This window comes from Haemaphysalis longicornis, unplaced genomic scaffold (assembly GCF_048455015.1).
Source record: "Haemaphysalis longicornis isolate Haplotype H1 unplaced genomic scaffold, Haemaphysalis longicornis Haplotype H1 scaffold_9, whole genome shotgun sequence".
Lineage (NCBI taxonomy): Eukaryota > Metazoa > Arthropoda > Arachnida > Ixodida > Ixodidae > Haemaphysalis > Haemaphysalis longicornis.
This window is the reverse complement of record NW_027526460.1, coordinates 144,331,404-144,461,304: the sequence shown is the minus strand read 5'-3', so window position 1 is coordinate 144,461,304 and position 129,901 is coordinate 144,331,404. Positions and strand designations below refer to the sequence as shown.

The 129,901-nt window shown below is 47.9% G+C and overlaps 1 long non-coding RNA gene across 1 annotated transcript; it reads left to right on the top strand.

The window, feature by feature from the left end:
- Window positions 1–16,878: 16,878 nt before the first annotated feature.
- On the top strand, window positions 16,879–80,919 carry LOC144153894 (uncharacterized). The gene is made up of 5 exons (XR_013319408.1): window positions 16,879–16,966; window positions 51,895–52,043; window positions 53,626–53,705; window positions 58,224–58,304; window positions 80,646–80,919. It is a non-coding gene; the product is annotated as an uncharacterized LOC144153894 (long non-coding RNA).
- Window positions 80,920–129,901: the final 48,982 nt, after the last annotated feature.

Sequence of the window (129,901 nt, the reverse complement as noted above, 5' to 3'; positions counted from 1 at the left end):
ACCGAATCTTCCAAGTAAAAGAAAGCATGCCGGAACGTTTCTGCGTCGTCCCACCTGTTGAATTTCCGGACGCGCTCCAGTTTCTCCAACCATTCTTCTGGGTCTTCTGCGGGGCTCCTCGGAATGAGGGCGGTTCCCGTGGCTGCAGCAGAACGACGGGAGGATTGGCTTGGTTGGCCATGGTGCTGGTTGCGACGTCTTTCTTCTTCACTTTCTCCTGTAGTAGACCGACCTCGGGTGGTAAATCTTGCAGGCGGAGGCTGGCTCTTGTTGGACTGGCTTGGCGGCTTCCAGAGGTTGTAGTGGGCATGAAGGGTGTGTACCCCGCACCTTTACCAGATGTCACGAAGCCAAGAACGGCGCAGTTGTTTGGAAAAGAAACAAGTTTATTGGAGCGAACTTGTGCTCCCCTAACTACCGAAAAAAATAGAGGCGGCGAAGCAGCGGTCAACAAAGTGACGTACGTGCGTCGGCGAGCGTCGCAGAAGCGAATGCCGCGGCGTCTGCTGTGCAGGCTTTTATCTTTCGGCCCGAGAGTTTCTGGAACCGTCGATTCACATCCAGAACATTGTCGATCCCAGAAGATTATTCTGGGCTAGCGGCGTTACGGCGAAACACTCTGCTTATCTGTATGAGATAGCCCGTGCGGCATAAAAATAAAGAATGGGACACGCGCTTCGCATGGGACACAGATAACAGATCCGGGCCAGGCCGGGCATTACAAACAAACAATAAATAAACAAACCCGTATATGGTTCGCAGCAATATATATATATATATATATATAGATAGATAGATACATACATATATATATATATATATATAGATATATTGTTACGGTGCAGAAGGTTTATGTACAGCCGTAAAAAGGAACAAGAGCGTGGATGGAGGTGGCCACTGATCCTGCGGTCAGTACGAGTGCGTTTCGTCTTGAACTTCCTCTTTTACTCCACCCCTTGTTGCATACGCTGCTTTGGGATTGGTTGCGACCTGTTTGACGCTGTACAGTTTCGAGCGTGACATTTCCCCCTTCGCAGACGAAGCCCGTCCGGCGTGTCACGAGGATGTCACAGACGAGGGTGGAATGTCTTCTACCGGGCGATATGGGCGAGTTCCGTTTTGCTGCTTCTCCGTCGAGGGGTCGTTACTCGAGAGATAACGTAGGTGACATCGCTCAACCGATCGACGACAACGTATGGACCCGTATAATGCGACAAGAACTTGCTGTACAGGCCCCGTTTTCGTACAGGCGTCCACCACAATACCACGCCGCCTTTATAGCGTACGAAAGCGCACGGAGCCGACTATCGTAAAGGCGTTTCGAGTGGCGCTGGGAGGCCAGGGTACGTAAACGAGCGAGGCGAAGAGCTTCTTCAGCGAGACACATTGTGCGCGAAACGAATGTGTCGTGATCTAAAGAGAAAGGCAATATTGTATCCAGTGTGTTAGGAGGTGTACGGGCGTAGAGCAAATAGAACGGGCTGTAGCCTGTGGGCTCATGTCGGGCCGTTTTATACGCTTTTGTGACGAACGGCAAAATCTCATTCATGTTTTCGTGGCGAGAGTCAATATAAATCGAAATCATGTTGGTGGGAGTCCTGTTCCTGCACTCCGTCAAGCCGTTTGTCTTGGTATTGTAGGGTGTCGCGTGACCAAAGTGAGTCGAACAAAGGTGCAGCAAGTCTTCCACAACGTCAGCGACGAACTGACGTCCCCGGTCGCTGATAATCACGCGGGGAGCACCATGCCTAAGGATGACGAACCGGAGCAGGAGTGTCAAAACGATGTCTGCCTTTGCAGCTGCTAGAGCAGCAGTTTTTGCGTAACGTGTCGGGTGGTCAACGGAAACAATGATGTAGCGATTACCGGTTGAAGAGCGTGGAAACGGACCGATTAAATCAATACCGACTTGGTCAAAAGGGAAACAAGAAGGTGTTACAGGTTGGAGTATCCCAGATGGAATGATTGTATGCCGCTTGTAGTGCTGACATCGGGGGAAACTCGACACATATTGTTTTACTTCACGGCGCATTTCGGCCAGAAGAAGCTTCTTGGGTACGGTGTAAAGTTCTTATGTAACTATTGTGGCCGGCAGTAACATCGTCATGCATGGTGCGTAGAACTGAAGCACGGAAAGGTTTTGGCAGGACAAGAAGAAAACGTGTTCCCCAAGGCATGTAGTTCATCTTGTAGAGTAGCCCGTCATGCAACGAGTAGCGCTGAGGAGCCATACGATCAGCAGCAGCAGCGAATAGGTGCAGGATGCTTGGGTCTTTCTGCTATTCTGAACGGAAAGTAGCAACATCGGGGAATTGTGTGTCTACAGCTGCCAAACAGTCGTCGAAATGGTCTTGCTCTCGATCAGTGCACGCATTTGGCCGCCTGAAAAGACAATCCGCGTCTGCCTGCCGGCGACCACTCTTTTAGGCGATGACAAAGTCGTACTTCTGGTGCTTTAAGGCCCACCTTGCTAGTCGGTCGTTAGGGTCACGGAGGCCAGTCAACCATCACGGCGCGTGATGGTCGGTCATGAGTGTAAAGGGACGGCCGTACACGTAGGAACGAAATTTACTGATCGCGAAAAGGACAGCCAGGCATCCTTGCTCGGTGACTGTGTAATTGCGCCCAGCTTTGCTGAGGCAGCGACTGGCGTAAGCGATCATATGCTCGGCACAGCTATGCCGTTGTATGAGCAGTGCACCAAGTCCAACACCACTGGCGTCCGCATGTATTTCGGTTAGAGCGCCAGGGTCGAAGTGGCGAAGGATAGGGCCTGACGTGAGGAGATATTTTAGGTTGGAGAACGAAGCTTCACACACGGTGGTCCAGGTAAAGGCAGTGTCTTTGCGCAAGACGCTAGTGAGGGTAGACGCCAAATCTGCAAAGTTGGTAACAAAACGACGGAATTATGAACAAAGCCCCAAGAAGCTACGGAGCTCTCGCACTGATTGTGGGAACTCAAATCCCTCAACAGCGGCGATCTTTGGAGGGTCCGGTCTCACACCATTCTTATCAACAAGGTGTCCCAAAACAAGCGTTTGACGCTCACGAAAACGACATTTCTTGGAGTTCAACACTAATCCGACGCCTTTTAGGCAGCTGAGGGCTGTGTCGAGTCGTGTGTTGTGCTCGTCCGAAGTTCGTCAGAAGACGAATATGTCGTCGAGGTAACACAGACATATGTCCTATTTGAGACCGAGCAGAATTGTTTCCATGAACCGTTCGAATGTCGCTGGCGCGTTGCGGAGGCCGAATAGCATCACGGTAAACTGAAAAAGGCCGTCCGGAGGGACGAAGGCTGTTTTTTCTCTGTGGTTTGGGTCCATGGGGATCTGCCAATAGCCGGATTTTAAATCTATTTACGAGAAATAAGAAGCAGAGTGCAGGCAATCTCTGACATCATCAATTCTGGGCAGCGGATAGACGTCGTTTTTTGGTGATGGCGTTCAAACGTCGGCAGTCCACACAAAAGCTCCACGTACCTACTTTCTTTTGTACGAGGATCACAGGCGTGGCCCATGGGCTGGCCGACTCACGTATGACACCTTTTTGTAACATCTTCTTTACTTGCTGAGATGGTGCCACCTTGTAAAGTTTCTGTCGAACGACGTGCGCCGATCCGGTATCTATAGTTTGACGAGTGCAGGAGGCTGAAAGTATCGACTGAGAAACATCTGCTGAGAAGTCGAAGACAGAGGCATGTCGAGAAAGGATGTCGACCAACGCGTTTCGTTCATCCTAGGAGAGCGACTTCTTAACCATGCTGAGAAGGTTCGAGTTCAGGAAAATAATGTCAGGAGGAGTATCCTCATCAGCGCATAAAGCGGCGACTGAAGTGTGGTCGTTTGCCTCGAACTCGGCCAGTTTCATATCCTGCGCTAACATCACGCTCTGCGATGAACAGTTCAGAGCGCACAAATAGCTACGTCCTTGTTCAACAGATACAACACAACGGGGCACCAAAAGGTCTTTCTTCGCACAGTTGGGGGAGAGTGGTGCATCTACAGCATCAAATACACCGGTGTCACTTATAGCCCTCACTGATACGATCACCAGAGACCACGCAGGTATAACTGTGTCCTCAGAAACAAGCAAATTATGAGTATCAGTATCAGCGTTACAATATTGTTACGTAGCAGCCCTTAGTGGTGAAGTTGTTAAGCCTTGGCTTTGAAGAATAATCCCCGTGAAGGGTTTGTCTGGGCTAACATGTACAGATCGGTGAAGCGCAAAGTCACCTCATGTGATCCCTGCCAACGACAGAAGACTCCTACCGTGACCCCGCCGGCTTTTGGCAGCCAACCAACGTCCACATTGAACTCTTCTAACACGTAGGCCTTGATTTGCTCAGACCATTTCCTACTTCCACCCTGGCAAACAAGTGGGCTGCCGTTGCTACGGAATATGCTACTTGCTTTGTCATCACCAGGATCCTTCCGACAAATTCGGCTAACGAAGTTGCGGACTTCCTCTTACGTGACGTTATTCTCCAATATAGAGCCCATCACTAACTCCTCACTGACAGAGGGCGATCATTTTTAGCCCAAGTTATCGAGCACATCATACGTTCGTGCGGCATGATGATTAAGGCGGACTTCTGGGCAATTCGGTATTCATGGTAGACGAGAAAACCGCACAAATGACAGAAAGAAGAAAAGAGGACAAATGTACACGTCTATCAGTTATGCGCTTTGAACGAGCTGCCAGTTAAACTGCTCTCCTTGTCGTGCGACGCCGCCACCCGTGAGTGAATACTCAGGTGTTCCCGAATAAAGGAGTCCAGGAGGAACCCTCAGATCATATCCAGTGTGCAGCATGCATGTGTTTTCATATGTTCTCGTTTGTATTCCAGCAGTGGAATACGTTCTTGAAGGCCAGCCATGGCGAACGCTGTCACGTCGTAAAACATGGCCGCGCCCAGGGCGCCATGCTCTAAACCGCCTATTGCGGGTGACGTGTAAAGAGCGCGCTGGCCAGCCAGGGTGCCTTCGTTTTGCAAACTGCGAATACCCCTTCGTAGTATAGGACCAGACGGTCACGATCGCAAGGCACTCTACGTCCACCGTAACAACATACAGAGGATGATGCCAGTCCACAAGCACAAGTGTAAAGCATCTTAGATTAGATTAGTCCATTGCCACGTTTCTGAGGGATCCGGTCATTTTTTTAACAAGGGAGTGTTTTATTCCCGGGTACACCAAGATCTCATTCTCGCCATATCCGTCACGGAAGTGACGTAGCAGACAAACATTTGTGCCAATCCAGCCTGTGAATGTGGTTGGAAAGTAAAGCTGTAAACGGCGCACACAACGATTACCCTTGCGACGTCACTGAAATTCACTCACGTCGCTCTACAAAAGGCTAAATCAATGCATGATGCATCAACGGCGGTTGGTTGAGTATTATTGGTGTAGCCCATGAGTGCAAACTCTCCTTTTTATAGAAATAAATGAATTCAGGTCAAATCTGGTGTTAGGCGATCTCACTTCTCCATCTCTGCCCCCTCGGACGGAGTCGACGAGATCGGTGGCGGAGACTGGGGAGGAGTAGCAGTAGGAGAAGCAGGAGGAGAAGGAGGATGAGCATGAGGAGGAGCAAAAGCCGGAGGAGAAGGAGAAGCAGAAAATATGTCTATGCAGATTTCTGAAAGGCCCAGAGGCGGCTCAGGAAAGTGGTTCCTTCTTCACTTGAGACTACAGTGTGATCAAAGTTAGGTCGACAGGTTTTTTAAAAAATAGGCGCTTAAATTTACGCGAAGACCACCTTTGCAGTGAGTTTATGCGACCAGGGGGAGACATAATTAGCAGGTAATAATTGATGTATGCGGCTTCCTTAATCAATATTGATTAATCACCTTTTTAGTGGCTGCAGTAACCAGGCATGTTTGTAATGAAAAGTTAGACGCAATTGTGTTTCTACGTGGTTTCAATTATTTGACAGAATTCTTCTAGCGCATCCGTAGTCCGAGATATAAAATGGCGAAGTATAATTGCCGTTCGCATGATTACGCATGCTAGAAGTGAAGATCGGCGCACAGCTCCTCCCTTTCGTTATGTGTTCGATAGCGGTTACGAGTACTTCAGCTTGCGATAACGCCAGCCAAGAATGAATGGGTGCCGGATATCACTTTTGCCATACCTCCAACCGTTTGTCGAACTAAACACTGTACACAGCAGGCACGTGGCAGAAGGGAGGAGCTCTGCGCCGGTGCAGACTGTCCTGCATACGTAATCATGCAAACGGCAATTAAACTGCGCCGTTTGATATCTCGGACTACGGATGCGTTACAAGTATTCTGCCAATTGAAACTATGTAGAAACAAGATTGCGTCTAACTTTCTAATACAAACATGCGTGGTTACTGTAGCTACTAAAAAGTTCATTAATCAATTTTAGTTATTAAGCCTCCAAAATCAATAATTACCTCCTATTTACGTGTCCCCCTGGGCGCATAACCTCACTGTAGAAGTCGTATTCGCGTAAGTCTAAGCGCCTATTTTTAAAAAAAAAACCTGTCGACTTAACTTTGATCCCCCTCTATATGCAGTCCGCGCTGCCTTTGCTCTGTCCACCATCTGAAGCTGGGTATGCTGAGAGGGGCTGGACAGCAGCATCTCCCATTGCTCTTATTGGGTAGTTGGCGGAAAAAGAGGAGGGTGCTGAGGGCTAAAGTCGCACACCCAGATTATGTGGCGGAGTGTTCCTAATTCTGAGCAAAATTTACATTCAGCGTCGTAGCGGTTGCGGTGCATATTCAATGAAGACGCGTCGCGATTGGGAAGGACCCGGATTATAGGAATGGTGTTGTTGTTCTCTGGAAAGGTCAGGGTAAGGCGGAGATTGGGTCTGTCTCTGAAGGCGATAAGGCTGGGTTATCTCCCTGAACATGGCAAGCGGGTGACCCTACTAGTGCAGCTCCATAGCACGGGGGAGGGGGGGCGGGGAAGCGCAGGCTTGTTGGTGGCGTGTTCGGTGCCCTTCATTGACGCGTGAACGGGTGTCCAGATGAGCTGAATGGAACAGCTGGGGGAGGGGTTGTTTAGCACACGCAGTGCAGGTCGGGACACCCAAACTGTCTGATAATTCCGGTAGGCTTCTTGGGAATCGGTGACTACCTTCCGAACCCCTGGTTGAGTGATAGCCAAGGCGATGGCTGCCTCTTCTGCTGCCTTCATGTCTTGGGTCTTGAGTGAGGCACACTCAAGAAGGTCGGTTCTGAAGGTAGCAACGATGATGGCGTACTGCTGCCCTCGATGTTGCGAGGCGTCTGTGTAGATAACTGCTCGATCCCCACCGAGGGTGGTGTTGAGCGCGTGAGTCCGTGCTTGTCGGCGACCCTCGTGGGGTGAGGGGTTCATATTTCTAAGCAAAGGGAGCATCTTTAGTTCATGTCGCCAAGAGTCCGGGAGTACATCAAGAGGAGCTAGATTCTGTGCTGCCCAGCCAATCTGGTGAAGGATATGGCTACCCGCCGCAGTTCTGCTCAATCGGAGCTCCTGGTAAGAAAGATGGCCCCCTATCAGCTTTACACCGTGTGGTGGAGCCCCGTTCTAAGCAGCCTCTCTGTGGACGCACTCATGGGAAGACCACCTTTCTTATCGTTATATAAAAAAGCTTTAAGTCGTCCTTGCCGAGAAGACAAGGAGTTGACTTAAGTGATTCTCGAGAGGACAAAAGCTTGAATTAATCGAACGGCATCGGATTCCTAGAGGCCCGCTTCTTGGTGGCGACTCGCCTGATCATGCCTGTGATTTGATTGATGCTGTGTTTGAGGCCTCGTTTCTTGGTTGCAACTCGCCTGATCATGCCTACGATTTGATTGATGCTGTATTTGAAGCGCTGCAAGGATACGTCACTCTTGGTTTTGGCCTGGAGATGTAGGCTCAGGATTTTGATGCTGGGGGCGTGGAGTGATAGGCTGGTCATCAAGGAGTATTTGAATGTGTTCCTTGATGTGTCGTTAGACGTGAGGGGGGACGGCAAGTAGCTGTGATTTTTGTGGAGAACACTGGAGGCCACAGGCTTTAGCTTGTTGGCGTACTAGAAGTTAGATGCCATGTGCTGGTGTGACGTTCCTTTAATTTTCGTAACTCCTATCACAAGCGCAAGGCACGCACAGTGCCGCTAGACGTGCCGTGGACGGAGCGCACATCGGCGCGAGAGGACGCGTGATGCCATCACGTGGCATTCAGCGAGGATACAAAGGGGTGAACCAGTAGACGAGCTTGGTGAGGGCACCACCTGTCTTCCCCGTCTCTGCATGGTCTCGTAGCCAAATCGGTAAGACAACGGGCTCTGGCTTTGTTATTCAATTAGTTCCAGGTTCGATTCCTGGCGGTTCCAGTGGTGTGCCGGTGTGCCGGTGGTGCACTGCTGCCGAACAGCCCGTTGTCGTCTTCGTAGCCGAGCTTTTATGCCCTGCCACTTCGTTTGGTCCGCTGGCTCCGAGGTTACGGAAAGATTTCCGCGCAGGCGTGCTTGTCCGTGGTTACAGTGGCAGCGTCGGTGGCCGAAGAAGGCCCGATTTCGGTGGCTCGCTCCGTTATCGGCACACTGCAAGAGCAGAGAACAGCAATTACGCTTGTTCCGGTGGTGCACTGCTGCCGAACAGCCAGGTAAGTTGTTAAGGTGCACTAACAACTAAGGTGCATTAACAACTGCAGGTAAGTTGTTAATGCAAATTGACGGAATACATTCTCAACAAAGCAATAATAGGTTCACCCAAAACAACACGGATTTCGCAAGGTAATTCGTGAAGTAATTCATAATTTTTCTTCTGCAATACATTACAATCTCCAAGTTAATGAAATATTTATTGGCTTCACTAGAGCCTATGATTATGTTCCCCATAGCAAGCTAATTAGAAAATTTTAGTCAACTGGCATACGCAAATTATATATATTTCTATTTATTCATAGATTTATTTACTTATTTATTCATTTATTTATTTATTTATTTATTTATTTATTTATTTATTTATTTATTTATTTATTTATTTATTTATTTTTTACACATACATATTACAGCCCTTTTCAGGGCTAATGCAAGAAAGGACGTGCATATGAACAAGTGTTAGAAAGAAACAAAACACGAGCACATGGCACAGATTGATTGGTTAGCAATATTAAAAAAGATACACAATGAACAAGGGCAAGACCAAAGAAAGCACGAGTACATAGAAAATTTTATTTAACATGCATTTGATATGGCCCCAAGAAATTAATCTATAGGGAGCCTGCGAGTATCACCCGGTAGCGAGTTCCAGAGCTCAATAGTCGAAGGAAAAAAACTACGTTTCAACAAATCAGTTGTGGGGTAAAATGTTGTAATGTTTAGCACATGCTGGCTTCTGGTGTGTACAGAGGATGGTGTTGCAAGCTGCAGATACCTTTGAAGCGACGGCAAGCGCGGTGAAATAACCAAGGTGTGCAGTAATTTTAAGCATCCCGAGTGGCGACGAGGAGATAACAGAGTTCAACCCAAAGGTAGCAAGTTGGATGAAGGCAAGAAATCGCAGTCATAATTTAATATATAAAACGGACAGCGTTTTTATTGATTCTTATTTTGCAATGTCGGATGCTTTGTGAGGATTCCAAACGACCGAACAGTATTCAAGTAATGGGCGTACTAAAATTTTGAAAGTTAAAAACTTGGTTTCTTTTGGCGCTACAGAAAGAACGCTTTGTAGGTAACCTAATCTCTCCTGGGGTTTGCTATAAGTGATATAAATATGCTTGGACCAGGACATATTACGAATAAACTGAATATCGTGGGTGGCACCTTATTTATCAAACCACAGTCAGTACGCAGCCATCAACAAACGGGAATCTGACCATCTTGATGTTTTTTTAGGGTTACCACAGGGTTTCGTCTTCGGCGCCTTCCTTTTTCTTGCACATGTCAATGACATGCCTGACTGCGTTGGAGATGGAGGAACCATTGGAATGTTTGCTGGTGATTGTGTTTTTATTCAATCGTGCGTGATACTTCGGACCAATTCAGGCTGAAGTCTTTGGTGTGTAATATATCTTCTTGGTGGGACACCTGGAACCTAAAATTAATGCCAGTAAAACAAACTCTTTGAGCATACCTGAGAAACGTTTATCCCTACAATTTAGTACACATTGAATGGCTCTCTAGCGTCGCGAGCAAATTCTATAAAATATTTCGGCCTAGCTTTCACGCATATATCGAAATGGAATGCCCATATTGAAAACACCTGCATCGAAGCAATCAGACAATTTTACGTCCTCCGCAGAAAATTGTCGGAACCGCATCCACGTCAAATTAATAGAATATAAAGCACTTGTCCTATCCACCTTCGAGTATGGCAGTAAATTTTGAACCCACATCAATAACATCTTGTGCAGAAAGTTGAATAAAATTACGATACGCCACTTCGTTTTATTTCATCTAAATACTCTCGACACCACAGTGCAACTCCATTGCTTATTCGAGCACTCTTTTTAACCTTGACATCATGTCGTGTTGTCGCATCTATGATGATCAAGTATACAGGCTGGGACTTTACACTTTGGCCCACGCTAGCGCGTGGCAAAAGCCACCGATGCGCACTCTGGAGGCCTGGCGCCTGTTGCCGAGACCGGTGACGAGCGCATGCGAACGCTTTTTTGCACGCAGACATGCCGGTTTTCTGGATTCATTCAGCAGTGTTGAAATACTCACTGATGCCCCGTACAGCGACGCTTGTAGCATGCCCTTCACACCAATGGCACACTTGCGACCTGATCTGACGATTACACAGGCTTTGGCGCAAGTGCTCCTCAGGACCGATAAATACTTAAGCGGATTAATTTGGCCTGTTTTTGTTTTGTGCTTTATCATTTATACATGATGAGACTAGCGGCTTTGGAACGGCGTCCCCGAATGAAGCGCGCATGAATCACAATCACTGGGTGGTCTACTATCGACCATGAAATGCCAGTGAGATGAATTGCGCACCTTTATTGATCATGTTTATATTAAATATTTTTGACCCTTGAACTTATCTTGCAGCTCGCTTTCCGCGGCGGATAAAGTAGGGGGTTTGAAAGTTTCATCAAAGAAATGTCTGGGTTTTATTGCTGCCTTTCTTTCGATTTTTAAAGCAAAGCTTTTTGCCTCTACGTCTCCAGGGTTCCTTCGCGACCATTGGTGTCAACAGAAAACTCCCGCGAACAAGTAAAACAATTTCCTGGCACCGCCAGGAATCGAACCCGGAACGAATAGAGTACCAACGCGAGAGCCCGTTGTCCTACCGATTTATCTACGAGCCTGAGCGGAGACGGGGAAGGCAGGTGGTGTACTCACCGAGCGCATATACGGGTTTACCCCCTGCATTCTCGCTGAATGCCACGTGATAGCGTCACGCGACCTCTCTCGCCACTGTGCGCTCCGCCCACAGCTCGTCTAGCGGCCCTGCGCGTGCCTTGCGGGTGTGCTAGAAATTCCAAAAAAAAAAGGACGCGCACACCAACGCATGTCATCTCACTTCTACTACGCCATTGTCCTAAAGCCTGTGGCCTCCAGTGTTCACGCAAGAAATCACAGCTCCTTGTCGTCCGCCTTCACACCAAACGACACATCAAGGAACACATTCAAATACACCTTGATGGCCAGCACAGAGTGCAACTCTACTTGATGTACTCATATACTCTGGGCAACAAGAACTAAAGATCGTCCCTTTGCTTAAAATATGAAGCCCTCACACGACGGGGGTCGCGGACAAGGACGGGCTCAAGCGCTCGACCCCATCCTCGGTGGCGATCATGAAGTCGTCTACAGAGATGCCTCCCAACATCGAGAGCTGCACTACGCCATCAACGTGCCTACCTCTAGAACTAACCTCCTTGCGTGTGCCTCACTCAAGACCCAAGACATGACGGCAGCAGGAGAGGCAGCCATCGCCTTGGCTCTCATTCAACCAGGGGTTCGGAATGTAGTCACCACTTCCCAAAGCCTACCAAAATTACCAGTCGGGTTGGGTGTCTCGACCTGCACGGCGTGTGCTAGCCAAACACTCTCCAAGCGGTTCCATTCCGCTCATCTGGACACCCGCTCACGCTTCAATGAAGGGCACCGAACACGCCACCAACAAGCCTGCGCTTTTACCCCCTCTCCCCCGCCCCGGCTATGGACCTGCACGAGGACAGTCACCCGATCGTCACGTTCAGCGACACCCTAGCTTCGACTTACCCTGCCCTTTCCAGAGAACAACAAACTACCCTACGGCTCACAAAATACCGCTCCTTCCCACACCCGACGTGTCTTCCCTTAATGCACCCGAATCGCTACGACGCTGAATGTAAATTTTGCTCAGAAGTAGGAACACTCCACCACATACGCGGGGTGTGCGACTTTAACCCTGAGCACCCTCCTTTCGTTCCGTCAACTACCCAAGAAAACCAATGGGAGATGCTGCTGCCCAGCCCCTCTCCGCCTACCCAGCTTCAGCTCGTGGACAGGCGGCGCGCACTCTTGAGAAGGAACCACTCCCCTGGGCCACACTCTGGGCCGTTCAGAAATCTGAATAGAAGTCTTTCTTTCTCCCCATTCTGCTCCTCCTTCCTTCTATGCTGCCGATCTCGTCGCCTCCATCCACGGCGGCAGAAACGGTGAAGTGAGATCGTCTCACACAGGGTTTGAGCTTCCTTTAATTTTGTAAAAAGTTCCCACTCATGTGCTACACCAATACAACTCGACCAAACACCGTTCATACAGCATGCATTGATTTAATACTTACCAAGAATATCTATTTGAAGTAACGACGGGTGTGTTTAAGTGCATTTCCCTTCTCTTGGTTTCACTATTTGTATAGCGACGTGAGGGAGTTTAAGTCACGCATCTTGGGTTATCGTTGTGGGTTCCATTTACAGCTTTGCTTTCCAACCACATTCACATGGTGGATTGACCTGAATTTTTTTCGCTTTTCGTGCTTTTTTACCGTCACAAGTGACGCTCTTAAAGCTCTTCGAGCCGAACAAGAAATAATGGCTCACGTCGGTGTTCCAAGAAGGAAGGTTGTTCTGATCCGCGAGGCATTCGCAGTCGCTCGACAAGATGGAACTTGCGGCGGCAACGGTAGCGGCAGTGGCTGCGGCAGAGGCAGTGGCAGTGGCAGAGGCGGCGGCAATGCCTTTCCGTTGCTTCCACGCGGTTTCGCTCGGGCTCACACTCCTTCAATTCCGCTTGTCTTTCTTCGAGCGAACTACGTGCGTCCGCCTAAAAGAAACTTGAAACGCGGAAGGCCTTGCGCTGTATTCTAGCGGACAAACACGTGGCTGCACGTTTCACTCGTGCGTTCAAAACATCTTCCTGCCTGTGTAGCATACCAACACAAACCCAAACTACTCAGTCACGGAGGAAAGCTGACAGGGCGCATTGAGCCGTGAGACTCCCACGTTTAAATCTCCCGCCAGCACAACGGGCATATCTAAGGTAACGACATGAAGCGTAGCCGTGCGTTCGCGCCCTACTCTTTCCACCCCAACCTGTGCACGCATAAACCGGGAACCTGTGATGCGCGTATGATTAGGCATAAAATACATCGGCGAAAATATTGCTCGGAAAACCTTTCAACCTGAATAATTTTGTGCTGAGGAAGCGAGCAAGTTGCTCTTCATCGAGAGGGTTTCGCAGGTACACGATGAGGTGGATTTTTAGGTGAAAATTATTTTTTTGATCATCAGGTTTAACGCCCTGACGCTACACAGATGATGAGGCTCGCCGCAGTGGAGGTCTCCTGAATAATTGTGATCACATGGGAATCGTTAACGTGCGCCGAAATCTCGAATGAACGAAATGGTGGCGGCTTGTGTTGTTTTACGTCGTTTCCGTCGCTTCTACGCCCAATCGCACTTCTCCTGATCCGCTGCAACGATCTGATAACGGCGCTACCCCGTTTTTCAGCTGAGAGCGCAGCTTGTGAAATAGGCATCGGTACTGGCGATGGAAATAATAGTTGTGATAGAGGTGTCGGCGGTGGCAAGGACTTGCCCCAGATTGGAGAGATTAAACATATGCTGCTTCCCACTAAAACATATACGGGCATTTATTGCGCGTACAAATGCATTGCAGTATTCTTTTTTCCGTGGTTCATTGAAACCTGGAACGTATATATTACCACCTGACGTTATCAAGGCCGCATCGTTTGACAGGTTTGTTAAGAAAGCAGAATTGCGGTTCACTTTGTCCCTGGAACAGTAAAGGCGTTGGGAGAATGTGTGCATTCTTTCATCCTGTTTTTGTGACTAATATTAGCGGTCATTACAAGGCAAGAACGTTGCCTTCTGTTGTTTCAAGCATGGTTTGATGTTTGCACCTCATCGCCTTGATTTAACAGAGGCTGTGTTGGGTTTCAAAGTGTCTCACGGTGTGAAGTGCGTTGAAGAGGCTGTACAATGTTATTATAACTTGTTCCCACAGCTGTGTGGTACTTCACCGGACAGTTGAGAAAAAACACGCATTTTTTTCTTTTTTGCATGCTTTGGCAATGACATAACCGATTTATAATGTTTTTTTTTTCATTAGACTCTCGACTAAATACCCATGCGCAGTGCACCCATTGTTGTACCAATGCGCAGTGTACCCCTCTTTTGCATTCATGCATGCAGCCCGCAGCGAGCGCCGACTTGCTATAAAAACCTGACAGGGCTTATAGTACTGATGAATAAAAATAAATAAGCGCTCTCCGTGGGGGACGAAAGAAGGGAAGGAAGCAGGTGCATCCTGCACATGTGTCTGGCAGTGGGGCTGATACTACCGGATGTTTGCGGCACATTTGTGGACATAAAGTATATGTCAACCAGTGCCTCTTTACCAGCGAAGCTGTTTGGCAGCCCATAGATTCTGGCGTCCGAAAAAAAAAACCCGACAAATAAAAAATACCGAGTGCATGTGAGCACGTGCTTCCCTGCGGCCACCCGGCAGCCTAAAAAAATAAAAAAAGTCCGAGCGCTAGCGAGTGCGCGTCTTAGAGCGGCCGTCCAACATCCGGGACGCAAGTTCATCTAGTCCACCATTGGCAAAAAAAAATCTCCAGTGTTCGCCTTCATCGTTGCAACGTTTCAAAAAAATGAAGGAAGCTCACACTTATATACCCTAAGAATGTGTAAAAGACGTAGCGGCAGTGAAGAAGCAAATACGTTGCAATCGTGCACCTAAACCGTCGGGATCGTCGTGAAGGTTGCGCACAGTTTCGCTACCTTCAAGTCTTACGCGTCAGTGTGAGTGAGCTTGCCTAATTTTTCGGTACTTGAATTATGTTGATCCGTGGCATTGTAAACAGAAAGGGCCAGAAAAAATAGGCTACGGTCAAATCGCGTCAACAGCAATCACGTCACCCCTTGTGGCACTCAGCAGAGCCCCAGTCAACACGCTTCGCAATATTGCCCGGAACAACCACTTCTCAGCTGATGTGTTCACCGAAAGCAATAAACAGGATTGTTAATTTCGTGATCAACTTGTTTACTGCGTCATATGTACCATTCGGACTTAATGTCGTTGTGCCTTATAATGAAAATTTCAATCTAATGATAGTTTCAAAATAAATGATAAGGTGAGACGGTCTATTCAACCTAGCTTCCTAAGTCGACATTTTCCAGACTCACCTGTACCTTTTTGTGTAATGCGATGGCAGGGGCGAACAACAAAAACAAAATAATAATGAGCGTTTTGAGCGTGCTGAAAATTCCTGAAACAAAAATATTCGTCGTGCGAAACTCCTTTTGATGAGTTGGCCTGTGACGACTGGCCTTGGGAAGAGTGGGACCAGATCCATATGCATCATATATCCGGCATGCGGTACGCGTCATAGTAAATTTCAGGACTCTTCCTCCTCCGGGAACACCCCACCGTGTCTCGTGTAGCCGTGAGGGACGTGGGAAACTGTGATGTGCAACTTATCTACACTTATATAAATATATATAGCATATATACAAGACAACTGAGACACCGCGCAGTGGGTCTTAGAAAGCGCTTTCCATGGTCTAACCGGCACCCCGGGCCGCTGCCCGCGACCTGCAGAAAGTTCTACAGCAAAAACCCTCTGGCTTTGAAACGGCGAACATATTGCTTGGCCCTTCGAGAACAAGAGGGTTCAACCCAATTCAACTAAACTCAACCAATATCAGGTAAGCTGGCGCTTACAGACTTTTGCATGCTTTTTCTATGCAGGGCTGGCACTAGTGTGCTGTCTGGCTCTAACTCATGAAAACGAAACAAAACACGGAAGAAGTTCGACCACCACAGCAAACTTTTTAGTCCGGCCAACAAATAATCTCTAACCGTGCTTCGCTATCCAAACGTATCATCATTGCTATTGTTTCCCAGTGGTGCGCTACAGCTGCATTCGCAGTCAGCTGGACAGTTCGCCGACAGTCCACGTTGCCACGAAGTCGGTTTTTTTCTTTCTACATTTATGCTTGATATACGAACGTTGACCCGGACGCCGAGTATTTAAAAAAGAGAATTCAATGCGGCAAAGCTTAAACTAGTGGCATAAGCCGAAAAGCTGCACAGGCTTTCTGTGAGGGCCAATATTTTGCGACATTTCGTGTTATGGGTCTTGTTTAGTGCGCTACAAAACTTTTTGCGACAATTTGATAGATGTCTATCTCTCAGGATGCATTCAAAATGACATTAAAAGAAAATACCCTGTAAAGATGCTGCTTTGGGAGATTGTTGTCTTCTGAAGTTTATGTATTTCAAACAATAAACAGTGTTTTAAGTGCAGGTTTAAAGGTCCGCAGTTATATTTATTTGTTGCACGAAAGAGGCGTGGTGTATGGGCTCATATTTATAACAGAAATTTACGGATTTGATATAAATATCGGCCAGCCCACTATAGCTGTCAAAATTAAGGCCTTGCTTTAGACCACTCACAAATCATGAGAGCCCTTACTCTTGCCTGCTTGGTTGGACTTGTGCTAGTCGGATGTGCGGCTACCCCTTTTGAGGACCTGAAGAAGGTATGATTTTCATTTATCCGGTGCTTCGCTCACTTAAGCAACAGCAAACCCACTTAAGGAGTATAAATTCTTCAAAAGAGTGTTATATTGCTGGATGTTTCGGTTGTAAGAAAACACCGGAAGAGCATTGCGCATGTCCGCTGTTGTCCCGGAGCTTTTTTGTCCGCTGATAGTGGATGGTCCTTATGAAGCCTGCGGGAATCCTGCCTGAACTTTCTTGTTGCTCTAGCCCTTCAGCGGGAAAATGCTGAAAATTATTCCTAAACATCAAAGAGCGATGCCTGCTTTAAACACAAATGACGGTAATAAAGCCTATGTTTAAAAAATGCCTATTGTCTTCACTAGGCATAGTAGGCATAGGCCTATATGACACGTAAGCGGGAGAAAAGGCTTAGATTATGTTAAGTCGGGCAGCGAATTTTGACATACCATCCCAGAAACCTGAGAACCTCCAACATCCTAATACTTTCCTTTTATAGTTGGTGAAAGTATTTACTGATACAGGGGCCTCAAAAAGCCTTGTACAGCTGAACACAGTGTTATCAACTGGCGAGTGCACCTTCAGGATTCCAATATACTTACCTGTGCAAACCAAATTTGTTACGGAAATTTTAAGAACGACTGCTTAGATTGAGAATTGGGATGACTTGAAATATATGGTCTTGAATTGCTTCCAAGAGCATGCGATGGTTTATACTTCACTTACGGAGTACCCATAGAAAACAAGCTGCACTTTTTAAATTTAACTTCTACTTTTGCCTAAACCCGCCGCGGTAGCTCAGTGGCTAAGGCGTTGCGCTGCTGAGCACGAGGTCACGGGTTCAATTCCCGGCCGTGGTGGGCGCTTTTCTGATGGAGGCGAAAAGCAAAAACGCCCGTGTGTACGACATTTCGGTGCACGTAAAGATCCCCAGGTGGTCCAAATTAATCCGGAGCCCTCCACTACGGCGCGCCTGATCGCCTGCGTTGCGTCGGCGCGTTAAACACTACAATCAATCAATCAACTTTTGCCTTAGCCCACACATGCCGCAAATTACACCCACGGTCAGAGAAACTGCTTTTTAGTTTTATATGGTCGCAATCGAAATTTGTAACAAAATGTGCCCTCTCCTGTGTTGTCTACACTTTTAAAGTACTGCTTTCACATGATGCATCAAAGCATTAAAGGGAAGGTTGCCAGGTTATTACAAGCAGCTGTCCCGCCCATGTCAGTGCTTACTGGCTGTGAGGAAGCTCTCAAAGTTTTTAAATTCCCACTCGAACCTGAGAAAATTGGGGAGACGAAGATAAAAATTATTGTAATACCTTACTGTCATGGGCTGTCACATGGTATGAAGAACATAGAAAGTATAATGAAAATGTTGCTTTTTTTGCAAAAAAAGTACACTGAGCCGAGTGTGTACCACTGTTGATCTCATATTTAAAAACAAAAACAAAATGAAAGCTGCGCGGGTAAATGGGATATGAACCATAACACCCCCACCCGTACCCCCCACCCCCCATTTGTTGAGTGAAACAAAGAAGGGGTCCTGTATTAGATACCTTTGAATTGTGATCATGTGTACGGGGGGGAAGTGGGGCAAGTGTGTACATACTAGACTCGGAGAGCATCTTTCGTCACTGAAAGATAGGCCTTGCAGCCATTTGACCCTTCATTGCAAAAAAATGCAAGTGCACCGTCTCTTAATGACATGAAGATACTGCACGAACACAGTAATCAAACATCAAGATAAGTAGTCGAAGCTGTCTACATTAAAATATTGGAAGAGAAATATTGTAGCGTAAACGTAGCAACTGGTCAACAGCAAGGGGTATAGTTTAATAAGAAAGAGACCAAAAACCCTAAAGCAGACTAATGGCTTGACTGCGTGCTGAGGGAAGCCCGCGCGAGAGAGAGAGAAGTCCTCTTCCTCCTTTAGCCGGGGTGTTGCCGTGCACACCCAATCTCGCGCGAACGAGGGATTGACGGCACCGCCCTGCGCTTCTTGAGTGCCTCAGAGTTGCCTTCTAATGACTTGACTGTGGCATTGCCCCCCTCTTCGGAAGAAGCATCGTCTCGATGCTCGAAGTGCGGGTCACCAAGAAGTAATAGATGACGGCCCCGGAACGAGATAATGGAGTGCTTCATTGCCGAAGGGTAACCATCACAGGGATTCGGCAGGGAAAACGTTCTGTCCATCAGCACTGTAGAAGACATGGCTAGTCTCTGTCGTAGTACGGTTTCATTCGGACCACGTGCACAACCTCTGGAGTTAGCCTGACGCGTCGGGAGCAGGGTGCCCTTCCATAAGGTGCCACTTCATAGGTGACGTCGCTAAGGCGGCGAATAACTTTATATGGCCCGAAGTACCGACGAAGCAGTTTCTCAGAACGTCCACGCTGTCGAACTGGTGTCCAAACCCAAACCGCGTCCCCTGGTTCGTAGAACACGGCCCGCCTGTGCTCGTTGTAGGGAGCAGCATCGGAACTTTGCTGACGTTGAATTCGCTCCCGTGCTAGCTGGCGTGCTTCCTCGGCTCTTTGCACAAAATAGTCGGCGTCGCCGTCTTCATCCTCATGGACCGGAAGCATGCTATCAAAAGTCGTAGTGGCAGTGCGACCATAAACCAGCTGAAATGGAGTCATGGCTGTGGTCTCCTGAACTGCGGTGTTGTACGCGAAAGTTGCGTATGGCAAGATCTCGTCCCACGTTTTATGCTCGACGTCGACATACATTAAGAGCATGTCGGTGAGGGTCCTGTTAAGTCGCTCAGTCAAGCCATTGGTCTGCGGATGGTAAGCAGTTGTTCGCCTGTGAGATGTGTGGGTTAGTACCATGACGGACTGCATGAGGTCAGCTGTGAAAGCAGTGCCCCTGTCCGTTATGACAATCTGGGGAGCTCCATGCCGTAAAACGATGTTGTGGACGAAGAACTGAGCTACCTCAGCCGCAGTTGCCCTTGGGACAGATGCTGTCTCCGCGTACCGCGTGAGGTAGTCGGTCGCCACCACGATCCACCTGTTCCCCTTCGTGGAGGTAGGAAATGGGCCCAGGAGATCCATGCCTACTTGCTGGAAAGGGGCCATCGGTGGTTCTATTGGCTGAAGAAGCCCTGCTGGTTTCAAAGGCGGAACCTTCCTCCTCTGGCAGGTGCGGCAGCTCTTGACGTAGTGTTGAACTGTTCGCAATAGCTTCGGCCAATAGTATTTCTGGCGTATCCTCGCCAGTGTACGGCTGACACCCAGGTGCCCCGCCGACGTTTCTTCGTGGTAGGCGTATATAATTTCCTGGCGCATCGCTGTTGGTACAACGAGTAAAAACGCGTCCGAGCTATTTCTGAAATTCCGCTTGTACAACACTCCGTGCCGGAGGCTAAAGGACGACATGTTGCGGGCAAAGGCGTGTGGAATTTGGGCATTGAGACCTTCCAAATACTGGATGACCAGAAGCAATTCAGGGTGCTCTCGTTGTAGTTGGGCCATTTCAGCAGGAGTAACGACTCCGAGAAAGGGGAAGTCTTCGTCGCTGTCTGGGCTTGCCGACTCGACAGGTGCCCGTGACAAGCAATCAGCATCGCTATGCTTCCGCCCGGACCTGTAAACGACCGTCATGTCGTACTCTTGTAGGCGTAGACTCCATCTGGCGAGGCGTCCAGATGGGTCTTTTAGGTTTGCCAGCCAACACAAGGAATGGTGGTCACTGACAGCATTAAACCGCCTGCCATAAAGGTACGGCCGGAACTTGTTGCTGGCCCAGACGACGGCAAGACCCTCTTTTTCAGTGGTGGAGTAATTCATCTCTGCCTTTGATAGAGTGTGGCTGGCATAGGCTAGAACTCGCTCGGCTCCGTCCTGCCCCTGAACGAGGAGTGCGCCAAGACCGACGTTACTGGCATCGGTGTGGATCTCCGTATGGGCGTGTTCGTCAAAATGAGCTAGTTCGTCAAAATGGCGCTTTTGGTAGCCGGTCCCGCAGGTGATTGAAGGCGACTTCTTGCTCTTCTTGCCATGTGAAAGGTACGTCGTCTTTTGTCAGTCGCGTCAATGGTTCCGCCAGGTCAGAAAAATTCTCTACAAAGCGTCTGTAATAGGCGCAGAGGCCTAGGAAGCGCCTAACAGCTTTTTTATCGGCTGGTCGGGGGAAGGCTGCTACGGCGCAGCTGTTTGTAGCCGAAGTTGCACTTTTCGGGTTTTATAGTCAGACCAGCTGACTTTACAGCGTCAAGAACTAGTCGAGGTCGTTGTAGGTGGTCATCAAAGGTGGCTGAAAACACGACGACATCGTCCAGGTAAACCAGACACGTCTGCCACTTTAAACCGGACAAGACAGTGTCCATCATTCGCTGGAACGTCGCGGGTGCCGAGCAGAGACCGAACGGGAGTACTTTAAACTCATAAAGCCCATCGGGTGGGACAAACGCAGTCTTCTCTCGGTCTCGCTAGTCAACCTCAATCTGCCAGTACCCACATTTGAGATCCAGAGAGGAGAAGTACTTTGCATTACGCAGTCGGTCTAAGGCGTCGTGTATTCGTGGAAGAGGGTATACGTCTCGTTTTGTTACACGATTTAGTTTCCTGTAATCGACGCAAAATCGTAAGGTTTTGTCTTTCTTTTGGACCAGCACAACAGGGGATGCCCACGGACTTGTCGACGGTTGAATCACGTCGTCTTGTAACATTTCCTTTACTTGCGTCCGGATGGCTTCTCTTTCCTTATAGGACACGCGGTAGAGATGCTGGTAGACTGGCTTGGTCGTTTCGTCGACGATGATGCGATGTTTGGCCACAGGCGTTTGACAAACTTTCGATGAAGTAGAGAAATATTCGCGGAAATCCTCGAGGACGGCTGTCAGCTGCCGTTGCTGCTCTGCCGAAAGGTCAGGGCTGATGTGGATTAACCCGACAAAGTCTTTCGCAGCCGATGCTTCATGCCCACCTTCTCCCACAGTGCAAACTTGTGCCGCTTGAACGAATTCATGCGAGGAGGCGATGGCGGTGCCTTTTGGGACGTGTTGAAGCTCGTTCCCGAAGTTTGTCAGCACCACATTCGCACAGCCGTTATGCAGGCGGATAAGGCTCCTTGCGACACACATTTTTCGTTCTAAAAGCAAATTCATGTTGCCTTCCACTAGCCGTTCGCAACTTTCAGCCACGTCCCCCTTAACAAAGATCATTACGCTGCTTCGTGGCGGCACCACCACGCTGTCGTCCACTACGCGGAGGGCACAGAATTGCCCTACTTCTGAATCGTTTCTGGCGATGGCTCGTTCGGTGGAGAATGTAACGGTCGATGTCTGTAGGTCGATGGTGGCGCCGTTCCTTTGCAGGAAGTTCATACCGAGTATGACGTCCCTCGAGCATTCCGGGAGTACGATGAAATCACCCACGTAGGTGTACCCCCGTATAGTAACCCTAACCGTGCATTGGCCTGTAGGGGTAACCAGGTGACCGCCTGCCGTGCGAATGTGAGGCCCAGTCCACTGCGTCAGTACCTTCCTCAGCTCTCTTGCCAGATTGCTACTAATTACAGAGTAATCCGCACCTGTGTCCACCAGCGCAGTCACGTCGTATTCATCGATACTAACGGCAAGGTCACATGTGGCTCTTTTCCAATAACTTTCTAGATGCGTCGGTTTCGATGTACGTCGTCGTAAACGTGCACGATGGAGGATCTTCGCCGACGGTCTTTTCAGCGGCCCCACCTCCAGAGGTCGCTGGTTTTAGTTTTCCCGATTCGGGCTGGGCGAGCGCCGCCCAGGCGAGCTAGAGGAGAGACGAGGGCTCGGCAACCTGTAACGACGGAACGATGCTGGCGTGGTTTCCGGGCGAGAGGGAGCGCGTTTATTTATTTATTTATTCAAGGTACCTTACAGGCCCAGCAGGGCATTGAGTAAGGGGGGCTTGTGGAGGAAATCACACCAAAATAACGAACAAAAGTTATACAATAATTAGTCATGTCATATACAGATATCAACAAGTCAAGTAAGCTGTCAAAAAAAAAGAACTTCATCTCATCATCGTAACAACGGCAAGAGAATTATACAAAAAATAAGAGCATCATCAAGTAAAACACAATGCGAAACTAAGAAAAAACCGATGCGAACGGAATCATTCCTGTTAAATCTGAAAAATGGATCTGCAAGTGATGACGGAATGTTTCCGGGTTAGTCAGCGACGCGATGGTATCAGGAAGATCATTCCACAAGCGGATAGCACGTGCAATAGCGGATGAATTAAATGCGTTGGTGGTGCCGTACATGCGTGCGAAGCTACGTTGGTTAAATAATCTGTGTGATGTGGAAACAGGGGTTATAATGCGCAAAGGGGAATAGCTGGTGCTATGAATGTATTTGTGAAAAATGCACAGGAGAGCGATTTGCCGGCGCAGATGCAGTGTTTCTAGTGAAAGATCGTGTTTTATTTTTGTTATGCTAGAGCCGAAGTTATATGACTTGGTTATAAACCGTGCAGCCCGATTCTGCATTGCTTCTATTTTTTCAATTAAGTAATTTTGGTAGGGGGACCAAACAGAAGAAGTGAACTCTAACTGTGGTAGTACATAAGTTTTATAGGCTAGTTGACGAATATTAGAGGGCGCAGCATGCAGATTTCGACGTATCACAGTGATCGCGAAGCTTTAGCGCATATGGCGTTAATGTGGGTGGACCACGAAAGGTTAGCCGTTAAGAGCACGCCTAGGTATTTATAATTTAAAGCGTCAGTAATTAAATGGTTGTTTAGGAAGTACGAAAAATTAGAGTTAACGCGTTTTCGGCTGAAAGAAATTTTTTGGCATTTGGTTAGGTTCAGATACATTTGCCACGTATTGCACCAGTCGCAGATAGCCTTTAAGTCATTTTGAAGCGTTACATGGTCACTAGGGTTATTTATTTTCTGGTAGATTATGCAATCGTCAGCAAAAAGTCGCATGCAAGATGTTACGCGAGAAGGTAGGTCATTAATAAATATTAAAAAAAGTAAGGGGCCAAGAACGCTGCCTTGAGGCAGCGTTCTTGGCCCCTTACTCCAACAGTATCCAACAGTATCTGTTCGCGAACAGATACTGTTGGATTTCGGCAGGTCTTTCACCGTTCCGAGGGCAGGGCGCGTTTGGAGGGAAACCTCGAAGGCCAGCACGACGGTAGGGTCACGACCTGTACAGATGACCAGCCTCCCCGCAGTGGAAACACAGTGGTAGCCCGCCCGGAGCACGCCACACGTCCGTCTTGCCGTAGGGTGTGCCGCTGCTGCCCTGGATGTCGCCGCTGCTGCCCTGGATGTCGCGGGCAGAAGTCCTTACTCAGGCGATGTACCTCGAATCCGACGACTGGTGCGTTGATGAACGGGCGTCAGCTCTGTTTCATGCGCCCGGCCTTCAGAGGCGGTGTCCTCGCTGTGCATGCGAGATTCGCGGCTGGTACCCGGCTCCTCCACCAAAAATGTAGCGTAAACGTAGCAACTGGTCAACAGTAAGGGGTATAGTTTAATAAGAAAGAGACCAAAAACCCTAAAACAGACTAATGGCTTGACTGCTTGCTGAGAGAAGCCCGCGCGCGCGCGCGAGAGAAGTCCTCTTCCTCCTTTAGCCGGGGTGTTGCCGTGCACACCCAATCTCGCGCGAACGAGGGATTGACGGCACCGCCCTGCGCTTCTTGAGTGCCTCAGAGTTGCCTTCTAATGGCTTGACTGTTGCAATATAAATATTGCATAAGCCACAAATTCTTATGCCAGTGACATAACTAGGTTGCTTCGCTGATGTCAGAGTTGTGTTTGGGAAAGCGTGACGAAAAATCTTTCAGCATTATTATCGATGTAACCCACCGCGGTGGCTCAGCGGCTAAGGCGTTCCGCTGCTGAGCACTAGGTCTCGGGATCAATTCCCGGCCCCGGCGGCCGCTTTTCTGATGGAGGCGAAAACCAAAAACGCCAGTGTGTACGAGATCTCGGCGCACGTTAAAGATCCCTAGCGTCTGCTTTAATTTCGTCTGCTTTGCTTTCCCGGCTCCCAGAGCACAACCGATTTAGGTACAGAGAGCTGCTTGCTCCGGAAGCAAAAATCATCGTGTATACCTAAGAGGCTAAACTAGATAGGTGTAACCACACCAGGAAGTCTCTTTGGTACAAAAACAGCATTCCCTCACTAGAGAAGGACTTGGCCACCCTGGTGCAGTAGCTGGCCAGCCTGGTGCAGCGATTTGGCCACCCTGGCGCAGCGTTACGGCAGAGGGTGCTAAGAATCCCTGTGTCCTCACAGGCCTCCTCTGGGACTTTAACCTGGCGACGTTTAAGGGACGATCCTTGTCCAGCCAGGGAAGCTTAGCGGTACTGCAAAAACAAATCTCGAACATTAGGCGGGATAATATAGGATTAGGTGAAGTTATAACCGGAGAGGACCTAATGGAGCTTACTAGTGGGCATATTCTGTGCTATGAAGAACCTTACAAAAAAAGAGAAAGGCTGGGATTTGAATGTCTCAAAGAAATATCAGGGGAAGTAGAAAAATTCTTCAACATTAAGTAAAAAGTAGCAGTCGCTCTGAACAAGCTAAACAAGTCATACAAGTTAGACATAGTTCAAGCCTATGCGCCAACACCTAACTGCAATGATGATGAAGTAGAAAGTTTCTACTAGGTTGCCGAATCAGCATTGAAGAACAGTAAAACAGATTTCACGAATGTGATAAAAGACTTTAACACAAAAGGAGGCTACAAGAAAATAGAAAAACGGGCACTGAGAAAGTTTCGAATAGGCGGTCGCAACAGTCGAGGAGATGAAAGGATGTGATTGGCGGGGACCTAACGTCTGACCATAATGAATACACTCTTCCACGAACAAAAGAATAGGGAATGGGCATGCAGCGGTTCCGCCGGTTCAATAGAGCATGAAGTTGACTTCCTTTGTAGTGACAACCCAAGTATTGTGAAGGATGGATAGGTGCTAGGCAAGACTCAGGGCAGCGATCGAAGGAAGCTTAGAAGCACGGTAGGGCCCAATCTCAAAATCGAAAGAAGGAAACTTGGGAAAAATAAGAAACCCTACATGACATCACTCAGAAGCAGGTATCAATAGTTTTAAATATTCCTTCAAAACAAAGTCGCGCTTGTAATCACGGAGAGTGAGGACAGACTAAATCGAAACATAATAATGGCAAACGCCAATCATTAGAAACTTTAGAAGGAAACAAGGAGCATGTAGAAAGCATGTAGGAGGAAACAAGTAACATGTACGAAACAAACTGGACAAACAATTAACTCACAGGACGAAGGACGTAATTGGGGAACGTAAGCGCATGGAAGTGTCGAGTAATGCGGATGAAACCGAATTACAGAGCTCTCGAAATTGATAACAGACGTAAAACATTCGCGCTTACATCACGGCAGCGATCGAGGAAACGCTAGAAAGAAGAGAAAACCTAAAAGCAACTTAGAGAAAGTCGCTTTTAGAAAAGGCAGAATGTGCGCACTCAGAGACAACCAGGGTAACATAACGCATAGAATGATTGATTGTGGGGGTTTAACGCGCCGACGCAACGCAGGCGATGAGGCGCGCCGTAGTGGAGGGCTCCGGATTAATTTTGACCACCTGGGGATCTTTATCGTGCGCCGAAATCTCGTACACACGGGCGTTTTTGCTTTTCGCCTCCATCAGAAAAGCGGCCGCCGCGGCCGGGAATCGAACCCGCGACCTCGTGCTCAGCAGCGCAACGCCTTAGCCACTGAGCCACCGCGGCGGGTCAACGTATAGCATGGACTAGGGAAACAAAAGTAGGCGACCTATTCTACACTAGGCTATATGCCTGCGATGCTAGACCAGCGGAAAATAGTGACTGTAGAAGCTTAGATATCGATGTTGCCGTAGTTATTAAAGGCTCTCAAAGGCATGAAAAGAGCCAAAGATGCCGTGACGATGGTATAACTATACGTCCTCTATAGGAGGGAGTACATATTGTACTGGAAAGACATGGTGCACTATTCTTGGAATGCGTAGCGACTTAAAAATGCCCATATCCTACAAAAAATGCCAGTGTAATTCGGATTCAGAAAAAAGGGCAACAATGGAATAATGAATTACAGGACCATCAGCCTTCTGTCAGTTGTATAAAAGCTGTTTACCAAAGTAATAGTTAACAGTTTAAGCAACAGCCTACATTCCCAGCAACCCAGAAAGCAGGCTGAATTTAGTAAAGGATACTAAACAATTCATTGATTGATTGTAGGGTTTAACGCGCCGACGCAGCGCAGGCGATGAGGCGCGCCGTAGTGGAGGGCTCCGGATTAATTTTGACCACCTGGGGATCTTTAACGTGCGCCGAGATCTCTAACACACGGGCGTTTTTGCTTTTCGCCTCCATCAGAAAAGCGGCCGCCGCGGCCGGGAATCGAACCCGCGACCTCGTGCTCAGCAGCGCAACGCCTTAGCCACTGAGCCACCGCGGCGGGTCAACGTATAGCATGGACTAGGGAAACAAAAGTAGGCGACCTATTTAACACTAGGCTATATGCCTTCGATGCTATACCAGCGGAAAATAGTGACTGTAGAAGCTTAGATATCGATGTTCCCGTAGTTATTAAAGGCTCTCAAAGGCATGAGAAGAGCCAAAGATGCCGTGACGATGGTATAACTATACGTCCTCTATAGGAGTGATATCCTATTGATATCACCAATCCCGGAATAGAAACATCCGCATAGCACTTAAACCACTTCACATGTAATTTATTCACTACGAAAAAGTGCTTTATTCAGTATAGAACTCAGCAATATTGAACGCATTAAGAAACTGGGGCATAGTGGATACCCTTATAAGACTCCTAGACGATATATCCCACCAACGATGTGCTTCAGGATAATTCTTCACAAGCAAACAAATTACCGATCCGAAAGAGCGTTAAACAGGCAGATGTCATCTCGCCGACACTATACACAACCTGTCTGGAGGCGGCATTCAGGAACCTTGATTAAAAAAAACTAGGTTTACGGATAAACGGGGAATACTTAACTCATCTCAGATTTGCAGACGACATATTTTTGCTAAGTGAGTATTCGGTACAGCTGAAAAAATGCTTCAGAAACTACAATCACAAAGCAAGGCCGTGGATGTAATGCTAAACATGAATAAACCTAGTGTGATGGTAAATAAACATGCCGAAAGCGCCCTCTTCGGCTTATGTAACGAAACGCTAGAACAAGTAGAAGAGTATATGCGCCTCTTAAAGGTTGTCAGAGCTTACCGAGAAAGAAATTCGGCAAACAATAGGTATGGGCTGGTGTGCTTTCGGCAAACACTCCTAAATAATAAAAAGTAAGCTACTGATATCGTTCAAAAAACAATATACAATCAATGCATTCTGCCGATGATGAGATATGGAGCGGAAGCTAGGCGCCTTACTAAAGTGGAAAGCAAACTTACTTCGGCTAACGGACCATGTAAGGAATAACGGGGTGACAGTGATAGAAACCGAGCTTCTTGGATTGGGGAGCAAACTCGAGTAGATGACATCATAGTTCAAATAAAAAAGAAATGGTCGTGCACAGGCTACTTACAGTGGCAAAATGGCAACCCCTGAACCACTAGGGTAACAAAGTAGATACCGAGAGAACGGGCTAGAGAAGGTGAAGCAAATATCTCGGTGGAGTGACGAAATAAGGAATTTCGGGGGCAAAGAATGGCCTCCAGCAAAGCAGGACCGGAGCGGTTAAAGGTCAGTGGAAGAGGCCTTCTTCGTGCGTGGGTGTGAGTAGGTTGATGATGACCATGATGATCATGGCGATGGTGATGAGGTGGTGAAATGATTTTTTTCTTCACTTTTTGAAAACAGTGTTGTTAAAGGGGCCCTGAAAGGCGTTTTGAGCACACTAAATTGACTAGCGCAATCGTTAGATTGGGTCGTCAACATCATCTGTGCCAAGTATTACTCTTTTACGCGCAGCGGAAAGCTCACACTTTTGTTGCAAAGTTTGTCGCTTTGTTCTCACCCTTCCCTTCGTGTTTTTGGACGCCGCCATCTTCACATGTCTACGTCATAAATTCCCAGATGTTCGTCATGAGCTAGACATCCTGCTATTGGGCGGCTTTTTCACGCACTTCCGGCAAAGAGATGAGTCGTCTGCTCAGCGTCGGCTCGCCGGCTGATCTGCCAGCGGAGTGTCGGAGTGCTTGGACATTTTACGACAAACGAAACAAGTGTAAACAAACGCTTAACCGTTTGTATTGAATGCAACAGGGCCATAACACGACATGGATATTCTCTTACTTGAGTACGTTCCATAAAGAAAGCGTTGAAGCCCCGTGACACTTCTTTCTTGCAATCGCAGAGAACGCTCTGAGCCGAATGCCCGGGTTTGACGCATACATTTTATTCAACGTTCAAACAATCCAGAGATGTATTTCGAACGAACACAACGTCACAACATGCGTTGCAAGTCAGAACCGCGATTGACAGACGATGGGTTGCCTCCTCCTGCCCCTCGTAAATTCGGCACTCACCTCGCGCGCTGTTTGCGGGGACGAACAGCAAGTCACTTAACTCTGGCGCACAAGCCGAGATGGCTTTCAGCCACGCACACTGCACATACCCCATGCGAGGTTGAGTCGTACGCCGCTCGAGAAAGATAATCCAGACCATGGGAAGCACTATCCACCCGCAGAAGCAAAACGTCGCATTTCATCGCGAAACAAAGGCGTCCACAACACACACACCATCGCCTTCTGTAATGCCAAACGCATCTCGCACTTCCAAATGGGAGTGAGTAGTATGCCTGCAGTGCCCATATGCCGCGAGGTGGGGCCCCAAGCTGAACCGGGATCACGCAACCGTAACTGACTTCCAGAGCGGTTTGTGCCTTGTTGCCAGGGCAACCGATCTTTGATATTGTCACAGAAATGGTGCTCGCTCCAGTGCTAGAAAGCTCAGAGCCGCGGCGGAGCATGTTTTGCCAACGTTGCCGCTCTCCACCACGCGTCGCCCCAAGCTGAACTGGCGTAGGGAGCCTACATGCGCCGCGCCTTCACTCCCTAAACTGGCGTTTTGTGCACGGGTTCTGTATCGGTTTAAAATGTCTTTTTCACATGCCGCCGGCAGGAATTACCACCGCCACAAAATAAGACCTGGCACCAGCGGGGCCACATCTGATACGGCGCTTTTTGGATAAGCAGTGCGTGGTGCTTTACGAATAAGGCAATTTACCTTGTTCATTTCGATCGGGTTATGGATTAAAGTATGGCAGAGAGTATGTAATACGGCTAATTACAAATGTTTGAGTAGTCGGATTCTTTCAGTTTTTTTTATTCCTTTATTCCGGGCTGCTACACGCCGTATTAATCCAAATGTTCGGTTCACTTGAGTCGTGAGTTGCGCCATGAAGCGAGTGTTGGCACTTTTGCTCTGGATAATTAACCCCAATATTTTTATGCTGGCTACATTCGGTACATCCGTTTCGCCAATACGGATTGTTACGTTTTTAGGTGGTCGGGAGACTCGCTTGGCTGGGAGCACGAGAAGTTCTGATTGAGCTGGGGAGCATTCTAAACCTATCATTCTTGCCTCATCAATGACAATTTGGGCTCCTTTCGGCAGGGTACGTTCTATATGAGCGCCACTGCCTCTCGACGTCCAAAGGGTTATATCATCGGCGTATAGGATATATCGTAGATTTGGGACATGATAGAGTTTGCGTGGTATATTAAGCATAGCGAGATTAAATATAGCAGCGGGGAGAGGACTGCTCCCCGTGGTGTGCCTATTGAAAGTAATTCAATGACGTCCGACGTGACGTCACGTATTTGAAGTATGGCCGTACGGGATGTTAAGAAATTTCTAACGTAGTTGTATGTACGTTGACCGGAGCTATGGATTCCAAGCCATTCAGTATAGCCGTATGGGACACTCTATCAAATGCCGTGGTAAGGTCTAGTGTGAGAATAGCTGCCGCGTCCACCTTTGACGGTGGCGTAATAATGTCATGAAATTACTGCATGTGCACATCTTGAGTAGACAGTCCCGCCCGGAAGCCTGTCATGGTATGGGGGAGGGCGTCCGTCTGGGCCAGGTGCTTGACCAATCGTGCATAGATGACAACCTCCGTTACTTTGCCCATATACGAGGTAAGGGGAATCGCACAGATATGGTCGAGAGTAAGATTCTTGCCCGCTTTTGAAATAAGACAAATTTTCGCGTGCTTCCATGATGCGGGTAAGGTACCGTTGGTCCAATAATAGTTGAAATACTCAGTGCGGGTGTAAATAGATAGGTCATCGAGATTGCGAAGCATTTTGTTAGTTATGCTATCCATGCCGGGTGCCGACCCCGAGCGCAGGCGATGAAGGACTGCTCGAACCTCCGCTTCTGTTACATCTTTCTGTAATCATCTGTGTTTTCTTTTCCCTGATAAGGCGGTAGCGTGACTCTGGTACCATTCGCTATGTAAAGCGTTTTGGTTTGCTCTAGGAGCTGTTGGTTACTCTTTCCCGGGTAGCTCTGAATGATTTGTGTCAAACAGTTTTTTTGCACCGTTTTGGATTGTACGGGGCCCAAAAGGTGTCTTAGTAAGGACCATGTTCGGCGCATACTCAGGTTCCTTTTCATTTGGTCACAGAGTTTTCCCCATTGTGCATGAGCAAGCTCTGCGGAGTGTGTTTCGATTGCTTGTTCAAGTCCCACTAGTTTTCGTCTGAGGCGGCAGTTACATTTATTGATTTCCATCTGCGCTGTATGCTCTCGTATGAAGCCCACATATTGTGCCGGTGGGTGTGTATATTTCTGCGGGTTTCTCGGGTTCTAGTGGTTGGTCGTGCTTACTTTTATCCTCTATTAATTGGTCCACCCAGCTCTGTAGTGTATTCGCGTTAATGTCCGGAGGGTCTCGTTGAGTGCGGGTGTGCCTAAATTCATCCCAGTTTGTTAGATGCCACTGTCTCAAGCGCGGTTTGAGGTTTGAGGAAAGAGAGATACTGAGTTGAATGATGTAGTGGTCGCTTCCTAACGAGTGGTTCGTGCAGCTCCACTGTGCCTTTCCTACCCTGCTAGTGAGAGTGACGTCTGGTGCAGTATCTTTCTGCACGCTGTTACCAATTCGAGTGGGTATGGAGGGGTCCGATTCAACTGTTAACCGCAGGGGCTGCACGTGCTCCCAGAGAGGACGGCCTTTTCGGGTGCTCCTGTTATAGCCCCGTGCATTGTGGGGCGCAATAAAATCGCCTACTATTATTAGCGGGCATTGTTGGGCTGTTTGTACGGCCAAGCTAAAGAATTGCTTAAAGGTGTGGGTGTGAGCCCAGGGTCCGCTTTAAACATTGAGGATGTATAGTGGAGATGTAGTGTGCTTTTGGGGGTAGAGAACCACCGATTGATTGATTGATTGATTGTAGGGTTTAACGCGCCGACGCAACGCAGGCGATGAGCGCGCCGTAGTGGAGGGCTCCGAATTAATTTTGACCACCTGGGGATCTTTAACGTGCGCCGAAATCTCGCACACACGGGCGTTTTTGCTTTTCGCCTCCATCAGAAAAGCGGCCGCCGCGGCCGGGAATCGAACCCGCGACCTCGTGCTCAGCAGCGCAAGGTAGAGAACCACCAGATCATGTAGTATTTCAACACTGTCGAACTGCAACCTGTCTGTCGGGATGTTTCTCTGAACCAGGGTAGCCGTGTATGAGTTATTTGAAGATTGGAACGATCGATATCCGGGACGTTTAACGTTAGGGCCTGCCTCCTGGAGTGCAATTACCGAGGCAGCTTCCGCTTCGGTCGTTAGCAGCATTTGTAGGTTGGGACGTTTCCTGCCGAAACCCCGGCAATTCCCCTGCCAGACTTACGATATGACTGTGCTTGGCCATTCGCCTGATCATACATTGTTTGCGGGATTACTTGAGTCGCTACAGCGGCGTTGAAAGTGGTTGCCATTCCTTGAAAGTAATTTTGCATTGTGGTTCGCAAAACTTCAATTGCAGGCTGCATGGAAGCCTGATTGCTCATGAAGGTTTGATGGAGGTTAATGTACTCTTCTTTTTGCTCCGAGAGAGCCTGTCTACACGTACTTTCGAAGAAGGCAAGGCGTTCATCCAGGTTACGAGATTCTTTTGGGGCGACAGGAGCGTCAGATGTTGTCCTCCGTTTTGGCGGTGGTGGCGTGGAGTTCTCAGATGCATCTATCTGCGGGGAGGTTGCCTGCTGCTTCAGTAGAAGGTTCTGACGTTTAAGTGCAGCATTTTCTTGCCGCAATAAGTTGATCTCGGCGCGAATCAATTGCGACTCCTATAGATGTCTGTTTGAGGGGTTGCGAATAAGGAGGAAAGGAAAGAATATTGTGGCAAACTGCTGGCAGGTGCGCATGGGAAGTTCACCTGTGTTTTCTGGCTGTCGTCTTCCTGAGGAGGCCCTGGTTGCTGGGTCTCATTCGAATGGTTTCGTTTGCCTGCGGAAGGCCCCTTGGGCTCGCGGTGTGCGGCGTTTGAAAGGGCTGGGAAGGGAAAGAGCTTGGGATGCAGCTTGTGCGTTGATCTGGTCGTTCCAAAGGCAGGCATAAAGTTTTCAGCCTCAGATATAGTATTGCTACGACTCGTCGGCGGCCGCCGAACTAAACGCTGGGTCGAATGACTCTGACGGGAGGTTGGCGAGCCATGCAGTAGCGCAGTCAAGCCAAGTCATCTCCTTCTGACGTCACATGAATACGCCACAAAAAATGGGCGAGGATGCAGAGAGGAGGACAGCATTTCCGAATTGATTATATTACTAAATAAATTCGCGTAAACCCACTCAGAGTGGTCGAAAAATAGCCTATGGACTCCGGACTACATTTTGCACTAGTAATCCCGCAATTTTTACAAACCACTTCAGTGTCCCTTTAAGGCACGTGTCCCTTTCGTGTTTTACCGATTCCTGTGAAGGCGTTACACAGAAGGCGTTACACAGTTTGCTCATCTGCACTATTTTTATTAGTGTTTCCTTTTTTCTTCGTTTTTTTATTTGATAGTCAATTTTTTTTTTTGGAAATGAATGGGCGCCAATGTTGGATTAAGTGAGATGGTTTTAGTAAAATTTTAATTTTTTGTTGTTCGAAATTCTGTTCGAGGAATTAGTGTTTTAAATTGGGGGCCCCAATACTGTGGGTTCCTCGTGCAGCTTGGGGCGCCGTACTGCTCATGCTGAAAACCCGAGCCCTCTTTGGGGTTTTGGGTTTCCGTTTGGCGCGCACGCTATTTTGCCGAAATAGCAGGCGGCCTAATGCTGGCCCCAAGAGGAGCTTGCGTTCCCTGCGTCACTCTCGCTGCCGACGCCGCGTGACCACTGCTGTATCGAAACCTGCGGCTCGTTTCCCGATAGACCCGATCAACTACGACGATAGCTGAGCTAAATTTGTAGATTTCGTGCCTCGTTAGCAACGAATGGATAAAGCAGGAAATTTCAAAGTCTTTTCTGTCCTCGGAAACGGCCGCGCTTGCCCGCACGGCCCACAGACCACAGTAGCAAAAGCTTGTCGCCGCTCTTCGAACGTTGCACATGCGAGAACATACATATGTTCCTGTGGTTAAAAATTGTGCTAGGGATTGTTCTTAGCACCGATTTTAAAAGTGGCAATCAGGTATCTCCCGCAATGCTAAACGTACGCTGACCGGCCGCAGGTGTTTGACGTCCCGACCCGGCACCCCGCCACGCGGTGAGGCATGCGGCCGAAGGATGGCGCTACCTGCGTCGAAGAATCAAGACAGCCCACGGCAGAGGTCTTGGTCACCGGTTGTTCAAATAGCAATTATCGCAAACCTAAACTTCCTGGTGCGAGCAAGGGGATGATAGTGCGGTGGAAAATTGTGTTAGAGAATGTGATTCGCTATTGTATGGACAGCGGCGATCAAATATCCGTCACCATGCTAAGCCTAAAGTTTCCAACATCCGCGCCGACCCCAGTAATGCAAGTCGCTGGCCGGCTGTTGAGCACCCCCTGCTTGTAAAACTCGCCGTGAGCAAAGGCATCGCATTTGCGTTCCCCTAATTTTGTGGGGGCCCCCAACGCAGGGTTACCTATTTTAAGATTGCCAATTTTCTCCATTTACGATATTACACAAATTAAATGTGTTACTTCCGCGAGTTAAGCATTTCTGTAAAAAAGCAGAGCTTTACGAGGTTTCTTCATTTTCGCTATTTTTATGCGTATTTGGAACGCTCTTTCGCAGCATTTTCCGGTTAATCTTACGGGAAGTATAGAGCGCATACTTTTTGATTTCGTCATATTTTTGTAAAATTATCGTGGTTTATCTTTTTTACCTTTGTTTACCGAAATTATGTTCGACTAATTATTGCTATTTACGCTATTTTACTGATGTAACATGTTACTTCCGCCAGTTATGCATTTCTGTGGAAATGGAGGCCTTTACATAGTATGCTCATTCGCGCTATTTTGCTAATCGTACGTCAAACGTTTGTTTTTTTGCTGGCTTTTCTTTTCGAGCGTACGTTTTTAGACGACATAAACGAGTGCATATTTTTATTTTGTGACATCATTTTTCTACTTTTTCTACGTTCCTTGTTTCAGTGTTATAACAATTTTTTTAAGGTACTACCTTCATTTACGCTGTTATAGCGATTAAATATATTAGTTCTGCCAGTTATCCATAGTCGTGGAAATAAAAGGCGTCACAGGGTTTGATTGTGTTCTTTATTTGCTATCCGTACTTCGCAATTTTCTCATCTAATCTTCGGTATTCTAATCATCTAATCTTCTCATCTAATCCTCGGCACTTTACTAAAGAACTAGAAAGCCAACTTAGGTCAGCTTAAGGGGCCATGGAACGAAAGATTACCGGAATAACACTCAGAGACTCGAAATAACTCTCTTGTAAAACAAAGCAAACTCGAGTCGACGATATGATAGTTCCAAAAAATAAAAAGAAATGGACTTGGGAGGCTATGTAGTCAGACAAAATGATAACCGGTGGAACACCAGGACAACATAGTGGATACCAAGAAAAGGGTCAGAAGGGGCGGCCAATAATGTGAGGGAGGTACGAAATAAGAAAAATCGGAAGCAAAGAATGAAATCGAGCACCCCAGTGCAGAAGCGGTTGGAGATCAATGCGAGGGGCTTTCGTCCTGCAGCAGGCCTATTTAGTATAATGACGATGGTAACAATGATGATGAGGAGGAGGATGACGACAATGCGCTATTAGAAAGATTGAATGTGTTACTTCCGTCAATTATGCCTCGTTGTGGAAACGCTGAGCGTTACACAGTTTGCTCATTTTCCCTTTTTTTATTCGTATTTTGTGTATCTTCGCGAGGGCCTTTTTCGTTTAATAATCTGTTCTTTCAGTAGACGTGTCAGATTCATACTTTGGTTTTCGCAAGACATTTCCGTTAAATTTTATTTTTTTTTGTCTGGCTCCCATTTTCTCCGTCTACCAGGGCCTCGTTCGTAGATGGCGCTGGGCAAAATACAACTAATCCCTGAAACGTTAAATAGCTGCTCTGACTGAACAAACCCCTGTCTATGCTCACACCCTTCACAAACAAAACTGGGCTCACTTCTGCTACCAACTGCAAGGAAGACTCCGCACTAAACGCACGTGGCATCTCCTCCGCTTTTTTCTTGCCTCGAAACGAAGCGAAGCGTCAGCCGCCTTTTTCAGAATTATCCTCATTCCAACGATCAGCTACTAAAAGAGTTCCATACCACCATTTTTGTCCCCGGCAGCCATACCCCTCCGTTCAGCCACGCTGATTACACAGGCGCTCCCAATCCCACAACTGATGCTCCATTCTCGCTGCACGAAATCCCCGAAGCCCCCTGTTGTGTCACTAAAAACACCCCTCCCGGCCACGGGCGCATAACAAACACAACTATCCGCAACTTAGGCAAGGCCGGTATAACAGCTTTGCTGGATTTCTTCAACTTGCACTGGACAAAGGGCATCCTCCCTTCTCAATGGCGGCACGCTGATATGTCACTCCTACCTAATCCTAATCAGCCAATCCAGCTATCCTACCTTCGCACTATCTTCCTCAGCTCCTGTCTCGGCAAATTCTTCGAACGGGTGGTTCAAGCCTGCCTCACTACTCACTTTGAAGACGACAACCTATTCCCTCAAATCGCGTTTGGCTTCCGCTCACACCTCTAAACACGTTCTCGTACAGATCAAAGAGCCAGTCATCGATCATCGTAGCGAAATTCATCCCGACGCCATCTTAGCTCTCGGCGTTAAGGGCGTGTACGACAACTTCACACATCAGGCCATGTTAAAACCACTTCGAGAAACCCCGTGTTGCTCGTGCACATCCAACTACGTACGGGCTTTTCTTACCGACCACACGGCGCCCCTTGGCATTTGACCACTACGGTCTGACACATTTCGCACACCTCCCAAAGGAACACCATGAGAGGATCAGTTATATCACCTCTACTCGTCCATATCGCTCTCCTCAAGCACACACCTCTCCTTCAAACGATTCCTGGTCTCCCCATTGCACTTTACGCTGACGATTTAGCTTGTGGACCACCACCGCATCTCCTGGCACAGAAGATACCCTTAAACAAACTATCGACATCCTCCTTGATTATCTCTATGTAGAGGCCTCACGTGTTCCTCCAGCAAGTCAGCACTCTTCATCCCCGGCTTCCGCACTCGTCGGTGACCTGCAGTTCCCACGCACGAACCTGCATCAACAATCGATATCACACCCATTCCAAAGTACACCACCTTCATAAACATGGAGTCCAATTCCATCAAGATGGCTCTGGTGCTGCAGTTCTTCCCAGCTGCAAGCCAATGTCACCCAACTCACTTATCTCATCAAATGAAGCACACACTAACGTAAACGCGTAAAGAAGACGATTCCAAATGACTATTTCCCGCACATTTAATTAGTCGCATTACATGTTCCGCCCTATATATCACCCTCAAACCCAAAGAACGAGATAAAATCTTCATACTAATTCGAAAAGCTTCCAAAATAGGACTTGGCCTCCCCGTTCAGACCACTACTTGTCGTTTCCTTCAACTTGGAATTGAAAACACCCTGGAAGAACTCCCGGAAATTTAAGGCAACAACCAACCCACCGACTCCTCCTTACTACTACCGACCGACACGTCCTTCAGGCTCTTGTATTACCGACCCCACCTGCTTACAAGCGCTTCAACGCACTCCGTCTTCAATGCGTCCCACATAAGTGTATCCAAATTTTCTAACAATGCAGGCAAAATTGAACCAAAGTGAATACTCTCCTTGTTAAACATTTTCGATCCGAATTCTGCTGCTACCCCGATGCTCGCTAAACCGAATACTGAAGCTGCCCTCTACCCCTCACTCCAGACCATGTTCTGGTGGTTGTCAACTCAGAATGCACACTTGCCTCATCCCTCACGACTCTCTCTACATCAACCACCAGTGCCGGCTCAAATTGCCACAGCCATCGCCGCTACTAGTGGCGCCCAATACTTTACAGTAATCACAGATCCCCAGCAACATTCAACGTGGATGTATCTCACTTCTCGCGTTACGCATACTCGCATCAATCAATCCCCTCTCCGAGCTGTACATCGTCTGGATTCCTGGCCACTCGTCCGTCGAGGAAATTTAGGCGGGTCACACCGCTGCCGCTCCCTTCCCCACCGGGAATTTCCGTCAGGGTCAAAGCCCATGGCTCATCCCCCTCCACCCACACCTGTTCTATTCCGCTACCATGATTATCGCAACTTTCGTCTCACCTTCTCTCAACCTCACCCTCAACTATCCAAGCAGAAAGCAATCACCCGGCGTCGATTACCAATTAACTCCTATTACAACGAACCCATCCTCCACTCTATTTTGCCTACCCTACAACCCTCAGCTGTCACTTCTGCCCCCTTCTTAATGCTGTCTGTCACACGGTGTGGCCTGTCAAAACACCCCATCGCTTGCCCCTAAGCCCAACCCTTCCCCAGAGCTGCGGGAGTTCCCTCTGACCGGCTCCCGTCCCGCTGACGAGACCTTTCTGGTCACACGTGCGAGGTGCCAGGGCGACAGGCAACGCCCAAGGACACCTGCACTGAGGCGAACGCTCATTTACTCTCTCTCTCTCTCTCTCTTTATATATATATATATATATATATATATATATATATATATATATATAACACAGAAATAAGGGTTGGCAGTCAATCAAGAAAACCTCGGAAAGCAAAGGGGAGGTTGTGGTAGGTCATTGAAAAAGATAAAGAATTTGGAAAGAAAGAAAGAAAGTGGAGAAAAAATGCCCGCCAAGTGGGATCCGAACCCACGACCTCCAGAATACCGGTCTGGTGCAATGACCTACCACAACCTCCCCTTTGCTTTCCGAGGTTTTCTTGGCTGCCAACCCTTATTTCTGTGTTATTTCTACGAGCCCCTCATTTTCTATTCTGATTCGCTACATGCATAGCGAGGGCCTCTGTTCTGGCAGTCTTGGTACCATAGGGAGCTTAAGAGGGTTTAGCGCTGGTTGACCACTCTCGACACGTCGTAGACACTCGAGTCACGGCGCGGGGATTAAAAAGAAGGTCCCCTTCACCCCGAGAAGTCAGAGTGGCGCTGGCTACCACCCCCAAGCACAAGAAAAAATTACATTGACATAAATACCCCAGAAAGCGGGGGAAAAATCGCCCCGCCGGTAGCGTAGTGGTTATCGCACCAGACCGGTATTCTGGAGATCGTGGGTTCGGATCCCACCTAGCCGGCATTTTTTCTCCGCTTTCTTTCTTTCTTTCCAAATTCTTTATCTGTTTCAATGACGTACCACAACCTCCCCTTTGCTTTCCGAGGTTTTCTTGGCTGCCAACCCGTATTTCTGTGTTACATATATATATATATATAGAAACATAGGTCGGCAGTCTACAACGCCAAAGGAGGCATAAGGGTGTGGTTAGGCTCTATTTTTTACTACGGTTAATGAAGTTAAGATTTTTTTTAAAGATAAGGAAGAAAGAAAGAAAGAAAAACACGCGCCCAGAGTGCGGACCGAACCCACGCCTTTCGATTAGATCTCGAATACCTTACCGATTCGGCTATCTGGGCGACTGTGTTCTCCGTCACTTTCTGGGCTATTTATATTTACTAGAAGTGTATCTGACGCTTGAGGGTGGTAGCCAGCGCCACTCTGACTACACGGGGAGAAGGGGACCTTCTTTTCAACCCCAGGGGCGTGACTCAAACGTCTACAGCCTGTCATGAGTGGGTAACTGGCGGGAAGCCCTCTTATGCTACCTAGGCATCAAGGCTGCCAGAACCGAGACCCTCGCTAGGCTTTCGCAGAATAATATGGTAAGGAAATGAGGGGCTCGTTGAGGAAATACAGAAACATAGGTCGGCAGTCTACAACGCCAAAGGAGGCATAGGGGTGTGGTTAGGCTCTATGTTTTACTACGGTTAATGAAGTTAAGATTTTTTTTAAAGATAAGGAAGAAAGAAAGAAAGAAAAACACGCGCCCAGAGTGCGGACCGAACCCACGCCTTTCGATTAGATCTCGAATACCTTACCGATTCGGCTATCTGGGCGACTGTGTTCTCCGTCACTTTCTGGGCTATTTATATTTACTAGAAGTGTATCTGACGCTTGAGGGTGGTAGCCAGCGCCACTCTGACTACACGGGGAGAAGGGGACCTTCTTTTCAACCCCAGGGGCGTGACTCAAACGTCTACAGCCTGTCATGAGTGGGTAACTGGCGGGAAGCCCTCTTATGCTACCTAGGCATCAAGGCTGCCAGAACCGAGACCCTCGCTAGGCTTTCGCAGAATAATATGGTAAGGAAATGAGGGGCTCGTTGAGGAAATACAGAAACATAGGTCGGCAGTCTACAACGCCAAAGGAGGCATAGGGGTGTGGTTAGGCTCTATGTTTTACTACGGTTAATGAAGTTAAGATTTTTTTTAAAGATAAGGAAGGAAGAAAGAAAGAAAAACACGCGCCCAGAGTGGGGACCGAACCCACGCCTTTCAATTAGATCTCGAATGTCTTACCAATTCGGCTATCTGGGCGACTGTGTTCTCCTTCACTTTCTGGGCTATTTATATTTACTAGAAGTGTATCTGACGCTTGAGGGTGGTAGCCAGCGCCACTCTGTCTACACGGGGAGAAGGGGACCTTCTTTTCAACCCCCGGTGCGTGACTCAAACGTCTACAGCCTGTCATGAGTGGGTAACTGGCGGGAAGCCCTCTTATGCTACCTAGGCATCAAGGCTGCCAGAACCCAGACCCTCGCTAGGCTTTCGCAGAATAATATAGTAAGGAAATGAGGGGCTCGTTGAGGAAATACAGAAACATAGGTCGGCAGTCTACAACGCCAAAGGAGGCATAGGGGTGTGGTTAGGCTCTATGTTTTACTACGGTTAATGAAGTTAAGATTTTTTTTTAAAGACAAGGAAGGAAGAAAGAAAAAAAAAACACGCGCCCAGAGTGGGGACCGAACCCACGCCTTTCAATTAGATCTCGAATGCCTTACCAATTCGGCTATCTGGGCGACTGTGTTCTCCTTCACTTTGTGGGCTATTTATATTTACTAGAAGTGTATCTGACGCTTGAGGGTGGTAGCAGCGCCACTCTGTCTACACGGGGAGAAGGGGACCTTCTTTTCAACCCCCGGTGCGTGACTCAAACGTCTACAGCCTGTCATGAGTGGGTAACTGGCGGGAAGCCCTCTTATGCTACCTAGGCATCAAGGCTGCCAGAACCCAGACCCTCGCTAGGCTTTCGCAGAAAAATATAGTAAGGAAATGAGGGGCTCGTTGAGGAAATACAGAAACATAGGTCGGCAGTCTACAACGCCAAAGGAGGCATAGGGGTGTGGTTAGGCTCTATGTTTTACTACGGTTAATGAAGTTAAGATTTTTTTTTAAAGATAAGGAAGGAAGAAAGAAAGAAAAACACGCGCCCAGAGTGGGGACCGAACCCAGGCCTTTCAATTAGATCTCGAATGCCTTACCAATTCGGCTATCTGGGCGACTGTGTTCTCCTTCACTTTCTGGGATATTTATATTTACTAGAAGTGTATCTGACGCTTGAGGGTGGTAGCCAGCGCCACTCTGACTACACGGGGAGAAGGGGACCTTCTTTTCAACCCCCGTGGCGTGACTCGAACGTCTACAGCCTGTCATGAGTGGGTAACTGGCGGGAAGCTCTCTTATGCTACCTAGGCATCAAGGCTGCCAGAACCGAGACCCTCGCTAGGCTTTCGCAGAATAATATAGTAAAGAAATGAGGGGCTCGTTATGAGGGGCTCCTTACTATATTATTCTGCGAAAGCCTAGTGAGGGTCTCGTTTCTGGCAGCCTTGATGCCTAGGTAGCATAAGAGGGCTTCCCGCCAGTTACCCACTCATGACAGGCTGTAGACATTTGAGTCACGCCCCGGGGGTTGAAAAGAAGGTCCCCTTCTCCCCGTGTAGTCAGAGTGGCGCTGGCTACCACCCTCAAGCGTCAGATACACTTTTAGTAGATATAAATAGCCAAGAAAGTTAAGGAGAACACAGTCGCCCAGATAGCCGAATTGGTAAGGCATTCGAGATCTAATCGAAAGGCGTGCTTTCGGTCCTCACTCCGGGCGCGTTTTTCTTTCTTTCTTTCTTCCTTATCTTTAAAAAAAATCTTAACTTCATTAACCGTAGTAAAAAATAGAGCCTAACCACACCCCTATGCCTCCTTTGGCGTTGTAGACTGCCGACCTATGTTTCTGTATTTCCTCAACGAGCCCCTCATTTCCTTACTATATTATTCTGCGAAAGCCTAGCGAGGGTCTCAGTTCTGGCAGCCTTGATGCCTAGGTAGCATAAGAGGGCTTCCCGCCAGTTACCCACTCATGACAGGCTGTAGACGTTTGAGTCACGCCCCGGGGGTTGAAAAGAAGGTCCCCTTCTCCCCGTGTAGTCAGAGTTGCGCTGGCTACCACCCTCAAGCGTCAGGTACACTTCTAGTAAATATAAATAGCCCAGAAAGTGAAGGAGAACACAGTTGCCCAGATAGCCGAATTGGTAAGGCATTCGAGATCTAATCGAAAGGCGTGGGTTCGGTCCCCACTTTGGGCGCGTGTTTTTCTTTCTTTCTTTTTTCGTTATCTTTAAAAAAATCTTAACTTCATTGACTGTAGTAAAAAATAGAGCCTAACCACACGCCTATGCCTCCTTTGGCGTTGTAGACTGTCGACCTATGTTTCTGTATTTCCTCAACGAGCCCCTCATTTCCTTACTCTATATATATCTATATCTATATATATATCTATAGGGTGTAGTAGAACTTTGAAGATGGTAGAGAACACAAGAGAAGAAGAACTTCGAACAAGGTAAAAGCACGATTGTGGCCTACGTTTCAGCCAAGAGAACTTGCTTCCGTCAGCCCTGAGGAAAGCAAGTTCTCTTTGCTGAAACGTAGGCCACAATCGTGCTTTTACCTTGTTCGAAGTTCTTCTTCATATGTATATATATATATATATATATATATATATATATATATATATATATAAGGTTAGTAGAGACAGAGACAAACGAGAAAGATTTAGAAAATAAAAATAAGTTTACTGACGTTTCAGGGAGAGGACTCCCTTTCTTCAGAGAGAAAGGGAGTCCTCTCTGAAGAAAGGGAGTCCTCTCCCTGAAACGTCAGTAAACTTATTTTTATTTCCTAAGTCTTTCTCGTTTGTCTCTGTCTCTACTAACCTTAGTTTTTTCGCGCTCTGTGTGAGTTTTTATCTTTTCAGTCTATATATATATATATATATATATATATATATATATATATATATATGTGTGTGCTTATTTATGCGTTTTCAAAATTTTGTACCACCATTTGACTCCATGTACTCTTTACTAACGACGAAACACGTTTCTTCCACCCCAATTATGCACTTTTTGTGGAAATACAGGGTGCGACATGGTTTACTTATTGTCGTTATTTTAATGCGTAGCTTTTTTGCCGAGTAACCCCACAGAAGGGTCCATGTAACACCTGCATTTCCACAATCAAGCAGATTTCGGAGAAATTCTACCTTTATTCCTTATTATAGCGTTAATGGACATAATTGAGGGAAGAGAATTTAGGAAAAACAAAAAATAAAAATTTATAAAAAATAACGAAAAGGACGAACCGTGTAACGCGATGCATTTGCTCAATTATGCAGATTTCGCGGACGTTGTACTATTATCAGCAATATGAAAGGGAACACGGGAACGCATAGAAAACACTTTCAAACACCCTGCATTTGCTCAATGATGCAGATTTCGCGGACGTTGTACTATTATGAACAATATGAAAGGGAACACGGGAACGCATAGAAAACACCCTCAAACACCCTGCATTTGCTCAATGATGCAGATTTCGCGGACGTTGTACTATTATGAGCAATATGAAAGGGAACACGGGAACGCATAGAAAACACCCTCAAACACCCTGCATTTGCTCAATGATGCAGATTTCGCGGACGTTGTACTATTATGAGCAATATGAAAGGGAACACGGGAACGCATAGAAAACACCCTCAAACACCCTGCATTTGCTCAATGATGCAGATTTCGCGGACGTTGTACTATTATGAGCAATATGAAAGGGAACACGGGAACGCATAGAAAACACCCTCAAACACCCTGCATTTGCTCAATGATGCAGATTTCGCGGACGTTGTACTATTATGAGCAATATGAAAGGGAACACGGGAACGCATAGAAAACACCCTCAAACACCCTGCATTTGCTCAATGATGCAGATTTCGCGGACGTTGTACTATTATGAGCAATACGAAAGGGAACACGGGAACGCATAGAAAACACCCTCAAACACCCTGCATTTGCTCAATGATGCAGATTTTGCGGACGTTGTATTATTAGTAGCAATATGAAAGGGAACACGGGAACGCATAGAAAACACCCTCAAACACCCTGCATTTGCTCAATGATGCAGATTTCGCGGACGTTGTACTTACGGAACCGAATTTGAAAAACCAAGAAATAAGGAAAATATCACACTAAAAATGGCGAAGATGTAACACCCTGCATTTCCGCAAGAATGCAGATTTCGCCTAAATTGCACCTTTAATCGTCATAATAGTCTAAATTGTGATAAGTAGTCGAAAAGAATTTTGAAAAGCCGAAAAGAAACAGGAATGTCAAGAAATTACTGAAAACAGTGAACCATTTAACGCCCTGAATTTCCAAAAAAATGCTGATTTCCTGGAATTTCCCTATTTACTCGTCATAATAGAGTAAATGATCATAATTTGAAGAGAATATTTGAATGTAAAAAATAAAGAAACTACGAAACATAACGAAAATGGCAAACGGTGAAGCACCCTTCATTTACACAAAAAACTGATTTGGCCGAAGTTCCACCTGTAGTCGTCATAATAGCGGAAATGGAAATAATTGGTACGACACACTTTAGAAAAACAGAAAAATGTGGCTGTAAAAAAATCACACTCGAGACAAGAGCATAATAATGCTACTTATAAGAACGCTACTTGCCACTACCGCGTGACATTTTTATGACAAGGGGCATAAGAATGCGACCTAAATACATTAGTAGAAAATTCCCTGAATTTCTTTAGATTTATTTATTCGTAGTTTCCACGTTGTTTGCGGGATTTTTTCTGAAATAATCGAGTTCTGGAGTAAATGTGTGAGATGCATAACCTTCACTTCGTCAGATCATTTTTTGCGTATTTATATTGTCTCTATTTTTCTTTAAATTTTTCTTCGCCTAATTATCTCAATGTACGTTATCGTAAGAATTAAACTTGCTGCTTCCGCGAGGTATGAATTTTTGTGCTATGGCAGGACATTGCACGGTCCTGGCTATGGGGCTACCCGACAAACAATCCTCTGCATGAAAAGCAAGAATGCCCGTGTGTCAACCTTTTAGCGCAAGTTAACAATGCTCGAGGGGTCAAAAGTATTCTTGAACACTCCATTACAGTGCGCCTCGTAGATATTGTGTAGCTTCGGCGCTTTAAACCACACAATAAATTATTCAAATCAGGAAATCATGCAGAAAATAATTTTCAAGATGTCCAGAAATTTTCCGGATTACATATAATAAATATTTATTTGCTTCACCAAGCAATACTTTTAAAGAGCAGAATCATTGCTCACATTTATGATGAGGTTTCGTTCTTCTAATTGGTATCATGTTTCTTGATAGCTGTGATGGTCTTGGTGGCTGAGACCTCGGGATTCGCTTCGCCCAAACGAGACAGACGCTTGAGAAACTCTATGACGATGTTGATGGACATGAACATTTATCTAGACGAAACGAGCTGACGACATGAAGGTACATTTGCTATCAGACTGCGACACTAAAGTCAATCCTAACACACAGTTCTACTATTGCGAAAACTAACGCGTTCATGTTCACTTCCAACAGGGACCGCAAAGCAAGCAAATGTCCCACGTGCGCTGGCACTGTCGATTCAGTCGATGCTCTCATTGTCGCGGTTGTCGGCGATCCCTTGGTGGTTGACACGGGGACCAGCACATCGTTTAGTCGATCCCGCGATTTAATGCTCGGTAGTCGACGGCCGGCTTGCGAGCACGGCTGGCAACTGGCTGCGTCTCCGGGCGTCCTCGACGACGGCCTCGGAAGACCACGGCTACCGCATCTTGCGGCTAGCCCTCCGAATCACGAGTCCTCGGAATCCAACCCTGCTTCGTTCCATCTCCTCTTCTTCTACCTTTTTCCGACGCATACCCACAGAGGGCGATTGTCCATGCTAGACCGTTAACTTCATCGTCGTGAAAGCCATTTCCGACGTGCCCACCACCGCTGTCGTCCATCTCATCACAAGGCTCCCCACTTAAGAAAGTTGTTGGGGGCCCACCACACACTTTCAAAAGCAAACATACGATGAAGAAAAATGAGGGGCACACATCAAGGAACTGTCATGAATACTTCTAGATTAATCCAGGAAAACAATGTCCTTGAGAGCAGTCCTGTGAATGAAGGCCTCCTTTCGGTTGGTTCACAAAATGGGTCAGACATTGAGTCGAAGCTACTGTGAAAGCTTACAGTATGGAACGCAAGCTTTTTTTCTGTACTTCCAATTCCGCAGCCAAATAGTGTTCGCATTGAAAAGGCTACCCAGGAAAATTTCATCATTGTCTTTTGTGCGTCTTTCTTGCTTGGCAATCACAATGCACCTGGCTTTGCACTCTTTCGCTCCGCGCTTGCCCATTAATGCCAAAGAATACGGTCCTGTATGTCTTTCCTGTCTGCAATGCCTCCGAGGTGTACACTGCCTGTTTTGCGTGCGGTGACGGACAAAGTGCAGCTTCCATGCAATTGCATTTTGCAATAATGAGCTCGAAGTCACCAGGAACAACGACTTGAGCTTAAGCCGCACGAATGTGCGGTGGCAGAGCTTTCCGTTTGACACCATCGTCTTTTTACGAGTTTGTTGGACGCGGATCGATTTTCTCGAGTGCTCACGCTTAGGCTGTGGAAATTCCCGTGCTTTCACTGTACGCCTTTTCCTCTACTGGACAAAAAGTTGCGGCTCTCTGTCTAAAGGGTTCGATTCCAGCTCAGAGAGCTGACGCCTGCAAGCTCCATGTTCTTTGGCAGCAGTGAAAAGCGATGTATTTTCCTCGTGGGTGATGGCTGCGCCCGTAGGTGCAGCTGCTTTCACCTTGAGCATTAATCGCAATGGGCCGTCAACGAGCAGCGACCTGGTTTCTTCCAGCTTAGCTGCAACCCTTCCAGGGGTTGTCTTTCTTAGCTCCGGCCAAAATCTCTGTTCCTCGGAATGACATTCTTCTGGCCCTACATCCCTCTCGTTAGGCACCTCTGTACTGCCCTGCTCAAGTGCAATCTCTCCGTGAGATGCATGCACCGGAATATTTGCTGTAGGGAAGTGAGGTGGACTTCCTGGGGCGAAAGTTTCCTCCACCATTTTATGAGGAGCCGTTGCGTCTTTGACATAAGCTGGTTCAACTGCTCTTCCGTTTTTCAACTCCTGTGAGAGCTGCTAACTGCTGCGTTAGCATTTGCTTCTCCTTTTCCTGTGCTTCCTTTTTTGTTTCATACTCTGCTTCCCGCTCGGCTTTCAATTTATCACGCTCATCTTTCACCCATTTCCGCAGTTCTGCTCCCTTCAATCCTGATTTAATTCCTTCGGCAACAAGCCTTTCCAACTCTTCAATGCCCATGTCGAAAATCTTAACCTTGCGATTCTCTTTCACTCGTTAAAGCCGCAGTTTCCTAGGTATTAGTAGTAAATCTTGCCCGCCTTCAGACAGTCATTAGCTTCTCAATGTCCTTGCCTCCAATCGGCGGCGTCAATCCCGAAATCTAGCCTTTTCCCTCGTCGAGATGGTACAGAAGAGGTCCTGACGCGGACGCCAGTTGTGATGGTACTGGTGGCTGAGACCTCAGGATTCGCGTCGCCCAAAGGAGACAGGTGCTTGAGAAACTCTATGACAATGAAGACGGACTTGAACATTCGTCTAGACGAAACGAGCTGACGACATCAAGGTACATTTCCTATCAGACTGCGACACTAAAGTCAATCCTAGCCCATAGTTCCACTAGGGCAAAAACTAACACGTTCATGTTCACTTCCAACAGGGACCGCAAAAGAAGCAAATGTCTGCGACACTAAAGTCCATCCTAATACATAGTTCTACTAGGGCAAAAACTAACGCGTTCATGTTAGGGACCGCAAAGGAAGCAAATGTCTCACATGCGCTGGCACTGTCGATGCAGTCGATGCTGCTATTGTCGTGGTTGTCGGCGATCCCTTGGTGGTTGACACGCGAACCAACACGTCGTTTAGTCGATCCGGCGATTTACTGCTCGGTAGTCGCCGGCCGGCTTGCGGGCACGGCTGGCACTGCAGCCTAACTGGCTGCGTCTCCGGGCGTCCTCGACGACGGCCTCGGAAGACCACGGCTACCGCATCTTGCGGCTAGCCCTCCGAATCATGAGTCCTCGGAATCCAACCCTGCTTTGTTCCATCTCCTCTTCTTCTACCTTTTTCTGACGCATACCCACAGAGGGGGATTGTCCACGCTAGGCCGTTAACTTCATCGTCGTGAAACCAATCTCCGACGTGCCCACTACAGCTGTCCTCCATCTCATCACAATAGCCCACTTTCTTGGAGTTTTTACAGTGCTCCTGAAACGATTTACTATAAATAGTCGGTCGACAAGTTTCCGGTGCTCCGTAGTACATGCAACGCTGAGTCCCGCTAATAAATATTGCAGATTACGCGTGTGATTGTTCAGAAGCGAAGCCATTGCAATAATGCACCTAGAGGCCGGTGCGATCACAGCCGCAGTAGTTAATTTCTGGGGCCAAAAAATCAAAGATCGTGCGTGTACAGATTTTGGTGCCCGTTCCCAAATATCTCACGTGTCGAAATACACATTCTAGCCCCCCAGTACGCCACACCCCATAGCCTAGGTATAGCATGGACACGCAACGCCCAGAACTCCTTGTTTCTGAACTGGCGGCGTTCGCTTCAGCCAAGCCATCTATCGTTTCTGATCGGATCTGTGGATCTCCCCTTCGGTCTGTGTTAGCCCGTGAAGAAGCAGCATGAGAGATGAAATAACCCCCCGGCGCCGCAGCTGTCACACTTGCTGCATTTACCATGGCTAGCCGAAACGCACTCCACCAGATTTTTCTTGCTTCGAGCTGAGGACGTCGACGTCTCTTTTGGCAGTCATGCTAGGGTCAGCAGCTTCGCCCCTGGGATGGCTCATTCAAGCTACAAAAAGGATTTTCGCGCGTCCAATGTAGCGAAGATGTGGTTAACGAAGGAGACGCTATCAGAGTAGGTTAGCTTTACTCCCCAGGTGTGGCAAATTTTCAATATACCTTCGATGCGCTGGGTGAAAGCTGAAAGAAAGCTAGCTTCTCGTCCCCAAACCCCTGGAAAAACATACGCGTCATGCATCGACAACGTCCTTGCCCTATGACGCCTCATTGGTGAAACATTCTTTAAGCTAATAAGGTGCGCCAAATCTTGAAAGGGATTGCGAAATTTGCCTTCAATGCCCCGGATGTGCAAATTCCAACCAGCGTCACCGACATACGCGTCCGCACAACTTGCCATTGGCTGGATCAGCTACAGTCTATTGGCTTGAACGGGGATGTTCAAACCACTCACCTCTCTGGAGACTCGGACCCGCGCAGTCTAATATGCACGATCATTCGCAAAAAACTGCAGCATTATGACTCGCCTTGCCCATCCCGTGATTATTGTCGGAGTAACGCAACGCAGCTGCATGTAATTGTCATTTGGGGGCTAATATCCATTGCGCGATATGTACTCACGTGTTGTCCACTTACCACTGTATGCACTCCATCCTAGTCTGCGTTTGCCCCAAACTTACGCCACAGGCAATGTAACCGCCATTGCCGAAGCACATTTCTGCACCGCAATAGTTCACCTCCATTCTAAACCGCCATCGGTGTTTCCCGGGCGATGGCCCCGTGTGCTTCTACTCTGGTATTTCGGGCCGCATGTCTCACGTCTGCAGTGTCGTCGGCATCAGTAGGACGAGCGAAGAGCGTATCCTCCATTTGAATGTGACCACACAATCTTGAACTACGGCTATTGTTATGGGAGTGAAGGAGGGATGCCTTTAACGACGAAGAGAAGACAGCCTGGCAGCGAGTGTGGCTTGCTACTCCATACGAACATGCGAGGGGTGGAAATGAGCGAAGGAAGGGAACCCACAAAAGCTCACACAAACACTAAGAAACGCCAATTAGCGCACAAAAACCGACAAACGCAGAAACACACACACAGCACACGCGCAGTAGTAAAGTTATCGTCCTCTAAATGCTCCTTCCCTGATCCGCGCATCGTCGTCTGCAGGATCACTCGACACTCATCCCAGTGATCGTCGTGCATGCTGCCGCTCGCCCCCTCCATGCAATCCATCCCGGCCCCCTTTACCCTACCACTCGCCCTAGCCACACCTACAGCTAACCTAGCTCCTACAATCCTTCAAGTGGAAGCTGCACTTGAGCAAAATTTAATGACTCCTGTGTTCAATTTACACAGCAATCTGACGAAAAATTTATTATAGTTTAAGCAAAAGGCAGAGTCGGGAAACTTCTTCTGAGTTTAATGGTTGGTAGGTTGAGAGATATTATATTATTAGGAATACTGGAGCTGGGGTTGTGTTGCGAGGGAATAAATCTATCGGCAAAATTCTGAATTGATCCGATTAAGTTAGGTAATTTCGATGCACACCAGAAATAGCAGATGCAAGTCAAGTTTATTATATGTGAAAATTGCATGAGCTAGTTTTCGGAGTTATGGCGGCCAGTAGTTATTTGAATGTGATTGGACCAGATTGCTTGATATGACCCTGCCAAGTTATCGGTAGGAATACACCTGGCCTAGAAAGAAATCACCGCTAGAAAGAAATCAAGTGCGAGTACAAGATCGCTGTAAAAAACTCGTATGACTAAATCCCCCTAGAAAGAATAACTGAAGTGGATACCAGAGGTGATTGTACGGAGGCGAAATCCTCCGTCGTCTTCCTCTAAAAGTCATCCACTGGTCTAGACAAAACCACTCCCGTTGACGTTAACACACTGGAAGAACACACTTGAGTTCAAACTGCGCAAGTAGGGATTACGAGCGGCTTAGCACGAACGGTAGAGTGTTGGTGTAAGGCAGAACGGATACCCTGCTGAAACGAACGCAATATTGGCTCCACGATGCTCATTACTGAGGAACTCCAAAGTACACCTTAACCCTCCAAGGTGTAGTACCCCCCTGTGATAAACAGAACGCTGACGGCAACAGGAAAACATAGCAACGTTGAAAATTGCTCGTGCCGCTTATGAACACTGACCTGTGCGGAGAAAAAAAATGATAGAATACTTGCTTTCATAAAAGGGTATATAAAAGTTTTTTTTTTGTAAATTTAAAGTACCGTTATTTGATGTTGTGTGTTCCTTATGCACATTTCCAATTTCAAACAGTGGTTTCAATTCAATTTTTTGTGCAGTTTCTGGATACCGGCAATATCTGGACAATCCGGCGGAGCTTCTCCGCTGATTATGCTGGTCGTGCCGTCACGTGTGACCGTGCTGCGAAAATTAATATTATCAATACAACGTACAACTTTTTTCACATTTGGTATGCCGGATACGTAAAGTAAGCATCTCTATCAAAACACTTTTGCGTACACTATATGTTCGTGCTAATGGCATAAGATCTAAACGAATAGAGAACCTGGATTTCTGTTGTTTGATTATTTTGTGACCAGATTGGGAAGCATCTTTAATACAACATTTAAGGAAAGTAAACTACGAGTATATTTGCCGTTGAATTGCCTGTCGCTCATATGTTTGTGCCTCTAAGCAAGTTGGAAAGGTTGTTAGCTTGTGTGTGCAGAGAATATTACGGAATAAGGTAGAAAAACAAGAATATACGCCTTGCGAGAAACGCCTTCCAACAAAAAGAAGTTTCGGCCTTTTATGTTTTGTTAATATTTTTCTTGCTCAACTATGCGTTCAAAAAGATTCTGAAATCGGGATTTGCCTTGTTATGTTCCTTAGGTACGTCTTCTAGGAAGGTATATTCGATAAATAGTATTTGTTCCAGGGCGTTTCAAATCAAACGAGTGATTGCGCCTTTTACGCTACAAAGGTTGAGTATCGTAGCTGACGTAATAAATGGGCTGCATCGACGTGTGAGCAGCGCCATAGTGCGAGACATTATTGCAATATTTCAGCCTGTCACGCAATGTACTCCTATAAAACACCCCGAAACTACTTCACGAAAATTTCAACTTTCAGACATTTTTGGCCGAGGTACCTTACATAACCAAGTCATGGCCTAAACGTTCCGTCTCTTTGAGATTTCATAACCAACCCATCCCTTCACGAGTAACAAACTCGGCAACGTGCGAGGAATGTGTCGAAGCTGGCTGCCAGTATCGCAATGATACCTGCGCCTGTTTTAACAAACAACGATTGAAATTTGAACCACCAATTTTAACAACTTAGCGATTTTGGCAATGATGCGGAGTAATGCAGGATTTACAGTTTAGTCAGAAGTCAACACTAGCTTCTTAATTTTGTTGAAAGACTTGGAAGTGCAAGTTCAAATGGTTTAGTCTACCTACAGTATACCACATACTTTAAAACAAGGCACTTTCTGATTATGTGTTTGGCAGCGGAAGATCTTTTAAACAATTACGCCAGAAAATGACTGCAATCAAGCTGCTTATAATTCTCTGCCGGGATTGTAACCGGATGTTGACAATAACATAGTGCCGCTCGCAGAATGAAAGTCGAGGCAGAAATATGCTGGAACCCATACGTCTAGCTTGTAGCTTTTATTGAAATAAAATGAAGGGTAATCGCGGCGCGTTGATACTCAAGCGGATTAAGCTAAGAAACCGTGCAGTCTACGGTTACCCCGCCAAACGGACATGGTTTTACGCCTTCGAATGCTCTGTCCCGACCAATGCCGTAGTATTTCAGCTTAGGTTGTTCCATCACAATTCATTCAGAACGTGGGTGCCCTTAAGAAAATATCTCGAGTCATTTATTTTCATTATTATTTACTTTTTTAAAAAATACATGGCTCTTTTATTATGAGGCTTTATTTTATATTTCAACAATTTCAGAAATTGAGGATTAGTTCAGGGGCTGTTATGAGCCCTATTACCTACGAAACGCTTACTGTGGAGCCCAAATATAAAGTACGGCCTTTATTATTTCTTACACAGGAGACAGGAACTATTGGTTGGAAAATTATGGTTTGATACCCGTACTAACGAATCCGGTATAGACGTTCGCCACCATTATGGTAAGCGCCTCTCTCCGATTTCTCAACATTTGAATTACGTAAATTCCGTTGCATGCACAAACTACTGGTATTAAGGTGTTTTCAAATAATTTTCACTTTGTAATCCTCACAATACACAGTAACATTGCGGCGTATGTGCTGGTGATGTATGTTCGAAAGCACAAATTACGTAAACGGATGAGAATATTTAATCACAGTGCAGAGGAATATGAGTATATATTTACATTTGGGACTTGTGACATCATATTTATTTAGCCGTTTTCCGGGTGCGCATGTTGTCTTAAATGCCATGATCTCTCTTCAATCAGTACCACGGAAAGGCTCAATGACGCCCAAAGCTGGATGACGGCCTGTGGTAGGCCTCTATTGCAATTTTTTGGTGCAGCGATCCTTTGTAAAACCGCTATCTTGGGTCCCACTACATTATGTTATTCTAGGGCCCCTATCTATATTACATACATTAAAGTGATGCACCGTACTAAACAACAATAAGATGCTTACTATTATGCTGCCGGCTACAAGTTCTAAAGGAGCAGGTCGGCGTCGGCCGCCACTAGGAACACAAGGACTGCAATATTTTAGGTTTGTGCCAGAGATTGGGCGATCGGTTGTTTGGGAGAAGAAATCGAACTCTAAAAGTTGGTGCTGCTCTGAGAGCGAAGGACTATTTCAAGTAAATTGGTCGCATGCAACAAATATACAAGATGCTTTAGTTTACGTGGCGGGTGTCACAAATTTGTCGTACCGTCCACTATTAAGGCATCCAACATGTACTGCATTCAGCACAAGTCTTGTGGACAATTTCGGCGGAACGGCTCAACTAGAGCTTCTTTACCATCTGCTGCATCTTGGCGAGGGACACAAATACTGAATAATTGACGAATATTTGACACCTGCACGACGTCTGTCCTCATCGCCGATGTTGGTTTTCCAGCCGTTGCTGGTGTGTGCATCTTTGTCGTCGTTCACGGAAGGCTATGACAGCGCAAACATCCCACCTCATTTGACTCCCGATGGTGGGACACCTGTGCACTGCCTGTGTTACTGTAGCTGGTGGCCATAGTGCTGTTTTTTTACAGTGCTGGAACATTGCGCCCATGAACTCCTTATTTTTCTTGTCTTTTTATCACGTAACGCTGTAATCACTTTTTGTTCCACCGGCGTCTTTCCCTTCGCACGGCCGCTTTCTCCCGCCTTTCCCGACGTACCCAACAAAAAGCTTTGTCCCAACGACTACTTTCGCTTGGCCACTAGGAACAGTGACCCATGTCCTCTTGTCCTGTAAATAAAATCCAGACGGTGATGACGCCTCGTTATTCATCGTCGACGTATTGATTACACAAAGTGTGAACTTGTGTCATCTCGTCGCGAAATTGGCCTACAATGATGTCAGTGTGCCAATCCTCAATTTCGGGTTCTCGCCGCACGTCCGTCATCGTGGCGGGTCTTTGGCCACTCTTGCACGGGTACAAGACTAAGAGGTTTCCGCTGCAGCCTTCAAAGGAACGTTAAACAATGTCGAAACCACACGCCTGCCTCCGTTATCTGAGGCTGACCTCTGTTAGGTGATCGCTAAGGATATCATGGCGGCACAAGAAATCCGACGCTCTTTGGAGTCATACAGCGACACATTAGATTTTGATGATCCTCCTTTGGGAAAGACCTCAGGGAAAACGCAGCGCACCAACACCAGATACGCCAGTCCAGCGCACAAGCGGCGGTATCGCGTGTCCCTGGAAGAGTTGCTTGTTATTCGAAAGTAAGTGTACACTCCGCTCAAAAAAACTTCATTCAACATTTTTGTAATTTATGGACGTCGCCGGTTGTATCGGTGAAAAATACAGACGCCACATACAAATTATGCGTCGACAAGACATCTTAATAAGGTCAGAAAAAGGATGTATATCCTCTTCGACTTATCGACGATGCGCTAGATTGCCTTCATGGTGCGGAATACCTTTCCTCTATTGATCCCCGCTCTAGGTGCTGCCAGGTGGCTGTCGACAACACGGGCTGCAAAACGATGGCTTGTGTGACTCCTAACCAGCTCTACCAATTTAAAGTAATGCCCTTTCGCCTTTGTAACACTCCGGCTACATTTGAGTGAATGATGGAATTTCTGTTGCATGCCTTCAACCTGTGCTATTTGGACGACGTTATTGTGTTTTCGTCTATGTTTAGAACAGACTTTCAGGGCCTCGCTTACACTGGCCGTTTTTCGCAGAGCCGTACTGCAGCTGAACTCTTCCAAATGTCAGTGTACAACGCCAAGTCACTATGCCATCTGATGCCCACGGAGTACAGCCCGACCTTTATAAGATATAGGCTGTGCGATATTTTTTCTGTGTTCAGCAAAAACAGTGCGATATGCTCTTATTTCCGCTGATTCATGTGAAAATTCGCAAGCTCGCTCATCCTCTCACAGAACACCTCGAGAACTATGTCCACTTTGCCTGGAGACCTGACCAAAAAGCTGTTTTTTGTGCGCCGGTCCCCACTCTGACCAGCTCTCCAATGTTGAGCCACTTTGATTCTCTCGCTCCGACGGAAGTACGGCGTGATGCCAGCGGGCCTGGAACAGGCACTGTTCTAGTCAAAGTTCAAGTTGAAGGCGTCCATCACAAGCATTTTTTCTACGCCAGTCGCCTCTTTTCCTCAGCGGAAGCCAACTGCACCATAACAAAACGAGAGCTGCTTGCAGGGATGTGGGCTGTAGGCAAATTTCGAACAAACTTGCACGTCGCCCTTTCATCATCGTGACGGACTCTAATGCCCCCTCCTGGTGGTTGTCCATGAAAAGCAGCACGGGACGACTCGGTCGCTGGGGAAGCGGCCCGAAGGATACACGTTGACTGCTTTCCATAAGTCCGGCAATTCACAAAAACTACGTGACTGCCTGTCGCGCTACACTGTCTGTAAACCGAACTACACTGACACCAGCGTCGATGCCTATCTTTTGGGAATTTCCGATTTCCTCCGTATAGGTGATAAACAATGCTCCGACTTTTCATTGCTCTCGATCATCAACCGCCTCGAAAATAACTCTACTGGTACTTCTTTATGTGCGTTCCTCCTGCGTGACGGAGTGCTCTATAACCGGAAATACCACTTAACGGTCCCGGCCCTTTACTCGTTGTAACGGAAGACTTGCGTCAAGACGTGCTCAAACATCTTCATGACCAGCGCCGCAAAAAACCAAACTACGCTCCCTGCAGGCCACATCCAGCCGCTAGATACCCTTTCCGAACCCTTCTTTCTTGTCGGCGTTGTCCTGCTTGGTTCATTTACTTTGTCCGATTCTGGCAACAAGTAGATTGCGGTTGCTAGGAACTATGCACTTCAGTAGGTTCCATCACCCGTGCACTACCGACTAGCTGAGCTGCGGATGTTGCAGACTTTCTCCTTGAAAATGTCACCTTACAACACAGCGCTGCACTTCAGCTTCTCACGGATTGTGGCCGTTCTCTTTAGCCAAGGTGGTTGATAACATACTTCGATCGCGTTCTACACGTCAAAAACTTTCCAAAGCGTATCCCCCATAGACTAACGGCCTGACAGACACGGCTCCTTTCCTACAATGACGACAGAGTGGGCCTCATGCAATCTGGGTGGGACCGCCCTGAGCGCTTGTACATAGATTCCATCGTGTTGTAAACACATCACTTCACTATCACGAATGGTTTGCCTCATCATTGCCTTGCTGCCATGTAACAGTATTTTCATTTCTTATGCCCCTATCTCTGTCGTTTTTAATGTTCTTTTCTGGTTAGCGGGTTTTGTTTGGGCTCAGCTGGGGTGTAGAAACATTTTTCAAATGATGGCGGCATAGAATGTTTATTACGGCGTATAACAAGGCGCCGTTTCAAAACTAAACAAAGACGCCTTAGGTTGCGAACTTGGCCTGGTCATCCTGGCCCCTCTTCTAGACAACGTGTGGTTAACCACCCGCCATCGTACGTTTCTGATGAACTGGCAGGAGTATAGGAGTAAAAAGATCTCGGCGTTGCCCACTGCAGATTTTACTTACTGCGTTAACTCGGATAATCCCGATAAATTGGTTAGGTCGGACATCTGTATGGGTCGCAGACACACGCATGACAGCTGTGAATAGCACCGATACCAGAGGATCTCATTACAGACACCGTGAACACCGTAAATATTTTTTCTGAATACCAGCAGCTCAACGGAAGGCGTAATTTCCCTCTTGTTTTGTAGATGGCCGTAACACCAAAAACTGACATTGCTGTCTGGTTAGCTGCCAGTAAAACTTTCGCAACATATGTTCCCTCTGTTCTATGTGAATTTCTTTATTTTAAAGCTTCTTGCGATCAAAACTCGTTTCCGCTACCTCCTCAAGACACAAAGTAAAAGTTCGTTATCATCTTCAACTAAATAGCTGCTCAGTAAAAATTTCGTATTTTGGAATAGTGCCATGAAAGGAACAAAACAGTTGTTATTCAGCACCGATATTTTGAGGAGGGGATGAAAGATAATTTTGCAACTGTTTTTTTTTTTCAGAAAAAAAGTTTACCTCTAAATACATACTTAAATATTTCAATCCAGCCTACCACTGCGCCGTGTTTACGTTGAGAATAGGAGGTACGTAAACAATTTACAATATCTGATTTGCTTTTCTGGGCACTACATAGTACTGTAAGTAATGTAAAAAAGTAATTGCTATTTCCGTGGACCAAATAATTTGTTGTCTCCAGGAAAAGGCAGCCCCTGAAACATTTTTGAATAAGTTGCAAGCAGCGGCGCCATTTTAAGCTCACAATTTGTAGTAATCTTGACATTCCGCTAATCAAGAATTCATTAATTACGTCCCCATTATACCCTGTCCATCGTAACTTCAAAACGTTCCAGATTCTTTGTTGCTTCATTCATTAAGCCTGTGCTCTGTGTAAGTGTATCACATCCGTTGTGTGTTGCTGTAAACAATGCCTCAATGTTTGTCAGTTTCCAGCAAGTTTCCGGATTACGGTTCATGGCCGCCATCGAGCTTACAAAGAAATATAAAATTACCCAGCAATTCCAGCTCAAAGTTTTGCAAATAACAGAGATGAAGGCTGAGAATAGTCATCAAAAAGAAAACAACCTTCTAGAAATGTCGCTGATAGTGGCAAGAAAACGGCCCGTTGTCTTGAACGAATGGTGTTACGCTGTCGACCAAAATTGTATGACATTGGAGACTTGGGCCGTCCTACAAACACTTTCAAGAGCAGAACCCTGCTATAGTCCCCCAAATGTATTGCATCAGCTGTCTTTAGGCTAAACTTAACCAGAACTAATGAGTGATCATAGCTTGAAGGTGAAGTGGTGTAGAGCACTGCACAGGCCCGGGCTGGCCCGAAAGCCCGGGCCCGACCCGGCCCGCGGGCCGGGCCGGGCCACCCGAAGTCGATTTTCAGCGGGCCCGTGCCGGGCCCGGGCTTAAGAGCGCGGGCCTGGGCCGGGCTCGGGCTTGAATTCATAGGCCCGGCCCCAAATAGTTCCGACGTGAAGTGTACAAAAGAGGATTGAAATGAGTATTCTGAGTTTATTTTTACGCTCTTCTTGATGTTAGTTGTACGAATTGTTTTAAAAACGTGTTTTGCTAGGTGTGATAGTCACTATACTATAATTTTAATGACATATCATGTGCTACGTAAAGATTTTATATTTTCGTGGGTAACATACCAAAGACACGATTGCAAGAAATGCCCTAGCGGGGAAGGAATTAATTCAGACGACCTGGAGCTGTGTACCTATGTCAATGTACATGTGTGTTTTAGATGTCGCACCAATCGAAATACGACTGCCGTGGCTGGGAATCAAACTCGCGTGCTAGACGAAACAACACCGCTTAAAAACCACTGCAGGTAAAATATTTCAACGCACGTACCTACTCGTCGATTCAAACGTGGAGCAAAAAATTTCAGCAATACAAACTTGTGGCTGAGACAACCACGTGAAGTTGCCAAGAGTCTGGTCGTCAAAGGTGATGGTGTCTCTCTGACTCTCTGGTGTAAGAATACAAGTTTTCACGCCGATGTGGCGTGAACTGCAGGCGGTGTAAGCTAAAGTACTCTTATACCTTTATTTTTTGTGTTTCAGTTCATGACGTGCTCCTACAGACTACATGTTCCGTCTGATTGCCCGCTACGAAGACACTGAACAAAATATAATAAACAATTTTTCTTCACCGTCTAATGAAAAGCGGGTCTGGTCACACACACGCGGGCCCTCCCTAGGCTCAAAAATAAATGACCGGGCCGGGCCGGGCCTGGGCTTGAGATGACGGGCCCGGACCGGGCCCGGGTCAGCCTCGCTTATAAATGCCCGGGCCCGGGCTGGGCCCGGGCTAGGCGTTGCGGGCCCGGGTCGGGTTCGGGCTTCACAAAGTGGGCTCGGGCCGGGCTCGGGCCTTGAAATCAGGCCCGTGCAGTGCTCTAAAGTGGCGGCCTGGGCGCAGCTATGTTGGATGATGTGACGTCACTTGGCATTGGTGGTCTTGTTGGGTGCGATTCTCACCGTGGCCTTCAATAGGCTGGAGTGCGTCGACGAGCGCCGGGGCGGCTTTAAGGGCGCATTTTGCTAGTTATTTTGGAATGTTGCTGCGAATGAGGACTTATCAGACTCGTAGAAATTGTGTGGAAATCTTCAGAGAATGCTTAGTCCAAAAAGATAGTGCATAGATCTTTTTAAACGCTGTTATGACTGGCGCCCATCGCCAAACTCCTGTTCACGTGTTTCGTATCTGTTTGACAAAATTTGGCTTTATTTCGACGTACACAGCAACCATGTATATCAGGAATTCCAACCTACGGTTGCGAATCCTGATTATGCGGCCCCTGGGACCACGCCCGAGCCCTCTACTCTTGTCACTTCTGAAAACTGACAGGGTAATTATAGCCACAAATGGGGTTAGACATAAACTAAACAAGATCACCTCCAGTTGGCATTGCCTCCCATTTTCACACTTAGCCAGATAACGTATACACTTTCTTCCTTTGCAATGGTCCAATAAAAGGCCCGCCCCCCCTCCGCCCCATTTGGTCGTCTGGCCCTTGGCAGTGTCAGCTTCTTGTGACTCGGCCCTCCACCTCAAAAGGTTGACGACTCCTGATATAAATGAAACGGCTTGGATCTGCTGGTTGCCACACTTTTATCTCATGAGCACTTAGGTAGCCATTCGCACACGGGTTATGAACACAGTTGGAAATAACGTCGAAGCTTCAAACTCTGGCGTAAGGTAACTGTTCCTACGGCTTAGCTCTGGTTGTGCCAACTTGCATAATACGGGCCTGAAGTGCGACCAAACACACGCAAAGCTTACTTAAGCTAGGTTTCTGCGCTCGTCACGGGTTGCAATTATAGGTTAGCAGCAGCACCGAACGGCGAAGTTCCGGAGACACCGGCGGTGCGATGAAAGGGGTTTATTGTACTTTACCGAGGCACGAGCTACCACGGTAGCAGATATTCTACTCCGTGGCAAAGCTCATATGCGTTAGCGAAAACTAGAAAAGAATCTGGGAGATACCGCTCCGGTCTATACGACTCACTTGTTTCGTAGCGACGCACGCACGCAACGCGCCAACGCAACAGGATACATGCTAGAACAAGTGCGGAAAGGGGCATTGGTGTGGGCTACACAACACTTGCAAGCAGCCTTTCGTCATATTTTGAAAGAGTCACCCTTGCCTATGGCCTTCGAGCAAATTTTGTTCGTTGGAGAATGGCGAACGAACGACTCCTTGTCTCTCTGTTGCGCTTACTGCGGAAAGTGGTACAGTGTGAACGGCCATGTTTCCCATGTACGGAAACTTGCCATGTGACCCTAGTCTTTAGCGCTTCCTCCAACGTTGTGTTTCATTTCGTAACGAGCAACATGAGATCCGAGTGCATCGACAATATGAACGGCTTTGCTGCGTGCTTAAAACATTCTGCGAACGACGCACTTCGAGCGGACAATGGCAGTCTACGGTGAAACCAAAGCTGGAAAAGGCCAGTAGTGGTGAGTGTGGCGCTAGCGGAATCTGGATAAGGCGGGCTAACTGCTCCCTGTAAACGACCTATAACGGCAAAAAAATCCTCCATGTATCGTAACTCCAGCTCTGTGCAAGTACAAAACGAACGAGCAGCCTTTATGGAGATAAAGAGGGCTCCAGGCCACCAGGAGAAAAAGCCAGAGTGGCAAAATTGTTTTATGCAATTACATGCACAGTCGAACCAACAGGCAGGCGTGCACAGCCCCACAACACAGACTACTCTCCCGAGACAGCTTATAATATCTCTTAATGTGTACTTGTCTACAAGTTGATAAACAAAAGGTCGTGTAGGAGTTTCCCGGAAAGGAAGGAGGGGAGGAAGCGGGAAATGGAATGTACGACGCACTCTAAAGCTCGTGCCTCTACCGTACCGGGCTACTATTCTGCTGCTTTTTACTGTCCTAAATGGTTAGAACCGATTGGAATAGCGGAATGGAATACTACAACTGCCTGTGTAAGCGCGTGCATGGCGTCACGACAACAACACGACCAAGAACGAGCGGCCAATTAAGGAATATATAAAACTTCGCCGGTTCGGAACGCACTCTAACAAATTTTGAGGGGATTCTTCAGCCATTCGTTCACAAATTTTATACTCCCATATTTAACAAGACATGTCCTCGCTGCGATCTCGCCGTGCCAAGGCCGTGTTCTTTTCTGGTGAGTTTTCGGCGGGGTGCGAAGGCATAAATGTGCGGCCCCATTCCTTCCATCAGCATTTCCGGCCGTGAGCGGAGAGCATGATTCATAAGCAAAATGATAAAAAATGGCTCAAACCGTACGCAGAAAGTCGGATGGCTCCGTCCCAGAGCGAGGCTGCGGAGCAGAATATCCCAGTAGCAGAGGACGGCGCAACCACATGTTCTTGAAGACGTCACCGAGAAGCAAGGCATCATGGGCAGTAACGCTCGCGTGTTGCGAGGAGGTGGACGAAACGAGGGCGAATTGCGGCGCGGGCGACAATGCGATGTTTTGATTTGCAATAACTCCACTAATTCTCAACGCTTTAACAAAATTCTTGAAGGAGGTGATCACTAGGAAATTGCTTTACCTGAAAATGTGAACACCCATGTATCGGGAAATCCTCCTTCAGGGCCCAATTTAAATTAGTTTCACCATTTCGTTTGTGGGATATGATACGTCACATAAGCCAAACTCGGCAAAGGACAAGCGTCGTGCCGCGAGCACAGCCCCACCAGGGATGGCGCCGGGATCAGCCCCCCGTGTGCTGCCGGGTGCCACGTCTCGATGTCGCATCTAAGCTACCGTTCTGGGCTACCTGCCATTGACGAAAAACCCTTCGCATCAGACAACCTATGAAGCAGATTTTGAACATGCTCCTAATGCCTGTTCTCGTGAATCGTCGCTGTTGCTAGCTGGTCACTCAAGTCCCAATCATCCCCTTGACCTTTCAATCAACGGCTATTCGACAATATTGATGATTCCTCGGACATTGAATTAAACTGAATTTTAATTTCTTCCAACTGCTATAGGTATTGTACAACAGCTGTTGAGAGGGGAAGGTGGGAAAAAAGCTGCTTTATGATAGCATGAGACAACTTCAAACTCACATAACAAAAACAAAAACAAAATAACAGAAACAAAGGTAGTAGACGAGAAATGTATACAGTTAACACATTTTGCTACACGTATGAACACAAAATCTATACATTAACTTTACAATACCCCAATGCAAATAAATAACATTGCAAATATCAATGCAAATAACGCTTGAAATGTCACCACAAGCAGCCATGTGATAGGCAAATCGAGCACCTTCGGGCGGAATCTGGGAACGCTGGGCCCCCACTAGTCAACGGGGTTCAAGCGCCTCTTGTCTCTGCAGGGGATAAAGAGCTTGGACACGCTCAACGACTGCGGCAGACATGGTAACCCCCTGCTCCCTTCTGGTTGGGGGCCGTGCAGCCAACGGTCAAGAACCAGAATAAAATTGCTACAGGCGCTTACAACGCGGGGATCCTAAAACCATTCGACCATGTTGTGCGAGAAATGGGTGCGGGAAATGGGTGCGGGAAATTATGGGTTTGAGAAATGGGTAGTTACTTCGGTGACACTGGGCACCAACCAGTAAATAAATTGGTACAAGCTCCTCCTGCGCATAGGGTCTAGTTCCTGGAAAGGGGCCCGTGTTTGTGAGGAAATTACCCATTCAGAGGGGCCATTACTCTTAACGGACAGCGGTGGTCGAGTGGCAAAACCCTTGTCTTGTAAACGGGAGGTGCGAGGTTGGGAGCGGGGGCCGCCGGATTCCTCCAGCTTCTTTAAAGCGTGCAAGCTGTTGCTTTTTGTGCGCTGGACAATGGTGAGATAATCAGGAAGAAGAGCACGTTGCAGGGGCTGATCGAAAGAAGAAGACGAGCAACTTTCGGAGGGCATGTTAGGAGTATTGCTCAAGTCAGCCTTATGTAAATAGAGATGTTCTTTGTTTACGGCTGCTCCCGACTCCTTTCTGCTATAGCATAAGGTGCCTGGAAACCAGGAAACGAATCGGTCCGGTCTACCAAGATGGCGGAACTGGCACCAACCAAAGTGACCAAAGTGAAACATGCGGTGCTAGTGTACTTAAGGTGGATGAGATATATCAGGTAGAGTTTTCCTTATTTGAAGTAATCTGACCTTCGGTCTCTTGAATGAGGCCTATGATGCCGATGGCGGCCGGTTACAATTAGCAGAGTTATGGTGCTGCTGCCGAAAGTCGACTGAGGGATGAATAGAGGAGAGTACGACGACTATGCGTCCTGACCTCTCACGATTGGCCTCGGACGGTGCAGACAGTGATCCCGTAAACACTGAGGTGACTGTCGCAGCTTATCACCCAATGAAAGAGAACCTGCTTCTACAGCACGAACGAAGTTTCACTCAGTCTATCATAATGCTTCAAAAACTAAAGCCAAAGATGAAAATGGAACGGATAATCGCTCGGAGACTTTGCAGCGACGCAAAGGCAACAATAAGGTTGACCATAATGACGACTGATGTGTGTGTAATGTTGAAGTGTTTTCTGAGCGACTTACAAACAACTCAACTTATGTAAAGATATTAAAATGGGGAAATTGAACAGTTCATCGACACCGACTGCTTAAGTAAGGAATTGATTAGACACATTGCATTCGAAGACCAAAAAATTGACATTATGAGGCGAATTTACCATGGGTTAAAATACTAAAAGTTTGGCAGCATGGAACAGTAGAGTATTATTACGTCATTGAATGGATCGGCCGCCTTCGAAAATTTTTTTTACTTCCGGATATGCTACCAGCCACTCGATGTGGAATGCACTTTTTGAAGAGTCAGCTGGCAAAAACGTTCGCTCCCATCACATTGTTCATCACAAGAAAAAGGGGGGACTATTTAACATTCCGTCACTACTCTGTACATCTAAATTGGAGTTTTCCAAGTTCATCTTAACATTCCCAGGAGATGACTGGAAGCAAGATAGTCTGCTCATCAAGCACTAAAATATCTCCACAAGTTCCACATAATAAATATCTCGAGCATGTAAATACAGTGATTGACCTGCGGAAGTAGAACAGTGAGATTGGAGATTTGTAGTGAACGGCCAAAGGCTCTCTAAAGACCGAGAGACTGCCATTGCCTCTAATGGACGTCTCAGGTTGAAGAAAACAGTTCACAGCGGAAGTTGTTGGAAGACCAAGAATGCATCACACATACAGAGTAGAACTTACAGATCGCTAAGCTCGAGGAGGGAGTGGCAAGCGCTAATGAACTCTTTTCAGGCCACTGAGAAATGGTCATCACAATCTAGTACCGTGGAAGAGAAACTGCACATTTCATACTGGATACGTCGAGCCGCGGTACTCTCGGCGTGTGCCCAAAAGACGAGCCCTATTGGCAGCCTTGACATCTGATTGACTGAGCGGTGTTGACAGGAACAGATTTATTATACCTAGGGGTCACAGCCTTTACAGTATATTTCCTGAAGGTAGATGTGTCAAAAAGACGAGCCCTATTCGCAAACTTGTATCTGATTGACTCAGCGGTATAGGCAGGAACAGATTTGTGATGCATTGGGGTCACAACCTTTACGGTATATTTCCTGAAGGTAGTAGATTGGCTAAGCTATTTTTTGTGAGGGGCTGGGAGGATGCGGCATTTTGTTCCGCTTTACATTTGAGCAATAACCCGAATAAAGAAGAGGAACTTGCCGTTGTAGGGGCAGACAGAAAGAAGATGATGAGGAAGACGAACAACGTTTTGACGATGTTAGGAGTATTACGCAATTCAGTCTTTTACGGCAGCTTCCCACACAAGCGTCCCCAGAGCTTCTAAATGCCTTTGACATGGGAATAAAGGCTTGGAGCTTCACCACAAGCAGCCGTGGCAGCCATGTGGTAGGTCCCTCTAATCGATGGGTACGAAGAGTAAGGAAGGAAGAAGAAGCCGGTCGGCCGCCCACCGCCTGTCGGTCGTGTGGTGGGTATTATTTACGCTGTTCCTGCTAACTGAACCATGGCCGCATTTTAGGGGCGAAGCTCCTCTTGCTCGGGCCCTGTCCCGTCCCTCGTTGCGCCGTGTACATACCGCCGAAGATGATTGTGGCAGGATGCCCCTAGGGATTGGCCAACCAAAGATTGGACGAAGAGGTCAAAACGTTCAACGCGTTCGTTGCTACCCAACAAGGAGGAGAGTAAGAAAAAGAGGTCGTTCGTCGTCTGCGAGCTCAAGACACGTACCCGGGGTACGCGACACAAGATGCTCTACAGAAGGCGACGGCGAAGGCTAAAATGTCACACACCGAATTTTCCAACTTACCCATGGAAATTCTCATCGCCCCAAACAAGGCCTACATGATCACCACAAACATCGACGTCGTCGACGGGCTTGTCAACGGAGCGGTGGGAAGTCTCAAGCTTTGCGAGCTAGGAGTGGTGGTCTTGACGCGGCGGCGCCCGGTTTCGATCTTACGACTCTCTGGCTGCGACGGGAGGTACGTGGCGCTCTTCCCACTGCGCAACAAACCGACACGCGAGCATGGCTACGAATGCGCCTTATGTCCTTCACTCATTCAGATGGTGCGCGCCGTCAAGAAGACCTGTAAGAACGTGTCGAGTCTATATTCTGTGTGGGCGAACGTTTCACGGTTTTACCGATAAGCATTTCAGCTTCGCTCTTCTCATCATCATTCACTTCATGGAGATGGCGGGATTGTTTTGCCATAGGTCCTCCTACATTTCCACTTCTTCAGACTAAATGTAAAGCCAATTGGTCCTGACGTTGAGTGTCACCTTGCACGGCCGGCCAGAAAGATACTGCCGCGCTCGGCCATGCCCCCTTCCCGCCCCCCAACGGTGACGGGCAACCTTTTCTCAACTTAACAACACCTGAAGAATGCACGTAAGCGGAACTGCAGGGACCAGATTTTCGATGACCCTCGGAGCCCTCAAAAAACGCCGCAAATAGCACCTATGACATCGAAGCACAAGGATGGCAGTGATGTACGGGCGACTGTTATTTGTCGTCGCAGCAAGACGCCATTCAGCACAGGAGAGATATTTCTGGTGCCGCGTCATCCTAAAAACAACGCCAGCATCCCCGCAATCTCTCGACGTGGTGTCCAGCGGTCAAAGCCAAAGTAACACTGCTACCTCAATGAACGTGGTTACATAGACTCATGTAGGCATGGGCCACAACTCCACGACAGTCACTTTAGACAATGTGCCTCATGCCACAAAGCTGTGCGGTATCTCTTCAATGACCATTGGTGGCTGCACAATTGAGTGCGACACCCAGTTGCTTAGGTAACACGGCTGCTTGTCTGGAGTTATCGGGGTGGACCCGACTGATATCGATGAGTACCTTCAAATACATACAACTTGTGAATCGTCAAACATTCAAAATATTAAACAATAGGGTAGCAGCAAGTATGCTGTGGTCACATTTAATACCATCTACTTACCGAAAATGGTGAAAACTTATTTCGAATTATCTAGTGTTAAAACGTATCAGCTCCGATCGTTGTTTTGTTACTGATGTAACAAGGACAGGCACCTCCAGAAACCCTGTCCCAACGCGGCTGTCTTCGCAACCTGCTGAAATGGCCATAAAAATGATGTCTGCTTTAACGAAAAGCCATACTGCAACTCATGGCGTACGGAAAGAAACGCGCTAATTGATCCAGTTTGGTCAACAAAGGCCATAAGGTTGCATCAAGTTCGCAAGCCTGAAACTGGCTAAAAAAACAACGAACATGCCACAGTCCGACATCGGTAGCCAAACTGTGATTCCGCCGCTAGAGAGTACAATAAAATTGACAGTATTGGAGCAGGAGAGAATACAACCCACCTTTGAGAGTGAGGTTACGGTTGATCCTTCTGCTGTAATGAGTAAAGAGCCCGCAGCAACTACGTCAACCACAACTTGGAGGAAGCAGGCTTCCCGATCCAACAGGTCACCACACCGGACCCGGCAACCACACCTCCCTGGAAGCATCGAAATATTGCAGCAAGAGCTCGTCTCACAGCGCCTCTGTCTGCATGCCTGGGAAACAACTTGACCAAGCTCTCGCTAAGGAGAAGTTGGAGAATGAAGACCAAATTGGCTGTCTTACGGAAGCCCTTACACTGTCGAACACAGACGATACACTGTGGAGCAGCGTCGGGATTTCCGTGCACTGACGTTTCCGTGCATTGACATAGTTCGGGAACTTCTCCACTATCTGATTCCCAAAGAAGTAACCACTACTGAAACGGTGCTAAGCTCCACGTGGCGTAATGAGGGAACACCCATCTCCAACACCGGTAAACCACGGCTCCTGCATTGGAACTGTCATGCCATCCGTGGGACGCCCGCAGAACTAAATGAGCGCATAAAAAGCGTAGAGAGCAAGCCATTGGGGATTTTTCTAGAAAAAACGCAGGGTACCGGCCTCACTTTCTACTGATACAGATTGATACAATTCACCCAGCATAATATGTTTATCCAGGTCAAGCCATTCACAAGCTGTTTTAGAATTCCAGACAATGTTTTACGTCTTGAATATAGGTCATCACCTTCAAAGACGCCTTTTTTTTAAACAATGGCTTTTTTTAAATATAGCATTTTCAACTTTCCTGTCTATTGAAGAATATTTATAAAAAAGTTCCGCTGTCATCTCCATCGGTTCAAAAGTTATGATCATTTTTACCCCTCCGTGTCACATCGGAAACCGAAACTGAAGGTTTCCGAATCCGCAGCATCTGCCATATCGTCATAAATGTGTCTTCGTATATCCGTTACCTAATGCTAATTTATTTAGGTACATTCTAAGCTTTAGGACAAATTTTGCAGGATATTGTACATTCCATTTATTTCAAAATTTTCACTAAAGGGCAGCGAGTTTCCAGAGCGCGCATTTGCGTTGCCTTGCGTTTGTGACTGGTTGTCCGTGCTTTTTTGTACGCCGTTTTAGCACGCCGATTTAGTTCTAGCCTTGCAAGGGGACAGTTTTAGTTTTTTAAAATCTGCTGTTACAGTTATAGCACGAGGATTGCGTGCCTGACCACTGACTGTCACCGTGTGACGACGGCCGCATGTGAGTCAAATTTAAGACGCAAAACAGGCAAAAAAAATATGTGTGCTTCAGCTCGGTCAAACGGAGATCGTGCTAGCGGAAGCAAGTTATGAGCCGGGCGGATTTTAGGCGCATTGACTGATTTTGATTTTACGTACAATAGGTCTAAACCTTCAAAGCCATTTTTCTCAAAACTTTATTTTTGCATTCATCAGTTACGCGAGCAGTGATAACTTTGCTTCTGGTAATTATTTTCGCACAAAACATTTCGTGCTGTTTCTATGCATACAGAACTATGCAATGAAGCAGAATGACTGAAATATACTGCTTACGTTTTATATTATGGCTAGTTGTGTGAAACCCAAACATGCCGGATATCAAATTTTTCATTCTTTTTATGATTACACAACTTAGCTTAAAGATGTTATATTCGTGGAGGTTAGATGCACAGATTATTGTCTTCATTACGTTCCTGCCATGTCGTGTTTGAATAGCACCTACCATATTGTAGTTATGACTGTTCGCGCAACGTGCATATTTTCGTGCATTTTGTTTTATATAAATTTTTGTCAGGCATTTTTAGCAATTTTATCATTTTAATTGTTTCTATCTGTATAAGCTTTACAAGCCAAAAATATAATTGTAACGTTTGGGCTAAAGTTGTAATTTTTTTTCGAAGGTGGTGACTTACCTTAAGTCAGTAGCGTACTGCCAGATCCCTACTGCCGTATTAGACCCCGACGCCCAAGAGGTGCTGGCTGCTTGGCTGCGCGTTAGATGTCGCAACTTCACGACTGCTTCCATATACGTGCGCTCACGCTCTGCTCACCATGATTACACGAGCGTCAATCCCTCCTGTACCCGCCGCCTTCGCACGTTGTACTATCATGAGGCCGCAGTGTTAGCTGGTGATTCAAATTCCGAGAACAAGGCCTGGTGGTACCACATTTCGCCAGGTTGAGGACTACAATATATGATCCGCAAGAGGCTGACAAGGCGGAGGTGCAGCTTGTAAACGACCTTGGTCAGCCGACGTGACGAGGAGCTAACCATGGACAACGTGATACTATTCCCAGCAGACATTAGCAACAGCTGATGATGTGGCCACATGGTCTCGCTAACCGATGCCATGAGCAATGACCCCATCGGTATCCAGCTCTCCGGTAAAGACAGGATGGGTAGGAAGGGCGTGCCTTACACGAACTAGCAGCGTTTCAGAGACACCTTAACCAGCCGATGGGACACGATAGACCAAACAAACCCTACCTACGCACCTTTGGCAGATCGCATTCTGAAGGCTGCGGAAGCAGCTATCAGACCTTCAGAAATGGCGCACCACCGGATCTTCACCCGGTCAATGTCTGAAAGCACAGGAATGAACTGGGGGAGCCGTACGTATCAGGTGGACGCACGTACTACTACTTAGTGAGCATACGGCGAGAACCCCCGAAGATCCGGCGTCATGTAAAAATGCGCAGTCGCCAGAGATGCAATTGTTATTCAGATTCTTTTCACCGCACACTTGAGCAGGAAAGTTTCGGTCAAGGTTGCGGTCTCTCTGCGGACGCGGTTAGCTCCAGGGAACGGTGCAGGTGGTGATCCTTCGCATTGGCATTGATCCCGAGCACTTCTAGGAGAAGGCTTCTATGCATACCTTATGCTTACATTGGGGCTGCTCTCCTGGTGGGCGAGTTGTACGCTATCGAGACTCCATTCCCAATAACCGAACGTGCGGTGGCTTTAGAACAAATCAATGTCCAATGTGCACCACGGAAGGATGATATTGCGTGGACAACGCGTCAACACCTTCAGGCAACTTTATGAGAGGAGCTTCTTGACACGATAAATAACATAGGTATGCATAGATAGGTGCCACCAGGCTTGAAACAGAATGTAATAACTGCAAAAGTGCAACTTATACACCAGCAAAATACCCGTCGGTAATGGCCAATCTTCAAGCGTTATCTCACTTATGTCTGCCCTCTGAAGGATAATAAAACGAATGGCAGTAAATAGACTGAATTACCACCTCAAGGAGGAACATGAGTGCTTCCACCCGTGTCAAACTACATTAACGGAAAATCTGGCGGCGCATTATTTCTTGTTTCTCGTGAGGCACAATTTCCGAAAGCCAAATCACAACTGATCGCACCTCATGGTCGCCTGGACAACCGCAAAGCATATGACACCGTTACTCACACAGCTGTTCTTGAGGGCACTGTGTCCAGAGTTTCTTGGACAACCGGACTTTCGAGATCCGCTCTGGCCGCCGAGACACTCTCCAATTTGAAAACCGTTCTGCAGTTCCCCAAGTACCATATTACCTACCGTAGTTCTTAATTTGGTCATGATTAAGCATGTGCGACATGTTCCAGCTGTCAATGGCGTCCATTTCACGGAATATGCCGACAATGTTGCCATATGGGCCGAAGCTGCCGGCCATTCCTCCTCAGAAAACACTGTTTGTAGACCCCAACGAGCTCATTCCGCATTCACCAGTTACCTCGCCGGTACCAGAATGGGGTTTTTCTTGAACAAAACACACTTTATCATCATTAGGGGTAAGCTAGAGTAGCAGATTTAGTTGCTGTGACCATGGTGGGTCAAAGTGTCCAGCGTGCCAAAGAACAGTACATCAGACTGATGGGATTCCAGTTCACGAGTCCTGAGGAACTTTAGAATGACTTCGGCAGTTGAAAGCGCAATAGAATTCTCTGATGAGATTATTTGGAAGGACTTCTAACACTTTCAGTGGAGCACTCCAAAGCATCGCCTGCCGACTAGTTCAAGACTTCTGGTGAGCAAAGCCCACAACGCGTCCCTTTGCTTCTGTCTCACGTTTCGTGAGACAGAACCGCTAAAGCCGCTCTAAAGGGCCGCCCGTCGTGTCATCATGCGGATTCCAAGACACACGAAGGTAACTGAGCTATACTGCCATTCTGCACTTGCCACTCTTGAATAAATAGCCCTTGCACAATCCAGAGGAGTCCACAATTGCCACGAACTCACACCACAAGGGTGGTGATTACTGAGCACTGATGGCCGCATTTCACCACCGGACACACCACTTATAAAAAACCACATACCACCAAGGGAGAGCATACTTATTACGCTGAAACAACCAGCCCCCCTAAACTCACCGTTGGAGGCACGCACCGCAGCGGACGTGGCTGGCTGAAGCTGGGGCTATTTTCTGGCACAATCTAACCCTTGAGATTTGTATGGACGCACGTTGGCGGCACAACTCACGTATAGGGGCCCAGGCTGCTTATTCCAACACAGAGGACCACCGGAGCATTCGACGTTTTTTGGAAGCCGCTGCTGAAAAGGGAGGCCTTCACTTTGCACGGCAAGTTGCTACTTATCATCCTGTACGTGTCTACAGCCAAGTGGATTTGGTCACTTTTGGGGCTGTTCTTCACCGTCCAGCCCGACGCTTCGCCTGCAAAACCAAAGTGACCCCAGCAATCGGCCTGCGGGGCTGCAATCGGGACTGCGGCCCACCAGACTTGTTTCGCGCAAAACCCCGTCCCGACTGGGTCTTCGCATATGAGGAGTGGCTCCGACCACGTGCTCGGCCCCAAGATGCGTTGGCCGGGCTGTGGCACTTTGTGTGTGAGGCAACCATAGCCGGACATTATTAACCCACTCCTGAAACCCTCCTGCCTCGATTTCTCCCAAATGAAAAAATTCCCCCGCATTTCCCCGAAGGGGAGTATGAGGAAGTGCGAAGCACGGGGTGATGCTATGAGGGGGAGTTTGTTGAAGTTTGGTGGCATTTTGCCCGTTAGTTACATTAACACCCCCTCGTGATCACGTTCGGCTTAACACGCCTCGTTTGTCCCTCTGCGGAAATCTTGGTGAATTAACGTGTATGTTCGAGAGGAGGAGCGCACCGCACCGCAGCGCACCGCAGCTGCGAAGCGCCGACCGGAGTGAAGGGAGAGGAGGCGCAGTCACGTGAGAAAATGCAGAACTAGCGGGTTTGTAGTATCACGTGTACACCACGCAGTTATCAAGCCGCTATAACGCCGCTGAGTCGCCAACGCACGCCGCTGACGACGTAGTTTGAATGCGTTAAAGATATAAGGCGCGTTACTAACACTGATATCAACGTCGCGTCCGTGGCTTAGTCGGTAGAGCGTCGCGCTGCGGCCGCAAAGTCCGCAGATCGAAACCCGGCGCCGGATGCTCTTTTTTTTTATATAGTGTAGTGGCCTGGCTGGCGCGCCGAGAGAGGGTGTTGCGAGCTGGAGAGTAGTAAAGGGGCTTTAGGAGAGTAGGCGAGGGGGGAGAGGAGGCGCTATGCGAGCGCGACGATTCAGGCTCGCTTAAGAACTGCATTCGCACTTATTCCTGGCCAATCTCCCACGTGGGTATGTGCCATGTCAGCGGCCAGGCAGCGCGCGCCCATCTCCCCCCGTTGCTAAGGAAGACGAAGAGCGCGCGCACCCTCAGCTGTTGCTATGCGGACGGCGGAAGGTTCGGGGTCGCTTATAAAGTGCATTCGCACTTAAAAAATTGTCTACCTCTCTGTCCCTCGAACCCCTTCGGGCTGTGTCTGGGACCACTGGGCAGCCACCATTCAAAGGGCACAACGGCCCTTTGTATCGGCAGGGGATTAAGTGCTTGGACTCACACTGCCACTGCAACCGACGTGGTAGGTTCCTCTGGAGCCGCTATTTACCCACCAGAAAAGAATGGGTACAGGCTTCCCCGTACAGGGTTTCCAGTATACTGAATTTCGGAAGACCACGTCGGTTTTTATGATGGGTAGGGCTAAGTGGTAGGTTTTCCTGTATTGCTGGGATCAACGAGTTAAAATTGGTACAAGCACCCCGCAAGCGGTTATCTAGCCTCGAAAGTTACGCGATGTTGCATGGAAATGCCGCACTTGAACGGGTCATTACGTTCAACCGCAGCGAAGGGCTGAGAGGTGCAGCACTTGCCTCGGAGGCGGGAGGTACCGGGATGGAATCGGCGTATGCCGCCCCCTCCCCCCCCCCCCCCCCCCGTTTTTCTTTAATGGGTACAGGCGTCCCTGGTTGAGTGCGGACCCTCAGCAATGCAATTCATGCCTTTACCTTTGCGAGGAGCCCCGGACCCTTGTCCATCTTGCGGGGCGTGGCTTGCTTGCCGCGTTGCATCATTGTCGGGTTAAAGAGTCTGGTGGCGTGTCCTGCCACTCACGGTTACCGAGTTGAGCATTCGCCGTGGCTGTGGAAATCACCACGTGCATTCGTGAGCCCGATGGCACAAAGAATATATCGGCAAAATATGCTGAGCGATGTCCACTAATGGAAAATCGGAGGAGAGGCGAGGCATGCAATTTATGAGCGTATTCAAAAATTGTGAGTTTTTCTTGCCACATGGCGCACGCTGACTTGTCGCCGGATAAGCGCCGGTGAGAGGAGCAATCGCGCGCAGGCTGAGGCTGTGGCACCCTCTCTTGCATTGAAGCGCATTTGAGCAATTTGCGTGCCCTATGTGCCCCAGTTTTGGGTAGTGGCAGCGTCCAACTCATGTGCAGTGCAATGCCTGCTTCTCGTCCCAGGGGGGTAGCGGCTCGTGAGAGAGAGAGAGAGAGAGAGAGAGAGAGTGGGAGAAATAAACGTTTATTTGCTGAAAAGACTAGCTAAGACCTGGTCCCTGCCTGACCGATGTGGCAGGTCTCCTCAGCCCAGAAAACCTCTGGAAGTAGTTGCCGTCTTCGCCCGGTTCACCAGATTCTTCTGGTTCTCCTGATCCGTGAGACGAGAATTTATAATAAACCACATATCATGGTGCAGCAACTAGTGGTTAGGGCGCTGTACTGCGAACAGGAAATTATTCATTCACTTTTCATGTAACACGGTCATTCCACACGCCCCACAACAATTATACGACGCAGGCAACAAGCTATTACAAAATAAATTCACAGACAGTTCACCAGCGGTTAAGGGAAAGAGTTCATAACCTAGACAGAATTGAATGCAGCACTAGAAAAACGCTCCTGACCACTACAAAGATCGTAGACGAGCGCTATAGGAAGGCTTCTTCTGCTAGGTATAGAGTCCACCTTTCCCATGTCCAGCACATCACGCTTAGTGTGGGTCGCACAAACAAAATCGCCACCAAAAATTGGGGGTAAAATTCGATAATGGACGCGTCGAGGGATGCGAAACAAGAGGAAGAGTAGGAGTTCTTCCCAAGTGCGTACAAAACAACAGCTTGAACGCGACGAACAAGAAAAAAGCACGTGCAAGGTCGCGCCCTCCGATCCCAAAGGTACAATGAGCCTTCCGAAGCAAAGTCTCGCGCAGAAATACGACGCCTCAACCCGACGCCATCCTCAATGGCAGGGTGAAAAAGGCCTGCACACAAAAGCGCTCGCGAAAAGGAAGAACTTTGCGTTGTGCACGAAAATTGCACTCGTGCAAAACGAGTAGGTCCACGTGTTGCGCCCGAGCATAGTGGGTCACCTCCATATATGCCCAAGTCCTGAAACCCCTGGACATTCAAAATAAGACAACTTACCTGCATAAAAGTGATAAGTGCCCAGATCACGTTAAGCCTCCAATTTTCAAAACGCACTATCGTCGGAAGGCACGTCATCTTCGGCCCACAGTTTCTTGCTATTGTTGTCGGCATCATCGGAGTCCACTGACGACGACGGCAACGCCCAGTGAACGAGTGTAGGCGGTCCAGTGGAGAGGGTCGTGGAGGAAGGAAGTCGTGAACTTGGCTGTTCGGGTTGGTGAGGTGAGGGTCAGTCACAACGAGGGAGGGGCCAGCAGTGCTAGGCTCGTCGTTGTCTCCAGCATTTCCTGAGTCGGCCGAGGAAGGAAGACCTTGCATGGCAGGCGCATCGAGCCGCTCCAAGAGAGATGGGGAATCCAGTAGATCAGCGACATGGCTGACAGAATTGATCAGACGGAGCCTTTGATGTTGGATGTGAGAGCAGCACTGGTAGTGGCCGTACTGTGGTCAGTGGCGTGCGACTTGGAGGAGAGACTAGAACGGCCAATTTCTGCCTTGCCGCTAGTGCCGGGCTTGCCTTCCTTCCGGCAGCTGCGCTAGCCGCTCGAGGAAGTAGATAGAGCGATTTTTTGCCAGCGCACACCCTCGCTTCCGCTGAGGCGGCTGCACGAGGTCATTGCACTCGGCAGAGCTCAGGCTCGTGAACAAGGAGATATCGGTCGAAGACAATCACGTGGCCTCCCCCGAAGGTGCAACTCTTCCTCTGAAGGCCAGAGGCAGCTCTTGAGTTCAATCTCTTGGCTGTCACTTAGTAATTCATCAATCGTCCTGGCGAAGCCCAAAACAGTACGTTCACTTGACGCCGGCTGGCTCAAGGAGTCCTGGCGTTTTTCGGGAAATTCACTTGAACTCTTCAGAGCCTGCTGGATGGGGCGCGCGCGAGGCGTCTCAGCGAAATTTCTTGCAGCATCCGCACTGAGCGGGGGCGCAGGGCGCCAGTGGTGGGATGGTTGCCCTTGCGGCGGCGACACGGGGCGTTACAGTCGATGTCGTCGTTGGTGCACGCGAGCAGCGGCCGCGCCAGGGGGTCTTGCACGCGCTAACTTGGTGATCGGTCTAGCCGCAGCGGGCCCATACTCTTCGCACACATTTGTACTTGAACTGGGTCTTGAACCTTTGAATCTACGTGAAGTTAAGTACACCCTTCGACTGACTGCCCGATCCAATCAGGCCAAGCCCCGATCGGATCGGATACACCGAGAGCTGGTGGGTAATGGAGCCAGTGGGTACAATCAGCTATTACTTGTGCTTGTACTTTACCTGCACACGTTACGCCGCAGCACAAGGCGTTGGAAAACGAGTATCCCGGTGTTTTATTATTACCACGACTACTTACGATGAGGACGACGACAGGAGCCGCTGACAGCCTGAGCCCTAATAGGTACTAGCGGCTCCTGGGCCTTGCACTGGGCCCTTGGATGGCACTACAACGCGTGGCAAGTTGACCCGGCTTGTACGAGAAAATCGCCCCAAAGGAATGGGGCGCCTGGAAATGATAATTTCACCGCAGAGATGGCTGAGATATGCACCACTTGCTTCATATGTGGGATATAGCCCGTGCGATTCCCCGTAATGGCAGGCCCCCACCGGTTTCTTTGATGCGTACAGGCGTCCTTGGTTGAATACAGACCATGAAAATGTAATTTTCACGCGTGCAAAGCTGTCTTTACCCTTGCGAGAGGCCCCTGATTCTTGTCGATCTGGCGGTGCCCCCTCGCCTTGTACAACACCGCTTCATCGGGGAAGAAAAGCATCTGGAGGCACGTCTTGCCACAGCTGGTAGGCGCTTAGCGTCCACTGTGGCTGTGGAAGTGGCTTCGTGTGCCTTGGGGGCGCCGGAAACTTGCCGGTAAAATTGGTAGAAGGGACTCCACGGCCTGGCGCTCAGCACTGATGCGAGACTACAAAACTCTGGAAGTATATCCGGCTTGCGTGAGGTTTCGCCTCTATGGAATGGGGCAATTGCAATCATGCTTCATCTATAGACGATACTCTATTTAGGGCTACTTAAACACATAAATTTCAGTCTGTCTATCTGTCTGTCTGTCTGTATGTCTGTCTGTCTGTCTGTCTGTCTGTCTGTCTGTCTGTCTATCAGTCTGTCTGTCCGTCTGTCTGTAACTTAATTCAACAACCCGGCCAAAGTGAAACATATGCTGCACAATTGGTTTATATAAGCACAGCGAAATCTAAACGTCTGCGTCCGGTGACAATGTTCATACATGTCAACTTTGTTGAACAAGAACAAAACATTACGCAAATACGAGGCACAAAATCCATACATAAGTGATATTTCTAGAGTTCCTTTATTTTAAAAATTCATGAATGCTTGGTATTTGTGATAACAAATGAGATACTACATCCACTGCAGAAACAAAATTCACTCCGTCGCCTGCTTTTGCCCGTGCCACCATAGCTCTTTGTGGCATTTTAAGAAATCAAACGTCAAAAGTAAGGGAAGGTTCCACCACATAGGTTGCATGTTCCGCTTAGAACGCACGTGGTGTACGTTAACAGGGTTTTATAAACGTTGGAGTAGGGTGCCTTTATTCACGCGTGTCTCCGCTGTACGGCAGCGCTGGCATGCAAGGACAGGGCCCGGAGCAGTGGAACCCGGTAAATTTAAATTGAATTCCGCAACCATCTAGCGTGTTTATCTTGGGAGGAGCGAGACGGGAGAGGCAGAGCATGAGAAGTGAGTGGTAAAGAGAAGGGAGGCATTTATTTGGCAGGACCGCCAGACGACTATCGTCTTTCGTCGACATTTCCAGCGGAAGGGGTATATACATGGAAATTTTTTTTCTGATTCTTCTGAGCTTGCGATTCTTCGGCGCTGAGATGGCCATTTGGCATGTAAAAGGATTGTGTTCGTAGACGCAGGATAAGTGTTCATTATCCTTATTTTTCTGGGAGCCCAGTAGAGACTCGGAGGCACAAAGACGATCGTGCGCTATTTTTCCGTCGCCTGCGGCATACCCTTCCAGGCCGGGGTATTCGCGTGTCATTTCGAAGTAAGCTGTCATCAGTGTAGAAAGAAGACTTTTTCAAACATTTGGGCATGTTTCCTGGAAGGAAAAGTCTATCGGCTTGTTGAGTGTGAGAAATGATGTCTGAGTGTGAGAAATGTAACGATTTTGAGAAATGATAAGCGGTTTGCCGACCTTTTGGGTGATCGGGAGAATTGGGAGGTTAAGCGCTGGCTTATATGCTACCCTTATTATGGTTTTTATTGGTTTTATTGAATCTAAATACCTTCCTGTAATGATTTGGTTGGTTATGGGGTTTAACGCGGCGACGCTACACGGCCCTTGAATACCGCCGCAGTTGAGGGCTCTGGAATAATTTTGACCACCTGGGGATTTTTACCGTGAAACGAAATCTCGAACACATGGGCGTTTTCGCTTTTCGCTTCTATCAGAACAGCGGCCGCGCAGCGGGGAATCGAACCCGCATTCTTGGGCTAAGCAGCAGAACGCCTTTGCCATGAAGCCACCATGGCGGATAAATTCCTGCAATGGCAGGCTGCACAACATTCATATTGTGATCAGTGCTTGCAGAAGTCTTTACGGATACATTTTTCTTCTAAACTGTTCTTCTGGTTAGGTGTATTGCAATGTGCGCCAAATGGTTAAAAGGTTACATTTTTTGCTGATAGCGAGATCGCCTCTGCCACTTCACTGAAGGGCCGCGCCGGTGATTTTTACGTGACCGTGTTCTCCGACGGCTCCCTGACCCAATATTTGTAAGATTTTAAATTGCGCGCGTGGCACCATGAATTGGTTTGCGCACAGTGCTTGCACCAGTGAAAAGGCCACACAAAATGTAAACAGTAGTTTAAAACATGGCTAAAACTGAAAGCCTTATTTCAAGCTTTATTCGTAGTAGGAGAAATTCTGGATAGTTTCGGACCTTAATCGAGAACTTTTTTGAAATTTCATAAACTGGAGTCAATCTTTCTTGCGGTTTTTTCGTTGTGTGACACAAGGTTGGCGCCGTCATTAATCCCGTTGAGATGGGGTGATAGGTTATGGTGTAAGTTGCGAAAAGGGTGGGCACCGTAGTTCCCTAGAATGCAACTACTGACGGGGCGTGAAACATAACTTACTGCACAGTTGAACCACCTGAGGAAATTCATGTACCTTTGCTTTCTTCTTGGCTGTGGTATTATTGTTCTCCCTTACACATTCTAGTTACCGCTCTGCCGTATTCCTGAAGCAAGAACATATATAAGAGTGGAATCGGCTCATCACAGATGGACTGGGTAAGGGACCAGATAATGTCGCAACGAATACCAACACGGAGTGCAAAGCGTCTTAGCTGTGACGGGGAATGAGAGGGTAGCGGTACTTATTGGACGATATGATAGCGGCCACAATCCAATCCGGTAGTGCGCCGTGAAATTCCGATCACGCCGGCCATACAGTTTCTTCTCCCGCGACAGCTGCTGCTAGGTTAAACTAGGCCCAAGGCTTGCGACCTTATTTGGCACCACAGGAAAGCGTCTTTTCCACTCATATTTTGTTCTTGCTCTGCATCCGTATTCAAGGTTTTTGTACCCTCGTATCTGGCTGCCCAATAGGGCTTTTCGGTTGGCAGCGATGGTGTACTTACTTCCGCGGATGCTTGATAAGCACAACTCAGTGTGGACGGCTATCGAGCACGGGAAAATTGCTAAATTGGCCTAAAAGCGTTAATGCTAAAAAAGACTTAAAAATATATGCAAGCAATCAAAGCTATGATTTCTGCTGAACAAAACTTGAACAAAAGTTTCTACTTCCTTAACTAAGTTTCTGCTTGGGTACCGCGAAAGAAAACACTACTTGAAGCAATTTGCGAATAAGTATTGCTTTCTCGTTTCAGATAAAACAGAGTGTGAACTCCGGGCATGGGGAGATAAGCTGAACGACAACTTTGACGACTGTCTAACGAAGTACGGGGAACATTGTATCCAACGGCTCAAGATTTCAAACGGCGCATGCAGAGGCAAATAACAACAAGAAAACTAGCCGCGGTGGTGTAGGAAACTTCTTGCTCCGCTCCTCAAAAAAATTTCCCTGATGGGCGTTCGTTCTCTTGCGTTTGGCCAACAGTGCAATCTGTATAAAAATAAAACATATCCGGACACACAAAACTACTTACGGTGTATTCATGATGACGTTTCTCTGAGTAAATCAAAGTTCCAGTTCTATTTTGCTTCCTTACACCATTCCGAATGCTTGCTTATCATTCACACGACTGCAGCTTCATGAGTGTAACATGACGCGAGGCATGTTCATATCTTTTATTAAGAATGAAAGATTTGGGAACAGTATCATTCCACCCTATTTTGCACAGACTCGATATTACGCAGGTTTTGATCACAAAAAATTCTTTCAAATGCTTAAGTGCAGCTACAGCGCTTAGCTGGAACAACAACGCTTATGATGGGCCAAATAAGAAAACTATTCTTTTAAATTTAAATATCATAATCGACAGCGCTACGCTGCCCCTCCAAGAACGTAGTAGGAAAAGAAGACTGCGGCACCCTTAAGGTCGCCGCTCGTCCCGCTATGGCAATACGGTTTTTTTTTTTCGGCAGCATAGTTTTTCTACGACTTTATGCCAGTGACTTGTTTTGAGTGGCTATAAAAAACCCAGAAAATTGTCGAGCAATCTCGCCGAAATTCCAAAAGACACTTGTTTACCCTGACGGAACATTGTTAACAACAACTCAGCTGCACCGGTACCTTTTCACTTCTTTTTCGGAATAATAACAGCTACGGGCACCAAGACTTGACCACCGACTTTGCCTTTGCATTCGTTTTATTTATGCATGCGAACCACGCGTAGTCGTGACAGTGTTCTTCGGCGTTGCAAACAGATCGACCTAATTACTCCTGCTGTCGTACTGCGTGCCGTGCAATTTTGTTTCATTGAGAAAGATTGTCACCTTATTACCGATACCACGTTCTTGTTTCACTGGAATTATCGTCAATCTTATTCACGTTTTTCCCCTGTTTTAGAATATGCACGTCACTTTTTTGACGGCTTCTTGGGCATGGACGTTTGTGGTATCCTGTATTTTCTTGCGGGGTGCAGCTTCGCTTCTCTATATGTTATTTCTACAAAAACACCGTTTCACCTCTTATTTCGCGAAGTTTCACATGATGAGCTCCATTTATGACTCCTGCGCTGCCTGGAAGTTGCCAAAATTTCAATGTGATCCACCCGCTAACTGTATCGTCTTCCCACTGAGTCCTTACTAATGAAAGATCACTTTATTAGAAATAGGGGGCTTAGTCATCACAAGAATGCAGCCACCCTTAACAGCGCTGCTAGCACCCGCGTTGTTCTTTGCTACCCGGGCCGAGATCATCCCTTACAGTTTGCCTAGGGAGGATCCAGAAGAATTGTTACCGCAATTCGTTCTGGACCGGATGTTCAACAGATGAAACGATGACAAAACACTTGGGCGAATATTATAAGGGAAGCTAAATGCCCAAGTAGAATAATTGGAAATGTTTAGTATCGTCCTTCTGACGTTATGCTCAGCCAAGACAATAGAGGCACCTAGTGCGTGCTCGCAGCACAAACGGATGCGGCTGGTGGCTTTGCAAAAGCAGCCAGTTTCGCTTGTTGGTGCTGCGAAGTCCTTCGAAAACCACTTTGTGATGTGCCAGGTATAAACGGTATGCAATTGAAACTCCAGTGGTTGCCAACGCCCGCCTATGCGTGTTATTATAAATTTTCGTTATCGCCATTCTTTACGCGCCGAAGCTACGACAGGATTACGAAGAGCACCGTAATGAAGGGCACTGGGTTAATTGTGACCACCATGGTCTTTTCAGCGTGCATCTAAATCCCGAGCCCGGGTTCTTTGAAATTTCACCTCCATTAGAAAAACAGCTTTTACTGTACAGCCCCCTAGCCACTGAGCCAGCGCAGCGGTTAAGGCACGGTATTTTAGGCATGCAGTTTATGTAATTATTACCGTCCACAGATATTATGTGCTCTTTTCCACCACGTTGGTAAAACACAGCTACGAGTTACACCTACCTTACCATTCCTGAAATACTGATGAGCATCGTAATTGAAGTGGCTGCCGCTCTTTGGCTGGCCTAAAATGGCGACCTATAAGGCGCCTGGCGAGGTACCTGCATTTTGCAATTGGTTTTAACCGCTTTCAAGCTGCCGATGTGTTTACTGAGTCGGATGTTTTTGGTGGCGGAGGGCAGAAAATTTTCTTTCTCTGATAAATCAACAGCAGCTGATGAGGGGTGGAAACAGCCTAAACATTGTATGCCGTTGCCTCATTTTCACCCCAGTCCAAGACTTTGTCTTGGCTTGTAGACTTTGAGTTCCGCATGGTAGCTTTCATCTGTCCCAAAATTATTGGCTCTTTTGTTGCCACCCTCCTAGCGTATGCCACACTGAAAGGCACTCGGGCGGTGCTGCAATATTTTGCGTTTTGCATGAATACCGTGCTAGCTGAGTTTTTCTACCTTCAATCTTCCAAAAGCTTCTTCGCCTTCGTCAATATTTTTATTATAGAAATAAATACTAGACAATCCTGCGTTTAAGCATCACTAGCACCTGTAGGGCGCAGAGCTGTTTTAGTTCAGTTTACGTGACTTTTCACCTCAGCGATGGCCAGACCCTCGTGGTTGTGTGCCGGTTTGAGGCTACAGTCGAAGACATCAGCCAACCTCATTGAACGGTTCGGTAGCGACTGGTTTTGTCTAACCCCGCGGCTGTTGCATGGTGAGTTCGGCAATGAAGAGTGCCAGTGTGTCTTCGAACATGGTTAATTTACACGGTGACGCAATTTGCATACAATTACGGCACATAATTTCAGATGTTAAACTTCACACATGAAAACAGGAACAATACTCAAACTGACTCAGCGGAACTTATCGCACCAGCGAGGATCTCCCGGCCTCTGCTCTTGTCTGTACCTAAAAACCAAACAGCTCGGTTTTATTCCCAAACCCCCTTTCGAAATGGGCGTCCCAACCGAGAGTAAGGAAAGCCCATCAAGTAATACCCGTGCTACACGAGCGTTTCGAAGGCCTTCGAGTACAATGCCATTTGACTCAAATGACACCTTTGAGCTGCCACACGACGTTTTTCGAATAGGCATTTGGTTAAAATGGCATTTGAGTCAAAGGAGCACGACAACTGGCCTTTGGGAGTCTCAAAGGCCTTTGAAACACGAACGGTCGTACCCTCTGGCTCAGTTTCTGCAAGCCGTAATAACAAAAACAATTATTTACGAGTAAAACTTTGTGCTTGAAGTGCAAAATCTTCATAATTTTTCACTTGTTCACTTGATTTCGTTCTCTGTCACTCGCTCTACTATTACGAGGTAACTTGGTACTCTCTACACCAGCGGTGCGAAAAAAGACGAAAAGAAAATGGCTGCCTTGTGCATGTTTTGTGCGTGCTTGTAGGTAGTTATCAATTTGATCGCCTAATGATGGCTTTTTGCTCATTTTAACTCTAAAATTACATTTTCGCCGTGAACGAAACATGGCAGCAGTGGCGACACCAAAACATGGCGGGCGAACGCGGAAACTTTCAACTGCCTTTGAGAATGGTCGTGTAGATCGACAGAACTCCTTCCAGTTCGAATGACATTTGAAATTTCGAAGGTCATTCGACTGAAATGTCCTTCCAAACGCTCGTGTAGCACAGGTATAACTCACATACGGCCGTTGGTTAGCCCCATTGAGAAACTATCGTAAGTGAGTGCACATATAATCATGTGAACCAATACTCTGTGACCTGAGTGCTCAAAAATATTTCTCAAACCTACCATAACATACAACGAACCAAATGACATGACTATCTAACTCTCAACCTTCTAGAATAAATCCATCGTATCTTCCACTCAAATATTTCATTTCATTTCATTTCATTTCATTTCATTTATTTACTTTCAGGGCCCGAGGCATATTGAGCCGCTACACTAGGCGCCACGCCGACTACACTCCTTGCTAACACGTCGCATGTCTTCCCGAATGCCGAGAACTCAGTGCTCCCCGCCCCACCAATACCATCCATTATGACACATCCCCGTCGCAAACAAGATACATCACTACTCGGAACAAATCGAATGCACAACTTATATATTTGGTCAGTTCAACCACGGTATATTTACTTTCGCATGTCGCCATTCATGTTTTTTTATCCCCGAGTCTGAACCCGCAGCTATCATAACTCTTTTTGGCCTTTTTATTACCGTAGCCCGTTTCCTACGCTCAATGCATTACGGCCATTCTCACAGCACAAGAAAGGTGTCGGTCATACCCCAAAAAAGCACAATGTTGGCCGTATTTCTCTGGCTAGGTGTACCTATATCGGCTACACACGCATCTCCGTCCATTTCACGCACAGCATGCGAATTCCCGCCTTTCCTAGAAAATGTTAAAGGCTACATCTAGGTTATGCCTTAGGATGCACGATGCGATAGCGTTACTTCGACTCCTCAAAAGCGTTTTGCAAGGAAATTGCTGCGTTTACGAACTAACCTTCCGGAGCCTGTAAGGTCAGTTAATAAAGGAAGACTAGGGGCAAAGGTATTTAATCACCGTGAAACAGAAAAAGAGGGGCCCTTTGGGCTCGGTGGCCTAAGATGTGAGCTTGAAAGATTGGGGCTGCGGGTTGTTTGGTCAGCTTAACCGAGAAGGTGGCAGTGTCAGTGTTTCGAAGTGTTTATTTTTTAATGTCTATGCCGGACTGAAGGTTTTTTGATTTTGCGAAGACATAGATAGTGTCGAGACCCTTGTTAAAGACGAAGTAGTTTGGTTTATCGACAAGGGATTAGAGAAGTGACAGAGAGCTCAAAGGTGGTACTTGAAATCTAGGATCCCAGATGCAGCAGCTCTCTCCCTTGGCCACCCAAAGTGCTCGCGCTGATGTTGAGGCAACGAAGTGGTCGTTTTTATGGCCAAGGGAGGTGGAATTTTTTCTCTCACTTAGATCAATTTAAATATCGTGCCAGTGACAAATACCTAGGGTGGGAAAAAATTCCAGATGGTAGAAAAACAATTCAGGGAATCTTGCACTCACTCACGAATATTGAATGACCGCTGCCTAACACAAAGTTTAGTTTTAGTATTGCAGTTGCAAGTTGGGCGAGTTGGTACGTGTTCATATTTAATCACAGCGTGAAGGACGGGACAGACAGAAAGATCAACCACTGGACAGACGCTGGACAGCGCCTGTCCAGTGGTTGATTTTTCTGTCTGTCCCGTCCTTCGTGCTGTGATTAAGTATAAATAGTTTTAGTATTGTTGTGGTGGCGTGGTTTGCGTCGGCGGCACGGTATTTCAATGATCTTACGATGAGCAAGGCCAGGTGGAGGTCTTCTTTTTAGTCGACGTTTTCGTACGCCACTCTGGAAGTGCGACTTATCCTCTCTAGCGGATGCTTTGCACGCCGAGCATCTCGATGCGCGGCCTCTTCCTAGGCCGTGCGAATTATCCACGGAGGGGCCTACATCACCTACAGCAGCTGCGACATTCCAGTCGAGGCTCTCCTACGGTACAGAGTGGCGACTTGACGAGCGACTTGAGGAGCGCACGATGACACGAGGACGAACGAACGCCGGGCGTACGCCATGACCCGTCTTTCTCGTTCCGAGAAGGTTTTGCCACGATACGGCGAACACTGAAGTTTTTCGTGGCCAATGTTACCCAACCTTCCTAAGTGGGTAAGCTTAGACAAAGGTGCACTCGTGACACCCGTGGACGGGCGCGCGGTTCAAACTGCGGACACCGTGCGCAAACGATTTCCTCAACAGCTTTGCTGTTAGAATAACCGTGTTTGTTTGCTACGACGCGTTCCAAGCTACTAGTGTTGTATCAGGTGACGAAGTAACGTGGCGTTCTTGGTCCATATACAGTGAATTCTGATTGATATGTTTTCACGGGAACCGGAAAATAAAACGTAGTATCCCAAAATCGTATTACCAAATTAGATTTAAAAAGCAGGAAAATATGCATCTCCATCAGAAACTCACTTTTATGGAGCAAAATTGAAATAACTCTAATTTGTGCTGCCCTTTCCTCTTTTAAATATCCACGAGTAAATTCTTCAAAAGCGTTCAAAAAGAAGCTGCCGGTATTCGTTGCTTTTGCAGACACTGCCTTGTACTACAATCCGTGTCGTGCATTAAATTGGTGAAGGCAACCTCCGGATGCTTGAAAGTTTTAAACACCCAAGGAGAGCGCGACATTGTCAACTGTTTCGCGTAGGACTGACCCGTCGAAGTTCACTCCTGTCGCTCTAACTTCTCTTGAACCATGTAAGCAGGATGTTTTAATTTTACTCACACTTCGCACCTCGCGTTTGTTTTACACCAGGTCCGAAAACTTGCAGCTTCTTTGGAAGCTACTATTGCTGACCGACAGTAGTGTTGAGCGTTGACGCTACCAAAGAGAGCTCGCTTTCCAATTCCACGCACTTCCTCTTCGGGTTCTCTTCGAATTGGTGTACAATTTTCACTTGCGCCTTGCATTTCTTTGATTGTCACAAGCCTGGAAACACGCCCACAGACAGAACACGACAAAAAGAGAACAAATCACTGCGCGGGAAGCACGGTCCATGCGAGAGTTCGGGAAGGGAAGTCGCGCCTGCCACGAGCATTGTGCGCCTTCTTCCTTAGTTATGATACGATTTGCTGCATGGCGGGGTGCATCGCCTGACTTATCGTCAGCCTTGCACGGAAGAGCCACGCATTGCAGTAAAGTTTCTGCCGCAGAACCGGCGCCTCCGCTCCCTCGCTGTCTCTGCAACGTGCAGGTCGTGGCTTGCTGGAATGCGGTTTCAGCGAGTATACCGAAGAATCAAAGTAAGATTACTAGAAATGTCAGTGGATATTCGCTTTCGAAATCGTATTATCCCATTTTCGTCAAAAATGTGATGGTAAAAACGCACGAAATTGCATTATTTCTAAGGGACGTTGGCCGGGAACGAAAAAAAAACGTATTAGGCGGAAAAACGTAATTGCCGAACCATATCAACGACATTTTACTGTATGGACATTTTTAAAGCTCTTACAACTTTTTAATAGACAATATGCAGCTGCACAGTTTGTTTATGCTGTTGACGGTAAGTGCGGGAAAAACGTATGGCAGTCGCGAAGCGACTTGTATCGAACAGCTAAACATATTAACTTTACAAAATTGCAATATTGCTTATGTTCAGTCACTTATCACTGTGTGGTGGTTGGTTTAAAAAAACAGGCTTGGATTTATTTGAAAAAGTTTAGATAGGGCACTTATTTCTGAAAGTTCATTCGCAGTACTTTTTCTTCTAAGCGACAAAATAATTTTTAACACAGAAGTTCTTAAGTCGGGTTCATTAAGCAAACTTACGTCACATCCGTCATGAAAATGACATCGCTGGAAAGCCTTCACTTTAGGCGGCGGCGCCAGGATTTTCCGCCGCAACGGGAGGAACGAAACGCGCTCCCGACAGCGCTATGAATTTTTTTACGTTATTACCAGTCTTCAACACACATGTACAAGACAAAAATTCACCGGCCCCAGTGAGGGACACCCGTGCAAGCCTAAGTGCATTGTGTGTGGAGGAGCCCACCTCACGGGGACCGCAGAGTGCCCACAGTGCTTCAAGCACGTCGCCCCCTGCCGCTGCCAGAAACAACGAAGGACAGGACAGGAAAAGAACACGCCCCGCTGTACGCTCGAAGCCAGCAAGATTAGCCGCCTCTTCCGGGCCGGGAACTCCCCAACACGCAGACCCCGGAAGGAGGAAGAGCCCCGTCGAGATCGCTGCCCAAACACAAGGCAAGATCTCCACGCGGCCGGCCACTCCAAATTCAATTCCAAGAGGTGAGCCAACCTTCCGTCGACGACACAGAAGATGGTCGACAACATAAAGTCGGTAAGCTTCGATGGCGGGGCCTACCGCTCCAGCACCTCTTCCCAGCCCCCTCTAAACGTATATAAACAACTAATATATGAGCTAACCAACATAAGAGCAGAAATGGCAGCTCTTAGGAAAGAAAACAATGACCTAATAAAGGACCTCCTCAGGGTTGGCCCCCAGAACGCAGCAATCTTGCAGCCAAATTCCACCGACCAAGAACCTGCCTCCCCCGCACCCAAAAAACGAGCGATTGCGGCAGCCTTCGTACATATTCCAAACCCGGTAGAAGAGTCCCCGCAGCAACAGGAACTTGACCGTAAATTAATCGGTCTTGGGAGAAGCAACGCTGAACCATGCATGTATAGAATCATTCCACCATGTATAGAATCATGTATAAACTAGAAACCACATGTAGAAAATCATTCCGATCCGAAGTGGACTTGTACAGTTCGGAACTACACAGCTTCATGCAAGATATAATGAACAGGCTCGGTATAGCTCCCAATCTGGCGCCCAAACCCGAAACACACAATGGATCGCAGTAACAATAAAAACAACAACTCTATGAAGGTCTGGCAGTGGAACTGTCGAGGGTACAAACTCAAAAAGCATAATTTAAACATGTACCTAGAAACGCTAGACTCCCCCTTCCAGAAATTATAGCACTGCAGGAGACGAACGCCATTGTCAAATTAGCCGGTTGCCGGGCCTTTTAAAATACGACAGACCTAAAAACGGCGGTCTTCGTACAGATGCATATACCGGCCTATAGGAGTCAATTCGACAGCATTGCCATCCCCTATGACTTAATTACTGTCCTCCCACGCAAAAGGTGAGTGACAAGACTTTATATTCTAAACGTGTATAGGGCCCATAAATCTAAGACACACCGATTCAACCACCTATTCGCGCTCACGAGGAAGGAGGTGGGCCAACACGCCCTGCTCATTGTTTGAGGTTTTATTGCTCCTCACGCGGCCTGGGGATATCCAGGAATGAAATGTAGGACAGTTGCAAGTTGGGCGAGTTGGTACGTGTTCATACTAACAGCGCCTGGGGATAGCCAACCTGTGAGCCAAAGGGACGAGACCTCTGGGAACGAATACAGACAAATCATTTTACGTTAGAGAGTGGCATTCACACCCCTACACAAATAGTGAAAACGCACAATGTGACACCACCCCGGATCTCACTCTCTCACTGCACACAAACAGGATAACATGGGGAGTCACTGAACAAACACTGGGCAGCAACTACCTCATAACCGAGATAGTGAATATACCCAAACATAAAATCACTGAAACCCTCCGCCAAAAACTATGACTAACTGGGATGAGTTCAGAACGATCCCAGAAGGTAGCAGCAACCATGCGGATGAGTGCGCAAGCCCGGAATACATTGGGGACATAAAGGAATGGACACAACAGCTACTTGCACACATTAAAGCAGTCACCATGGACCTAGATCTCCACATCCCTTCCGATATCATAGACTACCGTCTCAATCACCTTTGGGAGGCGTACCGAGGAATCCACAAACGATGGCGCAGAAATAAGAGCGATCGCAAATTGCCACTAAAACTGTCCCGACTGCGGACGGAGACTGATGCGCACGCGGTCACTCTCTCGCACGCCCAATAGGACCAGATCTGCGACCAGATCTTTAAATATGCACTTTGCCTTCCCAGGACCAGATCTGCGACCAGATCTTTAAATATGCACTTTGCCTTCCCATTCAACGAATGTGGAGCGCAGATAAAATTCCAACAGTTCAAGAAATCCCTCAACCGAAATCCCGCAGTGATTTCTAAAAGCAACCTCATCGTTCAGCACAGTAATGCAGTCTTTCAGTGTAGACGTTGAGGATTTGTTCTTCAGCCTGCCGCATGCCCAGCTTATGCAATCTGTGAAAGACTGCATTACTGTGCTGAACGATGTTGTTGCTTTTAGAAATCGCTGCGGGATTTCGGTTGAGGGATTTCTTAAACTGTTGGAATTTTACCTGCGCTCCACTTTCGTTGAATGGGAAGGCAAAGTGCATATTCAAAGATCCGGAGTTTGTATTGGTTCAAGAGTGGCGCCGGTTTTAAGCGACATTTTTCTAAATTATGTGGACAGGTCCCTTGAGCGTGCGCTTGAGGGTACAGTTCTAAAAGTATGTAGATATGTCGACGATTACATAGTCTTCTGCTGCCGAGCGGACATGATACGGGATATGATTGATATTTTGAAGCAGTTCAAGCAGTGCGGGATGGGGCTGACTTTCACGACAGAAGTCCCTACTGATAACGCTATCAGGTCCTGTGTAGTTCTTCTCTTTGTCCCGCGTTTTTCTGCGCTTGTATTTAGTATGTCGTCTAGATAACACAAGCACGTGGTCCACTTAAAACCGCGCAAAAGGGAGTCCATCATTCTCTCGAATGTGGTCGGAGCATTTCACGGACCAAATGGCATAATCCGGAATTGGTAAAGGCCATCAGGGGTCACGAATGCAGTCTTTTCGCGGTCTTTCTCATCAACGGCTATCTGCCAGTAACCAGATCTGAGGTAAATCGACGAAACGTATCTGGCACCATGCAGGCAGTCGAGAGCGTCGTCAATGCGCGGAAGCGGATAGACATCTTTTCTCGTGATCTTGTTTAAATGCCGATAATCCACGCAAAAACGCCACGTGCCGTCTTTCTTCTTGACTAAAACGACAGGGGATGCCCACGAACTAGAAGACGGTTCAATGATGTCCTTGCTGAGCATTTTCTCGACCTCTTGTTGGATCACGAGGCGTTCAGAATGAGATTCGCCATATGGCCGTCCTTGCACTGGTGCTGCATCCCCAGTGATAATGTGGTGCTTCACAGCGTGTGTCGTACTCAGGGGACGGCTGCCTAAGTCAAAGATGTCTTTATAGGACGTCAAGAGATAGCGAAGTGCGTCGGCGTTCATTTTCGAAAGATCGGGTGCGATCATCGCTGCGACTTCATTCGCTGGGAGTGATGACTGCACGGTGGGACCCAAACAAGGCGTCACGGGCTCTAACGGGGTAGTGGCGGTATGTGCTTCCAAAGGGCACAGTGATGAAAGTGCCATTCCTTTCGGTAAAACTTGAGGGAAGGAACCGAGGTTGAGGAACGGGAGACAGGTCTTGTTGTCAACAATAGTTACTATAGTGTGCGGCATAGTAACATTGCGTGTCAAAAGCACATCCAGAATAGGTGAAATCACGTAGTCGCCGTTTGCAACAGTGGAGGACGGGGATAAGGAGATGTAGCTAACAGCGTTTGGGGGCAAACGAACGTGTTCGATGTTGCAACAGCGAAGCTGCGGGGCGTCGGAAGAAGGAGGGAGAGGAAATTGAAGACGGAGGAGTCCCGTAGAACAGTCGATGAGAGCGGAATGCTCAGAGAGAAAATCAAGGCCCAGAATGAGGTCGTGAGGACAGTGTTCGAGTACGGTAAACAGAACGGCTGTTTCTTGGTCACCGATGCGTATGCGAGCTGTGCACATTCCGACGACCGGAGGCGTGCTGCCGTCGGCGACTCGAACTACACAGGACGTTGGCGGCGTAAGGACTTTGTGGAGACGGTGACGAAGGCTCGAACTCATAACGGAAATCTGGGCACCGGTGCCAATAAGAGCTTGCACTACAACTCCATCGACAAGGACTTCAAGTAAATTGTGTATAGTCGGCAAGTCAGTAGACGATTTATGGGCCGGTTCGTTGATGCAGCGTCACCTCCTTAAGGTGCATGACTTAGTTTTCCGGAGGGGGTCGAGAGGAGCCGGCAATGAGGGAGGGGCGGCGAGGCTGAGGTGATCGGGACTGGCGGCGTTGCGGCGACGGCGATCGGTTCAATCTGGTGTTGGGACTGGTACAGATGGGCGGGTTGAAGTCACTGCGGGAAGAGAAGTAGTTTTGCCGGTTACTGAAGTAGCCAAAGGGTGGTCGAGGACTGTAGTTGGCGTAGCTGTCGTGGAAGGACGGGATCCTACGGTTGCGACAGTTCCGCGCAATGTTGCCGACTCCAGAGCAACTGAAACAAATCGGTTTGTCGTCCGGGGTACGCCACTCAGCGGGGTTGCGGCGGGGGTAGCGTTAAGGAGGATGGTCGATCTGGGGACCGGAAGAACTAATGTCGTTGGAAAGTAGCGCCAATCGCGCACACAGAGTGAAGTCAGATGTGGGCTATTTCGTCGCGGACAATGGCTTGGATGGCGGAAACGGTGTAAGGCTCGTTCCGATCCAGCCCGTATGGCACCGCAGTAGTAGGAACCATAGCCTCCAGTTCTCGGCGCACGATTTTTGTTATATCTGCCGACGGCGGAACGGGTCCTTGTAGGTGTGAAATACGGGCTGGTGGACTTCCATCTTCACATGAAGATGTGGCTGCTGTGTGCGGAAGCCTTGTGAAATTGGGGGCGATACGGCGTGCTTTGGCGTCTTCACATCGGCGACATTCCGTAATGATGGACTCCACTGTGGCACAGTCTTTGCACATAAGAAGGTGGAATGCGTCATCCGCAATGTCCTTCAGTATGTTGCCTACTTTATCGGACTCCGCCATGGTACTGTCAGCCTTCGAGCAAAGGGCCAAGATGTCCAGGATATAGGCGACATAAGATTCGGTCGACGTCTGGGCGAGCGATGCGAGCTCTTTTCGGGCAGCAAGCTGACGGCAAGAGGTTTTCCGAATACCGCGCGCAGCTTCGTTTTGAACACCTCCCAACTGGTCATTTCGGTCTCGTGCGTCTCAAACCACTTGCGCACGGGACTTTCCTCTTTCAGGTAGAAGACCGCATTCGCCAGCATGATAGTAGAGTCCCACCTGTTGTGAGCGCTGACACGCTCAAACAGGCTGAGCCAGTCGTCGACATCAACGTCGTCTGTTCCGGTAAACAGGCCAGGCTCCCGGGGATGAGACACGATGACGAGGGGTGTCGTCGACGCGGCCGCTCCATCAGTCGGCATGGTGACACGAGGAACGGAGCGTCCACTACGAAGCTCCGTGGTGGGTGGAGCAGGTAGAGCACGCCCGGGTGAGGGTACGGGGTGAGGTGTTGACTCGAACCCCGGCTCCTCCACCAAGGATGTTACGTGGCAAAGATACGTAAGTTGGAGCTATTTATAATTCAGAATAGACTCGGAAGCACTGGATAAGGCAGCAGCGTGAGTCCGGGGCCAAGCGTTGTCGTTCTGGTCGTCTTCCATCACCGTTGCAGCGCCCACCGCATGTTTGGCGCGAACAGGGAGTGCCTCGTCACAATATACCCACCTCCTACCTCCTCTCCCTCCGGATATGTCCTCGGGCGGACCAATCCCTGACATTACAGCAAAGCCACGTCTGGTGCCAGCTCCAGACGGGAGACCTTCCCAATCCGGTCACAATTGACCCACGTACACCCCAGCCTCTATCCAACCTCGGCGTGCCCCTTATGTGGCGCCCATGTCAACCTGGACCACATCATGTGGGCATGCCACCAGGAACCTTTCCCTGAAATCCCCTCTGAGGAGTGGTGGGAGGCCTCGCTTCGCAGCCCCGACCCGGACCTACAGGTCCGCCTGGTCAAGAGCGCCGAAGAGGTCGCCGGAATACACCAGCCTACGGCCACCACGGCACCACCAACCTAAGTCAAGGAGAAGACGTCCATGAGGGGCGGGCCTTCAGGCCACCACCAATCGCACTACGTTTCTCTTCGCGGCACTTCCTCAAAATAAAGTTTTATATATATATATATATATATATATATATATATATATATATATATATATATATATATATATATATATATATATTGTTACGGGACTAAGGTGGACAATGCCTGACAGCTCCTTGAACTAACGACGATGACGACGACGACGACGAAGTGCCTCGCGCGAACCTTGCGCGAGCTCTGTCATGGCCGCACTGTACATAATGTGAATAGATCGCTTCACTCCATCGCATCGTTCGTCTCATCTGTGTCCTGCCGCCACGTAACATTTTGGTGGAGGTGCGGTGTCATCCCCATCCTGGCCTCCACATCGCATCGTCTCGGCCCGGGCGGAATCGTCGAGGAAACGTCGGCCGTGTCGGGCAGCCCCAGCCCACTGCGACGAGCATTCGACCGCGTCCCCCGCCCCGTGACCCCAGCCCGTGACCAGCCGATGAAGACGAGCCGCTACATGCCGAGACCAAAAGAACAGAAGCCGCGTCCCCAGCCCTCTCGTCCGACGTGGTTCGAGTTCCTCCGACGGTCCGCTTCTGTCTTCAAGACATCGCTTTTGCGGGGCCAGGCATCATCACGTGCATCATCGTCATCGGTGGCGGCAGGCACATCTTCACTGTACCTTGTCATCGCATCGCTCATCCTCATCGCAATCCTCGCGTTGCCTCGGCCACGACCAGGTCGGTCGTCCTCGAACCGGGGGGTGATGTTACGGGACTAAGGTGGACAATGCCTGACAGCTCCTTGAACTAACGACGATGACGACGACGACGACGAAGTGCCTCGCGCGAACCTTGCGCGAGCTCTGTCATGGCCGCACTGTACATAATGTGAATAGATCGCTTCACTCCATCGCATCGTTCGTCTCATCTGTGTCCTGCCGCCACGTAACAATATATATATATATATATATATATATATATATATATATATATATATATATATATATATAATCAGAATAGGAAATGAGGGGCTCGTTGAAAATAACACAGAAATAAGGGTTGGCAGTCGAGAAAACCTCGGAAAGCAAAGGGGAGGATGTGGTAGATCATTGAAACAGATTAGGAATTTGGAAAGAAAGAAAGAAAGAAAGGTTTTCTTGGAAAGAATTTGGAAAGAAAGGTTTTCTCGACTGCCAACCCTTATTTCTGTGTTATATATATATATATATATATATATATATATATATATATATATATATATATATATCTTGCTGAATAACGCTGCCTGGCTTACCCGCAAAGTACTTCAGGTACACTAGCAGCAGTGAATGTGTTTTAACAAATAAACGCGATTCTTTTTCCACCAACTGAAATTGTCTTAGCGGGCTCCTTATGGCATTTCATTTTTTGCAACTTTGTTTTTTGCAGAATAAGTGCCACGGTATTGAAATCGCTCTCGGAAAAGAAACTCTTCCACATAAAATTGATCACGAAAAGTAATAGATTATAATGAACGCTTATAACTTTTTATGGTGTAATCCGAGGGGGTAGAGCGTACGTCTGGGATGTTTGGCGTGGAACCACAAAAATCTCCTACAATACCGGGACACTGAACAAAAATGCCCGCAAAAAACGCTCGAAATTCTAGTCCGTTGAGAAACTCTATAAATACCAGTTTAAAAAAGAGAAACCAACCGTATACTACGCCTTTTATCTGCAGGAAATTATATAATTGGCCATAGTAAAGGCACACAATATTTTATTTGTATAGATATACACCACTGGAGAAAAGAAACAAAGGAATATTCAAAAACAATGAAATTATCCGAAGTATTTGGCTACTCATAGCCTAATCGGGGTGTAAGGAACTCGCCATGTGTACGGCGGCGTTCTAACGCGACTCATTAGAAGAAAATTCTCTGGATTTCGCAATACTTTTTCTATTGGGGCCTGTGACCAGAAATTCTTTAAAAGCTTTTGTGTATAATTATTTGCAATTTCTGGCGTAAAAGCGGATTTCCTGCTGCGTGCAGAGCAAAATATGCCCGGCAGTAAGTATGACAAGCAACACGCTCTCGCACGGAGCCCAAATCAAGATGCCAGAAACGTTATCTGTATTTACCGTAGTAAAAAACGCTGCCCTCTTCTTCCGCGGCGGTGTTGACACTGTCTTCTCGGGCCTGCACCAATCTGCGGTCGCCAAGCAAATGGCTCACTTGGTCCAACCCCTTCCACTTAGAAGGCTTGTCGCCACATTTGCATATCAGCAGTCATTCGTGCCAATGCCAACAAAGCTATTAAAATTTCAAGCACCTTGAGAACTTTCTAATCGAAGCCGCCGTGAAGGTACTTACAGCCGGGAGGAGCTTTTTGAAATTCTTCCAAGGCATCCTGGTTTTCTCCCATACCACTGCAGGCACTCTAGGTCCGTAAAATCGTTGGTTTTTTTTCTGGCGTTTTCTGTCAAGTAAGCAACCGTTTTTTTTTCGTTGACTAAAGCTACCACAGGAAGGATTTCTTCGTCTGTTCAACTGCACAGCGTACGTGAAGCCCATCTTTCCTTGCGCGCGTACGTGCCCGCGGAGCACGTCGACGCGATGGGGTCAGCGGGGACAGCGAATGGCGGGAGACGTGACATGGGCGGAGGTGTTCAATCACACACCTCCTTACGGCCGGTCAACTCGGCCGCCCGACCGCTTATACATGCCCTTTCCGAGTGGAGACTGGTCAGTCGATCTATTCCCGGCTTCCGGGGCGACTGGCCTCGCCACGACGGCTCTCCGACCCAACCCGACCGCATATACTGGGGTGGTTGAGTCCAAAAAACCTATTGCGACTAAACTCTCCCTCGTCGGGTCAATGTAAACAGGGATTGTCTCAGAGAGCTGTTTCAGAGAGCTGTTTGTACGCGGTTAAAGACGAAATACATGAGCTACGCCTCATTTCACGTCGCTGTCAGCGATTCGTGTTTTGACCTATTAAATACGACGTCACTGTGGCCGACGTGGTGCTTATTCCGATATTCCACGGCATTATGAGGGAAGACCGAGCTCTGGATCCGGCGGACATACGCATTCCAGGAGTATTTCGTTTTACTACCAGAATACACAAGGCCTACATACCAAAGCGCAAGAGTTAGTCAATGTTCTTCTCTTCGATCTTGATGTGTACTCTACTACCGAAACTTGGTTGTCAGACCAAATGATTTCACCAACGAATACGCTGTCTCCCGCACCGACAGAGATCGCGAACACACTGGCCAAAAGTACGGTGGACGAGCTTGAATCGTACTGCGAAAGTCCGTGGCTGCGTTTCGCAGCGCTGACCTAGAATTAGGAAATGAATGCGTTTGGGTCGAAGCAAAAGCAAAGGGTAAACAAGAAAAAAACGTGCTCATTGGCGTGTGCTATCTTCATTCAAATATAGGCATCCATATTTGATATAGGCATCCTTATGCATCAAATATAGGCATCCTTTGCGACCATTTTTGAGCCCCTCTTAGACACTGTATGACCCTGGCAAGTACAACATGCGAGGGGAAGTTTGACATCCACGAAAATGCAGCCACATGGCCACAACGGAACGCTATCCATTGACATCCACCCAAATGTAGCCGTATGGCTGCATTTGGGTGGATGTCAAATTTTTCTTCGCGCGAAATTACTCCACCTTGGGGATTTGCCCTCAACTCTGGTCGAAAAGAACAACATTCTTCTATTCGGCGATTTCAGTGTACCCGGTTAGTAATGCAATACAGGAGAAATGTTGGCAATTCTTCCAAAGCTACTTACTTCTATAATTTCTTGTTGTTCGAACGATTTGCATAGGCTGAATAACCTCCCTACCCCACAGGAAATGTCTTAGACATCGCTTTCTCAAACTTGTTTTTTTTTCGACCTTAAACAGGCTCGAGAAGGCCTTGTTCCGGTCAACCTCTGGCATGAACCGTTCACTATCACAATATTATTAGCGCTTGCTGATGAGCGCGCATGGAGACCCCATGATTTTCTCCATGGAGATTATGACGCGTTATAAAGAACGCTCAACAAAACCAATTGGCAGCCAGTTTCCACTTCGCCTAATGCAGACGCAGCTGTGCAGCAGCTCACAAAAATTATCCAAAAAGCAATAAATGAGCACATACCGAAAAAGCCTACTTGCCAATCGCTTCCGGTTAAGGAAATAACTTTGCAGCGCTTTGTATAGAAAGCGTCGACTCCACAAGCTAACGAGAGCTACTAACAGTACGTCGGCCTACATATCCTTTCGAAAACAACGTTCACTCGTGAAATCACTCCTCGCTCACGACAAAAAACATTTTTAGGACTTTACGGTATCTTTCCTTACCTGTGTTCCGGGTGACCCCTAGCGGAACGTGAAAATTCACGCAAGCAAGTCACCTAAGCGAATAATTCTGCAGAGTGGCGACACCATCGTTTCCGACCCAGGCAGCATATGCGAAATATTCACAAAATACTTTTCGTCTGCGTATTCTCTGCAACGCGATACCTGCTTCCCACTTGAATTCGCGCCGCTAGATGATGTCATATCCGCAGTCTGCCTGTTAAGAAGTCCTCCGGTCACAATAATTTCGCATGCTTCCTTTTAAAAGGCTGCCCCTACGACCTTCGCCGATGCCCTGCCACATTTTTTGTCATTCGTTTGCTGGAAGGAGAGGCTACCCAAGAATTGGAAAGTCGCAAACACGATACTGATACCCAAACTAGGAACGCCCCCAGGTATGGAGAACCTACGTCAAATTTCCCGGAAATGGTTCGGGGCGAAGGTGCTTGAGCACGTCCTCGTGAATCGATGACAAGCGTACTTAGAAGAGAACGACCTGTACCCCCCTTCAATGATCGGATTCCGAGGCAAATTAAGCACACAGGACACCATGTTACAGATCAAGTCGGAAGTCATTGACAACAGAACAAGGGACAAGCAAGCCATAATGGGATTGGACTTACAGAGCGCCTTTGACAAGGTGAAACACTCTGCCATCCTTTCCCAGATCAGCGCCCTGCGGATGGGGCAGCGTGCGTACAACTACGTGCGCGACTTCCTCTCGGGGCGCACAGAACATATTCAAGGAGGGGACCTTACCACAGACGAACGGAGACTAGGAATTGCGGGTACCCCCCAAGGATCGCTGATATCACCCGTTCTCTTCAATCTAGCCATGATTGGAGTAGCAAGACGAATGGAATCAATACCCGAGGTCCGCCACACCATCTATGCGGACATCACGCTATGGGTGCCGGGTGGATGAGATGGCCACGATTAATCCTCAGTGCAGCTAGCGGTGGAAGTCATAGAAGAACAGCTACAAGGCACGGGTCTGATTTGCTCCCCCTTACAAAAATTTCACCATCTTCCCGTAGGGGAACCCTAAGTAGTATGCGAAGCAGCCATGGGGTCGACTCAAGTTCCCATTAGTTTTCAGTTCGATCCCGGCGTTGCGGGAGGAGAATGAGGGGAGCGGAGCGCGTGCGCGCGTCATTTATACCATGGAGGTAAAGTGGCGCCCCTAGAGGAGTATGCAGCGGCTCCCGTCGCGTCTCTAACCCTAAGCTGCTTCGCATTATCGCGCGCGGAGCCGCAGGTGTTGCCATTCGTTCGCAATTCTGGAGAGGAGATGAGCTTTGGAGAGGAGAGGAGGAATGCCAGAGAGGAGAGGAGTGTCGGAGAGGAGAGGACGAATGCCTCGCATACTACTCAGGGTTTCCCTACGAGAAAGAGAGAGAGAGAGAAACTTCAATCACAGTTGAAGTGACCATATTTGTGGTCGGGGTCTTCAGTCCAAGACTCCGTTGGTACGGCCGGCTGTCTTCGTCCTTTCCGCTAGAAAAAGCTGCGTTTCAGGGCAAGAGCTGGCCAGCGTACTCTCCCACTGCTCGCGTGAGGGGTTGGGAATGGGGAGAAGATCTGGGTTCAGTTGACATTTCCATGCAATATGGTACAGCGTGCCTGGTGCTTGGCAGTGAGTACATAGGGGATCGTAAAGATTAGGCTGGATGGCGTGTAGTCATGTTGGGTGGGGGTAGGTATTAGTCTCTAGTTGTCTCAGGATGACATCCTGTTCTTTCGTGGCCTGATCGGTGACTGGTGGATAGAGTTGTCTCGCTAGTCGATAATGTTGGGTGATGTCGGCGTATGTGAGGAGCGGTTGCCAGGTTCGCTCCGACTCAGACGACTCTGGTTGTTCGCGAAGCTATCTCGTGATGGATTCTATGGTTGACCAATCCCTAGGGGCATCCTGCCACAATAATCATCAGTGGTGCCTGGCCAGGCATGCACAGTGGGTGTGTGGTACTCAAAGTTCCCCTACGGGAAGATGACGACGTGGTGGAACGCGAAGCTATCTCGAGATGAATTCTTTGGTTGGCCAATCCGTAGGGGAATCCTGCCACAATCATCATCAGCGGTGCCTGTCCAGGCATGCGCAGTGTTGTGCGAACGGCGGACAACGACAACTACAACGACAAGGGAGGGAGGGGCACAGCCCCGAGAATGAGATGCTTCGCATCTAATTCAGTCCCTAGGGGCATCCTGCCACAATCATCATCACCGGTGCCTGGCCTGGCATGCGCAGTGGGGGTGTGGTACTCAGGGTTCCCCTATGGGAAGATGGCGACGGTGGTTGAACGCGAAGCTATCTCGTAATGGATACTGTGGTTAGCAAATCTCTAGGGGCATCCTGCCACAATCATCATCAGCGGTGCCTAGCCAGGCATGCGCAGTGGGTGTGCTGACGGCGAACCACAACGACAAAGGAGGGAGGGACACAGCCCCAAGCATGAGATGATCCGCATCTAAAATCGGAGCTACTAATCATCCCGCCAACGTCAAGACCTCGGCAAGAGAGTAACATCAAATTACGGACCAGCAACGGGCAAGCGATCCCGGAAGTCGCTAAAATCAGAGTGCTGAGCTTCCTGATTGAAAGGAATCGCAGAAACAGCGACATGGTTACCCGCCTGGTTGGCAAGGTCACGGCTGCCACGCAGCTCATCAAACTAGTGGAAAACAGAAAATCCGGCATGAGAGGCAGATAGAGAGAGAGACTATTTATTACAGAGAAAGCAGAGAGGTTTTTCAGCATGAATTCGCCGACATGCTACTTTGCGGGGAAGGAAAGAGAAGGAAACAAAGGAAGTAGATGGAAGAAAAAGAGTAGGAGACAAGAAGAAAAGAATAAAAAGGAAAGAATAAAAATTAAAAAATGAATAGAGTACTGTTTAAGGGCGCTGAGTAAAAACTTCACTGTACACGCTAGGAGGATGGCTACAATGCTATAGCGACGCCAATGCACTCGAGGTACTCAAATAATGCAGACAGGGCTTTGCGATGGGAGGATGGTAAGTGGAATGATCCGATCATCAAGCTTAGTGTTAATGATCCAGGTTGGAGACATTCAATTCTTTGCTGGAAGTGGCCCATTGATTCAGCATAAGCAGAGCACTCTAGCAGTATATGTTGGACGGTTTCGGGTGAGCCACAGTTGTCACAGTAAGGGTTGGAAGTCTGGCCTATACGATAAAGGAACGAACTTGTAAACGCTGCATTAAGGCGCAGTCGATGGTACAGTGTCTCAAGTCAGCGAGGTAGTCGTTCCGGCAGCCTCATTCTCATGTAGGGGTCTATGCAATATAAAAAGGCCTGATGAAACTCCGGAAGGGACCATAAGCGGTTTCTTTCAGCCAAAGCTACTGCCTTAGTCATGACTGAGGCATCATTTTTCGTGAAAAAAATCCTCCTTGGCGTTCTTAATTCTCGGCCCCTGCGGGCAGCCTCATCCGCTTTCTGGTTTCACAATATGCCACAGTGGCCTGGGTGCCACTGTAGTGTCACACGATGTCCAGAGACGAAAGCAAGATGGTGGAGATACTTCACTTCTAGCTGGGCATGTTAATGAAGGCTGAAGCAACTAGCGCGTTGCATGGTCTGAAGAGCTGCCTTCCAATCGCAAAAATGGTTCACTGTGTCGACGGCTGGCGAAGAATGTATCGGATATCTTTTATCCCATAAAGCTCAGCCGACGTGGACGAAGTTAGGCACTCAAGCCGGTGTAATAGGGCTTTCACAACTGATTAAATGAAAATTTCTGATGAACTGCACTCAGATGTTGCTGACCCATCAGTAAAAATGTGAGTCGCTGCATTGCAAAATTTCTTTGTGTGCAAGTCTCATCTGAAGGAGGCTGATTTGAGGCTTTTCTTTTTTGAATCAATTCCAGGTATAAATGTTTTTATCAGAAGTGGCGACAGAGTCCAGGGCCAGAATCTCAGGGGTGCAGTGCTTGAGTTGGAATTGGAGCTTTGATAGTGCTGATTGCTTGCCCAAAGCTGGAATTGCTTCTATCTGCGATATGAGCCAACGAATGCGTTCTTGTATGTAACCTGTGCCTCAAATGAATTCGTACTGTTTCTCGCAACACGTCCAAGGGCAGGCAGGCGGCTTCAGCAATTGCCCCAAAACACGACGATCCTTTAGGAAGGTCGAGGTACTTCCTGAGGCAGTTATTCCTCGCTGCTTCAAGCTGTCTTTTGCTTGTAGGGGACAGCTGCTGCAGGACAGGAAGGCTGTAGCGCAACACACCGTCAACATACGCCTTGAAGAGAAGCACCGTGGAACGACAATCGCTGCCCCAGCGTGTGCCAGCAAGATATCCAATAATTTGGGATGCCGTGAAAACTCGCATACGTAGTCTCTTCACTTTCGGAGCCCAGGAGAGGTTTCTCTCGATTGTAACACCAAGATACCTTTGGGTACGTACATATTTCAAGGGCCAGCCACCGACGATTAAAGGATATCTATCCATGCTCTTACGGGTGAAGGCCATAGCGCTGCTTTTTTCTGGGGAGAGAAGAAGTCTTTTAGGCTGTAGGTGTTCTGATGTTTTTGCAAGCGATGTCTGGAGCTTCTGTTGCGTGACTAGACGTGATCTCGAAGCACTCCAAATGCAGATACCGCCCGCGTACATGGTGATTTTGACCCTACGGGGGAGAACACGCTTCAGGTGAATGAGCACGATATTGAATAGTAAAGGACTTAATACAGCTCCTTGAGGTACCCCTCTTTTTAATTCATACCATGGTGTAGGCCCTCCTGCTGTGCACATAAAAAGTTTTGTTCCTTGAAGATAGCTTGAAATCCATGCGTATAATCTTCAGCCTAAGCCAAGTGAAATAAGGGATGCTAGAATTGCATCGTGATATACGGAGTAGAAGGTTGATTCAATATCTAAAAACACCGCAATTGGTATGTGTTGTATTCGTTCGTTTTGTACCAGCCAGCAAAACCAGCTGCGCGCACACCTTTTCTTTTTGACCCTGTGCGCCTTCATTCTCTCTCCGCCCTTCCTTTACCCTCTCTTGATGCCAACGCATATAATCATGCTTCTGACAATCAACGCCGTCGTTGATTGCCCGACCATCGTCCATGCTGCTGCGCTGCGCACGCCTGTGTTACTACAGTATGTGTCCGGAATTTAGCTCTTCTTCCAAAGACGATAAGAGGCTAATGATGCTGTCAATAGCCGATCGGTTGTGCCAACATTCATTCATTTGAGGTGGGTACACTTTTTTAGTTTCCATGTACCAAGTCATCCTTTTGAAGATCACCTTTTCTATTAATTTCCCAACGCAGCTAAGTAAGGCTATCGGTCGAAACCAGTCGTGATGTGTTGGGGATTTTCCAGGCTTTCAAACAGAAATAATATTCGCTAATTTCCAATCAGACGGGACGGTACCATGTCGCCACGTTGCGTTGTAATACTCCAGAAGGCGCAGGCGGGAGTGCTGGGATGCGAGACTGCCTCATAAGTGATTTCGTCGTAACCAGGAGAAGACCGTTTCTTGACGTCGGATATCGCTGCATTGAGTTCCTGTATTGAGAATGGCAGGCCCAAGGCAGGTAAAACAGCTGCCGGTGGTACAGAATGGTTGGAATGTGTGCGCATCTTAGTAGATGAGCTTGCAGACAGGAGCTTGCAGTACTTGTTAGCTGCTTCCTTCTGTGAAATGTGTTCTTGCAACAACAGTGTGCTGAATGGTTGGTACACATTCCCTTTACAACGCGCCAAATGTGCGATCACGGCTTCTGAACATCTAATTTTGCACAAAAATCTTTCCGTCGCTGTCTGCTCAACTCAGCCGCTGCAGCCTGACGCTTAATGGTCGCCCGTTGATAGCTAAGCCTACAATGCACTCTGACAGCTCCGTCCGCCCAACCGCAAGTATACCCTGTATCAGCTCTGCGTTTGCCAAAACGTCCGACACACCCAAGCGCAGCTCTTTCGCGAGCTGTAACAAGTGCGGTTTTTTTAACCGCTTTACAATTCATTGCCGGTCTAGAGTATTACTTTCCCATGGCACCAAAATTGTTTTGTGCGAACAACCCATGCGACAAAAACACACGTCCTACCACCTATCCTCTAAAGCCTGGTAACGCTCAGTGAAGAAAAGTCCCGTACTCACGCGTGACTGAGCTAAATTTTGCGAAGTCTGAAGCCGCATTGATGTCCGTGGTTTTGGATATTGCACCGTAAGCGCCAGTTGTTACATACGGGACAGCGTCACGAGACCGGGCTCCGTCATCTCCGTCATTCGTTCGGGAGCGGAGTGAAAAGCGGCTAGCAAAAGTTGCTTTTTGGTGGCGACGACAAGAAGCCGAAGGCAAAGTTAACTGGTTTACTGAATGGCGAGAGAAGGTGATTAAATACAGGAAGAATACCTTTCCGGGCAAGGTTACAGCATACTCAAATAGAGCGACAGCCTGCCTGCACTGCTGCAAAACGAATGAATTGGGTGTTCGGAGTCCCCTCGTATTTATTCCCGATGCGCTAATGGTCAAAACGGTCTCCCAGTGCTTTCTGCACACGGCAAAGATATATTACAGACACGCACACAACTCTTTCCAGAGTTTGCGAGGGGCCGAAGCTGCGGCGGTAGCTGACTCTGAGGGAGGTGGGAGAGAAGATCTCGGCTGCGGCGTCCGCCCCGCCGAGACATGTTTTAACAACCGTCGAGGTGACTCAGTGGCTGAGGCATTTTGCTGCTGAGAACGAGGTCGCGGGTTCGATTCCCGACCTCGGAGCTCACACGTACAAAATAAAAGACGATTGGGCACCCACGTCGCCAGGATCAATAGTTTATTGAAAAGAGATAGACACACAAATATACATGCGCACTAAACACACTATACTGCTTGTTCACCAGTGGTGCATGCGTAGGAAATTTTATTCCTTATTAGAGAGGGCTATGTAGGGCCAGCAGATGTCTGTCCCAACCAGTAACTCAGTTCTGCACAATAATCCCCATTGTGCTGCTGTCACATCACCTTTTAAGCACCAACAGTTCTATCAAAGAACGCCACACATCCGCACGTGCCGCAGGGCTGCGCTAAGAACCAATCGCGCACATTTCCTGTGAGTGCTTTATTGACCTTGTTGGCCCCTTCACCTACCATTATACATCTTATGGTTTGCCTAATGTGACATTTGTCACAGGGAAGGAGAATATTATACAGAACTCCTTCTGCTCATTCAACATATGCCTTCCTGTGCTTCGTGTATCAGTTTTTTCCTCAAAGGACCTCTTGGTCACGCAACCTGGACAGCTTTAAAAGCTAGTTTGGAGCGGAAAAGACGACTCTCACGTCTTAGGTTTACGCCACTTTTTCAAGCTGTAGGATAGCTGGTGTACGTAGGGGATAGCCGCAACCTTCTGTATGCTTTTCATCGACTTTCCGTATCGCTCAGGATTCGCACCCGGTCTTGAAAATACCCCCTCTGCCATGGAGGCGGGCAGAAGTGCATGGTAACCTGGGCTCTACAGGCGTTCCACATGAAAAAAGAAGCCAGCGGCCGTGAGGTGCGGACATGTTTTTTCACGGGCATTTTTGAAGCACAGAATGATAACCCTATTTACAATATTCGAATGGGCGGAGTTGAACGGTAGAAAGAGTTTTTTGGCGTGCGGTTCACAGCGCCATGGCAGGTGCAACTTAAACCGAATATATAAACACCTTAATTGCCCAACCACCGGAGGTTCGTTGGTTGGTTACAGGGATATACAGGCATTCTCGAAACAAGGTCAGTATATTCGCACACCCGCATTTCAGAGCAGCAAGTTCACATTTAACGACAATTAGAAAATCCTCCACAAATTTAAACAGCCGAACGGCATTGCTTCCTGTTAATCTTGCCCAGAGGCTTCTGTAGCAACATGTCAGACATAAATCGCTTAACACGGGAGCTATACAGGTCCTTATATGCACTCCCTGCTTCTGAAAATCAGGCACCCCCACGAATTGCAGAAACGTCGAGCTTAGGTAAGAACTTTGCAGTTCTGAAAAACCACAAAGCTTTGCTTGAATACCCCCAGACGCTTTGCTTCACTGTGTGGGAGAAAGAACAGACAGGTTTGGTTCAGTTGCATTCCAGAATACGTGTTCTGTCCCGCTTCATGGTTTTTTAGAATTGCCGTCTGTTCATGTAAAGTCAGCGCTTTATATCTCATATGGCGCTGTGTAACTTACAAGTTAACCACGCGTTACGGTGGGGATGTCAAACTCCTATAAAATGAGGCGAAGAGTTACAGTGGCTGTTGACGTGGCGGCACCCGGTACCGCTGTGGCTGCGGGAGGTGGCAACACTCCAAAACACGGCATTCCAAGGCGCTTATGGGACACTGTATGCAAATTTTAACATCGACCTGAGCATCCTATACGCTAAGCACATCATATTCGACATGGCGCAAACTTTGCTCGATGAAACCAAGATCTCTTCCCAAATTTTTTGTTAATGCATACCGTGTCGAATAGAATCATTCCATTGCAAGAACAAAACCTGCGCCCTCTGCTTGCAGACCAGACACCGGATATACGTGTCCTCAGTGCACATCCGTCCCAGGTGTTCCTGATGTGGCACTGTTAACTGCAACGAGGGCCACCAGTGCAACTACGTGTGAATTGTTTGCGAAGGCCCACACCCGGCGGACTCTACAGACGGCCCATAATGGTGGTTCCAGCATCGTAAGTCGTTGCCCACCTATGCGAAGATGTTCTCTGCCGGCAAAGATCTGTGAAATGCCATGACCCGCCACTCTACCAGGACCAGCGCCGCAAGACGGCAGGTTCGTCACAACGCTCGCGTGCGCTAGGAGAGAGCTCGCCGGTCTTTTTAGTCTTGTTGCTTGCAATGAATCTCCGGTCCCTTTTGTAACGATACACTGTTTTTTCCGTTGCATATTTTATAGCCTTTAGGGTTCAGTAAAGTGTTTAGCTTTACCCGCAAATTCACTCAGTCTGCATCCGGCTCTTCCCACACTCTTGTCTGAAAGCTTAAAATTGCTTACGTTCAAAAAAAGAAAAAGTACCATCTGTCCTCGCGTGGTCACCCGTCCATTTTAGTATCATCTTCGCTTTTGCAAACTTTCATTACATACGGACAGTCCTGGCCTCTCGAACTCTCGGCATTGGCAGCGCATTCGTTAAACACAGATACATAGGAGGGGAAGACCGTTTCAAGAGCAAGTATCCCGAACATTACGGGCACTGCAAAGAATTTATTTCTTTTTCAAATTTAGTTCACGAATTAGGATGCATCGACTTCGCTGAGTTGTCGAATTACGCAGGCGTAGCTAACGACGCAATCACCAAAACCACAAATACGACATCGGGAGAGGTGGTGCGTAGAAGCTTCCCACCAGCATGGCCATTTTCAGCGTGATCCAGGTGAATACGAAGGTCACCACTCCTCCGCCGAGGCCGATAAGCAGTGTGGTTTCAAGTGGGATGCCCGATGTGCCCCACCGCTGGCATGTGGCGAAGAGGCTGTTCTTCCCAACGGCTCCACGGCATCGAACCTGGAACGTGGATGCCCACGATCCTGCCTTCACTCCGGTGGGGCCGAAGCCCAGGCGCTTAAGCAACTCTCGGTGTGCCACGATGGCCACCGCCGCCCCCACAACTGCATGAAAGAGGAACAGTAGGCAAAATGTTTAATTAGCTTGCCCTAGGGGCGATTTTTAGGTTTATGACGCTCTTAAGTAGGATGCAACAGCCTAGTAGACGATGGGCCGGGCTGAGCGCTGTTTGCACCTGAGCGCATGCACCTAATTTCGACCTGTTCGCAATTTCGCTTCCGTCACACGCCACTGGCGCATGAAACGTCGCCGCTCTCCAAAGCTAGGTAAATATTTCGCCTACTGTACATCGTTAAAATATACCGATATGATGCTTCGAGTTTACGAAGACAATACTTTATCGTATATGAGGAATTTGAATTCACTGGGCAATTCTCACCAGCTAAATTTCAGCAGGACACATAAAGAGACGGCGGTGAGACATCCCGGCGTCCGATTAGCATTTCTTAGTATTGCATACCCCGAAAATGGGCCTATAATGGGCCTACTATTCAGCGTAACCACGCCGTGTCGTCCTATTAGGGGTGGTCAGTGCATTTAGTGTTCCATTCAACAAGCACGGCATGAACCTCGGACCATCTCCACGATTACGAGATCCTTCATTAGAGGTAGTCATTTGACCTTGCGGTCTTTTCTCAAACACGTTGACTTCCTATGGCTTTTATTATTTGCTAATTGTCGTGTCTTGGAGAATTTCAATGTGTTTTCACCACCGCACGCTCAAGCTTTTAGACGGCGTTATTGGACAATCATGTGCCGTCCTGGGTTGACTCCTGGAACGCACGCAGCAGACAGACACGACCCCTTGTCAGTGCGAAAATCATGGGAAAGTTTATTAATTTTATACATAAACTTATTTGGGAGTGATAGATTGCTGCTTATTTTATACTATTGGGGATAATTCAATTATCACTCTAAGTTCATCTTTTAAACTACGTGGACACGTTAGCAAGAAATCCTGACTTATTTAGGTGCGGGTAAAAAAATTCATTTTTGTGTATCAAGCCAAGGGCAATAAACATGTCTTTTTCGCTTTTTACATCGTGCACATAGCGTGCACATGTGTGCACATGCCGTGCACATATTACAGAATTTGTTTTAATAGGAATTACTCAAATGAATAAAAAATGGCGTCAGAACCACGAAATCTGTTACTTGTCTTTGCATTGGCATCGTTCCCAGTGTACACAGTCTGGTACCGGGGCATAAAATGATAAATTCATAATTCAGAACGCTTATCTTTAATTCCGCAGCAGTGTAATTTTTCCAGAAATATCTTTGAGTTTATATTATCTCACACTCTGGCCTAGTGGATGAAGTGCTAAAGTTAATAGAGATTGCATAGCGCCGGTTATTTCGGTATTAGTAAGCTGCGGCAATTTTTTGGTGAACTGTTCGAAGAAAATATTTATCATACGTTTCAAATAGTGGTGCCGCATTCATAAGAGTGTACAAATATAGTAAATATAGTCTGCTTCAAAGTAGCCCCCTGTGACACTTGGTCAGAAATGGGAGGATCAAATTTTGATTGTAGTTAGGGAATTTAGTGTTTCCTTGTCCGAAAGCAAATGTGCTATAAGTTACTGAATGCCCTCGACGGAAAATATGAAGACCACAGTAGAAAAAACGTACCCGACAGTACGCTGTAGAATAGCACCACTTCAAGGCCGAACAGGCCGAACATCTGTAAATAAAAGTACGGAAAGGTCATTTTTGGTGTTCCAGGGAAGCACTGCCTCAAGGTCGTAAGTCGAATATATGTCAATACGTTGAAGGTAAGTTAGCGAAGTGTTAATACCCTCATGGCAGCAGTCAGGATAATATTAATAATACCGTATGAAATTTCCTCACACGGCCGTACCGATATTGTAATGTTTTATGGCAATTGAAACTGAACAGACGGTAACTTTCAAAACCTAATTTAAATTCTGTGTTAGGAAAGCTTCCGTCCAACTTCTATTATTCGTACACGTTCCGGAGAAGGCGCACCTTTGCATAATCATCTGTGCAACGTTTGAAATGAACTTAATATCTGAGACGAGTAACGCACTTTACTGTACAGCCGTAGAACAAATTAGTTGTAACAAACAGTACACGCTGGGAAATCGCGATAGGCAAACACCTAAACGGCGCAATTTAGATCTCAATCGCAATTTTACAGCTTAGATATGTACTGGTGGGGTTGATCGCTTTCTAGTCCGCCTACAACTGCATGGTGGTAGGCAAGAGACATGCGGACACCATTACGGTATACCCTGTTAGTGGGCTGCTGAGAACGTGCGTACGTCTCATTATGCCGGTGTCAGCCACAATTTGGCTGGATGTGCGCCGCACCATTGTAGCCATGCTGATTTTAGTGCAAAGTGAAGCCTTTCCTTTGAAGAATGATCTCTTGGTACGTAGTGCGACGGAAAAGGCTCAACAAAACAGAGTTTGTTATAACTTAGTTGTTATAAGTGTGAACTTCGTTCATTTTTTTTTTTTTTTTTTTGTTGTAGTGATAATCCTCGCACATCACTTTGGAGTGGCGCACGCTATGGCGTGTTTTTCTCGTTCCGAGCAAGTGCTTCCACCATTATGGCAAACGCTGGAGTTTTTTTTTTTTTTTGGCCAATCTCCCTACATGGCTATGCTTGTCTGACGAACGTGCGCAGCAGACGCTGGGCGGTCGTCGCGAGGCACGCACCCACGCGCGATTGGCAATTTTTTTGGTTATGTTAACTGCCGGGCGATCGTTGCGAGGCCCGCGCTCACGTGTGCACGCTCACCCATTTTTTTTTTAGTTTTTAACTGCGGACACGAAAAATTATGATTTGCTAAACAACTCTGCTGTTAATAGTTGATAAAAAAAGTACTATCGCGCTGAATTTGACATGCATCACGTTGACGACGGCGTTAGCTGATCTTCGGAAGGCGGTTGAATCGCGGGGCGTGGAATTCGATAAATAATATGGAGATAGGCCTTGGGAGTTCTGATAATAATCCGTACAACCCGTACGTGAATACGGGCTTTGAAGAAGCGAATACACAGCGCTTGCATGGGCCTGATGTAGTGTAGTTATGCCCAGCTTTGCGTAGTGAATGAAAATGTGCAACGCATGACGCCTTCTTCGACATTGTGCTGACAAACCGCAGATCATAGGTTTACATTGCTCAAAGCTGCTTCTTCTGCCTGTTTGAAATTATGAAAATTTTACTTCGCTTGCTGCAATCAAAGGCATGTTTTCTCGCTCTATTGCGTCACCGATGGACCACTGCTCACTTTCGCTGCTCAGGTTTGCTTCAAGTGATGAAAACGCATGATAGCCGAGCTACATCTTTATGCTATAATAGCACTGAAACAACCAGGCTTCACCGTCGCAATGTGTGAGGAGCTGCGCGAGGCTGCGCTGACTTTCAGGATTCAGGATTCGCGCTGATTCAGGATTCGCGCATCCGCTGGGACAAAGGCAAGGGTAACCTGCGGGGGGGCTGATCATTATCGTAATAGCTGAAGTGTCAAGGTGCCCGTTATCACCAAGGCGGAGCTCCGGCCACCGGTCACGTGTTCCGAGTCAAATTGAGCGCAAAACTAGCTCTGCTCGAAACACTGCAAAAATAGAAGCGCTCACCTTTCAGCTTGAGATCCCTCCCGGGGCTTGGCCGGTTGCTTCCACTTCTTCGGATCTACGGAGTGGAGCATACCCACCCAGGGGATAAAATAAAACAGAACACAGGGTGGCTATATATTGCTATTATTTTCCGTGCGTAGTCTGTAAACGAATGTTGCATAAGCTTTTAATGTTGCATTTGTACGTTTTTTTTTTCTTTTTTGTGGTACTTGCTAGTTGCGTAAGCGGGTTAAGGGGGAAGGCTGCGATGCTGCAAATTACTAGCTGATAATAACGATATAGAACAAATGTAAATATTGGGAGAACACTTGAAGTACTGCTGTGGTGTAGTGAATACGTAAGCAGTAATGTTCAATGGCCTATGAGTCTTTCCAGCATTATCATCGCCATATTTTTTTCGCATATTAATTCGAAGCAGTATACGTGTAACCACCCAGTTTTCATCTAGGTGGAGCTGATACAGTCGGCGTCGCTACGGCGGTCCTCCTCGCCGCCGCCAACACCGCTCCAGCAACTATTATAAATGCACAGCCTACAAGACGGCAATGTTACTACCCGAGACCACCAACACGAATCTCCTGCTCCAGCTAGGAGTCCATAACACCTTGGACGAAATTGCCAAAACACAAAGGACCGCTCAGCTTGAGAGGCTGTCAACCACCAAAGCAGGCATAACGATCCTGAAAAACCTCGGCATAGGCTACCACGACCAACAAAGGGCGAAAAGCTCGATTCCCGACGACGTGCCGCGAAACCTCAGAATAGATCCCGTTCCAAAGAATGTACAGCCGGAGTTCAACAAAGGCACAAGAAGAGCGAGCCAAAGCGCTAACAGACATACACGCCAGCGACACATAGGTCCGATACGTGGACGCAGTACCGTATGCCGGCCGCGACGGTTTCGCCGTCGCCACGGTCGATGCCGACGGAAACACCCGTACGGCAGCCAGCACGCTATGCACTCAATCCGAAGAGGCCGACGTGACGGTCGTGTGTGCGTCCGGACTACTCCGAACCAGATCGTAGACTTTGGCCGCAGGAAGTTTTCCCGTGGGAACGCGCGGCCGCTTCGCTAAGGACACATGATTCCTTCTTGCCTCGGGGCGAGCCAGGCTTACCTCCGCTCGACGCTTCCTTGGCGGGGTGGGCAGACAGCCGCGTCGTCCACCGCCGCTTCAAGCCGGCCCTTCTCTCCCTTTTCCCCGCCGCTGCTCGGACGTAGTAGGAGGAGGAGATAAAGAGGAGTGAACGGAGGGGATCGAGGTTAGACTTGGGGCGACCGTCTTGCCATTCGGACTCGCCGTAGGAGCAACCCGAAAGCGCGTCCCTCCAAGGAGCCCGCTCGCTGCCAGCGTTTCCTGCCCCGATCTACGCCTCGAGCCCGCCGAGCTACCGGTCCTTCCCAGCCTCCCCTTCCTGACCGCGGCCTATAACTCGAGCTCGCCGAACTACCGGTCCGGTACTGCCTCCCGTTCCTGCCCTCGGGTTCACAGCGCAGGCCTTTCAAGCCAGCGGCCCCGCACTGCCTCCATCTCCTGGCCCGGAGACCCACTTGGCCCGTCGGCGTCCCGTCGGCGATTGACCCCCCTGCAACCCGAACGATTCCGCCCAACCTGGTGAAGAAGCCCGCACCACTGAGGCACCCCATTATATTAATTGTTAATGTTTTTCACTCGCCTCAGTGTGTCTCGTTTCCTGCAAGCTCTGCGTGGGCCCACCTTAATATGACTTTGTCACTAACCCATTTAACGAGCGTCATTCACATCGAGGAGATAGCCATCGCCTTGGCCATCGCAGACTGGGATTGCCAGAACATGCTGAGCGACTCCAGACAGGCTGTAAGGAACTTTTCCAAGGGAGGAATCGCACCTACGGTGGTCCGCATACTACAAGAAGTGAAAGGAAACAAGAGAGTACGCATGAAGTGGTTCCCAGCGCACGGGGGAGATGCATCGGAGAGAAACGTAACCGCAACGAAACGGCACACGCTAGGGCGCTAGCACCAACCGACCCGGCCCACGGCAACCATCCGCTACGGTTCAGCACAAGAGACAGGATAACAAACTACAACGAGATTATCAAGGCCTTCCGTCTGACCCGCCGACTTCTTCCGCCGCCCTGCGCGGGGCTGAGCAGGTCGCCGGGCGTTGTATTCAGGCTACTTCAAATGGGCACGCTGCAGATCCAGGCACTACTCCACAGAATGTACCCTGTGTCACACCCGAACGACAAGTGCAAGGCATGCCGCAGGGAGACGGCCATCTTTGCACACATGTTGTGGGATTGTATCAAGAATCCAGACGAGGCTAAATGAGGGCGCATACCACCGCGACTAGAGGCCGCGACGATGAGCCACAACCAAGAACAACTATGAGCCGTCCAACCGGCCCTCGAGCATAGAGTTTCTTAGTAAGCCCTCGAGGTGCTGGCCAGGCAGGACTCTGGCGAGCCGGCAACGGCAAGTGGGTATCCGCGCCGCACGCCCGCGACGAGGACGACGTTGGCTCAGGTCCTCGCGCAAAAGCGCTCACTGCTGGCATCAATAAAGTTTGTCCAATCCAATCCCCTTGCCACCATCCATGCCTCTTTCTCGCAGGATGCGCAATCGGCTGATAACGGTGGTAGAGCCCTTATCAGGCGTTACTGCCGCAACCTGCCCGCTTTGAACGTCGACGTAAGACCATGATTCTTTGCATGCATGAAAGGCTTTGCGAGCGAAGGTTTCGTCCGCGTATTTCACGCCTATGCCCGCACCCGTCACCGGTTGCCGATTTATACGTGCACTGGTTATAGGAGGAAGCAGGAAGGCGACCATTCGCAGCTTGTCTTCATGCCGCTACCGATGACATGTGCGTTGTGCTGGCGGGAAATTTAAACGTGGAAGTCTCGCTGCTCAGTGCGACCTGTAAGCTGCCCTCAATAGTCGAGGGGTTTGGGCTGGTCTGTTACACAATCAATGAGATACCTACGACGCGGGATGGAAACGGCGAAAGACATGTTTATCTACTAGAACAAAACTCGACTCCTTCCATGTTTTAACTCGCTATAGACAGACGCATGTCGTCCGCTCGGAGGAAGAACAGCGAGAATCCAAGGAGGGTCTGCCGGGAAAGACATGCGAATGAATGCGAAATAAACAGAAAGCCGCTTCGGTCGCCGTTTCGACTGCACGTTCTAGCTCACCTAGTAGATAGGAATACCTACCAGGTGAAAAGCAACGTCGAGCTGAGCCAATATGTCTTCTTCAGCTTGAATGGCTTTCAGAGAGGCAATTTTGGCGGTGCCATTCACTTCTAAGTGCTTCCAAATGTCTGTTTGCCTGATTATCAGGCATGAGTTGGGAAAGGAGGTACAGGGGGGGGGGGGGCATGACCGCGCAGTTGTAGCTTTCATGGTCTTACTGATGACATGTTCATTGTGCTGGCGGGAGATTTAAACGCGTAAGTCCACCGCCCCAATGAGAACTGTCCGGTATGCTGAATGGTCGAGCAGATTGGGTTAGTGCGTTATGCAGACAGTAAGATGCGTACGACGCGTGAGGGAAAGATACAGCTCCATGTTCATTCACTGGAATCAATCTCGACTCCTTCAAAGTTTTCGAAACATTTTACCAGCGAAAAAAGGCAGGGATCTAGAGAGATACAAAAGGATGATCTGTAGACTTCAACTGAACAGCTATACTTGGGACACGTAATATACTATAACGCTAACAGGCAAGGCTAAAAGGAAAAACTTACAAATGAAATGACACAATATTGTCACGAAGCCAAAGACAACGCAGTTGTGTTCAAGAAAAACAATTAGCGAACTTGTCCTCCCCTAACAACTCAAAGAATAGGCAGGCCGCGAAGCAGCACTCAACAAAGTGACGTGCGTAGGCGAGCGTCGATGAATCTAAAACCGCGATGTCTGCTCCTCACATTTTTATCTTTCGGTGCGAGTGTTTCTCTAACCGTCTATTTACATCCAGAACATTGTAGAACAAAGAAGATTATTCTAGGCAGTTGGCATTCGTTGGAGATGCTCTCCCCATCAAAAGAGAAAGAGATAACACGTGCGGCATAGAAATAAAGAATGGCACCCAGATAACACAGACCGGCGCTGCCGGGTAGTAAAAGCAAAAGTAAATAAACGAACCTAATGCATGGTTCGCGGCATTAACCCTCTCTAACAGTGCATCGACCCGATGCTAAAATAAAGGACAGCCCGTAGAAACATTGATTGATTGCAGGGTTTAACGCGCCGACGCAACGCAGGCGATGAGGCGCGCCGTAGTGGAGGGCTCCGGATTAATTTTGGCAACCTGGGGATCTTTAACGTGCGCAGAAATCTCGTACACACGGGCGTTTTTGCTTTTCGCCTACCTCAGAAAAGCCGCCGCCGCGGCCGGGAATCGAAACCGCGACGTCGTGCTCAGTAGCGCAACGCCTTAGCCACTGAGCCACCGCGGCGGGTAGCCCGTACAAACAACAGAAATGTCACTGCATCATCATGCGTGGTAAGATTTCAGGCGAACCACATGGACAACTTCGGGCCGCGTCGTCGTCGAGATGTTCCGGAATCACCGTCTGGGATAACCTCATAGGTAAGTTGGCCAACACGTCATAAAATCCGGTAGGGTCCGAAATACCGTCGCAGAAGGTTTTCACTGAGTCGCCGCCGATGAATGGGAGTCCAAACCCAGACAAGATCCCCTGTGTGGTACTCGGCGTCTCGGCGTCGGAGATTGTAGCGTCCGGCATCCACTAGCTGCTGGTTTGTTGTACGATCTCCAGCGAGCTGGCGGGCCTCCTCCACACGCTGAAGGTATTCTTAGACGTCGGCGCTGAACTCATCGTCTTCAACGTGCGCCAGCATGGCGTCAAGCATCCTAGTCGGCCGTCTTCCGTATAGACAAGCTCGAACGGTGTCATCTGCGTGGTTTCTTGGATAGCCGTGTTGTATATACGCAAACGTGACGTACGGGAGAACTTCGTCCCAGGTCTTATGCTCAATGTCGACGTACAGAGACAGCTTATCCGCCATCGTCTTGTTCAAACGTGTCATTAGTCCGTTCGTTTGGGGGTGGTACGCATTCGTTCTTCGGTGATTCGTGTTGCTATAGCGCAAGATTCTTTGCATCAGCTCCGCAGTGAAGGCCGTTCCGCGGTCCGTGATTAGGACTTCAGGGGCTCCATGTCGCAGCACAACTTGGCTTATGAAGAACTTTGTGACTTCTTGTGCAGTCCCCCTCGTTAGAGGGCCGGTCTCTGCGCAGCGCGTCATGTAGTCTGTCGCTACGACAATACACTTGTTCCCCGTTTGTGACGTAGGAAACGGGCCCAAAAGGTCCATTCCAATCTGTTGGAAGGGCCTCAATGGGACAGCGATCGCCTGCAGAAGTCCAGCTGGTCTCGTCGGTGGCGTTTTTGTCACTGACAGTCACGGCAGCTCCGGACGTAGTGGGACACATCAGTTGTAAGGCAGGGTCAGTGGTATACGCCTTGATGTTTCCAATTGTGCGTGCAGTGCCGAGATATCCGGATGACGGGTCGTCGTGGAAGTCTTCCAAAATTTCGTCACGAATGTTTTCAGGGATGACTAAAAGATCATTTCTTCTCCTTCCGGGGTTGAAATTTTTTTCACGAGGACGTAGTCTTTTAGGCTGAATACACGTATGTTGCGTTTCAAGCCCCTCGGCACGGCGACGTCGCGTCCGTCGAGGTAGGCGATCATGACGCGTAACTCGGGGTCGGCACGCTGGTGGGCGGTTAAGTGGCTCTCCGCCACGACTCCGAAGAACGCCCTGTCTTAATTGGAGTATTTAGGTGGTGGGTCGACGGGGGCACGGGAAAGACAGTCGGCGTCGGAGTGTTCCCTGCCGGTTTTACAGACGATCGTGACGTCGAATTCTTGTAGGCGCAAGCTCTATCGCCCAAGACGGCCTGAGGGGTCCAAATTACCAAACCAACACAGCGCATGGTGGTCTCTAACAACCTTTAACGCTCTACCATACACGTATGGGCGAAATTTTGAAATGGCCCATATAATAGTGAGGCACTCTTTCCCGGAGGCAGAATAGTTTATGTCCTCCTTTGACTGACTACTGCTGGCATAGGCGATTACCTTTTCGCAACCGCTTTTCTTTTGTACGAGGACGGCACCCAAGCCTGTATCACTGGCGTCAGTGTGCAGTTCCGGTTCGGCGTTTTCGTCTAAATGAGCGAGCCCAGGCGGGCTTTGCAAGCATTGTTGCAGCTCGCAGAATGCTTCCTGTTGGGCGCTCTCCTAGCTGTAAGGTATGCTTTCTTTCGTCAAGCCCGTGAGTGGCTCTTCAATGCGTACGAAGTTTCCCACGAAACGCCGGTAGTACGCGCATAATCCGAGAAATCTTCGCACGCTTTTCTTGTCTTTGGGTCTTGGGAATTTCGCTATGGCAGAAGTTTTCGCCGGGTCAGGCAGGACTCCCGGGGCGTTGACGACGTGGCCCAAAAACTTGAGCTTCTCATACGCGAAGTGGCACTTTTCAGGCTTCAGCGTTAACCCCGACATACGAATGGCCGCGAGTACGGACTCCAACAATGCAAGGTGTTCTTCGAACGTCCGGGAGAATACCACAACGTCGTCGAGGTATACAAGGCAGGTCCCAGTGGACCACAGACGTCCATCGAACATCCGTTGGACATCCGGTGTCGGATATTTCGACGTCCGTCAGACATCCGCAGAAAGCCAGCGGACGTTTTACAGACGTCCGTGGGATGGTCCGATGCAAAGGAATTGGTCATCCTACGAACGTCCGACAGACGTCCCAGCCGGATTTTCCGACATCTGGCGGATGTTCAAAATTGGACATTTCCAAACCGAAATGAACAGGGGACGTCCAGGGGATAACAAAATGCGGATATTGGATGTCCACCGGACGTCCGCTTTTGGTCAATTTTTCGAATCGGGGAGAACCTGTACTCGCTGTAAACCTCAGTGCTTTGTTGATAACATGCCTTGAAGCACCACTCCTGCTTCTCGAATACTTGATACAAAAGCCTCTTCTGTAGCTTGTTTTGGCACAGCCCTAATTATAAATGCTTGCCCCATGCACTCTTTGGTCAGACAACTCCACAACCTATTCATATTTCTCTTGCCAAGAGTCCAAACAGTGATGTTACAGAAGCATAATACAGTGGAACGTTGCACGCTTATCGTCATGACTTTTCAATAAGGACTACGCATACACTGCGGGCTGTTGTGTCAACACATGTAAATATAAATAAGTTGTAGTAGGCAGTTACCACCTCGGTGAACAGGATGCTTTAACAAGACAGCCCGCAGTGTACACATGGTTCCGTATTGAAAAGCGGTTACGATAATAAGCTTGCAACTTTCCACGGTATTATGCTACTGCAAGCATCACTGCTCCCACTCTTGCCAAGAAAAATATGAATAGGGTGTGGAGTTGCGAGTCCACACATTGTGTGGTACAAGCATTTATAATAAGGGTTTTGCCAAAACTGAATAGGGTGTGGAGTTGCGAGTCCACACATTGTGTGGTACAAGCATTTATAATAAGGGTTTTGCCAAAACAAACTACAGGAGCTTTTGAATTGAGTATTCTTAAAGCTGTAGTACTTCAAGGCATGTTATCAATAAAGCACTAAAATTTACAGCAAGTACAGGTTCTCGAGTTTAGTAGAAGACTGAAACCTACTTTATTAAGCTTTATGAATCTATACCGGGTATGTCTGGGATATTTCCATTAAACTGCTAAAGACAACTTCCAGCAATGCACGCTAAAGAACAACAAGTTAGCTTGAAAAAAGTGAAGTATTGAACAGTTAAGCAGGCTGCTGAAAACTAATATACTGAATGAAATAGATTACATGTTGCAAAATATGGCATGCAAAACAGATGAGACATTGTCGCAAAGCTTGAAAATTTTTTATTTTACGCTTTATAACCTCCAATGTAAGTACAACCTTTCATGTGCCCATCACGCTTCATGCCAGGAACATCTCGGCTCAAACTTTTCCCAACTCTTCGGTCAGCCCCTGCAAAACCAAAAGCAACAATTACAGGTTCCTTTTTGGAGCCACCCGACAGAAGAAGTCAAATACATGTAAATTCAAACTTCATGGTTTATTTAGTCCTATATATGGCTACATAATTAGACACACAAAAAGAATTTTAGCCTGCTTTTGAACTATTTTGGTTGGCGCGAATCTACAGCTAATGCAGATTCGAGCAATTTTCGTCACACCAACAAGAAAAGAAATCAGCACCACTTATGTTGCTCCTGTCGCAAGTGTGAATGGCCCTTATACACAATACATTCACACGGTGACTGGCAGCTGCGGAGGGACGTAACTTTGCGCACCGAAAGTCTGATTGGCCAGGCTAAATGCCTCCCCCCTCCCCTCATATTTCAATATTTTTAATCACCAAGTAGCCCAACTCCAAGCTTCGCAGAGTCAGTGAGGTGCGTTTCGATACGATGCATGCTTTTCACCTACGCGCTTTGACGGCGTCTATCAATATGAGGTGTGCGCGCCGTAGTGGAAGGCGCCGGATGAATTTTGACCACCTGGTTATCTTTAACGTGCGGCTAAATGTCGTACATACGGGCGTTTTCTCTTTTCGCCTCCATCAGAAAAGCGGCCGCCGTGGCCGAAAATTGAACCCTTGTGTCCTTGGGCGCGGCAGCACTACGGCTTAGCCACTGAGACACCGCGGCGGGTATTGATACGTGCGTCTAAAGTGCATAAGCAAGCACGGCATATATATTAGTACACGCTCCATGCTCGCGTCGGCAAAATGCGTTTACTTCACCGCGTTCGCCGGCATGAGCCACACTAAAGGGCACCTCGGCGTAAACACTATACGGCCGCGTCCCCTCTGGGGTCGCGAAATCACCCCCATACCTAAAACTCACCGTACGGCTTCCCACACGTTTCGTGACACGTGCCTACATTTCACCTCAAGGCCAATGCATAACGCATCTCCGCAACGAGCTCACACAGTAAAAATTGTTACAACCCTTTCCGTAAACCTGAGTGAACGTAAAAGTAGCCACTGCGCACACCCCGTCGTAGGTAGCGCCGGGCTGAATGCGAACGCGGGCATGCTCAACGACTTTCTTTCAACGAGAGTACCTGCACGTACTGCTGATAGCTTTAAGAGCCTATGTTTGCGAAGAAAAGGTAATTCCCTGAGCGCGTTTTTACACTGTCATTCAAAACGCTCTAATCCAGTCATGCCTAACTTCGGCACAACTTACGGCTGGTACGTCGTTTGCAGTACACGGAAAGCTAAACACGATTTCCTCACCCTCTCCCCAGTCACCGGCACTTATAAAAATGTCTTACCTTTCGTTGAGGACGCAAAAAGATGTCTAGAAGAAAGCAGCAGGGTTTCTTTCTCTAAGATAATCGAAGTTCGTTGGCGCTTCACAACTCGCACACGATGGATTGTCGCACAAAAGCGAATGGCTATGGCTGTACGGCTTGACGTGTCTTGACCAGTGTTGGCTTTGCATTGCAAAAAAGAAAAAAAAAACTAGTCGCACAAAAAATACTTTTTAGCCTAATTAGCAGTAAATCAAACAATACAACATTGTATATCAACCCAACCGTTTTTATCCCAGTGGACCACAGACGTCCATCGAACATCCGTTGGACATCCAGTGTCGGACATTTGGACGTCCGTCAGACATCCGCAGAAAGCCAGCGGACGTTTTACAGACGTCCGTGGGATGGTCCGATGCAAAGGAATTGGTCATCCTACGAACGTCCGACAGACGTCCCAGCCGGATTTTCCGATATCCGGCGGATGTTCAAAATTGGACATTTCCAAACCGAAATGTACAGGGGACGTCCAGGGGATAACAAAATGCGGATATTGGATGTCCACCGGACGTCCGCTTCTAGTCCTAAACTTTTTCGAATCGGGGAGAACCTGTACTCGCTGTAAACCTCAGTGCTTTGTTGATAACATGCCTTGAAACACCACTCCAGCTTTACGAATACTTGATACAAAAGCCTCTTCTGTAGCTTGTTTTGGCACAACCCTAATTATAAATGCTTGCCCCATGCACTGTGTGGTCAGACAACTCCACAACCTATTCATATTTCTCTTGTCTAAAGTGCGAACAGTGATGTTACAGAAGCATAATACAGTGGAATGTTGCAAGCTTATCGTCATGACTTTTCAATAAGGACTATGCATACACTGCGGGCAGTTGTGCCAACATATATAAATATGAATAAGTTGTAGTAGGCAGTTACCACCTCGGTGAACAGGATGCTTCAACATGACAGCCGACAGTGTACACATGGTTCCGTATTGAAAAGCGGTTATGATAATAAGCTCGCAACTTTCCACGGTATTATGCTACTGCGAGCATCACTGCTCCCACTCTTGCCAAGAAAAATATGAATAGGGTGTGGAGTTGTGAGTCCACATATTGTGTGGTACAAGCATTTATAATTAGGGTTTTGCCAAAACAAGCTACAGAAGGGGCTTTTGAATTGAGTATTCTTAAAGCTGGAGCAGTACTTCAAGGCATGTTATCAATAAAGCACTGAAATTTACAGCAAGTACAGGTTCTCAAGTTTACTAGAAAACTGAAACCTACACTATTAAGCTTTGTGAATCTATACCGAGTATGTTTGGGATATTTCCATTAAATTGCTAAAGACAGAACTTCCAGCAATGCACGCTGAAGAACAACAAGTTAGCTTGAAAAAGTGAAGTATTGAACAGTTAAGCAGGCTGCTGAAAATAAATATACTGAATGAAATAGATTACATGTTGCAAAATATGGCAGGCAAAACAGATGAGACAATGTCGCAAAGCTTGAAATTTTTTTTATTTAACGCTTTATAACCTCCAATGTAAGTACAACCTTTCATGTTTCCATCACGCTTCATGCCAGGAACATCTCGGCTCAAACTTTCCCCAACTCTTCGGTCAGCACCTGCAAAACCAAAAGCAACAATTACAGGTTTCTTTTTGGAGCCACCCGACAGAAGTCAAATACATGTAAATTCAAACTTCGTGGTTTATTTAGTCCTATATATGGCTACATAATTAGACACACAAAAAGAATTTTAGCCTGCTTTTGAACTATTTTGGTTGGCGCGAATCTACAGCTAATGCAGATTCGAGCAATTTTCGTCACAGCAACAAGAAAAGAAATCAGCACACTTTTGTTGCTCCTGTCGCAAGTGTGAATGGGCCTTATACACAATACATTCACACGGTGACTGGCAGCTGCGGAGGGATGTAACTTCGCGCACCGAAAGCCTGATTGGCCAAGCTAAATGCCTCCCCCCTCCCCCCATATTTCAATATTTTTAATCACCAAGTAGCCAAACTCCAAGCTTCGCAGAGTCAGTGGGGTGCGTTTCGATACGATGCATGCTTTTCACCTACGCACTTTGACGGCGTCTATCAATATGAGATGTGCGCGCCATAGTGGAGGGCGCCGGATGAATTTTGACCACCTGGTTATCTTTAACATGCGGCTAAATGTCGTACACATGGGCGTTTTCTCTTTTCGCCTCCATCAGAAAAGCGGCCGCCAAGGCCGAAAATTGAACCCGTGTTTTTGGGCTCGGCAGCACTACGGCTTAGCCACTGACACAGCGGCGGGTATTGATACGTGCGTCTACAAGTGCGCGTCTACAAGTGCATAAGCAAGCACGGCAAATATATTAGTACACGCTCCATGCTCGCGTCGGCAAAATGCGTTTACTTCACCGCGTTCGCCGGCATGAGCCACACTAAAGGGCACCTCGGCGTAAACACTACGGCCACGTCCCCTCTGGGGTCGTGAAATCACCCCCATACCTAAAACTCACCGTACAGCTTCCTACACGTTTCGTGACACGTGCCTACATTTCACCTCAAGGCCAATGCATAATGCATCTCTGCACCGAGCTCACACAGTAAAAATTGATACAACCCTTTCCGTAAACCTGAGTGAACGTAAAAGTAGCCACTGTGCACACCCCGTCGTAGGTAGCGCCGGGCTGAATGCGAACGCGGGCATGCTCAACGACTTTCTTTCAACGAGAGTACGTGCACGTACTGCTGATAGCTTTAAGGAAACGGTATAACTCATTTGTTGCGCCTATGTTTGCGAAGAAAAGGTGATTCCCTGAGCGCGTTTTTACACTGTCATTCAAAACGCTCTAATCCAGTCATGCCTAACTTCGGCACAACGTACGGCTGGTACGGCGTTTGCAGTACACGGAAAGCTAAAGACGATTTCCTCGCCCTCTCCCCACTCACCGGCACTTATAAAAATGTCTTACCTTTCGTTGAGGACGCAAAAAGATGTCAGAAGAAAGCAGCAGGGTTTCTATCTCTAAGATAATCGAAGTTCGTTGGCGCTTCACAACTCGCACACGATAGATTGTCGCACACAAAAGCGAATGGCTATGGCTGTACGGCTTGACGTGTCTTGACCAGTGTTGGCTTTGCATCGCAAAAAAGAAAAAAAAACTTTCGTCACACAAAAAAATACTTTTTAGCCTAATTAGCAGCAAATCAAACAATACAACATTGTATAGCAACCCAACTGTTTTTATAAAACTTTACGAGATCTGCTGTCGTTCTTTTTTTGAATTCGTTCAGCCCGCAACGAGAAAAGCGCGAGGGTTACATATATTGCAATTGTTTCCTGAGCTTACAAATTGTTTGCTTCCCGCTGCAGGCAGCAAGAATATGGATAACATAATTAACGCGAGGCTAATTACGATAAGTTACAAACATGATCGAGGAATATTGCTTCAACCATACAGACGTACGATGGGCGTCCAGCGGACGTTATTGGTGGGACCATAGTAATCGTCCATGCACAAACGTAGCTCGGACGTCCGTCGGACCAAATTGAACGGACGTTCACGTTTCCCAGAAAAATACATCCGAAGTATGTCCACCAGACGTCGAGCGCGGGACTTGGACGTTCGGCCGTAAAACGGACGTCCTACGGATATCTGTGGTCCAATGGGATAAAACTTGCGAGATCTGCTGTCATTTCTTTTTTGAATTCGTTCAGCCCGCAACGAGATACTTGTGCGCGAGCCAGAAAGGCGCGAGGGTTACAGCTATTGCAATTGTTTCTGAGCTTACGAATTGTTTGCCCCCCGCTGCAGGCAGCAAGAATATAGATAACATAATTAACGCGATGCTAGTTACGATTAGTTACAAACATGGTCGAGGAATATTGCTTCAACCATACAGACGTACGCTGGGCGTCCAGGGGACGTTATTGATGGGACCATAGTAAACGTCCATGCACAAACGTAGCTCGGTCGTCTGTCGGACCAAATTGAACGGACGTTCACGTTTCCCAGAAAAATACATACGAAGTACGTCCACCAGACGTCGAGCGCGTGACTTGGACGTTCGGCTGTAAAACGGACGTCCTACGGATATCTGTGGTCCAATGGGGAATCGAAGCTGGCTCCATCGCGTTATGAAGCCGACGTCTATCTCATTGCGCAATTCCAACATGATCAAAGCAGTTTGGATTTGGAGAGGAGTGCATGGACGTGCACATGTAATTAGTCAGAAAAATTATCCACTCCTCCACTCCGCAACGATGGTTGAACACGAAGCTTTCTTCGTGTGAAATCAAACGGCAAAGGGTAGATGTCAAATCCGGCGCGATCATAAGCCCAAAATGCGTGCGAGTCAAAGTTAAGCTCAATGAGTCAAAGTCAGAACAGACGACAAGGAATCGCTCACAAGGAAGCTTCGCGTTCAACCATCAATGTTCAGACAGTCAGATTCCGTTCAAAAAGAGCTTCCTGCGGCACCAGAAGCTGCGTTTGTTCCACATCGAAACTACCTGGTTATTCCCGAACGTCATTGACGGTGACAAGCACGCAGCCGGCTGGTAGGCTGACAAGAAGAAAAGCGAAAGCTTGAGTAAAATGTCGTGCCAGCAAAAACTTGTTCCTAGTATATACTTTGGCCAGAGTGCGGGGGCAGGGGGGATAAAGCAAGGTATATATGGTCATGACAGTATAAATAAACCTCAATATTTTTACTCCTTGGTTTCAAAGAGCCGCGATTATAATGATTGGCCAAAACACAAATATTCTCCCGTTTTGCTTTCCCCGCGTGCGTCTCGCGATTCACTCCGAGCGTGTGGGTGATCGAAAAGAACCTGTGCAATGAGGAATGCAAGCGAAGTTACTGATTTGCAGCCGGGTGTTATTAAAAATCAGTTTCACGTACCCAATGCTGGCGAATTTTTCAAATCGTGGTATTCACGAAAATTACAGGCACGCAAAAGAGGTATGATAGTATCCAAATTTTTAAAAAATTCGAGGTAAGCGGAGTGTTGGGTTAAGCGAAATGCGACAAATGCATGGCCAGATCACTGAAATAAGAGCTAGTGCTGCTAAAAAACGCTCTAATGCACAGGGACGCTTCCGGAATACAGGCAAAATAATTTGCAGAAAAAAAAAACATTTTTTTAGGTATTGCGGATAAAGAACTGCGTCATGCTCGCCTGATTCGCCTTCGCATCTGGTCCAAAAAAAGTGTTCTCTAGCTATTGGTCGCCAACGCTATATACTATTTTGTTGTGGAGCAGGCAAAGCATATGTTTTTCTTGTTCCTGCCGTTTTCGGCACTTCGTGAGACGCGTCGTCGTCCACATGATCAGAAGCGTCTTCCCCAGCTATATCAACGATGTAGGCGTCGGCAGCACCCCGCTAACGGGACATTGGCCGCGCACAGTGCGTACCACGCGCAAATTTGCCGTTCGCGACCGTGTTCGGCGCGTAATGGGCGGATGTTGCATTGCGTCCTCTTTGTCAACATTTCGAGATATCCGTAATCCCCGAAAAGACGTTTCGAGACAAAGGGTGGAAAATGTCGCCTATAGCAGGTATATACACGGCAAAAAAAGGTTTCGACTTAACCGATATTTCGAGATATCCGAGTTCGAGTCATGGAGAAATCATTGTATCTGATGACTGAAGGTGATAAAACTTCGTATGCATGTGCACACGTCTTGTTTTTTTTTTTTTTTTATTCGGCATTTACATTTAACAGATTCCCAGTTAACTGGACGTAACTGAGGGGGCCGCGAAGACGTGCGCTTAAGGGCCTCCAGATCAACGATGCGAAAGGTCAGAAGGCACCGGTTCGAACTGCTTTATTTACATACACGTACAGGGGACAACATCTTTGGAAACTTGCAAACAAAGACGGTTCCAAAGAGCCATACAAAAAAGCGGAGCGCCGACACACCACACACGCATTTTCACGCGCTGACTAATCCATCAGTTAACAACGGCGGGCGTATTCACAAAGAACGGTTGTTTGCTTGGTAATGTAGCTGAAGTCCCGCATGATGTTTCCAAGCTGGAAAACGATGCCGTGCCGGCAGTGTTCCCGAAGCCCCCGAGTATGTGTCGAAATCGGTTCGACACATACTCGGGGGCTAGCATAGCGACACGATTCCGCGGTTTTTACAAGGCTCGATCCTTCATAATACGCGATAACGTACTCCTGTCAGTTCAAGCTTCGGTTAAAACTCTTCGTACTGGTAAGAACCAACTTATTTGGCTAATCTGGTTTGTCGACAGAAACGGATAGGGTTCGAAAAGGGGCAGTTAAAATGGGCTGAAACCGCCCAGAAATAGGGCAGAACTACGAAGGCAGCAGGTGGTACACTCTTCTTCTCCTTCTTCTAGTACACTCTTCTAGTACACTCTAGCAAACTTCTAGTAAACTTCTAGTACACTTCTAGTAAACTTCTAGTACACTCTAGCAGCGGCACTGCGGCACGGCAGAGCGCCGTCCGCCGCTTCCCATCGCGCCGGCCGGCCACCGCGCTCCGATTGACTGCAGCGCCGCCGCTGCATGCATCACGGAGGAGCCCCCTTCACGGCCGGCGGACGGCAGACTAGCACATATTTCTAGGGACCATACGCACACCATAGCCTCCTCTATAGAAGTTATAGAGGAGGCTATGCGCACACATAAGCGAATGGCTATGGCTTGGCTATACGGCTTGACGTCTTGACGTGGCTTGTCACAGTGTTGGCTTCGCATCGCACAAAAGACAAACAAAATTTAGTTACTAAAAGAATACATTTTAGCCTAATTATCAGCAAATTAAACAACTGTTTTTATGAAACTTTACGAGGTCTGCTGTCCTTTTTTAATTCGAACATAACTATATCATATATCAAGTTGACTCGTTCAGCCCGCATCGAGTGTTTTGTTGCGCGAGGGCTACAACTTTGCTTTCTGAGCTGGAAATTTTTGCCTCCCGCTGCAGGAAGCAAGAATATAGACAGCATAATTAACTCGGGGCTAATTACGATAAGTTATTAACATGATTGCGGAATATTGCTTCAACCATGCAGACGTACGTCCAGCGGACTTTATTGATGGGACCACAGTAAACGTCCATGCACAAACGTAGCTCGGACGTCCGTCGGACCAAATTGAACGGACGTTCACGTTTCCCAGAAAAATACATCCGAAGTACGTCCGCCAGACGTCGAGCGCGGGACTTGGACGTTCGGCTGTAAAACGGACATCCTACGGATATCTGTGGTCCAATGGGGTGTCCCAATTCAGGCCAGCTAGCACAGTGTGCATGACTCTTTGGAACTTTCTGGTGCCGTACACAGCCCAAACCGCATCACCTTGTACTCGTATAGGCCGTCCGGGGTTATGAATGCAGTTTTCTCTCGATCTCTATCGTCCGCTTCCATTTGACAGTAGCCAGTCTTCAAATCCATCGAAGAGAAGTGCGTTGAGTGGCAGAGGTGCTGGAGGGCGTCGTCGATTTGTGGTAGAAGGTACACGTCCTTTTTGGCGATTTTCTTCAGTCGGTGGTAGTCAACGCAGAACCTCAATGTGCCGTCTTTTTTCTTCACGAGTACGACCGGAGCAGCCCAGGGGCATTTCGGTTGATGTTTGATGTCGTCGCTGAGCATGTATTCGACTTGTGACCGGATGGCTTCCCGCTCGTGTGAAGACACGCGGTACGGTGACTGTCGCGTAGGTCGTGCTCCATCTTCTGTTATAATGCGGTGCTTCGCTAGGGGTGTCTGACCTAATTTTGAGTTCGACGAAAAACACTCGCCGTAGCGACACAGCAGATCCAATCATTTGTCCCGGTTTTATGCGGCAGCGCCGGGTTCACGTCGAAAGGATGCGGTAGCTTGAAAGTATCTGCGCATTCGCGTTCAAAGTTGGCTACCGCGATCACTTGACTTGTTTCTTGCGTTTCTTCGAGGAACGCAATTGCAGCGCCCTTGTTCAGATGCTGGTACTCCTCGGTGAAATTAGTGACCAAAACGTGGGATCTGCGCTGCTTAAAGCGCGCAATGCCTTTTGCAAAGGAGACACCGTGGTCTAGAAGCAAACCTTAGTCACTGTCTGTCTACGATAGCGTCGATGTTAAGAGCAGCATTCTCACAGTATACGGTGGTCATCAAGCTTGCGCGGGGTGGCACGGTGACGCGATCGTCGGTGATCGTTACAGCAACACGGTGTTGGGAGCTCGGTACCGGCGTCGTGGAGTGATGGGGGGCAAAAGTTATTTACTTTGTCTTCAGATCAATTATTGCACCGTTGTCCGTCAAAAAGTCCATTCCAAGAATTACATCATGGGAGCAGTTATGCAAAATGACGAACGCAGCAGTGTACGTGGTGGCGTCTATGGTGACGCGCGATGTGCACGTCCCACTTGGTGTTACGAGATGGCCTCCTGCTGTGCGTATTAAGTGCGGACGGCCCCATCTTGTCGTAACTTTCTTCAGCTTAGACGCGAATGACCCGCTCACTACTGAGTAGTCGGCTGCCGTGTCGATGAGGGCGACTACCTCAAAGCCGTCGATGGACAACTGGACGTCGGACGCCGCTTTCCTCGAGTTTCGGGTGCGTCGGGGCGTCGTTACGCACTACGAAGTGGTAGCTGTTCCCAGTTTCTCGCGGCACAGGCGTTACGGCCACTCTTTGGCTCGAGCCTTTCCGCGCCCCTATCGCTGTTCCCGGCAGGTAGTTTTGGGTCTCCCGTTTGCAGCACTGTACCTTAACTCGATCCCCAGC